At 42.2% G+C, this 144179-nt stretch overlaps 1 protein-coding gene across 1 annotated transcript; it reads right to left on the reverse strand.

Annotated features, from left to right (window-relative positions):
* Window positions 1-1256: 1256 nt before the first annotated feature.
* On the reverse strand, window positions 1257-102445 carry LOC126249364 (glutamate receptor ionotropic, kainate 5-like). The gene is made up of 4 exons (XM_049951017.1): window positions 102282-102445; window positions 100619-100751; window positions 45037-45333; window positions 1257-1523 (listed from the first exon to the last, which is right to left on the reverse strand). The coding sequence occupies exons 1-4, from the start codon at window positions 102443-102445 to the stop codon at window positions 1257-1259; spliced, it is 861 nt and encodes a 286-aa protein (XP_049806974.1).
* Window positions 102446-144179: the final 41734 nt, after the last annotated feature.

Below are 144179 nucleotides of genomic sequence, written 5' to 3' on the forward strand. Positions count from 1 at the left end.
TGAAGCGCCATCTGTCGTACATTTTTTTAACTTTTGTATTTTTTTGGTTCTAATAAAACCCCATGTCATTCCAAGCATGTGTGTCAATTTGTACCTCTCTATCTACATTATTCCGTTATTTATTCAGTTTTCAAATTTATACTGACTTTTTGATCCCCTGGTACTACTAATCCCACAAATCTGAGGTGTCCCTGTAGAGTGGGATGAAAAGTTCACATCGTTGTAGCTAACAACAACTACAACAGAACTGGGCACAACCCCACAAGTGGGTGATGCCTTTCTGAACCTAACGTTGTTGTCTAAGATAGTTGGTTGTTGATTTTCACTGACAAATGGAGACTAAAAGCGACACATAAGGTATTACATTTTCTGCTGCACCAGAAATTTTTTTGCTAATTAGGGCTCATATGACAGTATAAATATTCTGTGATGTTACAAATGAAAATCAGTTTACATTGTTGCACATATAAAGAAAGATAGTCAGTGTGATGAGCATAAATTCAGCAAATTATATTTACATTATGTTCCATTTTCCACCATACAGTATGGAAATATAATTACATGGTCAGTCAAATACTGAAACAAATGTTACACAACACAAAAGAATAATCCAGAATAATAGCCTATTTTCAAATAATTAAATGCAGCAACTACTATGCAGGTGTCAGCTAATATTACACAAGTTTTAGTCTTTTACAGTTCTCTCTATCTTTTTCTCTACCAACAGTATAAGGATTGCTATTATACAACCAGCAAGTGAAATAGTTAAGACAGGTCCCATAGTACAGAAGGTGACACTTATAAATTCGGATGCTATTTTAGCTTCATTCTGCGGCCAGTAGATCAGTAGTGTTCTTGACAATATACCGCTCTCGCGCATTTTGTACAGCCTGCGAAAGACAGAATTTATCAAAAATTTGTCTAAGGTTGTAATGAAACAGAAACATATGCACATCGACTACAACTCCACTTCTTGTTTAGATGAGGTATTTGTAAAACAACTACTAGCCATAAGAATGATGTCAAATTTAAATAACTGTGTAATTGTTCATTGACACTACTATCTTTCCACGAAACCAAAGTCATCCTCAATAAATGAACTATTGAGAAAATTGTTTCTGTATTATTATGATACGAAAAGTGCATAGAATTCATATTTTGAAGTAGTCTAAAGCTTGCAATGGGGTCTATGTTAATTTACAATTGTATATTTGGAGAGAGAATATATTACAGCTAATAGTTCAAAAAATGCGACATTACTTATCGTTGATGATTTTGCGGTATGGGCTGCCCTTCTGAAGACCTATTCCCAAATAGTAAGGCGTCGATGCCTCAGGAATTTCCGAAAGAGCGCAAGACAGGCTTTTTGAATATAGCATGCTTGTCTCATGCTTGGCTATGAAGGCATACTTGGCATTGCTGCAGACTCTCTGGAGCCCTTCGATATTGCCATGTGGTAAGATGTCCTTGTTCGGTGCTATCAGCTGGAGATATAACGCTCTTCTCACGTTATCCGCAGCATACTGGAAGAGAAATAAACAGATACTGAACGAATATTTCTAAAATGTGATTGCTTTTGGATCTCTCTATAATAACCCTAACAAAATATATACAACGCCAGAAAAAGAATTAGTACACTCTTTTAGTTGTTTCCAATTCACTGAAGGTCTATTTCCACAACAGTGCATAGGCAGTATACGAAATGATTGCATTTACAGATCAATAGCACAACTGGTTCTGAGGTACAGGTATCGACCTATGCTGAAACAGCGATGTTAGTACGTGGTGTAGCCTCCGTGGGCGGCAAAGCAGGAGTGGACTCTGGCATCCAATTGAATGTACGGATGGTGAATACTGTCCTGAGATACGGTATCCCACGCCTGTTTGACCTGTTCACGTAGTTCTGTAAGAGTTATTGCTTGATGAGTCGCACGAGCCACTTCTCGTCCCATCATATCCCACATGTGCTTAATTGGAGACAAGTCTGGAGATCGTGCTGGCCAGGGAATTTACTACACGTCTTGAAAAGCCCGTTGAGTGTGTGGGCGAGCACTATCCTATTGGAACAACACAGTACCTTCCTGTTACAAGAACGACAAAACAATGATTCTGAAACGTTCTGGACGTCGCGAACACTGGTTAGCGTCCCCTCCAGAAACATAAAAGGTGAGTGAGAGTTGTAGTTTACCGCACCCCAGGCTATAAGATCTGGGGTGAGGCCAGTGTGTATTGGACTAATGCACTCTATGAAACAGCGCTCACCAGGTCTAAGTCATACGCTCAAAGAACCACCACTTGCATGCAGACAGAATCTGATTTCATCGCTGAAGACCACGGTGTGTCATTCCATTCTGCAAGTGATCCTCTGACAGCACCAGTCGAGCCATGCAAGTCAATGTTGTGAAGTGAGAGGAAGATGGGCTAGAAATGTGTGCGCCCATAGTGCCACTGTTAATACTTGTTTCGCAACAGTTCGTGTTGACACACCTGGGCTCACAAGCCTTCTTACGAGGGTCACTCCAAAAGAAATGCACACTATTTTTTTTAATCCATCTTTTATTCTACATGGTTGAAAGTTTTACAGTGTGTAGATACATCCTTTAGGAACAATATCTTCATTTCTCCACATAATTTCCATCTCTCTCAACTGCCTTACGCCATCTTGGAACCAGCGCCTGTATACCCGCACGGTAAAATTCTGGACCATCCTGTTGGAGCCACTGTATGGCAGCGTGCACAAGGGAGTCATCATCTTCAAACCTTGTTCCATGAAGAGAGTCTTTCAGTTTCCCAAAGAGATGATAGTCACATGGGACCAGGTCAGGACTGTAAGGCGGGTGTTTCAGTGTTGTCCATCCGAGTTTTGTGATCGCTTCCATGGTTTTTTGACTGACATGTGGCCGTGCATTGTCGTGCAACAGCAAAACATCCTGTTTTTGCCGATGTGGTCGAACACGACTCAGTCGAGCTTGAAGTTTCTTCAGTGTCGTCACATATGCATCAGAATTTATGATGGTTACACTTGGCATGATGTCCACAAGTAAGAGTCCTTCGGAATCGAAAAACACCGTAGCCATAACTTTGCCAGCAGAAGGTGTGGTTTTGAATTTTTTTTCTTGGGTGAATTTGCATGATGCCACTCCATTGATTGCCTCTTCGTCTCTGGTGAAAAATGATGGAGCCATGTTTCATCACCTGTCACAATTCTTCCAAGAAATTCATTCTACCATTTTCGTACTGTTCCAAAAGTTCGCTGCATACCGTTTTTCTTGTTTCTTTGTCAGCCACTGTCAGCATCCTGGGAACCCACCTGGCACAAACCTTTTGTAACGCCAACACTTTCAGTATTCTGCAAACACTTCTTTCCCCTATCCCAAAGTAGCGTGACAATTCGTTCACTGTGATGCGTGTGTCAGCAGTCACCAATTCGTTAACTCTCTGCACATTGTCTGGAGTGTGTGCAGTACGAGGCCTGCCGCTGCGAGGACAATCCTCAGTATTGCCGTGCCATCTTTCATCACGTAACCTGCTTGCACACCGACTAACTGTACTGCGATCGACAGCAGCATCTCCATACACCTTTTTCAACCTCTTGTGGATGTTTCCCACTGTCTCGTTTTCACAGCACAGGAATTCTATGACAGCACGTTGCTTCTGACGAACGTCAATTGTAGCAGCCGTCATGAAGATACGCTGTGACGGCGTCACTCACGGGAACAGGTCGAACTAAGTTTGAAAGCAAGTGGGAAGGATGTATCTACACATTGTAAAACTCTCACACATGCAGAATGAAAACTGTATTTTTACAAAAATAGTGTGCATTTCTTTTGCAGTGACCCTCGTATATGGGATGAGGTAGCTGTACGATTTGCCACTGCTGTCCTTACAATACAACGATCCTGGCGGGCGGTTATGCTGCGTGGACGTCGAAAACTTTGTCTACGGGCGTGATACCAGTATCGTTGCACAACTGACGTAGCACGTCCAACTTGTGTGGCAGTTGCCTGAAAGGACAGTCCTTCAAACTAGCTCAGTTAGCTGTAAGAAGCACAAGTGCTTCTCTGTGGCATGGTTGCTTGCTTGCTTCACATGTTTGCATCACACTGAGCCTTTTGGATGTGAGCATTCTCTATTAATGGATGGAGACAGATGGCGCTCTGGTAGCTATGCCACTACGCTCTCTGTTGGCGGACGACGTTGAAACCATTATCGGTAGATTGGCTATCACCCAGGTTGCACATGCTGTCATCGGATCAGAATGGACGTCGTCTTCCCATGTGTACTATTCTTTCCAGCAGTGTACATAAGACAAAATACCTGGAACTACAAAAAGTCCAGGGCTATTTACATGGATAAGCAAACACTGGAGTGACGCTATAGGGTAAACGTTACCTGTCAACTTAAAAATTTCTGATTGTGTAGTATCAGGTTTCAGCCTTTTAATCGGTAAAATAATACATGTTTATCGTTTTGGGAACTGCAATGTATGATATTAGTAATCCTTTTTTAGTTATTCAGACTAAAAATCACACTTATTGTTATAAAATTCCAGTTTTGACTGTGAGCTACAGTCATAAAATGACATTACGAGCGGCATGTCCACTAAGCAACGCCATTCAGAAGTTTAGTGATATACAGCTAGCAAATTGTCGTGTAGTGGCTTGTCCCGTTAAGTGAGCAGGCGCTGGGATGCGAATCCTAGTAAACAGAGCGAGCTGTGACCGAAGGTGGGGAGCCACTTGGCTGGCCGCAGAACCCTAACGAGTTGGAAAATTCCAAGGTTATAGGAGATGAAGTACCACAGTGTGCTTAGGCAATATGGCCAGAAACTGACTGCGTTAGAATCTGAAACTTAGGATATTGCTAATATTTGTAGCCATTTTCGTCAGATGCTAACTTCAGTTATCTTTTACCACATAAACAATAAAAATCCTGTCTTTTGTAACTGAATTTGTTTGTATCAAACATGTTTTCTTTATACGTACTAAGCATCTTCAGTGACCTATAATAGAAAAAATATGTAATTACACACGTTTTGATATGAGATTTGTAGTGATTCTTTGCCAGTTTATTTAAATCTAGCCATTTCCATTTACAGTTATTTGATTGTATATTTTATTTACATTTACTCAGTGTCTTATTTATGCATTGACTTGTTGCTCTGTATGTGCTAGAGACAAATAGCTCAGGTTGCTTACAATAAACATTTCTTTGCACATAACTTGTACTGTAGCACACTTCACATGCTATAGTGACTGAGGCACCATGGGAGCTGTAGAAGGGGAGAGTCGAGTTGAGTGTTGGAGTGTACATAGAGGACGGATAGGTAGGTGGTGCGGCACAATGTGTGTATGTGTGTGTGAGAGAGAGAGAGAGAGAGAGAGAGAGAGAGAGTGAGTGAGTGTGTGTGTAAGTTTTTATGGTTATTTGCAAATCAGACTGAATTTTTGTCTTATGTTATTGCTGCTTTGGTGATTGAGAATTTTTTTCATTTTTATTTACGGCCTTCTGAACGCTATATTCTTCTTGTAGTGTGAGCATTCCTTTTTATTTTGTTACTACAGCATAATATTGTGATGTCTGTTTTCATCCCAGTGATTTTCTTTTATTATGTGTTCTGCATCTATGAAGTCGATACATTCACTCTTCAGTGTCCTTATATGATCTTTGTACCTGATGTTAAAATTTTTTACGGTAATCCAAATATATTTAGAATTGCAGTTATTACATGTTAAGTCATTTATTCCTGAACTTTTGTATTCCTCTTTTTCTTCTGATAAAGTTTTTAGTTTTTTGGTATTGCCCTATTTGTCTTGAAGGATATATTGATTTTATGTTCTTTGAAGATGTTGCTAATCTTGTGGTTGAGTCACTATGTGAGTTAACGAGCATTTCGCTCTGATTTAAGTATATGGCCAAAAGATTCAGCCTTCAGGAATTGTGAAACAAACCCTGTCGTCCAGGACCGGGTGCCACAAAGGGTACAGATTTACCAGGAGTTGGGAAATTCACAGTCGTCTGTTGTCTATTGTGGCCTAAGCGCTGTAGTGTGCGAATGAGACAGACGAGAACCTACGTCATAGGGTAACCCAGCAGAAGCCGTTTGTGGCCGAGGAGATGCAGCAGTGTTAAATATGGCGGGCCAATGTTCGGCCATAAAGGAAAACATTTATGAAAAAATTTAATTCTTTAGTAATGCAGGGAGCGAAGCCATAAAAATTTTAATCTGCCATCCTTCATAACTTTTCATGGTGATCCCAATAAAACTTGAATATTGATCATTTCTATAATAGTTTAGGATTTACTGTTAAAGTGAAATTAACAAGTTTTGTAACAAAGACCTGAATGCTAAAATCTGAACGTTTTGGTCAATCTTAACGATCGACATTTCGTATGGAAGCGCATCATTAAAATGACAAATGTTGTAAATATCAACTCTGTAACTTTATTTGTTTAAAAAATATAGGAAATTTAAATTATCAGTATTTCCAGTTAAGCATCAGATCATCATTTCCTCCACACAAAACACATTGAACGATGACAGCATGACACCTTATTGAATCATTAGGTAATAGAATATTTGTTGCAAAGTTTAGTGCATAATTGTTGCTTTTGTTCTTTATTTATTTATCAGAAAGCACGTTGGTGCAAGGCTACTGGCCATGACATTCAAAGTTAAGAAGGAAATTGTATTGTTTTTATGTAAAAGAATTTAACTTTATTATGTAATGGATATTATTGTTAATTTATTTAGAACGTGAAAGTGGTCAAGCTTTGATTATTTAAATATGTTAAAATGTAAAATAATGTAGAATAAGCCGTAGCCAATCAGACGGACGGCTTCAGGAAAGGGAACTGCCCTAGTCAGTTGAGCGAGGATTTTCGGGCCGGCCGGAGTGGCCGTGCGGTTCTAGGCGCTACAGTCTGAAACCGCGTGACCGCTACGGTCGCAGGTTCGAATCCTGCCTCGGGCATGGATGTGTGTGATGTACTTAGGTTAGTTAGGTTTAAGTAGTTCTAAGTTCTAGGGGACTGATGACCTTAGATATTACGTCCCATAGTGCTCAGAGCCATTTGAACCATTTGATTACTCCCAGTGAGTCTATGGATGTACTCCAATACCTTGAAGAGTTAATGGGGAGCGTAACTTTGGGTCTGGTGCATGACTGGCACCAGTCTCGGCGTTTTTGACATTTAATAAGTTCCTGATGTGTGTGTATTTTCCAGTGGCGTGTGATCGTATCCCAGACACGAATCTGTATTGGAATTACTCCCCCCCCCCCCCCCCTGTGCCGGTCGGTGTGGCCGAGCGGTTATAGGCGCTTCAGTCTGGAACCGCGCGACTGCTACGGTCGCAGGTTCGAATCCTGCCTCGGGCATGGATGTGTGTGATGTCCTTAGGTTAGTTAGGTTTAAGTAATTCTAAGTTCTAGGGGAACGCGGCCGGTGACGGGTAGAGGACAGTGCTGGTGCAGACGCGAAAGCGGTCAGTTCGGCTGGAGACACCAAAGTGGACAGTTCGGACTGAGACGCGAAAGCTGACAGTCGGTCTTTAGGTAGCTAGGAAGTGAAACGACTTAGAAAATTTCGCGTTGTGTGGTATCGCGGGAATTATTCTCTGAGCGGTGAGCAGCCGCGCGCCTGGTGCGAACTCTAACTTTTCGTGTAAATATGATGGAGGTGGAGTATTGAATTTGTGTTTCCTGATGAGACTGTGAATAGTCGAACTGTGTCAAATGGATATGCGTTCGAGTGTACAGTAACTCTAAATACGACCACTTTCGCTATTAGTTTGCTTTCTCAATAAACATTACTCTAACCAAATCGCAGCTGTGTGCCCTACGTCACTTATGGGTCGTTAATTTAGTTCCTGATATTATTATTACTGTTATTGCATGTTATGTTAACTTTGTATTTCGCAAACTTTCCATCAGCCAGACAATTTAACCAAAGGGTCAAAAGTGTCTAATTTAGGGCGCGTAATGCGGCCAGTGCGGTTCAACACCTAGACGAGTTTGAGCCAAGACATTTCGACGAAGAGGAACCGCATGTGAGCCCAAACATCTTTGGGATGTTAGCTCGCAACTTGTGCTATGTGAGGGTCAGCCAACCATTTTTACTGACTGCACTGTTTTGTGTCTCTGTTAGTAGTAAAATTTTCCAACAGCCCACCAGCTCCACAGCAATGATGATTTACAAAGTAGGTAAGTAACTTTACTTTATGAAACTTATAAAACAGAATTACAACAAATTAAATCAAATAATAATTATTATTTATTTCCCATATACTTTATACATTTATTTACCATATACTTTATTTACCATATACTTTATGTCAAAATTTTATGAAAACTTAATGAAAATTCTTTCAAAATCCTTACTGCCTACTGCCCACTATGAAAGCTGGAGCGCCCATTAGCGGACAGTGTGAACCATGTTGACTACCACTGTGCTATGTTGTGATGTATTTTCTCATGTAAGTATGCATTATGTGTTATTGTTATATATTGATGAATCCAAATTGTTTTCAATTTTGCTGTGCCCTGACTGTATGTATATTCATGGTGTGGTGTCATACTGACGCTGCATCCATTGTTTTGTCATATGTTGATGATCATGTTCATTTCAACCTGATAGTTCTGTTTGCTTAGAGGTATTCTGCAATGTCTGTATACCATACTCTGATGGCTGGAGCTCTTGAGAGTGCAGGTTGATTGATTTCCATGGAATAATCACATCTGAGGCTGTTTCTTTTCTGAAAATGTTGAAACTGTGTCTGTTGTTAGATTTCATTAGTTTGAGGTCGAGGTAGCGTATTGTCTCTACTGTTTCTGTTTACACGGTGAATTTGATGTTATTTAATAACAATTTTGGTAACATTTACAAGTTTAAGTCGCCACAGTGAGCAAATCAGTGGGCCACATAATCAAGCTGCAAATGGGCAGGTAGAAAAGTGTTCATGATCTTTTGGCTTTGTATTTTCGTTGTGAGATTGGCTTTCGTAAGGTTTGTGTGGTCAGAGAGCCACATGGGTTTAAGTGTTTCTGGGAACTTATAAATATTTTGAGGTGTACCAACTCTGGACTTGAAATTATATTGGGACTGGAGTGCTGGTGGGCATAGGCTCATAACAAGTCTGTCAGTAACTGAAATTTTCAGGTGATATGAGCTTTGCCACGGTATAAAGATTTGTGAGAACTTAATTACTATGTTAGTGATTTGATGCACAGCTCCATACCTTTCATTTACATTTGTCACTACTTGCAAACGCTCTGCTAACTCTGCAAAGTCAATCAGTTTGATTTCTTGTTTCTATGTTGTGCTCAATAATTGCGTGTATGAGGCCACTTTTCAGAAAAATATTTGTGTCTGAGTTGAATAAATTCATGGTCAATATTAATCCTTTTGCTGTAGCCCACATGATTTACCGAGCGAGGTGGCGCAGTGGTTAGACACTGGACTCGCATTCGGGAGGACGACGGTTCAATCCCGCGTCCGGCCATCCTGATTTAGGTTTTCCGTGATTTCCCTAAATCACTCCAGGCAAATGCCGGGATGGTTCCTCGGAAAGGGCACGGCCGACTTCCTTCCCCGTCCTTCCCTAATCCGATGAGACCGATGACCCCGCTGTCTGGTCTCCTTCCCCAAACCAACCAACCCACATGATTATTGTCCTCTGAGATTGTATTCTTAATGTTTTTTTCCTTTGATATACTCAATCAGTTTATTATTTTGTTTGTTTCATTCACTTATGTGTCTATGTTAAGCTAATGTACAGTCTTTCAACTAAAACTGGCCATCTGGGAGACTAAGTCCAAGTCATATATTTAATACAGACGAAAAAACTTCCTGCTCCTCAGAATTATAAGTCTAGCAATATGTACCATTCGGCAACGTTGTAGGATCCAGGAGTGTTTGGAGAAAGCAACGTATTCTTCTCAAGGTGTTAGAGTGCTGTTTCCGCTAGGCGTCTAGTTTGAAACGCCATGCAACGTAGCCACACAGTCACGAGTTCAAGTTGACTCCTTCCTCCATTTTTTAGACCGCATTTCGGATGTGTATTAGTGTTATCAGTTTCATGGAACTTGAAAGATAATTCGCTTCACTTCCTAACCCACCTGAGAATAGTTTACGGGCAAGAGATTCCTAGCCTTTCAGTGACCACCAGCTGCCGACCACAGGATACCCGCCCCCTGACTTCAGGCACCATCCGACCACACTAACGTGGCAAGGCGCTATAACTGTATTTATTAACTATCATTTTCTTGTTTAAAGTTCTAGTATTGCTTTTCCAGTTAGGTCTTGGAATTTGAATATTTGAAACTTATGAACATTGTTCCATCGTTGTAAAAAAAAAAAAGTCGCAAGTGGAAAAAGGCCTAACATTTGTGTCATATTGTTCACTTTGAATTTAATAGAGGAGAGAAAGGCAGCAGAGATAGCTTGAAACCTTTGTATTGTGTGTGGGTAAGTGCTTTTGCGCAAAACACGACAGAAAACGATTTTCTTCTGTGAAGAAAGATCGTTTTGGACAGTATGATTTTCCACATTCTAGAATTATGATAACTGAAATATGTGATGACTTGCAACCATTTAACGGTTATGCGACATTTGCGATCAACAGGCAAGGCCTTAATTGGAGGACGAGATTTCTGAGAATGAATGTCTGGAACAAACCATTGTATGGTAGTGAAACATAGACTGTGAGAAAACTGGAACAGAAGAGAACTGAGGCATTGATATGTGGTGCTACAGATGAATGCTGAAAATGTGGTTGATGAATTACCTGGACACAGTCCTAACACTGCTTCAGCTGTCGATGATCATCCTAGAGAGTATGAATCTGGAATAGTTAATTTAGATTCATCCGATCATCCTGCCTCACACAGGATCTGTTGTTATAAGAATGAAATAAAAATTAGTGTTAGCTTCATTTGGAAGAAATATTCCTAAAGAAGGGGGTAAATATCTATACTCGAATGCGTTGTACTGTAATTGACAGACTCAGGGCCAAGAGCACGCGCAGCCATGGCGTACGGCGCGACTGCTGCAGAGGCCTCTAGTGGTCAACGAGTTCAATGCCGTCTGGCGCGGATTCGAAACCCATGGCGCTCGGTACCAGAAAAAACATAAAAATTTTGTATATATACCTTGCTATCCCATGCAGTGGATTTCCTGGATTTTATGTAATTTAATACACTTGTTTCGTTTCGCCGTTTGTCATCTGCAAGCATTTAGAACTTACTGTAGGACAGTGGTTTAATTAGAAAATTTACGACTGGGCATGTTATGGTTATGCCTGCCATTAAGTAATACTGTGTGGAAGGGTGTTTGTGTGTGTGTGTGTGTGTGTGTGTGTTTTATTTATTTATTATTCATTGTTTGTATGTTGTTTGAAGAAAAATAAAGATTGTTTGTGTATGGTGTCTGTTCTTTTGGACATGTCCGAAAGAAGAGACACCATGGTGGCTCGTGACAGCTGTGAAGAATTAAATTTCAATGAATTACAGACATCAGCTGCGTATGGGATGATGGGAGAGTTGAAAATGTGTGCCTGACTGGGATTCAAACCCAGTATCTCCTACTTAATAGGCAGACACTCTAACTCCTAAGCCCCTGTGGACACAGGAATCAGTGCCCCCCCCCCCCCCCTCCAGCAGACCCCCATGCTCAGCTTACTTCACATACTACAAAAGTAGTGTTCCCTGACAATTAATCTCAATGCTCATGGTAAGGCGTACTCCCACATGAGTTCAAGCATATGTGTGCGTCCGCACCAACATGGTCCTTGGCTAGTGATGGCCGTAATTATATGTGTGTGGTGTCTGTTCTTTTGGGTATGTGCAAGCAAAGCGCTACAAAAACACCATAGCAAAATTACATCAAATTACACTCCTGGAAATAGAAAAAAGAACACTTTGACACCGGTGTGTCAGACCCACCATACTTGCTCCGGACACTGCGAGAGGGCTGTACAAGCAATGATCACACGCACGGCACAGCGGACACACCAGGAACCGCGGTGTTGGCCGTCGAATGGCGCTAGCTGTGCAGCATTTGTGCACCGCCACCGTCAGTGTCAGCCTTTTTGCCTTGGCATACGGAGCTCCATCGCAGTCTTTAACACTGGTAGCATGCCGCGACAGCGTGGACGTGAACCGTATGTGCAGTTGACGGACTTTGAGCGAGGGCGTATAGTGGGCATGCGGGAGGCCGGGTGGACATACCGCCGAATTGCTCAACACGTGGGGCGTGAGGTCTCCACAGTACATCGATGTTGTCGCCAGTGGTCGGCGGAAGGTGCACGTGCCCGTCGACCTGGGACCGGACCGCAGCGACGCACGGATGCACGCCAAGACCGTAGGATCCTACGCAGTGCCGTAGGGGACCGCACCGCCACTTCCCAGCAAATTAGGGACACTGTTGCTCCTGGGGTATCGGCGAGGACCATTCGCAACCGTCTCCATGAAGCTGGGCTACGGTCCCGCACACCGTTAGGCCGTCTTCCGCTCACGCCCCAACATCGTGCAGCCCGCCTCCAGTGGTGTCGCGACAGGCGTGAATGGAGGGACGAATGGAGACGTGTCGTCTTCAGCGATGAGAGTCGCTTCTCCCTTGGTGCCAATGATGGTCGTATGCGTGTTTGGCGCCGTGCAGGTGAGCGCCACAATCAGGACTGCATACGACCGAGGCACACAGGGCCAACACCCGGCATCATGGTGTGGGGAGCGATCTCCTACACTGGCCGTACACCACTGGTGATCGTCGAGGGGACACTGAATAGTGCACGGTACATCCAAACCGTCATCGAACCCATCGTTCTACCATTCCTAGACCGGCAAGGGAACTTGCTGTTCCAACAGGACAATGCACGTCCGCATGTATCCCGTGCCACCCAACGTGCTCTAGAAGGTGTAAGTCAACTACCCTGGCCAGCAAGATCTCCGGATCTGTCCCCCATTGAGCATGTTTGGGACTGGATGAAGCGTCGTCTCACGCGGTCTGCACGCCCAGCACGAACGCTGGTCCAACTGAGGCGCCAGGTGGAAATGGCATGGCAAGCCGTTCCACAGGACTACATCCAGCATCTCTACGACCGTCTCCATGGGAGAATAGCAGCCTGCATTGCTGCGAAAGGTGGATATACACTGTACTAGTGCCGACATTGTGCATGCTCTGTTGCCTGTGTCTATGTGCCTGTGGTTCTGTCAGTGTGATCATGTGATGTATCTGACCCCAGGAATGTGTCAATAAAGTTTCCCCTTCCTGGGACAATGAATTCACGGTGTTCTTATTTCAATTTCCAGGAGTGTCTTTTAAATATAAAATTCCAGAGAATCTGTCTTTCACATAATGTAATACTTAACTATATACATGTCAATGTAAACAGTATGTCACCTGCAGCACAACATGTCAAGCACAAAGTTGAAGTTGGCTGGCTGAAACAAGACATTAGATACCTAGACATAAAGAAGCAGGAACACAATGTCAAACTATTCAAAATTCATCTTGAACTAGAAAATAACATCAAAATCTCTGAAATATTAAATGAAATCGTGAATAGATTAAAATAAAACACAGAAACACTAATAAAAATAAAATTGGAGAAAAACTAGACACATTTTTGAAACAAAACAAAATCACACTTCAATGCAGAACTGACTAGAGATAGTTGCAGAAGAAATAAGATGAATAAAAAAGAAAAACAACATATTGACAGGATAGAAAACTGAAGAAGAACAAACTTCCAGGAAAATAATGAACAAACTTAAAAACAATGGGTCTCTCATCACAAGAGCAAGGGCAACACCATGATAGTAATAAAACACGTGGAATATAAAAACAAAATCTTAAAAGTTTTAGAAGACAACAATGTCTTAAGGAAGCTAACCCAGCACAAAGACACCAGAAAAATACTCAGACACTTCTAAAAAGTATCATACATACACTCCTGGAAATTGAAATAAGAACACCGTGAATTCATTGTCCCAGGAAGGGGAAACTTTATTGACACATTCCTGGGGTCAGATACATCACATGATCACACTGACAGAACCACAGGCACATAGATACAGGCAACAGAGCATGCACAATGTCGGCACTAGTACAGTGTATATCCACCTTTCGCAGCAATGCAGGCTGCTATTCTCCCATGGAGACGATCGTAGAGATGCTGGATGTAGTCCTGTGGAACGGCTTGCCATGCCATTTCCACCTGGCGCCTCAGTTGGACCAGCGTTCGTGCTGGACGTGCAGACCGCGTGAGACGACGCTTCATCCAGTCCCAAACATGCTCAATGGGGGACAGATCCGGAGATCTTGCTGGCCAGGGTAGTTGACTTACACCTTCTAGAGCACGTTGGGTGGCACGGGATACATGCGGACGTGCATTGTCCTGTTGGAACAGCAAACTGGCTGACACTGACGGCGGCGGTGCACAAATGCTGCGCAGCTAGCGCCATTCGACGGCCAACACCGCGGTTCCTGGTGTGTCCGCTGTGCCGTGCGTGTGATCATTGCTTGTACAGCCCTCTCGCAGTGTCCGGAGCAAGTATGGTGGGTCTGACACACCGGTGTCAATGTGTTCTTTTTTCCATTTCCAGGAGTGTATATTCATGAAACAGAAAGTGAAATGGCTAAAACAAAAGAACGCCAAGGCACCTATACTGAACAGAATGCTAAAGGTTCACAAGGAGGACACCATCCAGTGGCAAATTTCAGAAGTGCACCCACATATCGCATACCCAGAGAAATACACACATACTTACAGAAACATTATGTATACACAAACAACAGAAGCATACACAACACCAAAGAAGTGATACAAAAAATCAAACACATCAACATACACACAACAGCTGTACTGACACCATTCACCAACACATCAATGTACACTAACTCCCCACCACTGAAACCTTCAACATCATCAAACAACAATTGGAATAACATAATGTCATTCCCACACCCCACATAAACTATCTCTAGTCAGTTCTGCATTGAAGTGTGATTTTGTTTTGTTTCAAAAATGTGTCTAGTTTTTCTCCAATTTTATTTTTATTAGTGTTTCTGTGTTTTATTTTAATCTATTCACGATTTCATTTAATATTTCAGAGATTTTGATGTTATTTTCTAGTTCAAGATGAATTTTGAATAGTTTGACATTGTGTTCCTGCTTCTTTATGTCTAGGTATCTAATGTCTTGTTTCAGCCAGCCAACTTCAACTTTGTGCTTGACATGTTGTGCTGCAGGTGACATACTGTTTACATTGACATGTATATAGTTAAGTATTACATTATGTGAAAGACAGATTCTCTGGAATTTTATATTTAAAAGACACTCCTGGAAATTGAAATAAGAACACCGTGAATTCATTGTCCCAGGAAGGGGAAACTTGGTCTTCCAAAACTAATCACAGAGTAAAACTATTTCTCATTTGACAACCAGTTATACTCTCTACAATATGGACTACCCATGGGGTCACCATTCAGTGGACCCCTAGCCAACATCTTCTTCAATAACACGGAAAACAAAGTATTTGAAACAATAGTAGGACCCGAACAATACAAGGTAGTATATTGGTATTGCTACATAGAACACATCCTACAGCTTCTAGCTGAAACACCTAGTCGCATACAACTCCAGACTGATATAAACACAGTTCAACACAAAATAAAATATGCTATCGAAACATAAAACGACAGAATGTTAAACGTCCTTGATCGCACAGTTCACAGAGACTACAACCTACACCAATTCCCCATATTCAGGAAAGTTTCCACCTTGACAAATACTCTGATCATATGATTGCACACAAACAAGCTGGTTTTCAAAAGTTATATGCTGCATGGACTGAACAAAATACCACCCAGTGAAGAAAATTACAAAAATGAATTACAAATAATCAATAGAGGACACCCAGCACACAAAAACAAACAACCAATCACCAACTTACAAACACAGACACACAGAACATAAACATACATAAAACAAACATACAACATACACACACACAAGAGTATATGAACAAAAAACACTCATTTCACTTACAACAACAAAGCAGCCCATAGAATAGGCAACATATTGAAAAAAAATGACTAAAAATAGCCCACAGGACAGACAACTCAATACAGTGAAAACTAAGAGCAACCAACACAAGCACAGACAAACACAACACATCTGGTATTGACCAACTGACATGCCAGAACTGCAAATCAATTTATATAGGACAGACAAGCAAAAACTTTAATACCAGATACACAGAACACAGCAGAGCATTAAAAAGTAACAACTTTTATTCTACATTTGCTGAGCACCTCATGGACATGAAACACTGCCCCAAAAACATCAGGACTGACTTGAAAATTCGCAAAAGCAGCAACAGTCCCCCACAAAAACTAATAATTGAAGAAAATTATCAAATGCAAAGAGCCATAACTGAGGGAAAACAGGTAATAAATGAATATGTAGTTCTCCGCAATGGAACTCTATCCTCTGCTCTCAAAGCACTATCAGACAACACCACCATAAACACCCTAAACCCCCACATCCAAACATACCCACTAACCCACCCACCCACCCACTCACCCCACTCACTCACACACACACACACACACACACACACACACACACATACACACACACACACACACAATAACTAAATATAAAAAACAAAAAGTAATAAGTAAATAAATAAAACTAACGCCCATTCAGCCCCCCCCCCCTCAAACACACACACACACATACACAGAAAATGATAGATACATCCCACAAAACTCCCGCCCAGAAAGCATCCAGCTGTTCATCTGTCTGCCTCTTGTTTCTGTTGTTTGTAAACAGTGACACAAAAAGTTACTTAGTGCAGGCCTTCACAGTGAAGATGATGAGGAAACCAGCATAAGTAAGTGGAACATATTCTGAAACCACTCAAACATATGCACACACACAGACACATACACTCACACACACATGCCCACACACACACACACACACACACACACACACACACACACACACACACACACACACAACCTTCCACTTATTATTAATTTATGGTAGGCATAACAATAACACGCCCAGTCGTAAATTTTCGAAGTAAATAACTGTTTTACATTAAGTTCTATATGATTGCTGATGATAAACTGTGAAACAAAACAACTACATTAAATTACATAAAACCCAGGAAATCCACAGCATCTGGTAACAAAGTATGTACACAAAATTTTGTCTGTTTTTGTTATATGTAAATATTGTCTTAACAGCTCAAATTTATGTGTGTACAACTAGTACATTAAGTTCTATATGATTGCAGATGATAAACTATGAAACAAAATAACTGCATTAAATTACACAAAATCCAGGAAATCCACAGCATGTGATAACAAGGTACGAATACAAAATTTTGTCTGTTTTTCGTATATGTAAATACTGTCTTAAAAGGTCAAATGTATGTGTATACAAGTAGTAAAAAGCATTTTTCGTGTTTTATAAAAGATAACAAGAAACCCTCTGATGGTGCTGAAACTTCAGCGAAACAAGTCTAGGGAATAAAAAATAGTCTTTTGCTCAAGACTGTCTCTGTTCAAACACAGATCCACCAGAATCAGCGTAAACGTAAGAGTCCTTCATTCAAACCCAATCAAAAGGCAACCCTTTCTTCCACAACATGTGGAATGGAAGAAGAGAAGTTGTTATGCACAGAGACAAAACTATAAAAACTGTTGAGGACATTAATCAGAGCTATGAACCAAAACTTGCATGATGCAATGCATGTGCAGACATTACGGAATGCGAACTACTCGCTGTTGAGAGGAATGTCCCCTTCTGTAGCCCTGACTATTGAGGTTGACGGACATCATTTTGAGCATTTATTGCACTAATGTGGTATTTACAGGTAATCACGCTGTAACAGCATGCGTTCTCAGAAATGATAAGTTCACAAAGGTACATGTATCACATTGGAACAATCGGAATAAAATGTTCAAACGTACCTACGTCCTGTATTTTAATTTAAAAAAACCTACCTGTTACCAACTGTTCGTCCAAAATTGTGAGCCATATGTTTGTGACTATTACAGCGCCATAAATCACAAAGCGAAAAAAGTGGTCCAACTAAAACATTCATATTTCTTTACGTACCACAAGAATATGTAATAAAAAAGGGGGGTTCCTATTTTAAAAAACGCAGTTGATATCCGATTGACCTATGGCAGCGCCATCTAGCCGGCCAACCATAGCGCCATCTGGTTTCCTCCTTCAAGCTAGACAAGTTTCGTTCTTTGTAGTTTTTTCGTTTGACGCTTATTTCGTGAGATACTTGGCCCAGTCACGATTAATGGACCACCCTGTATATGTTGGACATTCTGTCAACTGTTGGTACACTCTGATTTGTTGTATTATTCTTAAGAAAACCAGGTTCGTCAAGATCTTGGATTTTTAAGTATAATATATTAAATAAATGTCTCAAAGAAGGGAAGATTTGAAAACCATGGAAAAATGCAGGGGTAATTCTCCTCTTCAAAAAAAGGGACAACACGAACGTCGAGAATTACAGGCCTATTAGTCTATTATATACAGGTTGTACATAAAGCCTGGGAACACTTTCAATTATTTATTGCACTTTTACAGATGTCATACATATTGCATTTTGAAGACATACTCTGAAAGTATTTTTTGCAAACATTTAATATGCGAATCATGAGTCACCTGGCAGACGTCAATACGGTAATAGAATTCTTGCCATACCCATCCCAGCATGGCATCATTGACTGTGGCAGTTGCTTCCTGTATTCTCTCCCGGAGCTCTGCTACATTACGTGGTAGAGGCGGTACATACACCAGATCTTTAATGTGTCCCCACAGAAAAAAGTCACACGGAGTGAGATCTGGTGATCGAGGAGGCCATTTCATGAAACAGCTGTCCCCTTCTGTAGCACGGCTGATCCATCGATGCGGCAACTCCGTGTTCAGGTACCCACAAACTTCACGGGGAAAATGGGGTGGAGCCCCACCCTGCTGAAGATGAACGGAGAGTCCAATTGCATTTGAGGCATCAGCCATTGCTGCAACATGTCCAAGTAAGAATATCCAGTGACAGTGCTCTCGGCGAAGAAGAGTGGCCCGTATATTTTTCGAGGTGACAAGGCATAAAAAACGTTTACCTTTGGGGAATCACGCTCAAATTAAATGCATTTGTGTGGATGCTTTGTACCCCAGATTCGACAATTATGCCGGTTTACTTTCCCATGTGGAAAGTGGCTTCCTTGATAAAAATTAAGTGATCAAAAATGCCTTCCCCATCCTCATTCAATTGTTGCAACTGCGAACAAAACTCAAAACGCTTGTCTTTGTCATTGTCATTGAGCTTCTGCACTAGCTACAATTTGAATTGTTTCATAGACAGCTTCTGTCGCAGGACTTTCCACACTGTCATTGGAGCCATTTCGAGTTCATGGGATGCACGATGTACCGATTTCTTTGGACTCCTTATGAATGTCTCTCGTACGCGCTCCTCATTCACTTCACTCACACTGGGACGTCTGCTTCTCGTTGCCAGGCACAAGCAACCCGTCGTAACGAATTTGTTTTGCTAGTGGAAAATGGCCTTCCTTATTGGTGGCTTCTTACCATACTTGGTTCTAAACATACGTTGAACAGCTATAGCACACTTGTTTTTGCCGAACCCCAACACACAGAAAGCTCGCTCCGCACCTAAACTTGTTATGTTTGCAACTAGCGCTGACTATCGGCAAATTACCAAACTACGCTGTGGCAGTATACATGAAAAAAGCTTTCAGGGTTTCCCTTCAAAATGGCATATGTATCATATTTGTACAATCTTTCGTTCCTGTGAATTAATAATTGAACGTGTACCCGAACTTTATGTACACACTGTATATTTTCAAGCCGCTAACAAAAATCATTAAAAGCTGCCTGAGTCGGAAATTTGACTTTTTCCAGAGAGTCGACAGGCGGGAATCACTAGTATCGATCATATCCAAGCAGTAAACAACCTGATAGAGAAATGTACGTAGTGGCACAGCAAAGGGGATGTGGTCCGTACCGGGTACAAGCTCCATAACAGTGACAAAACTTAGTAGATTCTGTGGCCTGAGCTGTAAAAATATTGGTGTTTCGTCGTTTCACTCCTGACGCTTTGGGAGAGGGCGAGCAACGAGGGAGCTTTTGGACTGGGCCTGATCCCTTTCTGTGCGCGAGTTGTATTGCCATAATAGCGTGCAAAATTTTTTCTTTTATTGTCTACATTTTTGGAATAGTGCAGTCGGCGTCATTGTTAGTATTACTGTTTCACGTTAAACTGCAGTTATTGTAAGTCTGACCCAATGCGATCGTCGGCATTTTTCTATTATCGCGCATGACCGTATGCAACTCTGTTTTCTTCTGCAAGATATAGCTCACAGGTGGAGTTGCCACCTTTTTGTGAGCAAATGATGTATATTGATCGTTAAGGGTAGGAAAAAAGTACTTTGTATTAAAATAAAGTATTATTTATACTTTTTAATAATTTTGTTCAAAAATATATTTTAATAGCTTTTGGAAATATTTAACAAGTAAATCTTACTGCTAACCAGCTACACAGCATCTCTGCAGTCTATATTTAAGTTAAAATAAACCAATAATTCATTTTTATCAAGTTCAGCCACATTTTGTTTCTTTCGTGCTGCCACTTGATATACAATTAAGGGGTGGATATCAACAATGAAATGAAATTAATTTGTACAACTTTCTAAAATAATAATAGTGTTATTAAATACTTGTTGCCATTCTTGTGCAGTGGATAATTCTGCAAAACCTTCAGAAGCATTTATTTGATTGTATAATATGTTTAATAATGCAATTTTCCCATGAAGATAATTTATCTTTAATATGAGTTTTTGCAGGTTTAAATTTCAAATATGTTGACAAAATGGTCAAATTGAACATTAATATTTTAATTTATATTGCTTAATGTAAACAACCATATTGTTAACTAAATTAAATTTAGGCACTCTAAAGATTTGTCAACAGGTAACAAAAAAAATTCTATGATTTTACTAGTCAGTTCAGATGAGGGTAATAGTTTAATTTTTTGGCCTGTTTCATATCCAAAGTAGAGTTAAAACACAAGAAATGCATCATGCAGTTAGGGGCTATGTGTGCATGACAATTTCTCTTTATCAAATCTGGTACCAAAACTCTCATATTTGAAAATAAAAAATGGTTAACTCCAAAACTGGCATTTGCATTGTCAGTACCTAGCGCAGATACACACACACACACACATACACACACACACACACACACACACACACAGAGAGAGAGAGAGAGAGAGAGAGAGAGAGAGAGAGAGAGAGAGAGGGAAATATGGAGTATCAAAAAGATTCAACCGATTTCTACATCTATATTTCTGAAACTAATAAATGTATACAATGAATTTTGTTTTTGATGAACAGGAAACTCAAAAAGTTCTTTTACCTCATTAGTGGTGTTCAATATCCCCACTTGAGATACAAGGCACATATCAATGCGGTATTCAGATTGTTCCCACACTGCAGCGAGGATGGCTTGAATTACAGCTTCCACAGCTGCTGTTGTGTGATGTCTCAGTATTCCATATTCGCATATTATGACGGTTCACCCTTTAATGTAAATGGAATGTTGCCCCATCTCTAAACACTAAGCATGGAAGAAACCTTCCTCCTCCATCTTGCCAAGAAAGAAATTGCAGAACTCCAAACGTTGTTTGTCGCCTTCACAAAGAGCTTGCAGTAGCTGAATTTTGTATGGTTTCATGTGTAAATGTCGACGCAACACACGCCAGATGGTTGCAGGCGAAAGTAACAACCGTCTATAGAGCTTTGACAACCAAGGAAATGACAACACTGAGAAGTTGCCATAGAGACGTTTAGAAAATCGTGTTACGCGATTGTTTAATGTGGGTGCGCACTCGAAGCTGCTGCGTCCAGCTTACTGCAACTGTCTGTGATCAGCTTACGCAGGCTTGTCTATAATTGCGAAGAATTCGAAATTAACAAGTTCTCACTCTTTCTCAACGGAAACTTCGATAAGAATCTTTGAAATTGACAATACTGACATCTGAGGTAATATTACATCCAAAATCCTATAAAAAATGAAACAATGTGAATTAAAGGTATTTCACATAGTTTATTGTTCTCAAAAAGTATACAGAAAGATTGCCCAAAATAACATGCAATACTTTGTTATTAAAAAACGGTTGGCAACCTTACTTACAGGAGAGCAAATAAAAAATTTATCCCTTCGTACATAAGCAAATGGAATAATTCGTAAATAATTTATTTATATCGTTTTCTCTTCTCTTAGTCATAAGGAAGGTGACAACGGGTTTCTTTTATCTTGGTGCGAAATGCCTGAACATACCTGAGGAATTAATGGGCAATGATGATGATAATGATGATGAATCTGTCAGATCTTTCTCTGAGCTTGAATATGATAAGGTTTAAAAAAGTAAATCCAATACTTATTCAGATGTTACTGCCACATATAGTGTTGAAACGGTACCTGTGAAAAATGGTTCCCATTTCTGACCTAAATGGTGAAAATCAAATAGAACAAGCATCTATTTAACCAAAGGAGCCCTGCTAAAAAAAAAAACACTGTTATTGTCAAATTATTACCTTGGGGTAGGGCGATCATGTGCTGAGATGTGTGAAAGCAGGACCTCTGACCATAACTTCTGGTTGTTGGGCTGTATGGTGGGCAACAGCCACGTTGGCATTCCACTGCTGTCTGGTTCGTCTTCAGACATGTCTTCAGCCTGGAGCGATGCCCACTTCGAAATGGGCCCTGGTGATGAGTGAAGATGTGTCTGGAGGTGTTACGGATAGCGTCGGGATACCAGCCTGACTGTCGCCCATCATACCGCCTGACAGCCCAGATTGATGGTCTGCCATTCGTTTTCATAGCAGGACCCCTTCAGAAGTCATTGGCGGCACCCTTACAGCACAGTTTTTTTTGACTCATCAGTCTTCTGACTGGTTGGATATAACCCCCACGAATTCCTCTCCTGTGCCAACCTCTTCATCCCAGAGTATCACTTGCAACCTACATCCTCAGTTATTCGCTGAATGTATTCCTCTAGTTTTTGTCTTCTACTGCTCCCTCTAGTACCATGGAAGTCATTCTCTGATGTCTTAACAAATGACCTATCATCCTATCCCTACTCCTTGCTATATATTCCTTTTCTCTCCAATTCTGCACAGAACCTCCTCATTCCTCACCTTACCAGTGCACCAAATGTTCAGTATTCGTCTATAGCACCTCATCTCAAATGCTTTGATTCTATTCTCTTCCTGTTATCCCATAGTCCGTGTTTCACTACCATAATATACTGTGCTCCAAACGTACATTCTCAGAAATTTCTTCCTCAAATTATTACTAGTAGACTAGTGGACTTCTCTTGGCCAGGAATGCCCATTTTGCACGTGCTAGTCTGCTTCTGGTGTCCTCCTGACTCCATCTGTTATTGGCTATTTTGCTGCCTAGGTATCAGAATTCCTTAACTTTGTCTACTTTGTGACCATCAATCCTGATGTTAAGTTTCTTGCTATTCTTATTTTTGCAACTCCTCATGACTTTCATCTTTCTTCAATTTACTCTCAATCCATATTCTGTATTCATTAGACTGTTCATTCCATTCAGCAGATCATGTAACTCTTCTTAACTTTCACTCAGGATAGCAACGACATCAGCAAATCATATCACCACTATCCTTTCACCTTGCCTTTCTTTTATTTACATCATTGCTTCTTCGATGTACAGAGTGAACAGTAGGGGCAAAAGACTATATCCGTGTCTTACACCATTTTAATCCAAGTACTTTGTTCTTGGTCATAAACTCTTATTATTCTCTTTTGACTTTTGTACGTATTGTATACTACCTGTCTCTAGTGCTTATACCTATTTTTCTCAGAATTTCGAACATCTTGCAGCATTTTAAATTGTCAAACGCTTTGACGAATCCTATGAATGTTGACAGTGCTACGTTGTCAGTATTCCACAGCCCTTCATGGCAAGCCATCTTGAGCTTGCATTTCAGCAAGTTAATGCCCAGCCACACACGGCGAGAGTTTCTACTGCTTGTCTTCATGCTTTCCAAACCCTGCCATGACCAGCAAGGTTGCCCATTCTTTCCCCAATCGAGAACATTTGGAGCATTATGGACAGGGCCCTCCAACCAGCTCGGGACTTTGACGAAATAACGCGCCAGTTAGACAGAATTTGGCAAGATATGCCTTAGGAGGACATCCAACAACTCTATCAATCAATGCCAAACTGAATACCTACTTGTATAAGGGAAAGATCCCCCTCATGAACCATGTAACTTGCCATCAGTGGGGTCGCTTGCGTGGCTCAGTGATACAGATAGCTGTATTGTAGGTCCAGCCACAATGAAGGGACATCTGTTAAGAGACTATACAAATGTGTGGTTCCTGATGAGGGGCAGCAGCCTTTTCAGAAGTTGCAGGGCAACAATCAGGATGACTGACTGATTTGGACTTGAAATCTCAAACAAAATAGTCTTGCTGTACTAGTATTGTGAACAGCTGAAAGCAAGGGAAAATTACTGCCACAATTTTTTCTTAGGGCATGCACCTCTATTGCATGGTTAAATGATGATGAAATTCTCATGGGTATAGATTCCAGAGGCAAAATAGTCTTCCATTTCGATCTATGGGTGGGGATTCCTCAGGAGGATGTCATCATCTCGAGAAACAAAACTGGCATTTTACAGAGCGGAGAATGGAATGTTAGATCCCTTAATCGGCAGGCAGATCCGAAAATTTAAAAAGGGGAATGGATAGGTTGAAGTTCGATGTAGTGTTAATTAGTGAACAGCGGTTGCAGAAGGAACAGGATTTATTGTCAGATGAATACAGGGTTATAAATAGAAAATCAAATAGGGATAACACAGGAGTAGGATAGTAGTGGTGTAATGGCAGCACAAACGCTTTTTGTTTGTGCAGGTTGCATACATTAAGGGAAAATCATAGATTCAGGGGTAAACCTTTTGTTATGCTGACCCCTTGGGTGTTGATTTATGACTCCCAGGGGATGATCTGTCCTCCTGAGAGGTTGGTCGTTTGGCAGGAAGTCCATTATATTGGAGTTAGCTGAAAGTTTCAAATTGCTCTATGTCCTTAAACAATTTGCTGGAGACAGGGGTAGGGGTTTGACTGTTGTGTGCACCCAATACCACCACTGGAAAAAACAAATCCATGAATCGGGAATTTGCTGTTACTATGGCTTTTAAATCAATATGTAATCCCTCCATTGGTTCTCTCAGATACACCAGGACAAAGAATGAGGGGGGAGGAAGAGGAAGGGCATACCATGTGATAGGACAGTAACAACAACAAATACCACTCTCACTTTCCACTGCAAAACAGAGTCCATTGGACTGTATTGAGTAGCAGTAAACACCACACACTTAAGCCACCTCCCATTCCATAGTAGTAATGGTCATGGTTAGATGGTGGAGATCACTGATACACACTTACAATCCAGCACTCATACACCAACAACCAAACACAGTGCCCCAGGCAAGAGAGTCACGCAGCACTAGTTGCGTGTGGGCGTGCATCTCAGCGATTGCACCAGGTCTGTAGTCGGGGTCAGCCCACCTGAGAGGTCTGCCTGGCCATGGAGGGTGTCCAGGATAACTGGAGTGGTAGGAATTTGTATTTTAACAATATGTCCAGCACCAATACTTGTAAGTTATCGATAGTGAATCTTCTCAAATATCCACAAAAAAATTTGAGAAACTCGCAACAAATGTGATCAGGATGCTGCCGAACACAGGCTGAGTATCAGTTCACAATTCATCCGCCCAGAGGGCGACACAGCTGAACTCCTCGTGACTGGTTCGAGAGGCTCAGCGGCAGCACACATCTGAAGCCACAAATGTCCATTCGTTCCGGTCTCTGGCTACCTACGTCGAGCACCTGGACGGCAGGCAGAATCGTCCTAGGAAAACAGCCAGACACAGAAGAAGACGAATAAGTAGCTTTAAGAGATGAAGTAGTGAAGAAAGCAGAGGATCGAATAGATAAAATGACCAGGCCCCACTAGAAATCCTGGGATAACACGGGAGTCATTGAATTTAATTGAAGAAAGGAGATAATTTAAAAATGCAGCAAATGTAGATGTACAAACGTCTAAAAAAAGAGATTGACAAGAAGTGCAAAATGGTTAAGCAGGAACGGATAGAGGACAAATGTAAGGATTTAGAAGAATATTTAAATGGAGGAAAGACAGCTACCATCTACAGGAAAGACAAAGAGTCCTTTGGAGAAAAGAGAAGCAACCGTATGAATATCTAGAGCTCAGATGGAGATCTAGTCCAAATCAAAGAATGGAAAGCTGAAAGGTGGAAGGAGTATATACAGGTAATTTTTACTGCTGTGTACAAACTCTAAGGATTTACTGATGAGAGGATACAGAACAGAAAAGGTCTAATGAACTTATGTCCGGAAATTCATGGTTTCCTTGCTGGAGACCATTTCTTCAATCATACTTTGTTACAGACTGTGGTCTGATACGCACTGTACCATGCAGCCACAGTTACAGTATGCATGGTTTCCTCCTAGAGGGTGGTACTATTTTTCGTATGTCATGCACTAGCGCCCTTTCCTGCCATAGTAACTGGTAATGTTGTGTACGATTCACTTCTCTTGCTGACTCACCTTTAGTGGATGTGATACAGCGTTGTTCATAATGGTACCGTATTTGAATCGAGAACTTGCCGACATGGTGTTCACTTACGGAAAGGCAAATAGCAATGGGCGGCGGGCAGCAAGGTTGTATTAGGAGACCTATCCCCGCAGACAACAACCACAGAATTCAATGTTTGCAACAGGGTTCCGCTGTTTGTCTGAGACGGGGTCGATTCAGGAAGCAACAGATCATGAAGTACGTACCCGAAATGTTCGGACACCAGACTTGGACGAAAATGTGATTAGCACTGTGGAAGGGAACTGCCGTGTTAGTACCAGGCACTTGGCCCGCCAGTACAGAGTAAGCCAAAAGACCGTGTGGAACATTCTCCGTGACAATTGTTACTACTCTTATCACTTACAACGTGTGCAGAGCTTACTAGCGACAGACTTCCCACTTAGGGAGCAGTTTTGTCACTGGTTTCTTCACCAGGCAACCACGATTCCGGGATTTGTGTCAGCCATCCTATTCACAGATGAGGCCACCTTTATGCTGGATGGTATCTTCAACTTTCATAACAGTCATTGTGGGCAGTATGCAGAAGCAGCATGTTATGGTAACACTCAATCATCAACATCGGTGCACCCGGATTGTGTGGGCCGGGATAATTGGCGAACGTATTTTGGGACCAGTCTTCCTCCCACGTCGCAACGGGCTGGAACTAACAGCGTTTCTTGCGGGTGACTTTTTCTCCTCTGCTGGAAGAAGTGCCATTGATGATTCGAAGTGTTATGTGGTTGCCAGATGACGGTACTGCAGCCCACTTCGCCGTTAACGTCCGAACGCATCTCAATCGTGTCTTCCCTGGTTGTTGATTCGGACGAGTGGGCCCAGTTGCATGACCTGCTTGTTCACTGGATGTCAACCTGTGCGATTTCTGGTTATTGGACCATCTCAAAAGTATTGTGTATGCAGAAACCCAGCCGGCCGAAGTGGCCGCGCGGTTCTGGCGCTGCAGTCAGGAACCGTGTGACCGCTACGGTCGCAGGTTCGAATCCTGCCTAGGGCATGGATGTGTGTGATGTCCTTAGGTTAGTTAGGTTTAACTAGTTCTAAGTTCTAGGGGACTAATGACCTCAGCAGTTGAGTCCCATAGTGCTCAGAGCCATTTTTTTCTTCCCTGGTTGTTGATTCGGACGAGTGGGCCCAGTTGCATGACCTGCTCGTTCACTGGATGTCAACCAGTGCGATTTCTGGTTATTGGACCATCTCAAAAGTATTGTGTATGCAGAAACCCAGCCGGCCGAAGTGGCCGTGCGGTTCTGGGCGCTGCAGTCCGGAACCGCGAGACCGCTACGGTCGCAGGTTCGAATCCTGCCTCGGGCATGGATGTGTGTGATATCCTTAGGTTAGTTAGGTTTAACTAGTTCTAAGTTCTAGGGGACTAATGACCTAAGCAGTTGAGTCCCATAGTGCTCAGAGCCATTTGAACCATTTTTTGCAGAAACCCATTCTAGATATGGAGACAATGCAGCAGCGTATTCATGCTGCTTTTGACAGAGTTTGGATATAGCGTGGCCAATATCAACGTGTGTACACGCATGCGTTGAGGCACATGGAATCCATTTTCAACACATACTGTAACTGTAGCCACATTGTATGTATTAGACCGCACTCTCTGTAACAATGTATGATCGAATAAATGGTCTATAGCATGGAAATCATGCATTTCCTTACATAAGTTTATTAAACCTTTTTTGTTCCATATCCTCTCATCGATTAATTCCTAGAGTTTGTACATGGTGGGAAAAATCACCCTGCAGAAGATCTCTAAAAGGGAGATGGACTTGAAAGCAATATTATAGAAAGGGAAGAGGATATAGATAAGGATGTGATGGGAGATATGATACTGCGAGAATAATTTGACAAAGCACTGAAAGACCTAAGTCGAAACAAGGCACTGGGAGCAGACGACATTCCTTCAGAACCACTGGTAGCCTTGGGGGACCGGCCATGGCAAAATTATCCCATCTGGTGTGCAAGATGAATGAGACGGGTGAAATACCCTCAGACTTCAAGAAGAATGTAGTAACTGCGATTCCAAAGAGAGTAGGCGCTGATAGGTGTGTAAATTAACGAACTATCAGTATAATAAATCATAACTGCAAAAGACTAACACGAATTCTTTACAGAAGAATGGAAAAACTGGTAGCAGACGACCTCGGGGAAGGCCATTTTGGATTTTGGAGAAATGTAGGAACACGCGAAGTGATACTGACCCTACGATTTAGTTTAACGAATAGGTTAAGGAAAGGCAAAATTAAGTTTATAGCCTTTGTAGACTTAGAGAAAGCTTTAGACAATGTTGACTGGACTACTCTCTTTGAAATTCTGCAAATAGTAGGGGTAAAATACAGAGAGCGAAAGGCTGTTTAGAACTTCTACAGAAGACAGATGGCAGCTGTAAGAGCCGTGGGGCATTAAAGGGAGCCGGCCGGGGTGACCGAGCGGTTCTAGGCGCTACAGTCTGGAACCGAGCGACCGCTACGGTCGCAGGTTCGAATCCTGCCTCGGGCATGGATGTGTGGAATGTCCTTAGGTTAGTTAGGTTTAAGTAGTTATAAGTTATGGGGGACTGATGACCTCAGATGTTAAGTCCCATAGTGCTCAAAGCCATTAAAGGGAAGCAGTGGTTGAGAAAGGAATGAGACAGAGTTGTATCCTATCCCCAATGTTATTCAATCTGTACTCTGAGTAAGAGGTAAAGAAAACAAAACAAAAATTTGGAGTAGGAATTGAAGTTCAGGTAGAAGAAATTAAAACTCTGAGGTTTTCCAGTGACTGTAATTCTGTCAGAGACAGCAAAGATCTTGGAAAGGCATTTAGGCGGAATGGTCAGTATCTTGAAAGGATGATATCAGATGAACACCAACAAAAGCAAAATGAGGATGGAATGTAGTCGAATTAAATCAGGTGATTCTGAGGGAATTAGATCAGGAAATGAGACACTTAAACTAGTAGATGAATTTAACTGTTTGGGCAGCAAAGTAACTGATGGACGAAGTAGACAGGATATAAAATGTAGACTGGCAATGGCAAGAAAAGGGTTTCTGGAGAAGAAAAATTTTTTAACATCGAATATACACTCCTGGAAATTGAAATAAGAACACCGTGAATTCATTGTCCCAGGAAGGGGAAATTTTATTGACACATTCCTGGGGTCAGATACATCACATGATCACACTGACAGAACCACAGGCACATAGACACAGGCAACAGAGCATGCACAATGTCGGCACTAGTACAGTGTATATCCACCTTTCGCAGCAATGCAGGCTGCTATTCTCCCATGGAGACGATCGTAGAGATGCTGGATGTAGTCCTGTGGAACGGCTTGCCATGCCATTTCCACCTGGCGCCTCAGTTGGACCAGCGTTCGTGCTGGACGTGCAGACCGCGTGAGACGACGCTTCATCCAGTCCCAAACATGCTCAATGGGGGACAGATCCAGAGATCTTGCTGGCCAGGGTAGTTGACTTACACCTTCTAGAGCACGTTGGGTGGCACGGGATACATGCGGACGTGCATTGTCCTGTTGGAACAGCAAGTTCCCTTGTCGGTCTAGGAATGGTAGAACGATGGGTTCGATGACGGTTTGGATGTACCGTGCACTATTCAGTGTCCCCTCGACGATCACCAGTGGTGTACGGCCAGTGTAGGAGATCGCTCCCCACACCATGGTGCCGGGTGTTGGCCCTGTGTGCCTCGGTCGTATGCAGTCCTGATTGTGGCGCTCACCTGCACGGCGCCAAACACGCATACGACCATCATTGGCACCAAGGCAGAAGCGACTCTCATCGCTGAAGACGACACGTCTCCATTCGTCCCTCCATTCACGCCTGTCGCGACACCACTGGAGGCGGGCTGCACGATGTTGGGGCGTGAGCGGAAGACGGCCTAACAGTGTGCGGGACCGTAGCCCAGCTTCATGGAGACGGTTGCGAATGGTCCTCGCCGATACCCCGGGAGCAACAGTGTCCCTAATTTGCTGGGAAGTGGCGGTGCGGTCCCCTACGGCACTGCGTAGGATCCTACGGTCTTGGCGTGCATCCGTGCGTCGCTGCGGTCCGGTCCCAGGTCGACGGGCACGTGCACCTTCCGCCGACCACTGGCGACAACATCGATGTACTGTGGAGACCTCACGCCCCACGTGTTGAGCAATTCGGCGGTACGTCCACCCGGCCTCCCGCATGCCCACTATACGCCCTCGCTCAAAGTCCGTCAACTGCACATACGGTTCACGTCCACGCTGTCGCGGCATGCTACCAGTGTTAAAGACTGCGATGGAGCTCCGTATGCCACGGCAAACTGGCTGACACTGACGGCGGCGGTGCACAAATGCTGCGCAGCTAGCGCCATTCGACGGCCAACACCGCGGTTCCTGGTGTGTCCGCTGTGCCGTGCGTGTGATCATTGCTTGTACAGCCCTCTCGCAGTGTCCGGAGCAAGTATGGTGGGTCTGACACACCGGTGTCAATGTGTTCTTTTTTCCATTTCCAGGAGTGTATTAAGTAAATCAACTAATTTTTCTGAAATTGTAACCATTTGTTTATCTGTACATGTACACTTGACAGCAAAAAAAGTGGGTCACAGCCGAATGCAACCAACATAACGTAGCTGTGTTGCAGGTCCTCTAAACACTAAAACCCCGTGGGGTACAGTCGTTTGACTACACACACTGGGTACTGCAAGAGACTACTAAGAGACCAAAGGTCTTTATGGCAGTCAGTCTAAGTGTCAACTAATATCATCATACAAAACATATTAGAAAACACGTTCTTAGCGACGAGAAACCCCATAACACTCATAAACTAACTTTAATTACAACAAGTGGCATTCCAAAAGTTCTGAGAAAACGGATTATTTTACATATATCGTACAGTAATCCTTAGTCAAAATTCAATACTTGAGACAATATATGGAGTTACAAAGCTGTACGGCAATTGGAAAAATTTTTTTCGCTCACTAAAAGGTTTCCATCCACGTGCTGAAGGTCGTTCAATGGCGACTGGATATTGGACGAACCAGTAGAAAAACGCGATTAACGGCAACAAGCACTCTAAGGAAATATCAACATTAACGGTGAATCACCAGTAATATCACTGTTCTCGTAACACATTAACAGCTACGTGTACACAAATTTGAACTTTAAATGACATGACCAACGTCGTCGTTCCTGACCTGGATTCAAATCCAGCACCTATAGCCATTGCCACCTAAGCTAAGCTTTGTTTGTGCCTTATTGAGACCGGATCACTAGGCACAAAGAGACGTGAAGTATAGACGTTTGCACTAGTATCAGTTATCAATTCAGATCCTGAAAATAAATGACGAAAATGTTTGTACTGAACTGGGAATCCTGTCATAACAGTTACCGTCCTGGGAACTACCCCCAACGACGTTTAATATGGTGTCATTGACAACGGACAAGGTATGCTCATGTTTAAAATTGAAATGCCACCATATAAAGCTTGTGACAGCACCTAATCGGATTGTTAACGAAGTACAGTCATGCTCAAAAGTATCCGAACGACCTGGATTGCATTTCGCCTGATTCCCATGCAACCCACATAACGCAGCTGTCTAGCAGATCCCCTAATCGCTCCTTGATACAGTCGTTTGACTATTGAAAATGGTTCCAACAAGTCACCACTAGAAAACACTGCTCTGTATCGCAATAACTCAGGATGTAAAGTAATACCACGATACTAAAACTATCAACGAACATCTCATCACGGATAAGACTGTCCTTAAGGCTTCTAAGCTCGCATTTATTGCAATAACTGACATACCTGAAATGTTAGCACTATCTTTATTACGTCAGATAGGTAATGCACGTAGTAAGTTCGTCGTATTCATGATTTCCTCTTCAAAGTAACATACCATACTTGTTATTTAACACAAAATGTCATTAAAAATTTATGTTATTCACGAGCAGCTAGTTGAGATTATGTATGAACTTCAAATGACACGACGAACCGACTCGTTCTGTATATGGATTCAAACCCAGGTCATGCAAACTAAGATTTCGTGACTGACGGAAATTAACAGTCATTCCTGACTAGGCATAAAGAGAGTGATATACCTCGATTTTAGACAGTATCAGTTAACAAATATCAACTTTAAATTACATAATGTAACATTTTTAACGGTCGCAAATTCCTACCCAGCACCTATTGTCCCTGTTAACGAACTACGAGAGATGTTAAATACTGCTTCTTCACAAGTAACTTACTCGAAATGCAGTGAGGTAAAGCTTTGTGTTGGACAGGGATTCGAACCCAGAACCTAATCGGATTGTTATCGAAGCACAATCAACTTTGACATATCGGATTTTCTCGGCAGTAGCTAGATGTATTAAATGAAATGACGAGACGAAACATTAATTTTTCCTTTCCAGGACTCCAACCTGGCACATATCGCTGTTATATTCCAGAGAAAAGGAACGTTAAGTATGGGTTTGTTACACCAGCAGCGACATGTGAGCATGTTTGAACTAGAAATAATATGACGAAGTGATCAGTGCTGACTGAGAATCGAACCCCAAACATATCGTTGTTGACTATTTTGCCACGGTGCGCTCACCCCATACATAATACAAAAGCTTCGAGCGCATCTGCTGCCTGGCCGTCTATTAAACCCGAAAAGAACAAAATGACACAGAAGTTAGCCTTTTTTCCACATGCGACTATTTTGGGTTGAGAAGTGAAGAGAATTATGTTCAAAGTTCCATGAAATTGATAACTTTAGAAGACAGCAGAATTGCGTTTAAAAAAAAATGTAGTAGCGAATGTAATAGAACACGCGACATCTTATCAACAGTGCACGACACTTACCGTTACGCTACTAGCTGTGACGTAGCTACAGCACCTATGGAAGTGAACAACAGTTCCTCCAGAACTTCGGCCTTCCACAGTGCTATGAGATAATGCATACGGCCAGATATAGAATTCTGAGAGACACACAGTTAAAGCATTTCTTTTGCACTGCACGATGGTTTTAACAAACAGATAGCGCAATAGAGTAGCTCAAATGGAAAGGAACACTTCCTATTTAAATTTCTGCATCCTACACTGTTGGCAGTTCTGTGTAGGTGGCAGTTACGTTATTTTTTTCGGTGATTACAAAATAGAGTCGAATGTATGCACTGGGTAGCCAAGGCAGCTAGTTCATGGCGATTCGGTCAACCAAGTAAATGAATGTACTGAACATCCTGCAAACCACTACAGGGAGCCTGTGCGTCGGAATTCTCATCTTGTGTGCCGCAACGGTGTTATGATAAAAGTGCGTCTGATGGTCTTTTGGACTGATGATAGTTTCATATGATGTTGGCCTCAGTTCGATTCCAACTTCTGCCGAAGTTTTTTTTATAGGGAGAGGCAGATTCTATTCTCTTCTGGCTACGCCAAGTGAAGAAGGTATAATGGCATTGTGGTCTGAAAATCACATTAAACATGATATTCCTTCTCTACCAAGTAGACGTTAGGTGGGACCACAATAAGGTAAGGAGTGGCGACATGTAGAAACTCTATCACCAGTAACTTTTCTTATACTAGTTATTTATTTCTAGTGACGAAACAAACCCCGTGTATGGTCACAGGACACTTATTCCGTCTTTTATTTGAGCTTCTGTATGTCGATAAAATTGGTTCTGAACTGGGAATGCAACTCAGACCGCCCTTAACGCGGAATTTGATCCCTTCGTGACAATACAGCTCGACGACAACTTGTTGTTTGTTAAAAACTGCAGATAGCTCAACATCTCCACATATTGCGCATCAATGGGTTGGTATCCTGGCCCAGCACTAAACTTTTCACTATGTATTCTCAAGCTCTAGCATGAGAACACCTATCTGCTGGTGGATAATAATTTTTATTTTTAATGCATTTTCATTCGTTATCAACACTAACGATATCTGACGTTTTTGACTCCCAGTGAGACACAGAACTATTTTTGAGATCACTGTAAGTTCAGGGATGTTATTCCGAGCTGCTGGTGGAGAAAAATTCGGTAAGTGTCGTCTCTTTGTGTGTAGTCAACAACGATATGTTTGGGGTTCGATTCTCAGTCAGCACTGAACACTTCGTCATATTATTTCTAGTTCAAACATGCTCACATGTCGCTGCTGGTGTAACAAACCCATACTTAACGTTCCTTTTCTCTGGAATATAACAGCGATATGTGCCGGGTTGGAGTCCTGGAAAGGAAAAATTAATGTTTCGTCTCGTCATTTCATTTAATACATCTAGCTACTGCCGAGAAAATCCGATATGTCAAAGTTGATTGTGCTTCGATAACAATCCGATTAGGTTCTGGGTTCGAATCCCTGTCCAACACAAAGCTTTACCTCACTGCATTTCGAGTAAGTTACTTGTGAAGAAGCAGTATTTAACATCTCTCGTAGTTCGTTAACAGGGACAATAGGTGCTGGGTAGGAATTTGCGACCGTTAAAAATGTTACATTATGTAATTTAAAGTTGATATTTGTTAACTGATACTGTCTAAAATCGAGGTATATCACTCTCTTTATGCCTAGTCAGGAATGACTGTTAATTTCCGTCAGCCACGAAATCTTAGCCTGCATGATTGGTTCAAATGGCTCTGAGCACTGAGGTCATCAGTCCCATAGAACCTAGAACTACTTAAACCTAACTAACCTAAGGACATCACACACATCCATGCCCGAGGCAGGATTCGAACCTGCGACCGTAGCAGTCACGCGGTTCCGGACTGAAGTGCCTAGAACCACACGGCCACCGTGGCCTAGCCTGCATGACCTGGGTTTGAATCCATATACAGAAGGAGGCGGTTCGTCGTGTCATTTGAAGTTCATACATATTCTCAACTAGCTTCTCGTGAATAACGTAAATTTTTAATGACATTTTGTGTTAAATAACAAGTATGGTATGTTACTTTGAAGAGGAAATCATGAATACGACGAACTTACTACGTGCATTACCTATCTGACGTAATAATGAGAGTGCTAACATTTCAGGTGTGTCAGTTATTGCAATAAATGCGAGTTTAGAAGCCTTAAGGACAGTCTTACCCGTGATGAGGTGTTCCCTGATATTTTTAGTATCGTGGTATTACTTTACATCCTGAGTTATTGCGATACAGAGCAGTGTTTTCTAGTGGTGATTTGTTGGAATCATTTTCAACAGTCAAACGACTGTACCAAGGAGCGATTAGAGAACCTGCTAGACAGCTGCGTTATGTAGGTCGCATGGGAATCAGGCGAAATGCAATTCAGGTCGTTCGGATACTTTTGAGCATTACTGTACATAAAATCAGAAGTTAAATAACAAATGTTTTCACCAATGGCGAAATAATGGAACCTTAATTGACGATAGAATTGTTTTTGCCTGACTGGGATTCGAGCCCAGTATCTAGCACCGTCGTTTTCTAGCCAGGAACAGACGTTAAATAGCTATTGTTGGTTCACCAGTAACGAGATGGGCGCATGTTTAGCTAGACATCAGGCGACGAAAAGTTCTGTGCTGAATGGAATTCAAACCCCGCACACGTGGTCATGAAGAAACTTTAACTATCAAATTCTTTTCCAATAATAGCTAGGAATGGTATGTTTGTACTTTCAATGATGTGATGGAAAATACTTTGCTGGCTAGAAGTTGAATCCACAACATGTCGTCGTTGGTGATCACAACGAACACAACGCCAAACCCAAATCCGTTTTCGCCAGTAGGATGGAGAGGAGTGTTTGAACTTGAAAAGATGTAAGAAAACGTTTGATCTTGTAATGTTGTGATAAAACGCTCATCACGTGGCTGTGAGTTGAAGCGAACACGTTAAAGCTGACAACGCACGAAGAGACGTTGTAAATACAACTATTTCTCACCAGTAGTTCAGAGTGCACATGCTGGGGCTTGAAATGAAATAATGAATATTTTGTGCTGATCAGGATTCGAAACCAGATAGGTGCCTTTCGAGGACGCCTAGAAGAGTTTGCAATCTTCGGGAACTCAGTGAAATCGAATTCTAATTCCAGTCCAGCACCACAATTTTCAACGTCTCAGTTTCAAATAAAGTAAGACCCTTGTGAAATTACATGACCATTGGTTCATTAAATGAAATACGTTTTCTAGTTTACGACGGCTTGCTGGTGACAGAGTCTCTGCCTTACGGGGTTTCTCCATCTGTCACAGCTCAAACGAATGCCCAGTCGGCAGCGAAGGGATGTTATCTTTACTGCGGATATTGAACTACGCAGCTTACTGGCGTTCTGCACTTGGCGTTACTAGGGGTGAAGGAGAGCTACTTGTGTGTGTTAAAAATCTACGCCTGACGTGAGATGTCAACCTACACGATTTACACATCAATACAAGATTAATCCACCAGACCACAGAACCCCCTGCCAAGCACATAATTATGAATTGCAGAGTATTCATTTAGATGTAGTTGCAGATGTCAAGGGACGCGTAACAGGAAGGAGGGCGGGATCTGGGAATGGATAGAAGTGAAGAAGTGCAAAATATAACACGAAATGCTTGCAAAGTATTGCTTACTTAGACGTGTGCCACAGTTCGTTTTATCTTAGATCCGAGTGATAAGGAAGGACTGTTCTCAGAACGAAGAATGGGTTATAGGGAAGGGGAGATCAACGAATACGGTTTCATAGGTGGTGAGAGGAATGATAGAGAGTATAGACAGCAGCAATTAAAAGAGAAAATGTAGCGTCATTGGAAACCGCTAGATTTGTTTACAAAGTTTTGGGGGAGTGTAATAGAAGGGCACTTGCGGAGATAGTGTCAGAGAGAGAGAGTGTGAGAGAGAATAGAAGAGATATTAACAACGAGTAAACATAAATATTCATATGTGTGTGTGAAATCTTATGGGACTTAACCGCTAAGGTCATCAGTCCCTAATCTTACACACTACTTAACCTAAATTATCCTAAGGACAAACATACACACCCATGCCCGAGGGAGGTCTCGAACCTCCGCCGGGACCAGCCTCACAGTCCATGACTGCAGCGCCTTTAGACCGCTCGGCTAATCCCGCGCGACGAGTAAACGTAATATGAAATCGTTGGCGTATTGTGTGGAGGACGGAGGGTGTATTCATGGATGGAGGGGAAGAGAGAGACGTATTTGAAATAACAAAAACTACTGTGACAGAGTCCATCTACGCTGATTAGTTTGTAAGTATGTAGGCATGGTATAAATGAAATCAAAATAGAATACTTAACAAACTGTATATTCAAAAGAAACCCACTTGAATTAAAAGGGCAACTCAGAGGAAAGCTAACCCATATTGTATCTTTTCTGTTGCCACGCGATATTCCACTAGCTCCCAATGAGGAAAAATGACGAAAAAGAAGACATAACAAAACATTTTAAGAACTCTAATATTTTATCCAGAATCCTTCATTATTTTGTACTTCTATCATGCGTCTTGGCATAGAATGTATAAGCCGTCGGACGTAACAGCCTGAAGAAGCAACTTCCTCCCAGGCTTCCAGGACGCAGTCCCAAAGTGCGTCCGCAGTAGTTGGTTGGTTTCGTGGCCAGTTCTCTGTTAATGTTCTGGCGACCTCAGCCCACATGTTTTCCATGGAGTTCATATCAGCCGCCCGTGGCGGCCAGTCCATGACGTTGACGCCAATCGTGGAGAGCCGCTGCTGAACAAATGCAGACTTGTGAATGGGAGAATGGTCCTCTTCCAATGTGACATCCCCTTCTGCGTACAGCATTCGCACTGACGGAAGCATCACATTTTCCAATATGTGGGCATACTGCGCACTGTCCAGAGTTCCTTCTAGCCTGTGAAGAATTCCCGCCCCTCTCGCAGAATTCCAACCCCAGCAGGTAACAGATAGCCGGCCACTTCTTCTCGTCGTGGTTACATATTCGCGTCGATGGCGAGTCCCTTGCGGCCTGTAAACGATTCGTGGACCGTCGTTGTTGGTGGAAAACACCTTCTCATCAGTGAAAATGACGTTGTCCCACGACGCCCTCAGATGGAGCTCCGCAAATGCTAGCCGGTATAAAACGTTGTCTTCGCTGAGCTCTTGATACACGGCGGATCGTCGTGCATGCAGTCCAGCGTCCCTCAGCCTTCGGCGAACCGTGTCACTGGAGCCGGGGAAGTTGGTCTCCCGCCGCAACTGCTTCGCGTTCAGAAAGGGATTTTCTCTGCTCCTAGACACTAGGTCCTTGTCTTCCTGCTGTGAGACCACTCTCTTCCTGCCTGAGCCAGGAGCCCTGTTGGTGGTGTCTCTTTCAAGGCAGATCCTCCACCATCTCGTTGCAGTGGTATGTGGTACGCCATACCGCCTGCCAGCTTCTCTGATGGAACATCCTCCTTCCTCAATGAGAGCGACGACTCTACCTCGGCCGGCCGGAGTGGCCGAGCGGTTCTAGGCGCTTCAGTCTGGAACCGCGCGACCGCTACGGTCACAGGTTCAAATCCTGCCTCGGGCATGGATGTGTGTGATGTCCTTAGGTTAGTTAGGTTTAAGTAGTTCTAAGTTCTAGGGACTGATAACCTCAGATGATAAGTCCCATAGTGCTCAGAGCCATTTGAACCATTATTTGACTCTACCTCGAATAGACCTCTCCCAGTGAGCCATTACGGCAGACAGCCTGATGTGTATTTCTGCTTGCCGCTCTTATACTGATTCCAGGAGAGGAGGTAAATATATTTACGTCAAACGGAGCGGCAGAGGCAGAGGCATGCGGCGCAGCCGTGCTGGCTTGTCCCGGGCTGTTGGCCCACCAACGCCACCGCCAGCTCGCTCACTTACGTCTCGCCTCGGCCAGCCTGGCTGGCCCGTTGCTCGCGAGCCGCAGCTAGTACAGACCCGGGCCGCAGGGCCACGATCATCCCTTGAAGGATCAAAAGTTACACCTAATCTACCCAAGTCCGTAGTACAAACTAACGCAGCTACAGCTATTATGCTATAACATGTGCAGGCACACCTACAGGTGACGATTCATTCAAATATTTGACGAAAAATACTTTCAAAAATACATTCATTTTAAACATAGCTACTACAAAATATTTCACCTAGCTAACAATAGATGACGCAGGAAACTATACTTTGTTGTAAGCGCTGTGCATTAGGTGTAGCCTTAAGAAAATCTGTATTCAACCACGACAACTGAGCGGAATGTAAAAGTAAACAGGTTTGGCGGCAGCTTCTCCAAATAATAGTATACAGGGTGAGTCACCTAACGTTACCGCTGGATATATTTCGTAAACCACATCAAATACTGACGAACCGATTCCACAGACCGAACGTGAGGAGAGGGACTAGTGTAATTGTTTAATACAAACCATAAAAAAATGCACGGAAGAATGTTTTTTAACACAAACCTACGTTTTTTTAAATGGAACCCCGTTAGTTTTGTTAGCCCATCTGAACATATAAACAAATACGTAATCAGTGTCGTTTGTTGCATTGTAAAATGTTAATTACATCCGGAGATATTGTAACCTTAAGTTGACGCTTGAGTACCACTCCTCCGCTGTTCGATCGTGTGTATCGGAGAGCACCGAATTACGTAGGGATCCAAAGGGAACGGTGATGGACCTTAGGTACAGAAGAGATTGGAACAGCACATTACGTCCACATGCTAACACCTTTTTATTGGTCTTTTTCACTGACGCACATGAACATTACCATGACGTGGAAGACGCATAAATTGGCCAGCCCGTTCTCCTGATCTTACACCTCTGGACTTCTTTCTGTGGCGTACGTTAAAGGAGAATGTGTACCGTGATGTGGCTACAACCACAGAGGATATGAAACAAGGTATTGTGGCAGCCTGCGGCGACATTACACCAGATGTACTGCGGCGTGTACAACATTCATTACGCCAGAGATTGCAATTGTTTGCAGCAAATGATGGCCACCACATTGAACATCTATTGGCCTGACATGTCGGGACACACTCTATTCCACTCCGTAATTGAAAACGGAAACCACGTGTGTACGTGTACCTCACCCCTCATGGTAATGTACATGTGCGTCAGTGAAAATGACCAATAAAAAGGTGTTAGCATGTGGACGTAATGTGCTGTTCCAATCTCTTCTGTACCTAAAGTCCATCACCGTTCCCTTTGGATCCCTACGTAATTCGGTGCTCTCCGATACACACGATCGAACAGCGGAGGAGTGGTACTCAAGCGTCAACTTTAGGTTACAATATCTCCGGATGTAATTAACATTTTACAATGCAACAAACGGCACTGATTACGTATTTGTTTATATGTTCAGATGGGCTAACAAAACTAACGGGGTTCCATTTAAAAAACGTAGGTATTTGTTAAAAAACATACTTCCGTGCATTTTTTTATGGTTTGTATTAACCAATTACACTAGTCCCTCTCCTCACGTTCGGTCTGTGGAATCGATTCGTCAGTATTTGATGTGGTTTACGAAATATATCCAGCGGTAATGTTAGGTGACTCACCCTGTATACTTAGTATATAATACACGTTTTGTGCACTTATAACATGTTCTCAGTGTCTCTGAAACAATACATGCTGCACGACGGAAATTACTTTCTGCTGAGGCACTTCATTTACATCTCAATGATACACGACCACTAGAGAACATTGCTCTTTACGGCAGTCAAGCCGGCCGCGGTGGTCTCGCGGTTCTAGGCGCGCAGTCCGGAACCGCGCGACTGCTACGGTCGCAGGTTCGAATCCTGCCTCAGGCATGGATGTGTGTGATGTCCTTAGGTTAGTTAGGTTTAAGTAGTTCTAAGTTCTAGGGGACTGATGACCAAAGATGTTAAGTCCCATAGTGCTCAGAGCCATTTGAACCATTTGAACGGCAGTCAATCCACTTGTAAATTAACATCATGATATCGCAGATATTAGGCAACCCGTTACTAGGGATGAGTAAGGCCTTAAGGTTTGCAACTAAACATGCTACTCCTAGCTACTACTGAATATGAAGTTGATTATTAACGTGTCTTCATAACCATGTGTGCGGCGTTCGAATCTCAGTCAGCATAGACGTTTTCGTCACCTTATTTCTAGTTAAACGTGTGCACATCTCGCTGATGGTGAACCAACATTGGACATTTCTCGTCTGTTCCTGGTTAGACAACGACGGCGGTAGGCGCTGGGTTCGAATCCTGGTCAGGCAATACAACTTCAGTCGTCATTTAAGGTTCCAACCCCACTACTGGTAACAAATTGTGATATCTACATTCTGATTTTACGTACTTATTCAACAATCCGATTAGGTGCTGAGTTCGCATCCTTGTCCCCAGCATTACATGATGGCATTTCAATTTTAAACATGTGCATCCTTTATTCCTTGACTCTGCAACACTATACAACGTCTTTCGAGGTTAATTATCAAGAAGGTAATTGTCATGTTAGGGTTCCTGCTTTCGTACAAACATTATCGTCATTTACGTTCAAGTTGAGAATTGATAACTGATACTGGTGCAAACGTCAATATTTGACGTCTCTTTCTGCCTAGTGATCGAGTCTCGATAAGGCACAAAGCTTTGCTTGGTTAACAATGGCTTTACGTTCTGCGTTTGCATCCGGATCCAGAACGAAGACGTTGGTCATGTCATTTAAAGTACAACTTCGTGTACAAGTAACTGTTGATGAGTAATGTGAACAATGATATTACTTGTGATTCGCTGTTAATGTTGGGATTTCCGTAGAGTGGTTGCCGCCGTTAATAACGTTTTCTTTTAACTGCTTAGCATTACATAAAGTTGATGCGAAACCACTCCCCATTGAACGTTGAACGACGTTCAGCATGTGTTGGGTAAACCTTTTAGACAGCAAAGAACTTGTTTCCGATTGCCATACAACTTTATTAATCCATATACTGCCTCAAATATTTAATTGTGCCTAAGGATTACTGAACGATTTATGTGACAAAACTAGTTGTCCCATAACATTTGAAATGTCACTTATTGTAATTAAGTTTAGTTTACAAACGTTAAGGACTGTCTGATCTCTTCTGTAGTATCGTTGTTTTACTTTACATCTGGACGGACTGTCATAAAGACTGGTGTTCTCTAGTAGTCTTTAGAGGTACCCATTGTGTATCTTAAAACGACTGTACTGTGGAGGGTTGCGACTATGTGCAACACAGATATGCTATGTTGGTTGCATACATTCAGGTGCAGCCTACACGTTGGAATTAAGGGTGACCCACTTTTTTTGCTGTCGAGTGTACATCACATCTACCGAATTCCGTCCCATTCTGATAATTCCCCCAATGGTGCGTCACTTTTTAATTGGTTTCGCCTCATCGAATGGGAAAACTATTCCTACGCCGTGCAACTGTTGTATCTGACAGGAACGTGTCAGCCCTTACATCTAGCCACTAATGCATCCAATGACACAGACGACTTGTCATTAGCATGGTCGATTCATGTAGAGCCTTGCTACATTGTGGTGTGTGCAACGAACATCCGTCGTGTGACATGTGCACGGTGGTGTTGAGCAGGATTGCAGTGAAATTTCGTGCCATTATTAACACGCCTTAAAACTCACATGAACTCCTGAGCTCTGTCCTTGTTTTTCGCATGCGCCGACACCTTGCTATTTGAAGCACTGCCGAGTGCAGCAGTGACGTCAGAGGGCGCCACGCTTTCGCACCATCACGGAGGAAGCTTGTAGGCGACTTTGAGCCAAATTGAAACTTCTACATCGCAACTGGAAGTTATGGGATTTCGGAAATGTGACCCTTTAATTGTGTAGTTCAGTGTATATAAATGACCTCGATATTCGCCTATAACTGTTGTCATTTGTACCTCCTGAGGTATCTAAGAGTCACAATTTGTGGGCTGTGTTCATCAGCTGATGTTGTTGACTGTGTGCGACCACTATGAGGCACATCATCAGTGTTTTGTTTACCACAACACTAGCTGAATGTCAGAATAGCGTCACTTTAGTGCATGCCAATTCGGTGGGAAATTTCCTATGGCGGCAATCTTTCTTGCCATGAAGTGGCAATTAACTCACAATGGCTGTCCAAGACTGAATAGCGTATACCTACGTTGTCCCGCCGAGATAAGCATTGTTGAGTGGTTCTTAAGATAGGTAAATAAATTAGTGAAATCAATGTGAAGTGAAGTAGAAATTAGAAAATAAATGAAAAACTTAGTTTAGTTTAGAAAAGTACACACTGGCAAACAGCGGACAGAGCAGCAGTGGAATGGCCGGCGCTTGCAAGTCAGCACGTTCAGGAGAAGCCATCGCCCTCCCCACATAAGCGGAAGCTGTCGATTCAGCCGTCAGGGCATCGCCCGACCGGCTCACGTGTTTCTCAATTGTCACATGTGATCAAAGGCCCTTGCCTACATTCCAAGAGCCAATGACCGACGTTAAGAAGATTCTTCGAGAAGCTTTTCAACGTGACAGAAGAGGCAATGGCCGTGAAGTCGTTCACCTCCAGTGAACTGAAGTAATTAAATACGCGTGACGCAGTGGGCCTGACAGTAGTTTTCAGTTCAGTTTCGGAGCTGAAGACCGTCATGCAGGAAGAGACTACATCGTACACAGAAGCACCAAGTCCGCCGCTGTAATGGAATAGCAAGCAGCAGCCTCGCCGCCAGAAGACAGAAGTCAGAAGTTATTTGAAGACTGATTTTTACGTACCCGGGTGACTCGTGAGGACGGGAAGGAGACGGCCTCACATCAGCAGTCACCTGTGAGCTGGTGATGAAGATCTGACAGCCGAAGACTGGCAAGCTGGAGTCCGTTGTTCGAGTCCGGGACACTGGCCTTCCCCCACCGCACCGCTCAGCTGGCCGACACACAACACACGCGGCCGCATAGAGAAGAGAAACACTGGGACGCCACATCCAAGGTATCACCATCCGATTCACGACTTCGTTCTCAATAATTAAACGGGCCACCTCGCGATGCGCGTCTCCAGTCAACTGGGCGAAACAGCGACACGAGATATACACCGCCAGGCGTAATAAGACGCCGCCGCTCACGCAGCGAGGTTTCGCAAACGACACAGCTGCCGCTCTCCCAGCCAGAACAATCCAGTAAGGAAACCATTGTACAAATCTTTCAATAAAAGTTATCTGATGTAAAAATGCTGTTTCATTCTACCTCATACCCGAGCCAAGTAAGAAACCATCCTGCCCACACGTTGTTAAGAGAGAAAAAGTAATTTATTTAGTGTTTTTCACCCTGACATAATGCTTTAGAATCAAATGCCCTTTGGAGTACTGCTCATCCTGTAATTGACTAGCATCAAAAGAGAAAACCCAGTTACAGCATATATGTACTGAGAGCAGCAGTAAGACTGCCTCGTTACCTCGAAGTTGGTGAGCTCTGCCGAATCGGCGACGACGGCCAGCTGGTAGGTGCGGTCGGTGAGGAAGCCCTGGAGCCCCGAGAAGGGCAGTACGGGCGTTTTGACCGCGAGGCGTGCCACCAGCGCAGCCCCGAAAGCGGCCTGCACCGTCATCACGCCGGCCAGCGATGCCACCACCACACAACGCTCGCACGCCCCTGCAGGCGCAGCTGCTGTCCCTGCCAACACGTGCTCGTGAGTCCTTCTCATCCCCTCAGGATTCTGCGTTTCAAGTGCAGTGATATATGTGTGTAGTTCCTAATGGCATAAAAAAATTAAAGGAAGGGTGAAACCAAGTAGCAACTCATTGTTCTCTGGTCTCGAGCAGAGGGAAAAAGGAAGATTAGGTTTCAATATCCTGTTGATGATGGGCTCATTTGACATGGAGCACTGACTGAGATTCGGTAAGGGTGGCTCTCCAAAAACATTGGTCCCTGTCGCAGTGCGTTGGCCCGCATAATCAACGAAACACGTATGTATACCGCAAATGGAACCAGATTGGAGGAATGTCTGTGGAGAGACTAGAGTAAGATGTGGTTCCTGAAGAAGGGCAGAAGCCTTTTTAGTAGTCACATGGGTAACACAACAGTCTGGGTGATTGACTGGTTTAGCCTTGTAACAGTAGCCAACATGGCGCTGCTATTTTCGTACTGCAAACAGCTGAAGGACAGGGGAAATTGTTGTGTTGGCAGAAGAGCCAACACCGTGTTACGAATGGAGACCGAAATGCACGCGTTTTAGCTCACGCAGGCTGGCGCGAGGAGGGAAGAACTATACTGACGTCAGGTCTGGAACATGACAAGGAATTAGAATTCAGAAAGCGGACGTAATTAGTTTGATACTTAACTTTAATCCATTAATGATGAACGTCGCTCTTGACGATACATGATTCGCAATATTATCTGTTCAGAAGACATATAGTAACTGAAGATGTGCCTTGCTAGGTCGTGGCAAATGACGTAGCTGAAGGCTATGCTAAACTGTCGTCTCTGCAAATGAGAGCGTATGTAGACAGTGAACCATCGCTAGCAAAGTCGACTGTCCAACTGGGGCGAGAGCTAGGGAGTCTCTCTAGACCTGCCGTGTGGCAGCGTTCGGTCTGCAATCACTGATAGTGGCGACACGCGGGTCCGACGTATACTAACGGGCCGCGGCCGACTTAAAGGCTACCACCTAGCAAGTGTGGTGTCTGGCGGTGACACCACAGAAACTACACCCGTTACATGTTACAGATGGCACGCAACGCTTCAGCAAAATATACCGGAGGTACTATGGTCCCCCATTCGGATCTCCCGACGGCAATTCTCAGGAGGATGTTATCATTAGTAAAAACTTAACTGGCGTTCTACATGTCGAGGCGTAGAATGTTAGATCCCTTAATCAGGCAGGTAGGTTAGAGAATTTAAAAAGAGATCTGGATAGGCTGCAATTTAATGTAGCAGGAATTAGTGAAGTTCGGTGGTAGATAGGGATACTGCAGCAGTAGGTATAATAATGAACAATAAAGTAGGAATGCAAATAAGCAGCTATCAACAGCTTAGTAACAGAGTTATCATAGGAACGACACATACAAAACCAACTCCACCACAGTAATAAAAGCTCATATGCGTACTAGCTACACAGCTGCTGAAAATATTTGAAGAATCAATGTTGACATAAAAGAAATTATTCATATATTTGAGGGAAACAAAAATTTAATTGTGATGAAGCAGTATAATTCGAGAGTAGGAAAAGGAAGAGAAAGGAAAATAGCAGTAGAACGTGGAATGGGGGAAAGGAATGAAAAGGGGAACGCCTGGTACAATTTTGCACAGAGCACAATTTAAAAATTTCTACTACACTACTGGCCATTAAAATTGCTACACCACGAAGATGACGTGCTACAGACGCGAAATTTAAGCGACAGGATGAAGATGCTGTGATATGCAAATGATTAGCTTCTCAGAGCATTCACATAAGGTTGGCGCCGGTGGCGACACCTACAACCTGCTGGCATGGGGAAAGTTTACAACCGATTTCTCATACACAAACAGCAGTTGACCGGCGTTGCCTGGTGAAACGTTCTTGTGATGCCTCGTTTCCGACTTTGATAAAGGTCGGATTGTAACCTATCGCGATTGCGGTTTATCGTATCGCGACATTGCTGCTCGCGTTGGCCGAGATCCAATGACTGTTTGCAGAATATTGAATCGGTGGGTTCAAGAGGGTAATACGGAACGCCGTGCTGGATCCCAACGGCCTCGTATCACTAGCAGTCGAGCTGCAGGCATCTTATCCGCATGGCTGTAACGGATCATGCGGCCACGTCTCTATCCCTGAGTCAACAGATGGGGACGTTTGCAAGAGAACAACCATCTGCACGAACAGTTCGGCGACGTTTGCAGCAGCATGGACTATCAGCTCGGAGACCATGGCTGCGGTTACCCTTGACGCTGCATCACAGACAGACGATCATGTACTCAACGACGAATCTGGGTGCACGAATGGCAAAACGTCATTTTTTCGGAAGAATCCAGGATAATGCACGACAGCATGTTGCAGGTCCTGTACGGGCCTTTCTGGATACAGAAAATGTTCGACTGCTGCCCTGGCCAGCACATTCTCCAGATCTCTCACCAATTGAAAACGTCTGTTCAATGGTGGCCGAGCAACTGGCTCGTCACAATACGCCAGTCACTACTCTTGATGAACTGTGGTATCGTGTTGAAGCTGCATTGGCAGCTATACCTGTACACGCCATCCAAGCTGTTTGACTCATTGCCCAGGCGTATCAAGGCCGTTATTACGGCCAGAGGTGGTTGTTCTGGGTACTGATTTTGTTCTGAGTACTAATTTCTCAGGATCTATGCACCCAAATTGCGTGAAAATGTAATCACATGTCAGTTCTAGTATAATATATTTGTCCAATGAATACCCGTATATCATCTGCATTTCTTCTTGGTGTAGCAATTTTAATGGCCAGTAGTGTATTTGGTTTAAGATGCGTGAATATAGACTGCGTACATGGAAGAGGCCTGGAAATACTGGAAGGTTTTAGACTGATTATACAATGGTGAGGCAGAGGTTTCCAAACCGGATTTTAAATTGCAAAAAAATTCAGAGGCAGATTGTGATTCTACCAACAATTAATTGGTTATGAACTGCCGATTAAAAGAGAAAAAAACTGTAAAAGTTAGGAAATTAATGAGATCGGACCTAGATAAGTTAAAAGAACAAGAGGTTGTTGGGAGAAGGGAATACGATAGAAGGCGAATGAATAGCTGTGAGAGATGAAACAGTAAATACAGAAGAGGCTCGAATACACAGAAAATAGAAGTCCCAGAAGAACTCTTAGGATGACCCAAGAAATTGATGAAATGAGAACATATAGAAATGAAGAAGGCAAAAGGGAAAACAGACCTCGAAAAAGCGAAACTGACAGAAAGTGCAAAATGAAATGTTGGAATGGCTAAAGGAGAAATACGGTCTGTAGAAGCAAGAACTATGGGCAAGACAGATTCCGCCTTTAGAAAAATTAAATCTTCCTTTGAATATAAGAGAAGCAGCATTATGAATGTCAAGAGCTCAGATTGTAAGCCAGATCCAAGCAAAAAAGAAAGGCAGAAAAGTGGAAAGAATATGTTGAATGCTTGTACTAGGGAAACGAAGACAACGTTTTAGGAATGGAAGAGAAAGTATGTGACTATGAGATGGGAGAAATGATACTTCGACAAGAGTTTGAAAGGGTATTGAGACACTAAGCCGGAACAAGACAGCTAAAGTAAACGACATTCACTCAGAATCATTGAGATCCTTGGGAGTTCATATCATCACAAAGCTATTTCACCTCGTTTACAAGATGTCTGAGACAGACAGAATACCTTAAGACTTCAAGAAGAATGTAAAATCCCAGTTCCATAAAAGGCAGGTGCTGACAAGTGTGGATATTATAAACCATCGGTTTAATAAGCCAGAATTGCAAAATACTGACACACATTATTTACAGAAGAGTGGAAAAAATGGTAAAAGCTGACTTTGGCTTCTTAAGAAATGTAGGAACACACGAGGCAATACTAAGTCATAATCTTATTTTATAAGAGAGACTGAAGGAAGGTAAACCTCTTTATTTGTAGTATTTGTAGATTTAAATAATGCTTTTGACGAAGTTGATTGGAATGCATTCTTTGAAATTCTGGAGCTATCAGGGATAAAGGATTATCTACAGTTTATACAGGAATCAGACGGTAGTTACATGAGTCGAAGGACATGAAAGAGAAACACTAGTTGTGAGGGGCATGTAATAGGTTTGTAGAATGTCCCCAATGTTATTCGACCTGTACACTGAGCAGGCAATGAAGTAAACCAAAGAGTAACTGGGAAAAGGAATTAAACTTAAGAGAGAAGAAATTAAGACTTCCAGATTTGCCAATGACATTTCAGTTGTGTCAGAGGCGGTAAAGGATTTGGAAGAGCAGCTGAAGTGGATGGGTTTTATCTTGAAACGCGGTTATAACATGAATACCATCAAAAGAAAAACAAGAATAATGGAATGTAGCGGAATTAAGCAGGCGATGCAGAGGAAATTAAACTAGGAAATGAGACTCTAACAATAGTAAAAGAGTTTTGTTATTTTGGCAGTAAGATAAATAACGATGACCGAGGAAGAAATGATATGAAATGTATAATTAATGAATAATTTGTGAATAATAGAAATTTCTTGACGCTGAATATACATTTAAATATTAGTAAGTTTTTTGAAAATATTTGTCCGTAGTGGACCCTTATACAGAAATGAAACATGGGAGACAAACAGTTAAGACAAAAAGAGAACTGAAGCTTTTCAAATGCTGTGTTACAGGACAATACTGAAGATTAGGTGGGTTGATTAGATTACTAATGAACATTTCCGCTAGTGAACTCCTCGAAGGACCCTGTATGTTTCGCGGTTGCAGACTAAATTTTAGTATTGACGTGAACGATACATTTACTCACGGCAATGGATGGCTAACTGTAGCTATCGTCAGAGGTGGATCTGGTGTTCCCGCAGTTGGTGGCCTGGAGAGTTTCGTCGATCGTGATGTCATCGCCTTCCGCACCTACCACGTTGGAGAAATTGCTAATAAAGACTTCGGAAAATCTGTATATACCTCTCCTTCCTCATTATCCCTCTACACTAGAAGTAGCGGAATTAAGCAGGCGATGCAGAGGAAATTAAACTAGGAAATGAGACTCTAACAATAGTAAAAGAGTTTTGTTATTTTGGCAGTAAGATAAATAACGATGACCGAGGAAGAAATGATATGAAATGTATAATTAATGAATAATTTGTGAATAATAGAAATTTCTTGACGCTGAATATACATTTAAATATTAGTAAGTTTTTTGAAAATATTTGTCCGTAGTGGACCCTTATACAGAAATGAAACATGGGAGACAAACAGTTAAGACAAAAAGAGAACTGAAGCTTTTCAAATGCTGTGTTACAGGACAATACTGAAGATTAGGTGGGTTGATTAGATTACTAATGAGGAGTTGCTGAACAGAAATGGAAAAAGAGAAATTTATGGGACTCCTTGACTAAAAGAGGTTGACAGTACACATACTGAGGCATCAAGGAATCGTTAACTTGGGAGACACACACTCCAGCTAACCAATCTTTGTTCGTTTTAATAATCTGTTCCATTTGGACTCAGAGAAAGACAGATAGTTCCCCACGAACTCAACTATGGAAATGAAACGGCCGCGCAACGGATCGTTTAATGAGAAAAAAATTGATCTCTCGTAGTTTAGTCCCGGCTATCGGTTCTCACAAAATCATTAAGCATTAATAATTGGAGGGTGTTAACTACCAACTGAATCGAAAGTCTTGGTCTAAATTAACCCCAGATCTTTTTAAGGTTCGCAAGCACACCATAAAGAAAGAAAAACTATAGATTAATATGAGTATCAAGGACACAAGAGAAATACAAAGGGGTGACAAATACTCGATATTGGAATGATTTAACTGAATACTAAGTAAGGTTGAGAAGATCGACAAGGATTAGGCAGGATGTAAGTGACCCTCATTTCGACAAACCATTCTTTAAATTGCATAATCGCAGTTGGACGTGCGTGGTTGCTCCTACCGTACCAGGAAACACGAGTCCATATGCAAATGTCTAAATCTGCTCGGTCATGGATGAGCTCTCGACTACAAGACAAGAAATTGAATCGTGTTGCCCAGGGCCGGCCACAGCGTGCAGCTTGTACGGGCCGCGGCGGTCCAAGGCCTGGCCTACCACACGGCTTTGTTCGGTCCTCGGAAGTGTTTGGTACAGCGCAACATTTCATTTAGTACACCGGTGAGGCAGGGTTCGGTCGGCACAACTCTCTCTGAGTTCGGCAGAATCGTTCTGTCAGCGCTGTTTAACCTGCGCTATTTGTTCATGATATGAAGAGTCATGATATGAAGAGTCAGTCCTAGAGATCTGTCGTCGCAATCCTTTAAACTGATTGGGGATGACAGAAGAGAGGGACGAAAATTCTGAATTCGCATAAGCGACAGGTACTGCATATTTGCTATGAAACGAAATTACAATATCATGCAGAAAGAATTTAAAGATTTAGCTGACAATGAAAGAGCAAAGAATTACAACGATCGACAGACGGGATTCATTGTTTTGTACATCAAAAAGCACTTTGCGCTAATTTTGCAGACCTGGAGCACTTGAAGAAATTGGTGGTACGAATAGTAAAATTTCTGAAGTCTCACGCACAATTCCATTCTCAGTTGGAACTGTTTCCAGTGGATCTGAACGAAGAGTGTGGAGACTTCATACATTACTGCAAAGAACGTTGGTTAAGTTAGGAGGCATGCCTGGAACGACTTTTCAATGTAAAACTCACTATTGTTGACTTTATGAAGGAGTGCAACAGCGGAAGGTAGAACATCAGGGCAGACAGCGGGGGCCAAGCGGTTCTGGGCGCTTCAGTCTGGAACAGCGCTGCTGCTACGGTCGCAGGTTCGAATCCTGCCTCGGGCATGGATGTTTGTGATGTCCTTAGGTTAGTTAGGTTTAAGTAGTTCTAAGTCTAGGGGACTGATGACCTCAGATGTTAAGTCCCATAGTGCTTAGAGCCATTTGAACCATTTTAGAACATCCGGAATGGACTGCAGAATTCGCATATTAAGTGGACTTGACTGCACACTGCCCACAGTGCGCTGTAACTTGTTTGTGATTTGATGGGGATGCATTCAAAAAGAAAATCGTGTTGTAGACGGGACATATTCCGACAAAGACACTCCCTAAGCTCACTGGCGTTGAAGAAAACGCTAGGTTTGAAGAATTCATAGGTGGCCTGAAAGAATTACAAGGATATTTTTACGCAGTGGCAGCTCATGAGTATACATTCTGGTTGTACACAACTTTTTAGAATCAACTGCATTTGAAAGTGTGAAATTAATAGCATCTACTGTATAACAGTTAGGCTTATCAATAAGTTTATATAACTACAGCCACTGACAATAATAACAACAAAAGCAATAATAATAATAATTATTATTATTATAATTATAATTATAAGATGCATAACTTATCTGACAAAAGAAAGAAATGTTTTTGGGGAATTTTGTTGTTTTGTACATAATTAGGTACAGTTTAGCGCAATAACGAAATAATGTGTAAGGTTTCGCAACTCTCCATTTCGCATTTTTGTGTAAGTGGTAGTTTTCGTGCTTTTCCAGTTTTTCGGACAAATATACAAGGTCCCTAACAGGTGTATTAGTTCAGGAATTTACTTCCGGGGTGAAAATCAGATATTATTACTCTGCACCCACACAACAAATTGTGCTAACGGTACACTTGCTTGTTAAATGTTCGCTTGGAGTCACGCTTAGTTCATTTCGTCACTCTCTAAATCAGTCTGTTGTCGGAGGCCGTAGTTCCTTTGCGGCTAACTTTTGCTGGTAATTTACTTTTCTGTTCCCAGAATGAGATTTTCACTCTACAGTGGAGTGTGTGCTGATACGAAACTTCCTAGCAGATTGAAGATGTGTGCTGGACCGAGACTCCAACTCGGGACTTTTGCCTTTCGCGGAGAACTGCTCTATCGACAGAGCTAACCAAGCTTGACTCACGGCCCGTCCACACAGCTTTACTTTCCTGTTAGCATTTAAAATAGATTCAACATAGTTCATGTTTACACTGCACACGACAGCCTATTCCCGCACAGTAAACAACCAACTCCAAACACAAAGTGCCGTTTGTGGAAATGATAAAGCTCAATAGTAATGTCTACCAACATGGCCACTTGAATAGAATACAAATGAGACGCTGAGACCCATTAGGGCCTAAAGCACATTGCCTTCGATCCCACATTTAAGTGAATATCATAAAAGCTAGTGACACAGCTTTTCGTGAATTTCCGTGGGCCTACATCACAGATAAACCTGATTCACCACAAGATCAACAAATTTCAGAAGCATGAATAAACGCTACAATCTCACAATTGACAGTGATGTGCTTTTTGGACCTTCTGATTCTCAGAGCGTCAAATTGATTACTGTATGATAAAATTCATAACTTAATATACACTCCTGGAAATTGAAATAAGAACACCGTGAATTCATTGTCCCAGGAAGGGGAAACTTTATTGACACACTCCTGGGGTCAGATACATCACATGATCACACTGACAGAACCACAGGCACATAGACACAGGCAACAGAGCATGCACAATGTCGGCACTAGTACAGTGTATATCCACCTTTCGCAGCAATGCAGGCTGCTATTCTCCCATGGAGACGGTCGTAGAGATGCTGGATGTAGTCCTGTGGAACGGCTTGCCATGCCATTTCCACCTGGCGCCTCAGTTGGACCAGCGTTCGTGCTGGGCGTGCAGACCGCGTGAGACGACGCTTCATCCAGTCCCAAACATGCTCAATGGGGGACAGATCCGGAGATCTTGCTGGCCAGGGTAGTTGACTTACACCTTCTAGAGCACGTTGGGTGGCACGGGGTACATGCGGACGTGCATTGTCCTGTTGGAACAGCAAGTTCCCTTGCCGGTCTAGGAATGGTAGAACGATGGGTTCGATGACGGTTTGGATGTACCGTGCACTATTCAGTGTCCCCTCGACGATCACCAGTGGTGTACGGCCAGTGTAGGAGATCGCTCCCCACACCATGATGCCGGGTGTTGGCCCTATGTGCCTCGGTCGTATGCAGTCCTGATTGTGGCGCTCACCTGCACGGCGCCAAACACGCATACGACCATCATTGGCACCAAGGCAGAAGCGACTCTCATCGCTGAAGACGACACGTCTCCATTCGTCCCTCCATTCACGCCTGTCGCGACACCACTGGAGGCGGGCTGCACGATGTTGGGGCGTGAGCGGAAGACGGCCTAACGGTGTGCGGGACCGTAGCCCAGCTTCATGGAGACGGTTGCGAATGGTCCTCGCCGATACCCCAGGAGCAACAGTGTCCCTAATTTGCTGGGAAGTGGCGCTGCGGTCCCCTACGGCACTGCGTAGGATCCTACGGTCTTGGCGTGCATCCGTGCGTCGCTGCGGTCCGGTCCCAGGTCGACGGGCACGTGCACCTTCCGCCGACCACTGGCGACAACATCGATGTACTGTGGAGACCTCACGCCCCACGTGTTGAGCAATTCGGCGGTACGTCCACCCGGCCTCCCGCATGCCCACTATACGCCCTCGCTCAAAGTCCGTCAACTGCACATACGGTTCACGTCCACGCTGTCGCGGCATGCTGCCAGTGTTAAAGACTGCGATGGAGCTCCGTATGCCACGGCAAACTGGCTGACACTGACGGCGGCGGTGCACAAATGCTGCGCAGCTAGCCCCATTCGACGGCCAACACCGCGGTTCCTGGTGTGTCCGCTGTGCCGTGCGTGTGATCATTGCTTGTACAGCCCTCTCGCAGTGTCCGGAGCAAGTATGGTGGGTCTGACACACCGGTGTCAATGTGTTCTTTTTTCCATTTCCAGGAGTGTATTATAGCTCATTCAGAAACCCACAGGATAAGTTTCCTGAATGTGTGCTCGCGACCCTGATGCCAAGTTTCACGGAGTCTAGAGGAGCAGAGGCGTGGTAGATTTAAGTGCCGTATCTTTCAGATTGCAACATCTATGTTACGTTTAACAGCATTCAAAGAAAAATGACCCATAAATCCGCAAGGTTTCGAAAGTTAGGGTGTTCACGTGCTATTGTGCTCTTACACAGTAGCCGTCACTGGTTTTACAAATATTTTGAGAACATTGTCAATCTTACATCTGTTTCTGGGTTGTCTTCGAGACCGTTTGCTGTTGCAGTTGAAGGCGCCCCTTTGCATGTGTTGATGTAACTGATTGACCTCCATAGTAATTGCAGTTTTAATGAAACATTTTTTACGTTAAAACCTAGTTGGTAATGTTTTTAGTTAACAAATGAGCTGTTTTCCCATGTTGTGAAGGACAGAAATTTGCAGTTGGCGCGGAGTGGCGTCTGGATGTCAGCAAACCTCCCCCCCACAAGTAGCTGCAGTCTCGCTACTATTTTCTGTGTGTCAGTTTATTCGCTGCCTCATCTCGCCTATCTATTGGGTTTGCTTTAGATTCGTTAGTTTTCAAGTTAAGTACATACATGAGTGAATAAGTTCAATAATATAGGTAACGCTGCAAATAGTATAACATAGGAAAGATTGTTTCCTGAAATAAGGTAGCATGCACTGACAAAAATCCGGAAAGTACGAGTGGGACTTGTGCACTGAGGATCCTGTAGAAAACTTAATTAGGTATATAGATACTTCATCCATCCTGGGAATCGAGAATTTCAACGATATTTGATTGTTGCCGTTATCGATACTTGCAAGATATCAAAATATGTGACATAAACAGCATATCTTTTGATTGCATGGACATTGAAGCTTACATTTTTTACACCGTCAAGGGGACTTTAGTATGTGACATAAATTTCAACTTGATACGTTCGCGAGAAAGAGCGGTTTTAAAAGACGGACTGACAGACAGTCTGACAACAAATGACAAAAAACACTTCTTCGTATTTTATAATTACAAATTAACAATTTTCGGATTTTTTCAATACTTCTACCGTGAAAGCATGCTTCTTGGCAAATTTCATGATTCTAGGTTTTAATGATCGAGTTTGCGAGTACCAAAATGTGTGACATAAATGGCGCTACCTTTTGATTGCATTGGCTGGGAGGTTTCGATGTTTTACAAAGGCAAGTACGTGACATAAATGTCAAACTGATACGTCCACCCGTTCCTGAGGAGAAAGGTTTTTTAACAGTCAGACAGATAACAAAGTGATCCTGTAAGGGTTCCATTTTTGCCGATTGAGGTACAGAACACTAGAAACATACAGTCAGCATCATCAGCTAACGACACTCGGTGTCTTTTCATTTCATTACGTTTTTCTTTCATTTCCATCTTCCATTTGTATCAGTGACTTACAAAGAAGAGAAACACGAGGCAGCTCCAAATTCCGTATAGCAGACGGCAGTAGCCGCTAGTATGGCGCGTAGGTGCCAACCTCTTCCAGCGCAATCTCCAATATACACTCCTGGAAATTGAAATAAGAACACCGTGAATTCATTGTCCCAGGAAGGGGAAACTTTATTGACACATTCCTGGGGTCAGATACATCACATGATCACACTGACAGAACCACAGGCACATAGACACAGGCAACAGAGCATGCACAATGTCTGCACTAGTACAGTGTATATCCACCTTTCGCAGCAATGCAGGCTGCTATTCTCCCATGGAGACGATCGTAGAGATGCTGGATGTAGTCCTGTGGAACGGCTTGCCATGCCATTTCCACCTGGCGCCTCAGTTGGACCAGCGTTCGTGCTGGACGTGCAGACCGCGTGAGACGACGCTTCATCCAGTCCCAAACATGCTCAATGGGGGACAGATCCGGAGATCTTGCTGGCTAGGGTAGTTGACTTACACCTTCTGGAGCACGTTGGGTGGCACGGGATACATGCGGACGTGCATTGTCCTGTTGGAACAGCAAGTTCCCTTGCCGGTCTAGGAATGGTAGAATGATGGGTTCGATGACGGTTTGGATGTACCGTGCACTATTCAGTGTCCCCTCGACGATCACCAGTGGTGTACGGCCAGTGTAGGAGATCGCTCCCCACACCATGATGCCGGGTGTTGGCCCTGTGTGCCTCGGTCGTATGCAGTCCTGATTGTGGCGCTCACCTGCACGGCGCCAAACATGCATACGACCATCATTGGCACCAAGGGAGAAGCGACTGTCATCGCTGAAGACGACACGTCCCCATTCGTCCCTCCATTCACGCCTGTCGCGACACCACTGGAGGCGGGCTGCACGATGTTGGGGCGTGAGCGGAAGACGGCCTAACGGTGTGCGGGACCGTAGCCCAGCTTCATGGAGACGGTTGCGAATGGTCCTCGCCGATACCCCAGGAGCAACAGTGTCCCTAATTTGCTGGGAAGTGGCGCTGCGGTCCCCTACGGCACTGCGTAGGATCCTACGGTCTTGGCGTGCATCCGTGCGTCGCTGCGGTCCGGTCCCAGGTCGACGGGCACGTGCACCTTCCCCCGACCACTGGCGACAACATCGATGTACTGTGGAGACCTCACGCCCCACGTTTTGAGCAATTCGGCGGTACGTCCACCCGGCCTCCCGCATGCCCACTATGCGCCCTCGCTCAAAGTCCGTCAACTGCACATACGGTTCACGTCCACGCTGTCGCGGCATGCTACCAGTGTTAAAGACTGCGATGGAGCTCCGTATGCCACGGCAAACTGGCTGACACTGACGGCGGCGGTGCACAAATGCTGCGCAGCTAGCGCCATTCGACGGCCAACACCGCGGTTCCTGGTGTGTCCGCTGTGCCGTGCGTGTGATCATTGCTTGTACAGCCCTCTCGCAGTGTCCGGAGCAAGTATGGCGGGTCTGACACACCGGTGTCAATGTGTTCTTTTTTCCATTTCCAGGAGTGTATCTCAAGCATTTTCTCGAGAATGGAACGGGGTATCACTCACCTTCCACAGTTAAAAACGATTTCCATTTGTTGGCTGTTTGAAGCTTCACAATAACTATGGTCCATAACGCAAAGAAAACAAGTTCCTTATCATGCTGTGATGTGTGGCTATAAAGTGTGAATTTTTCTTTTATTTTTTTTTACCAAATAGTTTCCTAAAAATCGGATGAGAAAGACTGCATAACGGAACATACGCGCCAATCCCAAAATAGTGTTTTTTATTTTTTTACGCGAATAGTAAAAGTTTTACTGAGAAACTAACTACAGAGAAGGATGTAGCTTTGCTTCATTTACATAAAACAATTTTTTAAGGCAAATCGAATGACTTGAAACTTCACTCTCCGTGTATCGTACGTTAAGGTTACTCTATTTATTTGTATGCTCTGTGGATGGCACCTTACTAGACAATACCGTACGTCCAGTGGCCACTGCTTGTAGCGGCCCTTCTTTCAGGAGTCGCCTCTACGCCCTGGGAGACAGCTGCTGGCCGTGTATACAACTAAATATGCAACATAAAAATGGAATTAAGATTTGTGTTAGCTTTTGCAGTCATTGACATTCCCCTTAATATCAACACAAATATCTATCAAACGATACAATTGTCATATGGCATTTGATGAAAAATTGTAAAGGGAGAGCAAGGCTTGAGTGCAGTAAGCAACTTCAAATGTATGTTGGTCGCAGTAGTTATGCAAAGATGAAGAGGCCTCGGCGGAACAGACTGCCTTGGAGAATTGCATCAGACCAGTCTTCAGACTGAAGATTACATCAACAACAATAAAAACTTGAATCATTGTTTATACGACGTATTATTTAGTTTATTGTGTTGATAGTGTAGGCCAGGATAACACGAAAAACATGTAGGGGATTATCATCAGAGAGGTGGTCATAGGACATTCCAATAACTCACTGCAAATGGCGTAATGTCTATACTGATGTGGTCGATCTTGATTAAGTGTCTGGAAAACTGCAATGTACACACATCAAAAAAGGTTTTGCATCACCTCGGTTCCGAGAGTTCCGCAACCTGTGCAGAAAATTGGAATAGAGATCAACATGAACATCATTTCCGCCCATTTTATTGTTCATTAAAACCACACATTGCAAGTTGTACTACCATTCAGCGAGATCTTCAGAGGTGGTGGTCCAGATTGCTGTACACACCGGTACCTCAAATACCCAGTAGCACGTCCTCTTGCATTGATGCATGCCTGTATTCGTCGTGGAATACTATCCACAAGTTCATCAAGGCACTGTTGGTCCAGATTGTCCCACTCCTCAACGGCGATTCGACGTAGATCCCTCATAGTGGTTGGTGGGTCTCGTCGTTCATAAACAGCCCTTTTCAATCTATCCCAGGCATGTTCGATAGGGTTCATGTCTAGAGAACATGCTGGCCACTCTAGTCGAGCGATGTCGTTATCATGAAGGAAGTCATTCACAAGCTGTGCACGATGGGGGCGTGAATTGTCGTCCATGAAGACGAATGCCTCGCCAATATGCTGCCGATATGGCTACACTATCGGTTGGAGGATAGCATTCACGTATTGTACAGCCGTTATGGCGCTTTCCATGACCACCAGCGGCGTACGTCGGCCCCACATAATGCTACCAAAAAAAAAAAAAAAAATCAGGGAACCTGCTCCTTGCTGCACTCGCTGGACAGTGTGTCTAAGGCGTTCAGCCTGACCGGGTTGCCTCCAAACACGTCTCCGACGATTGTCTGGTTGAAGGCATATGCGACGTTCATCGATGAAGAGAACGTGATGCCAGTCCTGAGCTGTCCATTTGCATGTTGTTGGGCCCATCTGTACGGCACTGCATGGTGATGGACCTCGCCATGGACGTCGGGAGTGAAGCTGCGCATCATGCAGCCTGTTGCGCACAGTTTGAGTCGTAATACGACGTCCTGTGGCTGCACGAAAAGCATTGTTCACATGGTGGTGTTGCTGTCAGGATTCCTCCGAGCCAAAATCCGTAGGTAGCGGTCATCCACTGCAGTAGTAGCCCTTGCGCGGCCTGAACAAGGCATGTCATCGACAGTTCTTGTCTCTCGGTCTCTACTCCATGTCCGAACAAAACAGCTTTGGTTCACTGCGAGACGCCTGGACACTTCCCTTGATTGCCCTTCGTGTCACAAAGTAATAATGTGGACGCGATCGAACCGTATTGACCGTCTAGGCAAGGTTGAACTACAGACAACAGGAGCCGTGTACCTCCTTCGTGGTGGAATGGCTGGAACTGATCGGCTGTCGGACCCCTTCCGTCTAATAGGCGCTGCTCATGCATGGTTGTTTACATTTTTGGGCGGGTTTCGTGACATCTCTGAACAGTCAAAGGGACTGTGTCTGTGATACAATACCCACAGTCAACGTCTATCTTCAGGAGTTCTGGGACCCGGAGTGATGCAAAACTTTTTTTGATGGTTGTATGTTTATGAGTTGAAATGCACTGTCGACCAGCTATGGTGAAAATTTGTTACACCCAGATACGTGTTAATGCCGCTGTTATAAATTTAGGTCTTAGGTAGAAACAAAAACATGCATTTCTAATAACTGCTACTCCAGAAATTCCATTCACGAAATGTAATTCAACATAAGTAATGTAGGAGCTAAGTAATTTGAAAATTCTGTAGTTAATTATAACGTGTTTATATATGAGGCCGAACTCAACGAATATCTTTTTCTGGAGAATTTGGTATTGTATTACAGCTATATTTCGACAGAAGTGTTTTTTGTGTTAGCCTTCTGTTACTTATTATACCCTCCCGGCTTCCCTTATTTCTTCCTGAATTCACCTATTGAATTGCGTTTGACAATTTTGTCAGTATCAGCGTTCTATTTTATATCAGTGTTATCACACAATTGTATCACATTCAGCTCTATGTAGTTTATCACCAGATTGCTCTAGTACACGATTAATATGGCAAGATTTTTTATATGACAAGCTACGCCATGAATTTCCTGTATAGCAGTTTTTATTCTATGGGATTTTTTCTTTTAAAGAGAGCTACAACCTTTTTCTTGTTCGATGTCCAATTGGTATCTGTGCACGTCAATTTCACAAAAAGGAAAAAAAAAATTGTACCGACTAAGCTAATGACAACAGAGAGAGTAAAAGTGTTTTTGCGAATTAATCAATGCATCATATTAGGCACAACAGTGCAAAATACATCGTACTTACTGGATGAAATTCCTTTATCAAATGTCAAACAGTTTCATCGGTTTTATTTTTTTTGCATTACTTATTTTATCAAGCATTCATTAATCAGTTAGGTTATAACAATAAGGATATGGAGATACGCGTGGATGTATTGGTAGAGATCCACCCATCATAATTGAAAACTACACTAAATAAGGAGAAGTAGTTTCTAATGGTTCCTTTCGTACAGCAACAAAACGTTGGCATTAATCACACCATAAACATAGTGGTAGTTCACAGTTTTTTTCTCCTTGCACCGATTCAAAATGACACAAACACAGATTAATTACACGACTGTTTTCCTTGCTTCATGGATCTTCGAATTGTCTTGAACCACTGAAACGTCGTTTTCCTTAGAAAACCCGGTTGTTTTAATTATTACTTTGATGAATTTCGGACACCAATGTTACAATAGTACCTTGGCCGGCAAAGTCGCCGGATCTCTCCCCAACGGAGAACGTTTGGAGCATTATGGGCAGGGCCCTCCAACCAACTTTGGAGTTTACGATCTAACTCGCCAGTTGCACATAATTTAGCATTATATCCCTCAGGAGGGCATCCAAGAACTCCATCAATCAATGCAAAACCGAATGACTGCTTTCGTAAGAGCCAGATGTGGACCAACCCCTTATTGACTCACTCAGTTTTTGAAGATCTTTCTTTTCAATAATTCATCGAATATTTTTCTGAAATTTTATCATTTGTTTGTCTGTGCATGTACCTCATATCTGCCGATTTCCGAACCACTCGGATAATTCCTTCGTTGCGCGACGGAATCTCTGTTGCTGACTACGTCATGTACTGACTGTCTGAATTTCCCGTTGTACTATTTTTTTTTTCATTTCATTTCATTGCGCTCTTAGGATAACAATACCAGAAAGTTACAGGCCTTCCAGTCTACTTCTCAGTTCCTTGCATACGTGCTTTCAGCTGATTTCTCTCAGCTGATTTGCCCACTTTGTCATATGGTCGGAAACTAGTCAGTGTAGCAACTTCATAAATTAGTCCCATGGTGGTAGATAATTCATTACTTTCTCTATCTACTGACAACTTTAATGGCATATTAGTATCTACATAATGAGTATATTTGCTTGTTAGTATTTCGAGATACGTATTTTTACACCCAGAGCAGCATAAAAATAGTATATACTCACAAAAACAATTAGCATAATATAATTAAAATAAAGCCGTTTAGGACATTCCAGCTAATGTAGCGAACAGTTACAGGAAACTTTATTGAAACTGGACCTGGTATGTAAGGCACGCGTCAAGGAGGTGCTGTTGATTTCATATGATAGCACTAAGTTTCAGATGTACAGTGTACACTATCTGATCAGAAGTATCTGGACACCTATTATTGGTCATTAATATGGAGCGTGTCCACTCTTCGCCATTATGACAGCTTGGACTCGCTGGGAAACTTTCAGTGAGGTGTCTGAATGGCAGCCCGGCAGAGAGGAGGAGGAGGAGATTAGTGTTTAACGTCCCGTCGACAACGAGGTCATTAGAGACGGAGCGCAAGCGCGGGTGACGGAAGGATGGGGAAGAAAAGCGGCCGTGCCCTTTCAAAAGAACCATCCCGGCATTTGCCTGAAGCGATTTAGGGAAATCACGGAAAACCTAAATCAGGACGGCCGGAGACGGGATTGAACCCGGCAGAGAAGGTGCTGAAATAGACTCTGGGGTCCAGAGCGAAGTCGACGTTCTAACACATCCCAAAGATGTCCCACGGTTTAAGTCTGGACTCTGGACTGGCCAGTCCATTTTTGGAATGTTATTGTACACCTTACAGATGCTGCTTCATTACAGGAAGCGTTGTCTTGCTGATAGAAACAATAATCATCTCCAAACTGATTCTGTACTGAATGCAGTACACAATTCTGTAAATCGTGTTCATATTCTTCTGTCTTTAGGTTTTTCTTAAGCTCAATAACGGGACCAACCCTAACCTCGAAAAACACCCCCATACTGGAACACCACCTCCTGCATACTTCACTGTTGGCACTACTCCTGATGGTAGGGATTCGGCAAATCCAAACCCTTACATCGGATCTTCAAAGAGTATAGCGCGAATCAACGCTCGACATTACTCGTGTCCAATCACACGTTGATCACAGAAATTTCTGGCTTATGAGGAGCTTCTCGACCATTGCACCTCATTTTTTTAGCTTCCTATGCACAGTCATTGTGCTAGCTGGACTGCAGGTAGCACTTTGGAACTCACGAGCGATTCCTTTTGCTGATTTCATGAGATTTCTTACAACTTTTCTTCGCAATGCTCGGCGGTCCCTGTTCGCCAGTACATGAGATCTATCTGGTCTTGGTTTAGCTCTGGTTGATCCTTCACGTTTCCACTTCACAATCACATCTTCAACAATCACCTTGGCAGCTTTAGAAGGGTTCAAATGTCCCTGATGTATTTGTTATTCGGACGATATCCAATGACTAGGTCCATGTTCGAAGTCACTGAGCTCTCATGGGCGACCAGTTCTGCTATTGCTGCCTCTCTACTGACAATACAGTACTCTCGATATCCTTTTATACTGAAAGGTTCACCTCTCGTTTCATCTATTGGTCAATTCCGCTTTACATAGGGGTGTCGGGATACTTTTGATCAGATAGTGTATTTCAAAGAGAATACCCGATCGAGGTATATCAACAACACCTGCCGGCAGTTGAGGGTTTCAGTTAGTCATCATTTATTCCAGGGAAAAGCTGCACGGTCATCAACAGTATCTGTTCTTTCGAGAACAGTTACTGCCTTCATATATATAGACCTTCGTCTGTGCGAATGCGCACAGGTTGCCCAAACTCTTACGGGAATCGCCAAAGTGTGCGCGAGTAATGAATGGATGGGCAAATGTCTGCCGGCACGGTAGCTCAGCGTGTTCGGTCAGAGGGTTAGCTGCTCTCTGTAATAAAAAAACGGAGTGAACGGACCAGTAATGAACTTCAACGGGCGTCAGGGGACGTCCGCCACGAACAATTGCAACGAATTATAACGAACAAAATGAGATTACAAGAAAAAAAAAAGGGATGGATAGAGCGTCTGCCATGTAAGCAGGAGATACCGAGTTCGAGTCCCGGTCGGGACACACATTTTCAACTGTCCACATCGAGGTATATCAACAACACCTGCCGGCAGCTGAGGGCTTGAGTTAGTCATAATTTATTCTTTAATCTTTTATTGTGACAAGCAGTCAAAAACGAAATTCGCTCGCGAACTATGTTAGAATGCATTTTCAGACTTACCATAAGAGACGATAAAATAATTAAATTGATCGAGGAATAGACTGGGGAGTAAGATGTAATTATGAATGTACTAAAAATGAAACGGAGTTGGGGGGACATGTAACCAGACAAACGGATGGCAGTTAGAGCACGAAAGTTCTTTGAGATAACAAACGATAGAGACGATGAGTTAATGGTAGGAGATTGGGTAACATTAGAAATCATAGAGAAGCTTTATAGGTGTGTATCTGTGTACATAGTAATATATGGAAAAGTCTACAGCAGGCCGTTATCCAGCAGTGGACATCAAAAGGATGATGATTATGATGATGATTTTTCACTGCAACATATAATTACATTAAAGCTTCTTTTATTGTGCGTATCAAATGGTTTACTTAAATTTGACGATATAACTTAACAAAAAGTTTCATTTTAGTATCGATTTCCATGTGCTATTTGTTGCGTTTGCAATGATCAGGTCATCAGGACATATTTGTCTCTCTCAGGTCTGACAGGAAATCTGAGACGCCACATACTACACTTTCTTATGTTATGGTATGGTAGACTCTTTAAAACATCTTACCTACCCTGGGAACAGAAGACGCCGAATATGCTGAAGGAACAGTCGTGCAGAACTCTCGGGATAGAAGCAGCACGTTCTTGGCATGCGAACTTTTGGTGAAGGTATCCGACGACGACGTAGGAGACGATGTCCAACATGGCCATAGCCCCAATTGCCAACCACAGAGGAGCAGAAAAGATAGAGGTCAACCACCTGAGATTTGGTTCTGTTTCGTAGCGCTCACGAATAAATACTGCGCTCCTGAAAAATATTGCAATCATTTCTAAGCATGAATATAAGACAAATGAATGTTTTGTCAAAATCAACTAATGTGTCATCTTCGTTTATTCTATTTCCTCATACCAACTGTCCAGAAGGTAAATTAGGGTTTAATGTCCCATCGATAATGGGGTTATTAGAGGCGGTGTACAAGCTCTGGTTGACGGAGGATGAGGAAGAGGATCGGACATGTCTTTTTGAAAGAAACCATGCCGACATTAGGCTTAAGCAATTCAGGGAAACCACTGAATTTGATCAGCGTCCTCCTGTCTTAACCAGGACAGTGGTAGTACAGGATTTGACGATTTTATTTACCAAATTTATCCTATTAAGATAGAACCTATGTGTGAATAAATCGAAGTAAATTCCTTCCAAATATTCTTTCTGTGGAATTGTAGGAATCTATTTTCCTATTAACTAAGAGTTTCGTAACAAAAATAGATTTAACTGTATCGTCACTATAGTTAAATTACTTAAAACGTGAAAATTCATCTGATGAAGAGTTACTTTTCAACAAATAGTCGATGCAAATGTTCCCTTTTCTGTCCTTAGTGGGAATATTTCAACGTTAGTTATTTATTTCCATGCAACTTGAAATAATATTCCTATAAAATGAAAACACTTAGAGCAACACCGATATTTTGAAACGAAACCACAAAAAGAGCAGAACGCATAACACCATTACCAGGATGTGCCGATTTCAACTCCAAGAAGGAAGGAAGAGTACGATTTAACGCTACGTCGACAACGAAATCGTTACACACGGAGCACAACTCGAATTGTTTTGGTGGTGGGGAATGAAATCGGCCATGCCCTTTCACAGGAGCCATCCTGGAATTTGTCTGAAGCGCTTTCGAAAATCACGGAAAACCTAAATCTGGATGGGCAGAGGTGGATTTAAACCGTCGTTCTCCTGAATGCGAGCCCATTATGCTACCTGCAAAATCTGTCAGTTTTTCATGACTGAAAGAGAGTCACAGTATGAGTACGATAGCTTCTCTATTGTCGTTCCGAAAATCAAAAATCTGTTCGTCACAATTTATGATTACAAATCAGCCTCACTTCTTCTGCGGTTCCAAACAAAATACAATACTATGTATTGTCCGCCCCGGTAATGGAGTGGTCACCGCGACGGAATGTCTTGCCAAGGGGCCCAGGTTCGATTCCCGGCTGGGTCGGAGATTTTCTCCGCTCAGGGACTGGGTGTTGTGTTGTCCTAATCATCATCATTTCACCCCCATCTACGCGCAAGTCGCTGAAGTGGCGTCAAATCGAAAGACTTGCACCTGGCGAACGGTCTACCCGACGTGAGGCCCTAGTCACACGACATTTCTTTTACTGTGTATTTGGCTCAACCGAAGTCCCTGTAGCCGGAACTAAACAATAAAATGATGAACACTCGGAGGAAGCTCTTTTCCAACGCAAAAGTGTACTTCTCAGCGTTCCATGTCGTCACCAATGGCACGTCGAAGAAAGTTTCATTGAGGGACTGCAAGCAGTGGGCGCATTAGTCGCCCAGCTTTCGTCGGGAACTGTCCGCAGTGATACCTGGGTTTCCTTAAGCAGCTGTTCTCCAGGAAGAGACGTGCTGATTCCACACTAACTAGTGACCGTATGTAGGCGCGGTCTTGCGATGTGGGCATACTTGGAAATCCCACGTGGCTGCTACAGACAGCGTGAGCGTTACTTTCCGTTATTCGCACGTTATAGCCGCCATGTGTGTTGCAGCTGGTCCCCTGGGCACCATAGCACTAACCACTGCGCCATCTCGCTTGGTATTCCAGCTCCAGTACGGAGTAGTTGTCTGCTACATCGGTAATGGAGCTGAAGTACTAACCACCCCACTTAGTGACATCTCTGGTGCTGAAAGGATGCATCCCGACTAGCGGTGGCGGTTACTCAGACCAAATGCTCCGCAACTGAATGGGCTATGTATCTCGAGTTGGTCTGGAAGCTTCCAATTACCGTTACATTAGTAACTAGGCATCATCCACCTCTCTCTGAAATACGCCTAATGACCTCTCATGCAACTGTACTGCTGGTGGAGCGGTTTGCAGCATTCGGGAACTATTACCTTCATCCATGTTTAGTCTCTGTTATATTTAGCGGACATCTGGATTTCGTTATCCGAAATACCATGAGGATCTCTGTAGCTTTCGGCATTTTGACATATGCAGAGTGTCTTGCTTCTGACAGTAAAGTAGCACTATTCACTCCATCAGGAAACAATCTGCCTTCGTAGCTGGCCTGAAGACTGTTACACGGTGGTGGTGGTGGTGGTTAGTGTTTAACGTCCGTCGACAACGAGGTCATTAGAGACGGAGCGCAAGCTCGGGTTAGGGAAGGATTGGGAAGGATATCGGCCGTGCCCTTTCAAGGGAACCATCCCGGCATTTGCCTGAAACGATTTAGGGAAATCACGGAAAACCTAAATCAGGATGGTTGGAGACGGGATTGAACCGTCGTCCTCCCGAATGCGAGTCCAGTGTGCAAACCACTGCGCCACCTCGCTCGGTGACTGTTACATGGTCAGGAGAGCTGTGTGAAGAGGGTGGATATAGCTTCTTGATCTATTGAATGATGAGAGGCTGATAAAAGGAACGTATTTTCACCCTATGATGCACATACACTGTGGTAGCAGTTGCATGTAACTTGCTGTAAAAGCAAAGGGCGAGCAATGATATGCATCATCTACAAAAATGATGAAAGGCGTGCTCTTCATTCACCATTCAGTGCTCGTATATCATATTTCTAATCCCAGCATTCTGGTATTCGGTAATATAATAATTCAGGCCTTGTTAATAATTTCCATTTGCTGCCTAATTTATTTGACGATGTTTACAGTTTGTCTCACACTGATCTATGAGAGGAACTTGGCGCTAGGAATTTTCTTTATTTATGGGCGAGGGCAGCAGTCTTCCTAGCAGCCATGATGGTTTCCCGTTTCCCACCCTATTTCCGATCGCCAGGGTAGCACATGGTGTCGTTTGAACGTTCAGTAGTGGCCAAAGTTTCTCCTGTTCTCAGTTCCCCAACCTACCTTACCAACCTTGTAACCGCTATTTCTGCTCGATTTTAAAGTCGCGAGGTCGCCTCCCTGTGAGATTCCGGCCCTCTGATTGGCCAGTTCAGGTGCGCACCCATTTTTCGAGGGTGGGTGCCAACCGCCCTCTGCGGGTTGATAGTGGGCAAAGGGGCAGTGGGAAGCTCTAATGTGACCGTGCCTGAGGCTGAGGTGCTGTTTCCAGAAGATGAAGTTTCGTTAAGCATGAAAGATTGTAACTCTAATTTGCTTTGCTGAATAGCGTAAGATTGTGACTTGAATTTGGTATGCTGAAATCGAGTGCTAATTAGACCATGAAAGCGGTTACAAGCCGTTGAGCTGTCTGGGGAGAAGTTAACCGTGCGTTTACTGGGCCACTGTTTCAGCAGGTAACTAGTCTAAGTTTACCATATTACCAATCAGTCTATCATTGATTATAATCTTTTACAGTCATACAACAACCGGTAATATATCTATATAAAAGGAGAATTTAAATAAAAAGAAAGAAATCAGTTTATATTTGCAAATTTATTTTAAAGATTGTTCATTGAAATTTCAGCATATTATACGTGAGTTATAACTGAGCTGGTGCCTTGTTTACGATTGTGAGACTGTGAGATTGGAATATTACGGAACACATAAAATATGGAGTCAAGATTGGGAGACTGGATACAACACTGCATTCATAAAACAACACACAAAGAACATTGAAACGCATGCAAGAGAAAGTTAATCACTACAAACAGATTCAGAGATTACTTTCATAGCACAATCCTGTCCGTCTTGTAATTACCCTTCACGTGGTCAACTTGGTTTACAGAAAGCGTATAACTCCGCAATAATTTAGATAATAAAAATAAATTAGATCAAAAAGCGAATTACAAAACAAAAACCTCGAACTGGTTACTAACGTCCTACTATTAACCTGATGGGTCAAACAGTTATATAAGCACGTGGTACTGGTCTCACAAAGTACACGCCACGTGGGTTGAACATAAAGAAAAGTTGGTATATTCAAAATCTTTTCAAGACGATACGTTATAATCACACAAGCATTTGCATTTAAGATTGATCTTACTTAGAGTTACTGACCAACACGTGGTTCCACTTTACTCACAAAGTAGTAACAAAGCAACTACCGCAAATTAATCTGAACTGGACACGAGAACTACACTCCGCTGCAATTAAAGATAACCTTAGCTATTTTAAAGCTAACCCGAAATAAAATGATTAAATTCTCAGTTAACCTGAACTTAACAAATCCATTGTCCTATGGACTTAACAGACACGCGCTTAGCCGGAGATCTTACCATTTCAGACGCTCGAACCGCCAGACTGCAACTGCCTACCGCCAGACTGCTACTCTCCAACTGCCAGACTCCCACTGAACTACCCAGCGTGCTCCTGAGAGTCGCTCACAAAGACCTACGGAAGGCGCCAGAGGGGCAGCTTCCTATACCAACATGACAGGGGACGGACCGGACCATACTAAGAATGGAAACCTCTCTGCTTTTAGGAACCGTAGCTACCTGTTTCAACGTTGGTCCTACTGTTCTCTAGCAGACAGCCTTGTCTGCTACCCTCAAGCATGCAGCTACAAACACATTTGATCATTCATCCTCTCACACAGAAGGGAAGGGGGATGACAGTATCTTATCATACACAGTATATAAAAGAAAGCGGATGTAGGTTCCGTATGAGACTGTGTGACATGAATTACATATAAGAATTACATATAAACTGTGCTTTAAAGTGTAGTAGTGTGAGAGATCGTTCTTGTTTACGTGTAAAAGTAACACGTTCCACTACTCAGTCTCCTCCCAGATAGTCAGAAACGCCACAGTAAATTTAGAAGAGGAATTTATTCCTTAAAAGACAACAAATTTGAGAAATTAAACATGAAAGGAATCCAACAGAGACCTTTCAAGCATGAGCGCCGACATGCACTGTAGCTTCGCACCTGCGGCCCAGAGGGAACCTTATAGGTCATTTTACTGATGTGCGTTCCTTAAAGTACGATTTACACAATTTTTCCGGGTTATAAGACTGTAGGTTTTCCGTGTACAATTGGGCATAATGTGCGCGATGCGTTGGTTAGTCACAGTAGTTTGTAGTTCGGCACTAAAGTGTATACTTTCATGCTCACTTTTCCGCTTCGTGTGGCAGTAGCTCTTTCAGTTCTACCGTGCAAAACTTGACTCAGAATGTAGGTCTTCCTAGCTTGAAAACTTGTTACCTTTGTCCTATGCCACGTGGTGAGTGTCTGGCGCCGCTTAATGTTTCGTTAACGTAGTCGGACCGCGAGCCAAAGTTATCTAGTATCGCCTGTATGAATAGTTTCGCGTCTTGCTGGTTTTATTCCTTTCGTACAGGAGGCTACCTAGCGATCCACCCCCAGTAGCATCTTTCTTAGTCTTTGGCTGATTTTTGGTGGTGGTCGTTGCATGGCTGCAACCCCTTCCTTTAGTAAATTGAACTCCATTTGTAATACGGCGATCGTTCCTAAAATTCCTTTTCTCCTTCCATCGTGGCTTATTATGAACGTACGCTGGGGCAGGCTGCTGAACTCAATTCTTTCTTCGCCCACCCCCATTTGATTTTATTATTGTTCAGTATTCAACTGTTACATAAATGAGTCCTTTAATTTTTATATTCTCCCTTTCATTACGTGAAATCACCCTTAGTGTCACAGTAGAATAATGAAGAACTATTCTCATGATAAAGGTTGCTATACGGTCGTGCAGGTCTCACGCCTTTAATGATAGGATAAAAATTCAATATCGCGTGCCCGGCTCAACCACTGCACGCATGCTACCGATAATAGTAATAATAATTTTCAATTATCCCCCACTGATAAACTGGGAAGAGTTCACGGCTCAGTGTGAGTACGTCAGCACTAAGTCCACTTGATGTGGTGGAAGTAGTGGCTCTATTTTACCTTGCTGGTTTAGAAAAAATATCAAAATTACAGACCCTACAGCAAGGGATAGTAACCTGTAAAAAAAAAAAATAGCCCACTGACGTTTTTTCTGTAGAAGCTATAAGCACTCAGAAAACGTCCGCCATAATTCTGAAAAAGTATCTCTTTTAAACACTAACACAATGGTGTCACATATGCTGAAAGTATCGCTTCCTCCACAGTACACTAAAAGTGTCAGTTCCCACAAATGATTCTTCAAATGGCGATTTTTCAGTGCTGTATGGAAGCCCTTTTACTGGCAACATTTCTCCTTCCCTCTATCTTTCCTGTGGGGTGAGTATCCTACGATAATTTGGTGAGGAGTTAGATGATTCCCTCAGGCAGACTTCATATTATGTCGTCTCTCCCCTTACCATGAGATAACGATCTAATTACGTGAATGTGTGGTGTCTGTCCTTTCAGACATGTCAGAACATTACGTGGAATCAGCATTGACAAGTGAAAATGCGTACCAGACCTGGATTCGAACCCAGGATCTCATGCTTAATAGGCAGGTGCATTAACCGGTGCGCCATCCGAGATGCAGTGTTATCGTAACTGCGCGGAGTATCTCGCCATGCCTCACAGCCGACCCGCATTCCCACCGACCACCATCTGTGTGCACTTCCTGTCCATTTGCTTCATACTCGCTCCTCAAAGATTCTCGCAGGTCTTCGGACGTACGTGTGCATCCGCAATGAAGAAGGTGTATCCATTGCCCAAATAGACGAATCAATTACATGAATATTTGGCGCCTGTTCTGTCGGACATTTCTGAAAGAATAGACACCAGGCGGAATCCGCAGCTGTAATGCATTATATGTAAATTGCAGGTGGTGGGGTGGGAGAAAGGAAAGGAAACGGAAGGGATTACTGATGTAAGCTCCATTAGGACATTACGTGGAATCAGGGGTGACGTGTGAAAATGTGTACTGGAACGGGATTCCATTCTGGGATCTGCTGCTTACGAGGAAGGTGTGTTAACCACTGCACCATACGGGACACAGTGTTACTGCAACTGCGCGGACTATCTTGACAAACCCTACAAGCGACCCACCTTCCCATCGAGCTTCAACTATCCGTAGTTCCTGTCCATTTCCTCCATGCTCGCTACTCAGAGATTCCCGCAGGAAGTCGGACGCACCTGCGCAACTGCGCTGAAGAATGTAGATTCACTGCCCATCTAGGCGAACCAATTTATGAACGCGTGGTGTCTGTTTTTCCAGACACATCTGAAAGAACGGACACCACACATTCATATAATTGATTCACCTAGATGGGCAATGCATGAACCTTCTTCAGTGTGGATGCACAGGTACATCCGATCTGCTGCGGGAATCTCTGAATAGCGAGCATGGAGGAAATGAACAAATGGTTCAAATGGCTCCGAGCACTATGGGACTTAACGCCTGAGGTCATCAGTCTCCTAGAACTTAGAACTACTTCAACCTAACTAACCTAAGGACATCACACACATCCATGCCAGAGGCAGGATTCGAACCTGCGACCGTAGCTGTCGCGTGGTTCCAGACTGAAGCGCCTAGAACCGCTCGGTCAAAGCGGCCGGCGGAAACGAACAGGGACTGCGCTCGGTAGTAATGTGGATCGGCCGTGAGGCATGCTGAGATAGTCCACGAAGTTAGGATAGCACTGTCCCAGATGGAAAAATGGTTAACACACCTACCTAGTAAGTAGAAGATTCCGAGTTCGAATGCCATTCCGGTGCACATTTTCACTTGTCGCCACTGATTCCTCTTAATGTCTTGATGCAGCTGACATCAGTAATTCCTTCCTTTTCCTTTCCTTTCTACACCCCTCCACCATCAATTTACGTATTATGTACCACAGCTGCGGATTCCGAGTGGTGTCTGTTCTTTCGGGCATGTACTTCTTCAGTGCGTATGCACAGGTACGTCCAACCTCCTGTGGAGTCTGTGAGTTGCGAGCATGGAGTTAATGGACGGGGACTGAGGATAGGTGGTGCTCGGTGGAAATGTGATTCGGCCATGAGGCTTGCCGAGATAGTCCGCACAGTCACGATAACACTGTGTTCCGGATGGCGCAGTAGTTAACGTATCTGCCTAGTAAGCGTGAGATACCGGGTTCGAATTCCGGTCCGTTTTTAACACATTCTCACTCGTTTCCACTGATTCCGCGTAATGCAGCAGCCATCAGTAATCCGCCCCTTTCCTTTCCTTTCTCACCCCTCCCCGTCCCCCTCCACGTTTAATTTTCGTATAATAAACATCTAACTTTGGTGTGGAGCAGTACTATTTCACGAGTGCTTCCATAGTCTTCAAACAATATTGAAAAGAATAGGCACTGAAGAGGGAGTGATTTAACGTAATTGATTAATTTTACTGCTTCATCGAGAAGCAATTTTAGATTTGATGGTATGTTCTTTATCACGAGTGCTTGTCTATGCAGGATGCCACAGCTGCAACCACAGTTTGGCAATTTAAGTTTTAGTAGTGATACTGTTCCTCCTGTTTTACCAGTCATTGCCTTGGACCCATCTGCACAAATATCGTTACAATCGTTTCACGCGATATGATTTATTTGAAAAATGTTTACCATGTTAAAAGTTTCTTTTCCGGTAGTATTATTTGGCAGCGATGTTCACATGAAAGGTCCTCTTCGAGTGAATGTTTGTATGGATATTGCACAGTTATCGGCAAGATGGCTAGTCCAGCAAAATCAGTCGACTCATCAAATTTGCAAGACAACTTTGTTGTGCTTGGAAATGAGCGTACGGCATTGTGGGCCGGGAGTTCCTCATTCGGGGAAGTTCGGCCGCCGAGGGCAAGTGCTTATTGCATTCGACGCCACATTGAGCGACTTGCGCGCCGGAGATGGGGATGAAATGATGATGAGGACAACACGACACCCAGTCCCTGAGCGGAGAAAAATCTCCTGCCCCAGCCGGGAATCGAACCCTGGCCCCTTGGCGTGGTAGGCGGTAACGCTACGGAGGCGGACTTTGTTGTGCTGAAGGCGACCATCTACTCGTAGTTCTTGTATGATATAGCCTGAGAGATGGTTAATCCGATGCGAAACTGTCGTTCAAAAGACTGTAGAAAGATGCGTTGCAGATTTGTCATCGTGTGTACATTGTGTCATGTCCGTCACACACGGTTTTACTAAATTCTTAGCGGTAGTGTGTGCTCCGCCCACTTGTGCAGTGTGATAGCTGATCAAATATGGTGCGTCTGTGGCTTTTTCATTGACATATCTGTCGCGTGCTTCGAAGTTTTTTGACTTATTGATAATTTTTCTTTCTTATATGTAAAAAATTATTCAGTTTTGTCTTTAAAATCGGGATACATAGTTTCTAAATGTCGGCGCATCTTAGTACGTACCATGGAACTATTCGGAAGTAGCATGCTACATGACATGTAGAGAGGTAACCCATTTGAATACGAGATTGACGTAAGAGTCGTCATACTTTCTTTTCTTCAGCTTTAGTGAGAACTTTGGATATCGTACTGCTTGTAGTCGTTACATCACCTTGTTTAATCTCATAGTTTTAATTAGAAATCTTTGAGGTTGAGGTTCATCTTCTGGGAGAACCACCTTCGTACTTTCGACGCAAGATTTTGTTGCAACACCTTTAAGCCAACGCTCTATTCTGTCTTACAAAATCAGCAGTTTCTACAATCACAGGTGCCGACTCCATGGAGCCTGAGGGGGCCCGAGCCCCGTCAAAAATTCGTTTGGGGGTGGGGGCGGAGCCGCCCCCCCTCCCCAATAATTTAAGAAAAATATTAGTTATATTATGCTTTGTAAAATCACAAAATTATGTTGGAATTTTTTATTTTCCTTGTTTGACGATAGTTACCTTTTAAAATACATTTAGTAATGAGTTAAAACAAAAAATTATTACGGTAGTAAGCAGGCTAACTGAAAATGAGTGGTGTGAATCACGATAGTGTTACGGTGCTACAGGCACACTTAGAATTTGTCCCGATGCGCGAAGCTTTGGGTAAAGGCTGGCGCCGGCGGGCCAGCGCTGCGGCCGCGGCGACATCAAAAGGACTGGAGTAGAAGCGCCTGGAACCCTCCGCCTTGCGTCGCCTTGACGCTTCGAGACATATCGAGGCCGCGGCTATATAAAGCCCACCATGCTGTCGCAGTCATTCAGTGTGGATAGTTTCGTTCAGCGCATTCTGCAGACGTGTTTAGTGTTCCGACTTAAGTGTCTAGTGGACTATTTCATATGACTATGTTTTATTCGTTTAATTTAGTCTCTCCAAGTATTGTGAATTAAGTTTGCAATGGATAAATTTTGTTACCAAAAAGGCGCGCTTGGAAGTTGATGATACTGCAAGTCAACCACCAACAATTATTGTGTCGTTAATTGCTTCGTCGTTTTCAGGCGAAAACCGTTCACAGCCGAAACCTGGACAATCCGGTAAGGGAAGATCATTTCAGAAGTCTTGGTTGATCAAATATACATGGCTAGAATAATAAGCATCTACTGAAAAAGTTTTTTGCAAAACCTGCAAAGAGGCAGATGCTAAAAATCTATTACAACTTTTTTTTCAAAAAAAAAAAAAACAGAAGCAATTTACTTCTGTGGGGTTTTCTAACTGGAAAAAAGGCTTTGGAAAAAGTCCATCTTCATGAAAATACGTTTACGCATAAAGAAGGTGTTCTGAAACTAAATTCTATCACTAACCGAAGTGTGGCCTCCAAATTGAATGAACAGTTAGATAGAGATATGAAGAAAGGCCGTTTAGCTCTTGAGACAATTTTTACTACCGTGCAATTTCTATGCCGACAAGACTAGCAATTAGAGGGCACGAAGATGTAAACTCAAATTTTTTTCAATTGTTGGAACTCCAAAAGAACGACATACCTGAGTTTAAAGATTGATTAGGGCGTTCTGGGTATAAGATGACGTCCATAATATTCAAAACGAGATCATTGATCTACTAGGAAAGTCTGTGTTGAGAAAGGTATTGGCTTCAATCAAGAAGACTGAACATTTTTCTATTATGGTTGACGAAGCAAGTGATTCTTCGATTCGTATTCGTACTGTCGATGATTCCTTAATCATCGATGAAGACTTTATTGGCTTATACAAGACCCCCAACACTGAATCACAAACTCTGTTTAGTATTTTAAAAGACGTTTTTACTCGTCTTGATTTGTCAATGGATAACTAAAGAGGACAGTACGATGATGGTGCCTCGAATATAAGAGGTAAGTTCAAAGGCCTAAAAACGTTACTTTTGGGTATACTACCAAAAACACGTTATGTGCACTGCATTGCTCACAGTTTAAACTTGGCAGTTGTAGACAGTCTCCGCCATCTTACGTCTATGAGAGATCTTATGGCTTTAGCCAAGGACGTAATAAACACCGCAGGAGAATCCAAAAAAAGGATGGGACTTTCCAGAAGTGTACGCTGTGAGAGCGCCAACAACCAAGCTGGTCTACGACCTTTGCCCGACTCGATGGACTATCCAAGCTTCTAGTATCTTGAGAATATTGAAAAATTTTGAAGAACTTCTAGAGTTTTTTGAAACATTTTCTGCAGTTGACAAAACAGAGGCAGGTTACAAATGTTCACGCTACCTTGAGTCAATGTTACAATTCAAGACTTATTTCTTTTTATGTCTTTATTGCCATGCAATGAACCCAGTAGAGGATGTCAATGAAAAAATTCAATGCTCTCATCTAAGTATTGCTGATCTGGAAAAAATATATGAGGGCTTGATTTGTGTATTGAATGGAAGGCGTCATAGTTTTGAACACTTCCGGGAATTCTGTTTAAAAGAAAAACCTTCACAAGTTGATGATCCTTCACTTCCTTGGAATCAAAGTGTACCAAAGAAGTATGAAAACAACGAAGCCAGCTCACCGTTCACTTTCAAAACCCAAAAGGAATACTACAAAGCTATTTACATTAAAGTTTGTGAAACGGTGCAATCTTGCATTACTGCGCGATTTGCTTCAACTGGACTCACACAAGTCATTGCAGTTGAACAAGAATAAACAGAGGTGAAACAAATTTGGAAAAATCAACTGAGTTTTTTTAAAAAATAACCTAGACATTGAGAGACTGCGCTTACACTTGAATATGTTAGCCGATATCGCTAATAAAAAACAACTAGTCTTAAAAACATGCGTGATGGAAGAAAGTACGTTACACAAGAGCCTGCAGCTGGAGAGATGTTGTGTGAAGTAATGAAGTGCATTAAGCTTCCCCAAGTAGTCCCAATCACGACAGCAACAGCACAACGTTCATTTAGCGCCCTTAGACGTCTGAAGTCATATCTCCGATCAACAATGGGACAAAAGCGATTGAACAACTTGGGTGTTCTTCATGCCAACCGAGGTGTTACGGACGAATTGGATATCCGACCAGTCATCAACGACTTCATATTCAGTAATCCTGTCAGACGGTCGACATTTGAACCTTTCTAAAGACACTCTTGCCCTAATAATGGAATTTAGAGCAATATTAAAAATCTTTATAAACTAGAGAATTAAATACATAAATAATGTTAAATTTTCAGTTTCGAAATATTAGTACTAGTTTAGTACTGTATTACTATATTTCTATAGTACTGTATTAGTTATTTTCAAATACTTAAATATTTTTAGGGTGTAAGACTCAATTAAAACCCGTTATTTACATACTTTTTTACTGAAAGTATTAGACATAGTGTATTAATTTTATTAACTGTATTAGAGCATTAACTTTGAGATATTGTTTTTATTTAATGCACCCTGAGCCTTATTCAAAGTAAGCTTAAATTAGCTATTTCACTTATTAATCAAAGTTCTATTACTGTTCGACAGCAATATTTTATGTTTTATTCTTTTAATGATAGTTTAGGATTTATTTAAATATAATTTCGGTCTTTTCAGAGTTGTATGTTCACTGATCATATGACTCTAAAATGCTTAAAAAAACTTTAAAACTCACTATTTTTCATCTGAAATTAAGAAAATTTCCCGGGGCAAGACCCCCAGTATACCCTCCCCCTCCAATATTTTTTTTGTAAGTCGGCGCCCCTGGCTACAATATGACAAACATAGAATAATGTCACCACAAGATACTGAATTTTACAACTATAGTGAATAACAACCACGAGTCGAACATACTGCAGTCCAAGAGCGGCGTGAAGATTTGCTGTGCCGAATTGGACTGCACGTTGCAATTGCAAACTCGCAGAGGAACTGTACTCTGTGGCCGGCCGCGGTGACCGAGCGGTTCTAGGCGCTTCAGTCCGGAACCGCGCGACTGCTACGGTCGCAGGTTCGAATCCTGCCTCGGGCATGGATGTGTGTGATGTCCTTAGGTTAGTTAGGTTTAAGTTGTTCTAAGTTCTAGGGGACTGATGACTTCAGATGTTAAGTCCCATAGTGCTCAGAGCCATTTTTTGTACTCTGTGCTGTATGACGTGGTTTTATATAGTCTCAGCCAGTGAAGCTTACGTAGAAGCGACGAAGTCCTTCCAGGCAGTTCGAAGTGTTTGTGGATGAGAGAGATGGTGAGGGCGTAGAGGAAAGTTCACCGCATGTGTAGATGAGACAGAGAGAGACAGAGAGAGCGAATCGCCATATACCTAGACGTACAAGCTAAATTCTTTTGTGTGTATTTTTTGATAGTAGCGTTGTTGTAGATTTATTATGCTACTTGTCGCCTAATTTTGGACTATCACGCATTGAAGGAAAAAATAACATATATAAAACCAACATTAATATGACATTTGCAACAGCTGCTTTTGTCAGTACGTGAAAAGGCTTGATGTATTTTGTTCTTTAGTTCGATATTATTGTGGTGGAGCCCTTGTAGAGGCCTTGCGGAGCCCCAGAGCAGACAGTATACGGAATGGAAACTCGATTGCAATCCATGCGCCAAAGTTTAGGGCGCATGTGCGAAGTCTACCATTTTGAAACCGAGTAAACAGCTATGTCTAAAGCCAAAAGCGAATGGATACGTTTTGTTAGTTGATTAATTGTGCATCATAGCTGCTGGGCTTACCTGCTTCTTGCAGTTGTTTGATGTACTGTTAAAGATAGCGATATATAATGAGCAGTACTAAGAGAAAAGATCCCACAGGAAATTAACGAGTGGTTCCCACAAACCGACTGCTAGCACTACATGATGAAAATGAGTTTTCTGACTTTCTTGCTGTAACAATAAAAGCTCATTAAACTGTAAAAAATAATGTATGCAAATGAAGCAAAGCTATATCAGCTCCCGGAGTTATTATTCAGTAGTGGTTTTCCTTTTTCTTTAGAAAATTAAAAACGGCTTGTCTCACCTTTATGCGTTTTCCCTACTGCTGTATATAATACTTCTAACTCGATTCTGAGGAAACTAACTGGGGCACAAAATTGATTTCTTTCGTATCTTATACACACATCAAAAAAAGTTTTCCATCACACCGGTTCCCAGAACTCCTGAAGATAGACGTGGACTGTGGATATTCTATCACAGACACAGAGCTTTGACTGTTCATAGAAGTCACTAAACCCACCCAAAGATGTAAACAACCATGCATGAACAGCGCCTATTAGACGGAGGGGCTCAGACAGCCGATCAGTTCCAGTCATTCCACCAGGAAGGAGGTACACGGCTCGTGTTGTCTGTAGTTCAACCATGCCTAGACGGTCAATACCGCGGTTCGATCGCGTCCACATTGGTACTTTGTGTTAGGAAGGGCTCTCAACAAGGGAAGTGTCCAGGCATCTCGGAATGAACCAAAGCGATGGTGTTCGGACATGCAGGAGATACAAAGAGACAGGAACTACCTTGCTCAGGCCGTCCAAGGGCTACTACTGCAGTAGGTGACCGCTGCCTACGGATTATGGCTCAGAGGAACCATGACAGCAACGCCACTATGTTAAACAATGCTTTTCGTGCTGCCACAGGACGTAGTGTTACGAATCAAACTGTGCGCAATAGGCTGCATGATGCGCAGCTTCACTCTCGACGTCCATAGCGAGGTCCATCTTTGCAACCACGACACCATGCAGTGCGGTACAGATGGGCCCAACAACATAGCGAATGGATCGCTCAGGATTGGCATCACGTTCTCTTCACCGATGAGTGACATGTACCTCCAACCAGACAATCGTCGGAGACGTGTCTGGGGGCAACCCGGTCAGGCTGAACGCTTTAGACACACTGTCCAGCAAGTGTAGCTAGATGCAGTTTCTCTGATGTTTTGGGGTGGCATTATGTGGGGCCGACGTACGCCGCTGGTGGTCATGCAAGGCGCGGTAACGGCTGTAAAATACGTGAATGCCATCGTTCGACCGATAGTCAACCATATCGGCAGCATATTGGCGAGGCATTCGTCTTCATAGACGACAACTCGCACCCCCATCGTGCACATCTTGTGAATGACTTCCTTCAGGATAACGACATCGCTCGACTAGAGTCACCAGCATGTTCTCCAGCCATGAACCCTAGCGAACATGCCTGGGATAGATTGAAAAGGGCTGTTTATGGACGACGTGACCCACCAACCGCTTTGAGGGATCTGCGCCGAATTGCCGTTGAGGAGTAGGAGAATCTGGACCAACAGTGCCTTGATAAACTTGTGGATAGTATGCCACGACGAATACAGGCATGCATCAATGCAAGAGGACGTAGTCTACTACTGGGTATTAGAGGTACCGGTATGTACAGCAATCTGGACCACCAGCTTTGAAGGTCTCGTTTTTTGGTGGTACAACATTCAATGTGTGGTTTTCATGAGCAATAAAAAGGGTGGAAATGATGTTTATGTTGATATTTGTTCCAATTTTCTGTACAGGTTCCGGAACTCTCGGAACCGAGGTGATGCAAAACTTCTTTTGATGTGTGTAGTTTCGCATCGCAGGTCGATGATCAAGTGTCTGTTTTTTCGATATTGGTCATAGTTACTGTGATAATTGATTTCCTAGTACACTGCAGCATAAAATTTGAAGTGTTTTGCAGTGAAAACTGTGGTTGCTGGCTACTTTACATTTGGTTCATTTCAGGAGATACGTTCCTGTGTACTAAATGTAGCTGACATATCGAAATTGTTTTTAAAGTTAGAAGGAAAGCCACATCTCACTACAGTATGGTGAAGACAGAAGTTAAAGTATTTTATTTGAGTGTACAGCCCGTCGGCTCCACGTTCATGTAGCCTGCAGCTCAGTCGTGAACAGTTCCGGCAAGGAGATGCACCCTTCTGAAATTAATGACTGCGATTTATTGTTGTGCTTACTGTTGGAAGAAGATAATAATGAAGAAGAAGACATTTCACACCGAGAGTTACATAATAGAAAAGCTAAAACACGAAAACTCGACAAAAATTTATTTGCAACACTTATCAATTGTCATTTATTAAACGTATGTGATTCATATGACATAATAGGTTAGGGTGAATGTATGGGTCTGGACCTATTTCAAAACAATAGCATAAATAAAATTGTAATGCCGCCTACTGCCCGCATTTACGGTAATACCTATGTTAATTTGAAAAAAAATTCGCTGACTACCAATACTTGGCATCAGCTATCTTAGGTACAGATATGCTACCTATTAGTAACGTTTTGTGCTGGACTGGGACTCGAACTCGAATTTCCCACTTATTGCTAGCGATTGCCCTAACCACCTCGGCCATCCACGCACTCCAGTTCATTTAGAATTAATTTCGGACGGCTGTCAATACTCATTAACGACTGCTCATCCAGACACGCAAGTAAATAATATCTATGTGTTACTTTAAAATTGAAAACATTAACGAAAATTTCAGCACTAATATAAACACTGGAACTCCAGCAGTGTGTCCCGTAACCGCTGTTTCTGTTGGAAAGAACCATAAAAGAAAAATTAAGAAATAAAGTAAAATTGCTGTAAGGAAAAACCACATTTGCAAAACTATGTAGCTTCATTACTCTATGAAACTGAAGTAGAAGTAGTAGCTGCTCAAATCTTATACATATGAACAGTAGTGAAATAAAAACTTACATTTAACACATCTTGAAGTAGAAGTAGCGGCTGCTCAAATCTTATACATATGAACAGTAGTGAAATAAAAACTTACATTTAACACATCTTGTTTCATTAGAGTTTTTTCTTCCTAAATGTTTTCGTTTAGTCCTTAGATTACTCCTGTTTCGTAAGAATGTCCATTTCGAGCCGCAGTAAAAAGCAGCGATCGTTTCCCGTTTACTCGGTTTCAATATGGTGTCGGGCGTAACACTTGACTTCATACAAATCAAAGAAGCCTCTCACTGTTTTCCTTTCCGTATCTGTCTACCCTGTACCTTTGAGTGTCGCTGTTCGAGACATTTAGCTGCTTGGAGCCTTGTGCTTGTTGGGAAGTGGGTGTTTCTACCAACAAAGACATGTTTCTCAAACGTTTTGATTTCAAAGTACCAACAATCCCCTTTAGACCCTCCTGGATGTAGAAAGATGACGCTCATTAAAGACTAACTCACTGCCCTTTAATGATGAAAACCGCATTCTGACAAGCTTTCTGTGTTGTTCTACGCTTACATGAAAATTGTCTTACTGAGCTGAGTGTTCATACTCGTCAGCCGTATACTCGTCCCACTGCGGTTTAAAGAAAAGGTGTTAGAAGATTCCATGTCGGACAGAGCCCCGATTGCTTGGATAAGTCCTACGCATCTGTGGTGCGGCAGTTCCACAGAGGTTGACCTCTAACGAGTGTTTCGCCTTAACAGCCATCTACCCCAATTGCAAGCAGCACACCTTGAGACTGAGTTTTCGTTTTTCTGTAGAGATCTGTAGCATCCTCGTGATCCTAGCAGTTAAGCTAAAATCCTCGCTCCCAGTAACTCACAACGAACGTTTCGCCATCGCACCGCACTGTGGCTGCTGTAACATGCCAGAGCATATAATTTCAGAGGACTGGCGGCGCTCGCCATTCACCAGATCAGAAGCCCTGAATTCATTAAACCGAGGTGAAAGGCCAGATAAATTTGGAATTTCAGAACAAATGGTTCTGGGCGCTGTTACTACTAGTCAATACCCAGTAAATCTTCTGGCTATCATCAAACGGGTACTAAATTAATACGTCTGTCTGTGTGACAGGGCAGGATGCGAGGAAAATCGTAATTTATCATTTGTTTTTCTAAGGCAGGGGTGAGGGCAACAGTTTTCCTTCACTGTGTACGCTCTTGACTAAGCCAATACAGACTGAGCTCCTTTGAGGTGTCGCCATGTAGCACGGCTCGAGGGGCACATATGACTTGCCGCATGACAGGGGCAAGTCGGGTGATACCCCTCCAGTACAAATCGAGGAGATAGTGTTGGATCTTGTGGGAGAATATTCATCTATCAACACCCGTCAACGTGGCAGTAGTCCTTTGAAGAGTTTCTGAGAGCTTAAGCTGTTACTATAAGGCATATTTTATTTATGTCAAAAAATTGGAATGATTAATATCGCACCATTAAATCGTTATTTCAAAGCACTCATTTTAAGATCCTATACTAACTGCATAATTTTGACACTAAAATTATGAAACACCCTCATTTTTGATTTTTGTTTCCTGGTGTCATTAAAAACAGAACAAAAAAACTTACCAGGAACGCGTGGAAACATCTGACGATGAGATAGGACGCTCATACACAGTCGAAGAGATAAACAGAGAGGAAAAGAAAGAATGAGATCTGAGATTAAGGAACAGAGTACTTACATTACGACTGAAATCAATCATTTTCTTCCATACCCCATCCACTGATTTACTTGATTACTCTTTGTCGACCTACACAGTCAGTAAGGGAAAACAGTCAAGTTACTGGATGAGAAATGCTGTATTCAAAACTGTACGTAGTTTTTGATTCACCAAAATTCGATTACTGCAAGCCCTTCATCAAATGTCATGAGAAACATTTTGAAACGCAGTATTTTTCAGCATTTGTGTTGCGATGTCTCAAATGTTTAAGTCTAAAATAAAGTGAAAATAAACTCTCAAATATCTGTTTCTCACATGAAAATATGTTGGCCTAGTCTCCAAACTTCTGAAAATGCATTTGAAAATTAATAGAGTGAATTTTATCCATAGTGGATGCTATTGAACCCCGTGACTGTTTCTTTATAGGGGGTGTAGAAAATTTTCAACTACTGGTCACAATAGCAAATTAATAGTTCTCTCCCAATATAAATATGAAAGAAGTTTGTTTTCAATTCATTAATTGTGTTGATGCACTCTGACAAACTTATGGCATACGTCGTAAAATGAGGTTTCGCGTTTTGATGGATACATTACGAGCTTCGGTGTATAGGAAACTGCATAACTCCCACTCAAATCTGAAGCGCCAGTGCCGTGTTTTAGAGACGATAATACTATCAAAGAACGCTCAGAGTTACGTGGAAAGACGGAATTCTACAAATTAGGGTCAAGACGAAGTGGATGCGAATCAATCAATTTTCGCTGCATATTTCAGCTACCTTCTTCCTCTCGTCGGGATCGATCAGAAAACTGCCGTCTAGAAAGTATAAGTCAAGCTTCGGTTATAGATCATTCACACAATCTTTTATTTTAGACAAAAGGGTGCGTTAAACATGTAAGAACTGAAGTGAAGAAATAAGACACAAGTTCTTCATTGCCCCTCAGGACGTTTGTTGCGATAGAATAATTTGTCATTTAATCAGGCCCCTGAGTTCAGAAAGAAATATAAATACATCAGGACATTAATGTAGATGTTCAAACATTGCCCAAATAGAATTAAAACTGTTATCATCAATTGTCAAATAAAACTCGTTCTGAATAATTCCTTTGTAGGTTTCATGGGCTCTTTGGGGTTTTTATAATCATTTAGGTGAACGTTAATTCCATTTTGTGTAACAGGAAAGCCAGTCTCCATTTTCCTTCTGCGTTTAATACCTCTGCATCCCCAATGTTCCCGCAACATGCTTCATCAGTTCCGAAGATAATAAGGATTTTAACGGGCTGACTTATAACGTTCTAGTATTCCTTTATGATGGTTTGGGGATACTGTAATATTTTTCTAACAACATCTACTTTTGAGAGATTCATGTTTCGTATAATGATGGAAAAAATTAACTTAAGATATGTAATTCAATATGACAAATTTTGAATTGTATGTTTTGTTTTTATGTACCTGGAGCTCTGATGTATCTAGTCATATAATCTTTTAATGCCTTTACTGAATTCCCGTCTTAGAAGCTGCAGTGCTTGTATTCTGCTTTCTCATTTTGTGCACTTACAGTTCTTAAAGTCAACCCACTACCACTACTGTTAGGACGTTATATTATACAGAATGTTAAGCTTTCGTTAACATAGACAGCTCACTCATTTAAGCAACTTAAGCTGATTGCAAATGTTCAACTTGTCGGTCGCTGTCTCAACGCATTCATTGCAACAGCGCATGGAGTTTCACTACACTCCTACACTCTCTCGTATATCCCCGCTGTCTATTGTACAAGAAGACAAGCAGCTAGGACAATACCGAACCGTTCCCGTCCATTCCCTACCAGTAAAAAAGAATGCGTAGGACTGAGATCCAGCGACATCGGTGGTCCAGGGAGAGGACCTTCCCTTCCAGTCCAACAATGGATGTGGTCGTTCAGCTACTAACGGACATAAATATCGGACTGGGACTGTGCATCGTCGTACTGAAACCACATTCTCTGGTGAGAAACAAAAGTCACACTGGCCTTGAGAGGAACGTTGGCGGTAGTTTTGGCGCCAGTGTACAGCCATTAGGTCGAGAGACGCTGTCAACACAATTTGTGCCCTTCTGTATTTCCAGCATAGCTGTGAGGGGTTTTCTCACACGTCGCGAGGTTCGTATTTAGGTGTTGAACCTGTTGTGCGGGCCGTACGAGGGAAATGTTGTGAAAACTAAACGTAAAAAATTGCACTTCAGAACAATTTTCGAATTTAAAGCGTACTATGGAGCATTTAAATTTTATTACTTAATTCTACACAATTGATGACCTAAAGTTCTTTGTCCAGTTTCGCTTTTAAATTTTTCTTTGTTTCTACGGCAATTGGTTTGTATTTTATGGTAAATGTAAGTACAGTTTGTACAGGAAAATATAAAAAACACCTTATTGCATTAATAGCTCTACTTCGCTTTGTATTATCATTCATCTACATCGACGGACACAGCAGCTACAACCCTCATAATGTTGTAATGAAGATGTTGACAAATTTTTAGGGTTATCATCAGTTGGTGGTCGTATACTTAGGGCGACAAAAATTATTTTCATAAAACTACCATCGCATTTAAAAACAAAAAACTCTTTTGTTTATTTGAGTTTTGCAATTCCCGCTACATCTACAGCTATACTCTGCTAACCACTGTGACGCACGTGGCAGACGGTTTGTCTCATTGTGCCTGTTATTAGGGCTTTTCCCCATTCCTTTCATGTATGGAGAGCAGGAGGAATGATTGTTTAAATGCCCCGTGTGTACTGTAATTAATCTAATCTTGTCCTCACGATTCCTACGGGAGTGATATGTAGGGGATTGTGGTATGTTCCTACAGTCGTTTAACGCCAGTTCTTGAAACTTTGTAAGCAGGATTTCTCGGGGTAATCTGCGTCTATGTTCAAGAGCCTGTCAGTTTAGTTTCTTCAGCATATCTGTGACACTCTCCCACAGGTCAAACAAATCCGTGACCATTCGCTCTGCCCTTTTTTATATACCTTATTAGCTCTATTTCGTACGAGTCCCACACACTTGAACAATGTTCTAGAATGGGTCGCACGAATGATTTTTAAGCACTCTACTTTGTAGACTGATTGCATTTTCCCAGAATTCTACCAATAAATCGACGTTTGCGACCTGCTCTACGCATGACTGAGTCTGTGTCATCATTCCAGTTCGTATTACTACAAAGCGTTACATCCAGATATTTGTATGAGTTAACCGATTCAAACTGTGACACTGATTTTATAGCCATAGGATACTATATTCTTTCGTTTTGTGAATTTCTTTTATTTTACACGTCTAATTCCGTAGGAGCAAATCTCCAAGGCCATGCAACCTGTCAGTACATGAAATTACAACATAAAAGTAATAACAGATAAAATAAAATGTTTATGAGCCAAAAAAACACAAGCTGTAAGTTTATACGTTTATGTAAACGCAATCAATAATATAACACAGGAATCAGCTTAATTTTTCAAGGAACTCCTTGATAGAATGCAAGGAGTGACCCATGAGGAAACTCTTCAGTTTTGATTTGAAAGCGCGTCCATTAATGGTGCATTTTTTAATTTTTCAGGTGGCTTACTGAAAATGAATGCAGCAGTATACTGCACGCCTTCCTGCGCAAGAGTCACACAAATTCAAGTCAAGAGACAATACAAAGTTACATTTCTGAAATTTAAACCAAGTTGCCAATCTTTTCACCACTTTGAAATCTTAACAATGTCGGACAGAATATTTATGCAGCTTTTTTCATAGAGAACTTCATTATAGATAACTCCATCATCTGCGATAACTCTGAGGTTACTGTTAACAGCGAGAGTCCCACACTTCTTTGCTGCATACCTGAAGTTATTTCTACATCTGTCGATGACTCTCCATCAAAGATAACTTACTGCGTCCGCCAAACCAAAAAATTCTCAATCTAGTCTCGAATTCCTCTTGATGCCACAGAAGATCATCCTTCTGATAAATGTGTAGATGTGATGCTGAGTCAAATGCTTTTTAGAAGTCGAGAAATACTGCAGCTACCTGACAGCCTTGATCCAAAGCTTTCAGTGTATCGTATGAGAAAAGCGCGAGTTGCATTTTACTTTAACGATGTTTTGGAAATCCTTGCTGGTTAGCACGGAAGAGGGTATTATTTTCAAGATACTTGATTAAGTTTGAGCTCAGAATACAACTAATGGACGACTAGGACACTGGATGGTAATTTTATGGATCACTTCTACTACCCTTCTTATAGGCAGATGCTGTCTTCCAACTAATGGGCACAGTTTTTTTGTTCTGGGATCTACGGACGATTATACTTAATAGAGAGGCTAATTCAGCTGTAAATTCAGTATAGAATCTAATAGGGATTCCATCTGGCCCTGAAGGTTTTTACAATTTTAATGATCTCAAAGCCACTGGTACTAACATCTATTTCACTCATCTTTTCAGTGGTACAAGGATTAAATTGGGTCAGTTCTCCTGTGATACCCATGGGAAAAAATGGAAATGAGCGTACGACATTGTGGGCCAGGAGTCCCCCATTCGGGGAAGTTCGGCCGCCGAGGGCAAGTACTTATTGCATTCGACGCCACATTGGGCGATGGGGATGAAATGTGATACCCATTACAAAGGAACATTTTAAAACGACGTTAAACGTTTCTGCTTTTGCCTTGCTACTGTAGGCGTCGTCCACTCCCGGACATGAAACCTTACTGTTTCATCAAGATGGAAGCCGATGAACCTGTGTGACGTCTCCAGGTGCAATATAACAATATTAAATATTACTTCCTTTATTCCTCTGATACATCTTGTCACGGTGTCCTCTGCGGTGCCTGATAGCTTCGGAAGCTGGAGTCGAATCTGCTGAATCCAAAGACAGACTCAGGGCTGTCGAAGATCACTGAAACAGGCCCGCGCGCATGACGGTGAGTCGGTGTGTGGTGGGTTATCCGTCGGTTCGTAAGGTGCTTCCCGTCGGCTGGACTGTTACGGATGAGGCTGTGACCGAGGCACGCTTGTGTTTGGCTTACACACCGTCCTGAGAGTTCTCTGTTCCTTTCAGGTCACTGTCCATGTTGTCTCATCAGATGGATCGCGATGGCGGATGCTGTGATGTCATGCTGAAAGCTATGATCCGCCAGTTCAGTAAGCTGTCTGATCCGAACGATGCTGAAGTTTCAGAGCAGTTGGTGCCCTGAATTGGAACGGTGTTGGTAGATTCGTGGACTACCCACCAGAAGCGGCTTCTGCACTGGATGCTGGTTCTTGGTCATCTGTGACTACGGATCGGTGATTACCACATCAAGCAGCAAGAGCATGACCAATACTGGAACAGTCTCACATAAGATGTTACAATAAAATAATCAGAGAATCGAATGCTTGCAACAAGAATGCCATAGAGCCTAGTGATCGACTCCCTATTGCCCAGCGGGGGGAAGTATTTATGGCGCTGAGGAGTGGTTTTGCCATACACCGTCATTTGTGATGACCCAATCGGTATCGTTCATTATGAGTCGTCAGTGGTCTTCGGTTTTGCTGTATTGGCTTAATCAGTTAGTTACAGTATCATAATTGCTTCGTCAAACCCCTGATAGGTGGTGTGTCTTACATAATGTTACGACAGTACGGGAGCATGTTGGTCTGCACTTGTCTTACACTTTTCCATTGAGCTCGCTCGCAATCTTACGCAGAAGTGTCGTACTCTTGGTGAGCGACTAACCGTGTCGAAATATTTACGCCTAGTGTCTGTCTCGTGTTGATACTTCCGCGTGCTTGAAAATTACCGGACTGTAGGGGCGTAGAAAAATTTTTCGTCTCTCATTCCATTTCTACCTTGACGCGTAGCATTACCTTCGGTTTCAGTTCCTGTCCCATCTGCGAGTGACTGGACACTAACCTTGGTGCCACTAACAGCCATTCCATATGACCAGAATTAGTTTTTTGTGATAGGTCATTTGACAATATTCTGCTACGGTAATCGTAGAAGGATTCACGTATTGGTCTCTTGACAGCCAAACACCTTTCATTCATCATCTTCCTGTCTACGGCCCTATTCTTTGGTTTACACCTATTATACAGTAGTCTCTGTTTCTTTAGCACTTCCTTTCCTGTGACTGTGTACCATGGAGGGTTCCTCCCATCACGAACTGTTGTACTGGGTACGTATTAATCCCATGCATGGTAAACTGTTCTTTAAAACGTGAGCCATAGTTCCTCTACACGCTCCTGTTCTGTGCTAACAATTTCAAGTTCCTCATTGAGATATGACACTACTGCTTTTTATATAATTTACTGAACATATAAATCTTTCTACTTGTTTTAGCTGCCCTTTCTACTTTGGAAATCATTGTTGCTACAACTGCCTCTTGGTGACTGATACCAGTTTCAGTGTGGACATCCTCAAGGAAGCCTGATCTATTTGTTGCCATTAGATCTAATGTATTTCCACATAAATGGCATTCCGAACTCTCTGCTCTAAATAGTTTCCAGAGAAGGCATTCAATAATGTTTCACATCATTTCTTGTCACGTCCACCGCTTAACTGCTGTAATTTTCCCGACTGATTGTTCTATAATTAAAGTATCCCCTGATACTTACACATATGTGAGCCTAGTTTCTCTTTAAGTTTTTGGTTACATCAGGAGTTGAGTCTGGTGGTTGACAGAAGGGCTCGTTACAATTTTATGCCCACCGCTGATACTGAGTCTTGCCCAAACGATCTCGCATGCGGCTTGAATTTCTATCTCGCTGGATTTTAGTGTGTTGTTTATAGCCTTCCGGTATACACCTAAATTTTCGCCAAAAATTTCACTGCTCTCAACTTCAGATTCTAACCAATTTTCTGTATCTAGTATCATATGAGCTTCCTTGGTTTTTAGGAGTGCTTCAAACTCTGGCACTCTTTTGCGAACGCTTCGGCAGTTAACTAGTAGGATTTTAATGCTCTCATCTGTGGGGGTATTCGTCTGGATCTTACACTTACACTTTTAGGTCTTCCACAGCTGTCGTTATGACTGAATGGAGAGCCGTCTATCTAAAAACAACCCTCGTGAACACCACTCACAGTCAGTTACCTGGGTAGCAGCCTCTGATTTGCAGTGCACACCTGACCAATTTAGGGGTGCCCTGCAGTTCTCAGCACTAAGGTGCAAGTCAGGGAAGTCACAGAACAGCGTTTCACAGAACCTTCGCAATCTCTGATGGCCTAAGACTTTTACTCGACACAGAAACAGGGGGTCACGATCTGTTCCAGGGACAGTACTTCACATTGTGAGCTTCGTTGAAACTCCCTGACCAAGGCCAGTATTCTCAAGCGTCTCTGCCAGACATTGAAATGATCGAAATATGTCCTTGGAGCCTAGATGACATTCATCATTTATCATGTAAGCTACAGTCTATCAGTTGAACGTAACCTGTTCCCTCAATGGCTGCCGTAATAGCCTTTTCAACATGCCGAATGAGGCCACCACGCATCCACACTGAGTGACATGGTGCTCCTTTCTATCCCTTGCTGCCGTTTCCCTAGGGGCTATCGTTATTCACCGTACGTTCGAACTACCAACTGCTCATAGACTCCTGTCCTTTTGCGTTTGCCTCGTCTTTGCGTTTGCCTCGTCAACAGGTGAAGTGAACCCCGCTGGCTCAGTTTCGGCTTCAGTGAAAGACAGCGCCTCAAACTTGTAAGTTAGGGGTGTTGGTATAGCACCTTGAGTTCTCCCTGGTCCCTGTCTCCTCTGTACAGGGTGCCTAGCGCTACCAATGACATGCTCGTTTCACTCAAGTAGACGAGTGGTGATCGGTCCCGTACTTACTATAGAAGAAACAGAACCCTTAGGAGATGATAGTACTTGAGGTACCTTTGATATTTCTGCTATATGACTTTCGGGAGCTCCGTCAACACACCCATTCGCGGCAGCTTCTTTGTCGTGTGGTAGTAGCCATGGCGATTTCCAGCTGTCAGACAACTCACCTCGTTTTCAAGAATAGCATTCACAGTGGGGCAGCATTGTGGCTATTGCAATGTTCTGCAGAACAGAAAGCAAATATTCCCGCTGAAACGCTTACAGTGGCCGCGTGACCTAGCTACGGCTTCAAGAGTCATTGAGTTATCTGTTAAACACTGTGGATCTTAAGACATTTTGAACGTTTCGCACAATAACTTATCAACGAATAAAACAGTCTGAAAATGGTGTTTCCCAGCTCAAGGAGCAGTGCCTGACGTCTGCAAGTATTGACTATGTCTGCAACTGGCATAAGGTGCGCACAGGGTGTATCGTAATTAACAGTGAAAGTTGACGGGGTAAAATCTACTGCAGTGGAAGCATAAATGTTCCGGTAGACATGGATCCGCGCCGTTTGCGAGATAACTGCAAATGTGTGGTTACGAGTCGCCACTGACTTCTGCAGGAATTATTCTCATAGTTAGTAAAATACTTTTATATGCAATCTTTTCGATTTTCTTCCCGTCTACATAACTCAGTGCACTTCTTCCTACTATCTTGAAGCTCTTGAAGCGCCACTCACCATACCGTGTAGAGGTGGATAGTCTTTAGATCATATAGATAGCCAACTCCACGATAAATGAGGAATATTGCTTCTTACTCCAATGTAAATTTATAATTACGCACATTATTTGTATAAATACGTTAACATAGATTGATACAGCCAGTGACGGTATCGCACCTCTCTCGTTTACCATCTGCACGAACGTTTAACTGTATTCTGTTAATGTAAGCACACTGGCCGTAACGTCTACCTGGCCTCAATTGGACGTAGTTATACAATTGGGAACCAACTACCATTTTACAGATTTCTGGTTCTGTGTTGCAAACTGTGATGGAATATGTGCAGCATGTCATGCAAAACAGAACCAACTCCATCCCATAACATGATGCTCTGTAGAGAGGTCTGGAGCAACTACCAGTTGCTGTATCCATGTGGCAGTGATTTGCAATGTGGAACCGAAACGGCTACTCTAGTTGTATAACTACGGAATCCACACAGGGAAAAATAACGAAGGTCACTGTTATGTGCGGATTGAAGGAATTGCTGGTCATGGAGCTCAAGAAGAATGATCTCGTCTAAGGTAACACATTCTTAGCAATATTACTGAACAAATTAAGTCACTGATTTTGTGGTCTGGTTCTTGTGGAGAGCAGAACAGAAACACAAAAATGTTGAAGACTGCTCTACAGGAACACGCTACCCTTAAAACGATTTAAAACGATTACCGTAGGATTTCTATTTCTGGTCATTCATTCTTACCGAATGAAGCGACTTTGGTGATACATAAAGTGCACTAAAAACGCAACAAAGGCCGTATACTACAGAAGATTACATCACTGTCATGCAACAGGCCAGAAAAAAACACCGTCTACAAATCCGTAAGATGGCAAAGAAAAACTTTTGGAGTACTTCACCGTTAGAAAAAAAAATAGTCAACAGAAAGCATCAGACACAACAACAAAGTTAATTTGCCGGAACTTACAAATACGAATAACAAAGAAGAAATCTTATTCAGTGTTCATGAACGACAACTTCGAAGAGAATTTCGTTGAACTAAATATTCAGAGACGTACTGTAGGCCTCCCAAAGACTTCGCCAGACCTAACAGCATTCTTGGTACCTCTATGGCCAAATGCTAAAGCAACATCATTGCCAAAATTGCAGCACATAAAATCGACAATGCACCTCATTCCAGGGGATTCCAAAGAGATTTATGAAAAACTTCAGACTCTGAAATTGTGGATGATGTAGTGTCGGCAGACTTGCCAACACTACGCACACTAATTGAAAGAGCCGGTCGAAGTGGCCGTGCGGTTAAAGGCGCTGCAGTCTGGAACCGCAAGACCGCTCCGGTCGCAGGTTCGAATCCTGCCTCGGGCATGGATGTTTGTGATGTTCTTAGGTTAGTTAGGTTTAACTAGTTCTAAGTTCTAGGGGACTAATGACCTCAGCAGTTGAGTCCCATAGTGCTCAGAGCCAGCCACTAATTGAAAGAGGCGGCCAGGATGCACGCGCTAACTCACGAAGGATGGAGTGAGGTCTGAAACAGGAGACTTAATGAATGTGATAAAGAAAATACGTATCTTTGGAATATACTTAACTTTTAATACATCCTTGTATACATCGTTCTTGATGAGACATCTGGAGATTGTGGCGATACAAGTGACTCTTTATATACAAGCTATTTAAGGCTAATGGCGCCTTGCTAAGTCGTAGCCATTAACTTAGCTGAAGGCTATTCTAACTGTCTCTCGGCAAATGAGAGCAAAGGCTTCGTCAGTATAGTCGCTAGCAACGTCGCCGTACGACTGGGGCGAGTTCTCGTACGTCTCTCGAGACCTGCCGTGTGGTGGCGCTCGGTCTGCGATCACACAGTGGCGACACGCGGGTCCGACATGTACTAATGGACCGCGGCCGATTTAAGCTACCACCTAGCAAGTGTGGTGTCTGGCTGTGACACCACATTCATCCCCCGCAAATCGGCGAACGGTCGTGTGATAAGGCTTCCGCCCGCCGTGGGGAGGACCCCATGTTGACGTATGCGATGAGGTGGGGAGCCTAACAACAGGCGAGGCTGTGCCACCCGCACCCGGCCATTTGGTCCGAGGGGAGCTAGGAAACGCCTGAAAACCTAGTCCAGGGTGCACGTCAACATGCGGTGTATGCGCCCGTAGAGAGACAGGAGGGGCCGAAGGGTCGACCTCCATGTGGTCGGGGCACCCGACGGGCGAAGACGACATCTGGTCCGGAGCGGGCAAGAGTTCCATGGCGGAGGACAGCCGGTCACGGGAAGCGAGCGGCGGCGCGAGACCCAGGGAGGCGCCAGGCGGTTGCAGCGACACGTCCACTGCGGGCGGCGCCGGCGGGAGAACAGGCGGCGGCGGCGGCGGCGGCGGCGGCGGCGCGTCGCCTTGAGGCAAAATGGAAGGCAGCGTCGGTAACACCTGGGGATGAGGCGATCCAGTAGATGGGTCCCCAGGGCGCTGACCGGACGGCACCGTCGCTGAAAGCAGACGGGGAGCGGCAGAACCCAGGCGACGACAGAGGCGCAGCTGATTGAGATGCCGACGCACCTCACCAGAGCCCCCAAAACCAAATACATCGCGCGGCCGAGGCAGCGAAGAATGCGCCCTGCGAGCCAACGCCGTGAACCGCGATAGTTGCGATAGAAAACAACGTCGCCAGGAGCAAAAGCAGTAGTCTGCCGCTGCACTGGAACCTGATGCGGCGGATGCAGCAAAGACATCAAGGTTCGATGAGGACGACCATGGAGCAACTCAGCCGGCGAGCGACCATCGCGGGGCTGAGAGCGATACGAAGACAAAAAGAGGAACAATGCGTCCTCCCTAGAATGCGACTCTTTCAACTTCAACATCTGTGACTTGAAAGTCCGGACCAATCGTTCAGCGGCACCGTTTGACTGAGGCGAAAACGGCGCGGATGTCAGATGTTGAATACCATTGGCCCTGCAGAATGACTGAAATTCTGCGGACATGAATTGTGGGCCATTGTCGGAAACAATAGTCTGGGGAAGACCTTCAATGCAAAAAATAGCGGACAACGCTTGGATGGTGGCAGATGACGTCGTGGAAGACATCCGGACAACAAAAGGAAAATTACTGAAGGAATCCACCACAACCAACCATCGAGCATTCCAGAATGGACCAGCAAAATCTATGTGCAAGCGTTGCCAAGGGGAAGTGGCTGTCGGCCATGCAAAGAATTTCCGCGGCGGGGCGGATTGTTGTTCGGCACACGCCACGCAAGAAGAGCACATATTCGTAATCGCAGCATCGATTCCGAACCAAGTACAGTGCTGACGAGCAAGTTGTTTCGTACACACTATACCCCAATGTCCTTGGTGAAGAAACCGTAAGACAGAGGACTGTAACGAACGTGGGACCACGACTCTGGATTGATCATTATCCGAACGCAACAACAAAACACCACGTCGTACAAAAAGTCTCTCCTTGTGAGCAAACAATCGGCGAACCAGCGGATCCTCGATCCGTGACTTTGACAAGGGCCATTGCGTAGCAACAAAACGCAAAACAGTAGCAAGGACAGGGTCAGCAGCTGTGGCTGTAGCGACACGACGAAAATCAATCGGAAACGATTCGACCACGTCATCGGTTTCCGAATCAATGAACATGCAAGCAAGTTCGGAAGAATCGAATGCTGTATCCTCAGCAACAGGCAAACGGGACAACGCATCAGCGTTTCCGTGCTTTGCAGTGGACCGATACAAGATATCGTAGCGGTACTGCGAGAGGAAAAGAGACCAGCGAATGAATTTCTGCGCTGTACGTGGAGGTACAGGCTTGTTCGGATGAAAAAGCGATGTCAAAGGTTTGTGGTCTGTGATGATGGTAAAGTGACGACCATACAAGAAATCATGGAACTTAGTAACACCAAACACGAGAGCTAAAGCTTCTTTCTCTGTCTGTGAATAATTGCGTTGCGCAGACGAGAGCAATTTTGAAGCAAAGGCAATAGGACGATCATGCGATCCATCTTTGTGCGCAAGCACAGCACCGATCCCGAAATCCGATGCATCGACCATCAACAAAAGTGGTTTCTGGGGATCGAAGGGCGTAAGGCAAGTATTAGAAAGCAACGCCGATTACAACTGGCGAAAGGCGCGTTCGCATTCCGTCGTCCAGACGAACGGAACACCTTTACGGCGTAAGCGATGAAGCGGAGCTGAAATGGAAGAAGCGCGCGGTACAAACCTGGCATAGTAGTTAATTTTTCCCAACACACTCTGGAGCTGTTTCAAGTTCTGTGGCGAAGGCAACTCCTGTATGGCACGGAGGTGCTCTGGACTCGGATGTATGCCTTGTGCATTTATGACATGGCCCAGATATGGTAAGTCACAAGCAAAAAACACACATTTGTCCTTCCTCAAGCGAAGACCATTGTGTCGCAAGACCTGAAATAACGTTCGTAGGTTGGCTAAATGTTCGGCTTCTGTCTTTCCGGAGATCACAATATCGTCCAGATAGTTCGCAGCAGTTGGGACCGACGCACAAACAGTTTGTAAATATTGCTGAAACAATGCAGGGGCGGATGCACACCCGAAGGGCAGTCTTTTGAATCGGTACAATCCAAGATGCGTGTTAACCACCAAGACGCGCTGGGATTCTGCGTCCACTGGTATTTGCAAGTACGCATCTGCTAGGTCCAATTTCGAAAAGTATTTACCCGGGCACAGTTTATCAAAAAGATCTTCCGGGCGTGGCAAAGGAAAAGTAGCAGTCACAAGTTGTGGATTCACAGTTGCCTTGAAGTCCACGCAAAGTCTCAATTGTCCGGAAGGTTTAGGCAAAATTACTAAGGGTGAGGCCCAGAGAGAAGCCTGCACACGTTCAATTACACCTTGAGATTCTAAATCGTTTAATGGTCTTGTGACCTCATCACGCAATGCGTGGGGAACATTGCGCGCTCTGAAAAATTTCGGTTGCGCGTCCACTTTGAGTTCCAAATGTGCTTCATAGTTCTTAGCGCAACCAAGGCCCGGTGCAAAAATGTCTGCAAATTCTGCACAAAGACGAGAAACACTGGCGGAAGGCACAGTCTGATTCACTGATAGGACCTGATTTACTATAGAGAAGTTAAACAACTGAAATAAATCTAAACCAAACAAGTTCACTGCCGTAGAAGAACGAAGAACGTAAAATGACACAAGTTTTGTTTGTCCCTTGTATGTGGCAAGAAGGCTGCACTGTCCGAACACAGGTATCTGCTGTCCTAAATAACTATTGAGCTGAACATTTGCGGCACGCAACGGAGGTTTGCCCAGTTGTTTGTACGTGTCTTTATTGAGCAATGAAACTGCAGCTCCGGTATCGAGCTGGAATGGTATCACTTTGCCTCCAAAGTCTAAGTCCACAAAAAGTTTATTGTCCTGCTGACGACAAGAGCGACTGTCTCGTGCAATTTGAACTGATACAGGCACAGAAGCACTTGCGACATTACGGGATTTCCGGCGACGTCGACGCACACGTTGTGTGGGACGAACACAGTCACTGTTAGATAAAGTGGCACTGGACGGGGTGGAATTAACGACATGAATGTCCATGGGTGAAGGTCCACGAGCCTGATTGTCCCTGGTTCGATTCCGGCGCGAAGCAAAGGGCCTGGAATGGTTTTGATTGTCTGATCTTAGCTTTTTCTGGCAAACACTTTGAACATGTCCTTTCTTATGACAGTAAAAGCAAATAGCTTGGCGTGACGGGCAATTGTCACGCGAATGTCTAGTTGCACACCGCGGGCATGATTTGAGCACGGCATTGGCCTGCTTACGCGGCACACGTGTTTGCGAGCTAGGCTGCAGCTGCTCGGACGTGCGCGAGGGCCGGTTAGCGTCCCGTGCTGCGCGCCCGGCGGGCCGCTCAATGCGACACACTGCTGGCGAAGTTTCAAATGATTCCTGAGCAAAGTCAAGTGTGTCTTGCCTATCCAATATGTCTATCACTTGTTGAAGGGAGGGATTAACTAGTTTCAAAATCTGTTCCCGTATGCGAACATCAGAAACGTTCTGTGCTATTGCATCACGCACCATAGTATCTGAATACGGAAGTCCACATTCACATGCAAAATCACAATCCCTAGTAAGTCCTTGCAATGTTGCAACCCACTCCCTATTAGTCTGACCGGCCGTACGTTTGGTACGAAAGAATGTATACCTTTTGGCAACTACATTAACTGTTTCTTGGAAATAGGCATCTAAAGCAGACAAAATTTTGTCGTAGGACAGAGTTGCTACGTCGCGTCGGGGAAACAATTTCACTATCACACGGTAGGTGGACACACCAACACAAGAAAGCAAAAACGGCTGCCGCTCATTACCTTGAATTCTGTAGGCGGCTAGATGGAATCCAAACTGGCGTGACCATTCTGGCCACGTTTCGTGCGTTGAATCAAAATTACGGAAGGATGGTGCAACGGCGTGTTGTGGCTGCGGTAGCGATGAAGCGGCGGCGGCCGCATCGTGTTGCAGCGCACGTTGGCCCTGGACGAGCTGTCCAAGGGCATCCAATAACGCCTGCGTCTACTGATTCTGCAAGCGATAAAATTCGGACAGTACATCTGGCGAAGCCATGACACAAGTAATGTAAGCAAAGCAAGAAGAACGAAGACCGTTTTTTACGCTCGTCGCCAAAATTGTAGTGTCGGCAGACTTGCCAACACTACGCACACTAATTGAAAGAGGCGGCCAAGATGCACGCGCTAACTCACGAAGGATGGAGTGAGGTCTGAAACAGGAGACTTAATGAATGTGATAAAGAAAATACGTATCTTTGGAATATACTTAACTTTTAATACATCCTTGTATACATCGTTCTTGATGAGACATCTGGAGATTGTGGCGATACAAGTGACTCTTTATATACAAGCTATTTAAGGCTAATGGCGCCTTGCTAAGTCGTAGCCATTAACTTAGCTGAAGCCTATTCTAACTGTCTCTCGGCAAATGAGAGCAAAGGCTTCGTCAGTATAGTCGCTAGCAACGTCGCCGTACAACTGGGGCGAGTTCTCGTACGTCTCTCGAGACCTGCCGTGTGGTGGCGCTCGGTCTGCGATCACACAGTGGCGACACGCGGGTCCGACATGTACTAATGGACCGCGGCCGATTTAAGCTACCACCTAGCAAGTGTGGTGTCTGGCTGTGACACCACAGATGATGTTGATGGCACTAATGCTAAATTAATTTCACTTTGTAGTAGCTTTCAAACATGTCAATGTGTAAGAGAATCATATGGGCATAACGTATTTATGTAATCAACGATAGGATTAATAATGTTAACTTAAGTGTTGAAGTAACTACTTTCATCAAACTGTATAAAAATAATCAAATAGTTTGTATTTGATGTAATGTTTAAACTATTTTTGTATTTACTTCCACATTTTGCCGCTGTTACATTGGCATTGTGAATAAAAAAAAATGTTCAAACATAAATTCTGAAGAGTAGTTATTTCAGTTATATAAGTGTTGGCTCGTTTTCCGTCTTTCCAACTACGAACCACAAGAACCAATCCCCAGTGTCATATTTAAGATAAACAGGAAGAAACCAATTCCAATTTCGGAACCCTACGCACGGTGGATCAATAACTGTTGGGGCCTATAGTACTAATCCGATAGAACATTAGAAAATGTTTATAATGAGGCAGCTGAATTTGGTATAATGTCAGATTTGAATTTTATTTGTAAAGTTATGCTAAAACATCTCTAGCTCAAAATGTAGATTTCCGAGTTGATTCCATCTGGATAATCACGTCCAATTGCTCTATTGACTTTCATGTGGATAGACCGTCAGTGACAGAGCACCTCATGTTCCTGCTGCTAAGAAGGCGGGTACACCGTTCGTTTGTTGTACATTTTTACGAGCTTCCAGTAGGTTCACCTATATATTTATAGTTTTCACTCGTTCATGCTATCACTGTAGTCCAAACCAAACACACTCGTCGAAAAACCTATATTGTTTCTAAGTATCATAAGGGTGGTGTGTTGGCAAAACCATTATAACAGATTTACAAATAGTAGTAGATTTCTGAAAATTTTCGTGTACAATTTCGATGATGGGCAAAAAGAGTTAAGTCTGTAGAGAGTGGCCTGTGTACCTGATGCAGGTAAGCGGCGTTGGCAAGTCTGCACTGTGGTGATGCATGGTAAATATGTGAAGCTAGTGATGGTAGCTTCGGTCTGCCCTTTGTTGACCTTGTTGTCATGACGTATAGTTGAGAGGGAGAGAGACTGAAAAATAGAAAACTGTCTCAGTTAGTGTATGTATTTGGTGCAGATGAGCGGCGTGGGGAACCTCACTTTCTGCTTGATCATGTCAAATACATTGTGTCCCTGATTTTTACAATCAAAGTTATGTACAACCAGATGACCATAAACTGGTTAATTTGAGCTGAGAAATTAATGGTCGTCAATAATAATTCAGTTTGTCGTTGATACAAAAACCTCACGCCTTATAACATCTGCTTGAGCTCATAGCAACTATACAGGGTGACGACAGCTAGCCCCAATGCATGCACTACAATGGCGTGTAAGACGCCGAACACACATTCATGTAAACGGTGGTTCTAATACCCATGTGGTCATCCAGATATAATTTATCTGTGGTTTCTGTAAATGCTTAGAGCAAATGCCAGACTGATTCATTGGAAAGGACAGGGCAATTCCTTCGCCCATCCATTCCTAGTCCCTATTTGCACTCCATCTCTAATCATCAAACTTTAATCTTCCTTCCTTCTACTTCATTTTCTACTGGCTTTACAAACTTCAGTCCCTTCCTGCTACCCCATAGGACAAAAACTGTGTACTCATCACAGACTTATGTGCTTTGTTTTTCAAGGTAGCAACTCGAATGTCGATGCAGAAGCGCAAACAGTTTGTAAATACATACCTCACAGGCACTTTCCATTAAAACCTAGTATCACCTCAAATTTTCACTGGTTCGTTATCTTAAAATTATCAGTTTTCTGTCCTCCCCTGCGTGTATAATTTTGAACCTAAAGATTTGTAACATCGCGAATATAAGGTTTGCGATGCTGACATAGGCAGTTCTCCATTAATTTTGTCGGCATTATGTATTTTTTAAGGGGAGAGAGCCTGGATACCAGAAAGATGCCTGGGATAGCCTATGCAGGGCCCGTTTGGTGCAGATTAGGGATGTGGTGAAGTATACATGCTGGTCGTGCGTGGTCATAACTGGACGTTGACAGTGATGACATTAGTCAACCCTAGAATCTTGTTGTAGGCATGGTGTATCTTCTAGGAGGAAAGACCGTGAAAGCAAGGAAGTCATCTGCGTATATGCACTAGTACAGATGAACCTAGTGGTTATGTCTCTGGGTATGTTGCACATGGCAATACGTGAAAATGGCAATGGTGGCGTCAGCCAGCTGTGCATTAACGTTGCTCTCATAATGCACTGCTGAGGGACGAAGGCTAAAGCTAGAAAGCTACCTGGTGCAGATGAGTGGCTAGGCGAATTCTGCATGTCGGTTGTGCTTGGCAATTAAACGAATTGACGAAGGTGAGGTTGGGCAGTTTTCCACTAACATTTCCGTCCTAACATATTGTTAAGGGTGAGAGAGACTGAAGTGTAACATGTTTTGGCATGTAAACTTTAGTGCGTATGAGCGATGTGCTGAAATCTACATTCTGGTTATGTTTTTCAAATATGTGAAGCTGGCAGTGGTGGCATAGGCCAGCCCTCCGCTGCCGATGTACTTTTTAAAACAAGAAGATGTGGAGACAGAAAGCTTTCTGTACCTGGTGCGGATGAGTGGCATGGTGAAGTCCACATGCTGATTGCGCATGGTGGTCTGTGTGAAGCTAGCGATAGCAGCATCGGCCACTCCACGGGTCAGGTCCCCTGTCATGCCACTCCACTCGCCTGCCTCGGACAGGGAGCCCCACGACGTTTGCTCCCACATGCGGTATCTGAACAAACACACACACATTGCTTCTTCACAGAATTCTCCAGATAAAACACAGATGAAAAAAGTAATAAAAACGGTTGGTAGATTACGATAAATAATATATCACCTTTATCCTGTTGCACAGCCCCGTTTCATCGTGGTAAAGACGTGTTGAATTATTTACAAAGGAATTTTCTCCTATCATCATACCGAGCGAGGTGGCGCAGTGGTTAGCACACTGGACTCGCATTCGGGAGGACGACGGTTCAGTCCCGCGTCTGGCCATCCTGATTTAGGTTTTCCGTTTGTTGTTTGTTGTGGTCTTCAGTCCTGAGACTGGTTTGATGCAGCTCTCCATGCTACTCTATCCTGTGCAAGCTTCTTCATCTCCCAGTACCTACTGCAACCTACATCCTTCTGAATCTGCTTAGTGTATTGATCTCTTGGTCTCCCTCTACGATTTTTACCCTCCACGCTGCCCTCCAATGCCAAATTTGTGATCCCTTGATGCCTCAAAACATGTCCTACCAACCGATCCCTTCTTCTAGTCAAGTAGGTTTTCCGTGATTTCCCTAAATCGCTTCAGGCAAATGCCGGGATGGTTCCTTTGAAAGGGCACGGCCGACTTCCTTCCACATCCTCCCCTAATCCGATGAGACCGATGACCTCGCAGTTTGGTCTCTTCCCCCAAATCAACCCACAACTCTCCTATCATCGTTAGAAGACTACCAAATCTCATCAGCAATCATCGAAATTAGTGCCAGACGTAACGATCTAATATCGATCATTAACCAATGCTGGAGTGATATGTTCTGGCTGACTAAGAGAGCTGTCGATGTTCAGCTACATATTCGTCTAACTATAGCTAAGGAGACGTGCTGACCCAAATATCGTTCGTGTCGTCTTGGAAGACATTTAAATAACAATTGTACCATAGGATGCAATTAGGGACACACAATGTTTATATCACCCCTTGATCAACACGCAGATTGAGTATCAAGAAAGATAGGCTACAAGGTTGTCCCATCTTCTTCTCAATGACAGCCTCCCTTTCATATCCTTCGACTCTTATAACTGCAGTCTGGTGTATGCACAAGTCATAGATAACTTTTCATTCCCAGTTTTTAATTCCTTTTCAGTGTCCTCCAGTCAATATTGTTAAAAACGTTTTCTAAATCTACAAATACTGCATCTTTATTCTTACACATGTCTTTGGGTCAGTTCAGTTATTAATGGTACACTATTCTACTCATCCTTCAATTCTGGATTTATCTGTTCTCCTTTTTCCAGGTGTCATAATTTTCACAAGCATTCGTGAAGTTGAACAGCTCTCTGGGAAGTATCACATTTATGTTGCCGCACATTGCCTGAAAGCTATTGTTTTCATTGTAAGAATAATCTTGCGATGTTACCGGTCGCTTCTTACTTGCATCTGTTATTTTACATAAAGAATAAATTAAACCACAGGGGAGTATTCTTGTAGGGTAGTAGATAGAGCTGCGTTAACACGGAGAACTTTCGCTTAATCATACTGGCGAGCACTCGCTTTCGGAGGCCATCAGTCACTTAAGAGATGTGGTGAGCCAGACGGATGAGAGAAGGGAACCTGGTTTTCAAGGAGATGGCTCGGTTGTGGCCTCATATTATACTGCCTACTCAGCCACATACTTTGAAAGCTGTCCATTTTCAACTCATTTCGACATATCACACATATTTATAGAATGTATGCACTATTGTCTGTATGCCTCCGTAACTGAGTGGTCAGTGTGGCTGACTGCCATGTGGAGGGCTGGGTTCGATTCTGTGTACTGCCCGGCTTTTTTCTTTGGTGGGAGGACTGAAACGGGGTTCACTCAGCCTTGTAATGTCAATTGAGGAGTTGCTTCACTGGGTAGTCGCAGCACCACGTCTTGGTAACCTGACAACAGCCGGGAGTACAGCGTAATGATCCCCACCCTTCCATAATGCATCCCCGTGACGCCACTGGCCATTGGATGACAGGACGATCGGTCGGGCCTGATTGACCATTCAGTGGCCAGAGCAGTGATGCTTATCTATGTATTTTTTTCGGTGGGTTTCTTCCCCTGTAGCCCCTCCCGTACCACTGGGACATATGTGTCTCATGACGAGACCACTGAATATTTGCTGTATGTCATTGCTATATACCAGTGTCCCAATGGTAAAGAGAAGCCAGTTAACGGTTTGCAAAATTCTTATAATAACAGATTGCACCTGTTGGTTATGTTGTCTTCAAGTTTCATTGTTAACCCAGTGCCCGTATTGACGTTTGCCAAGCCACAAGTAGAGCCCACATGGAGCACCTGTCATCTGAGTTAAAAGCTTGGAGGAATGCTCCATCCTCTAATGTACGTCTGCTTTCCGTCTGTCTTGTAGTTTTTCTGCAGTTGTCTTCTGAAATCTCGGAGATACCTGTGAATAACCCCTCCCTGCATTGGAAAACGAAACGGTGGGAAATATTTTTTTCATGGTATTACTTCTGACTGCTACATTAATTAAAATAACCACACAATAATGACTTTCACTCCGAAACAAAATTGGTAGTGAAAGTGCTAAGCTACGTCACAAATTTATTGTTGGTCACTCTAGTGCACTAATTCCTTTGGTGTGAAGTCGCGCAATGATTCAGTAATCTTTGGTAGCGTTTTTGAGATCGTGATTGACTGGATCGCTCGGAGCTGGTTGGTAAGGCATTATACGCAATGCAGAGCCGCAGACTACACAACAGTTGCAAGAATCGCCTGTGAAGCCGGTTTACTTTCCTTTTTTGTGTGTGTTCTTCTAATCGGGTTGCATTTTCACCTTCATTTATTCTTTAAAACAAACAATGAAACATAACCTGTATGTCTAACTGGGGAATGATCCGGGTTACTAAGTGTAAAGAAGAAATCTATGGGTATCATATCATGTTGGGGTTAGCGGTTTCCTTGCTCTTGTCTGATGATATTGTCTAACGTAGATTTGCTCATTTACACCATATTATGTTTTATGGTATCACATTTTGGAAAAGTCTCTGTGTTATCTAAGAAAATGTTGAGCATAACGACTCACAGTGTCAGCTCCTGGACATCGTTTGGTTTGCTGTTGAAGAAACTCGGAATTCTGACTCTGTCATCTCTGTATACACACCCTGCGGGATTTGTGGTCAATAATACAGAACAGAAATCGGTAAACGTTTAATACCTGTGGGTCGCATTATCAGAAGACGAATGTCTTGTGAATTGCCCATGTTTCCGACTTATTATTTCAAAGTTGTAGAGTAGAGAATAAAATAAATTCAACAACATATTTGTTTTGTTAGTAACATTACCTTAAAATGCAACATGTATGGTAATGCACTGAAAGAAACATATTGATCTTTATAAAGCACAATGTCATTTGAAAAAAAAAAGAGCACTACACATAGGGTGTTGTGTTTATTGTGACGTGATATTTACAAAAGAATGTTATTGTAGTTTAAGAAAAAAACGAACTCGACATAACAGGGTTGGACAGAAAGTTTATTTGTATTTTGCAAATAGTAGGCTTTGCAGTCGCATAATTCTGGAAGCATTATTCCGTTCTAACATAACGTAAGCACAGTGCAGTCAAGTCATACATATGAAATCTCTTGAAAGTACTGAAGAATATTGATACATAATCAGCTTTTTTTTTTTTTTACAAGACGTCGTGATTGTGGTTCAAGCTGCGTAAAAATATGTTATCTTCTTAGCATGACGTGATATCATTACACGAGCAAAAACCCGATTAAAGCATTTTTTGGTTCGAAATTTTGAGTTAAAATGCACCATAATCTTCTTAATAAGGCGCCGGGAGATTCGATGAAAGCACGAGAAAAGTAGAGCAACAGTGCTACATAGGCATCCATTATGGAAGAAATGTTACCGCTTCTTTCTCTAAGCTGGTCGTAGGCTGTGTTCTAAAACATAACAGCTTAGAGAAAGAAGCGGCGACACTTTCTGTAGGACCCAGCCTACATTTTGCAGGGCAAAGCTCGGGAGCAAGTTGTAACTGATGTGTTCGATCGATGGGGCTGAAAAGTGGTGTACTATCCATCACAGTCCCCCGACCTAAATCATTGATTCCTAAGATGAACGAAGAACTTCGTGGCGTTCGCTTCTGAACTGTTGCAGAGATCCGCTAGATCTATCAACACAACTGACACTGCTAAGGGTATCCTACGTCTTTCACATAGTTGGCAACGATTTATACACAATGCTAGTGACAACTTTGAAACATGTATCTATATTGTATAAGTGGCAAATAAATAGTTGCCACTATTAAAGTTCCACTCCTCGTACTTGTAAGAAACTAAATATCGATTACGAAACTTCGAATCTACGTTATTCAACACTGGGTAAAAATTACACCTGTGTATAAGTTTTGCTACTGTTTATTACGGACGAAAAATGAAGCCACGTACGACGTTGATGTATGAAAGAGGTGGTCGTTGGAATAGAATGACGTTCTGTGACCTGAGGCAAAGTGACGACTGACGCAAGTAAACTGCTGATCCTGTGTATGAAGGGGCTGTATTTAAATTTATTTCTTAGTACGTTAAATGCTTGAACTCTCGAGTAGTTTTGTTCTGCGCAACGTGACCGAAACAAAGAAAAGAGCAATTGCATAATACAATTATGGCCATTAAAGTTGCAACAAAGTGGTGACGGCATGTAGCAAATGTCAGAATGGCATGAAGTGTACTACATACTTGGAACAAGCTAATGATTAGCATTTCAGTACAATCATACAGAGTAGTTAGGAGTAAAGCCATCTACTTTCTGTATATCAGGAAAGATCATGCAGCGAGTTTCTCATCCAGAAATAGCATTTGTGACAGGATCGTGTTTCTGCTCATGAAACATGTAACGCCAACAAGCACGCAACAACATTTCACAGCCGCTGAATTATGGCCTATCGAGACTGCGGTATTCCGTTCCGCGAATTTGGTGCTCTCATTGGTTGCAATCTCATAAATGTCTTGCGAATATGAGATCGATGGGTTCAGGTGAGCCATTCTCAACCTCATGCAGGATTTCAATGACCCCATGCGACTAATGCCCAATAGAAGAGACATATTCTTCGCTCAGCTATACAGAATCGCACAACCACTTCACTTACCCTGTGTTAGAAAAATAAGATGTTTGCTGTTAGACAGGTATTCACACTTACAATATGACAACGTCTAGAGCACCATGGTCTGTCAGCACGGTGACCCTTGCTGCAGCTTCCGGTGCCGCGGCAGCAGAGATCGGTACGAGACGTGTTTAGTTAAAACACTGGACTCAACAGGGGAACTATGTCGGCTTTTCGGACGAGTCCCACTGCCTACAGTATTGCAAGAAACATATCCGTGTGTGGAGGTTCCGAGAAGAATTAACATAGCCATATTCCATTTGTCATCGTCATGTGGACTCAGAACACGGTGTGATGGCATTGAGTGCCTTTGGGTACTCAATATGATGGCCTCTGGTTATCATTGCTGGTAAACTGGACACCTGAAGTTACATTTATAGCGTGTTGCAGCCAGCGCTGTGCCCTGCCTTAGAGGTCTCCGTGGTGTTATCTTTCAATAAAGTACTTCACGGCCACGTCTTCCCCATGCTGCCATGGCCTATTTCGTTACGGAGTGCGTTCGACGGTTGCCCTGACGAGCGCATTCTCCAGATCTACATCTACATCTATATTTACATGACTACTCTCCAGTTCACACTTAAATTCCTGACAGAGGGTTCATCGGACCAATTTCTCACTACTTCTCTACCATTTCATTCTCTTACAGATGCAGGACAAACGATCACTTAAGGGTAGTTGGAACTCCCTATCCCGACAATGTTAAATTTAGTGACTCGGCTTCCCTGTATTTCAGGAACCATTGTAGCCACTGACATGAAACTCTTACAGGACATTAAACTCCATTTTCTGAGTCTACTGAACTACAATAATTGCACTTCAGCCACGGATTTCGGAAATACAATTTCTTAATTACATGGTTAAGATTTTGTGTACTTTTTTCTATGTTATTGTAAATAATTCTAATTATAGATTACATTATGTTCTTCTTTTAGTTCAGTAGATTCACGATATGTATGTCTTTCCTCCCTCAAAATTTAAATACTCTACTCGAAGTGGTTTCTGAGATTTAGGGAAAAATGCTACAGGAAATGTAAATTTTCAGGAACGGCTTATAAAGTTTCAAAAGACTGTAACTCACTTAATATATGCTAATTTGTTTTATTTTTACTTACTCAGGAGCACCCTGCGCCATATTGTATATCATCCTCTTGATCTTTTTCCAAGTTTTTTTTTTCTTTCTGGTCTCCTTAGGGGTAAACTGTGCTGCATACTCTGCTTTATCAATATGAACCTTGTCCATCTGTTCAAGTTATCTGACGCAGTTTGCTCCAGGATTAATTCCCATATGCTGTAGCACTTTCACCCTACCAATGTTGCCATCATTAAAAGCAATAACAGCATCACTGACCTCCACTTTAATGCCTTAATTCCAACAAAAACCTTTTTGGTAAGCTCGTCCATATAAGATTATTGAACGGTCACTGGAATTTTGAGTCTGACCATTCAGACACGAATTCAGTAATTCAGGATTTGCCAGGTCTGTGTAAATAGGTTTTATGATATCCATGACTGCTGTTGGGATGGAACGTTTATGGCTGTATGAACTGTTTGACTAGTGGGCATTGCAGTAACTGCACCATGAATCAGGTCCAGGAGGGCAAATGTCGTGTACTGGTTTTTCATCAGTTGACAGTCTGTGGAAGAAGGTAGCCCGTACTGCTTGCTTCCTTTTCAACAAATCCTCAGTATTATTTCTAATGGCCATCCAATAATACTGGTGTAGTTCATCAATCATTTTGTCCGTCAGCCTGCCTCTTATGGTTTTACCATCAGAAAGTTTCTTGTCTCTCAAACCTTGTTTCAACTTCCTCAACCTGGTGCCCATCCTCTTCTGGTCATAACCAACACATTCTAGTTTTTGTGATAATATTCTCACCATAAGGCTGAGCGGCTACTACACTGTTATATGGTTTTGAGTCTCCATCACCTAAGAACTTAGTGTAACCCACTCCCCTTTCGTTCACAGATCGACTAAAAATTTTAGTAGCTGCAGAGGCCTCCATACCACCACTTGTTCCTTCATAATTTCTGTCACAGATATGCCCTTCTTCATTCCCTGATTTACACTTATAACAATGTTTGGTTAAAATCTGGAAATCTATTACCTTTCCAGTATCCACACTGGTCACTGTAGCAACAGAATTCTTAGAACTGTAGCCGCACTTCTGCCAAGTGCCACCAAAAGCTACTGGTATGTCACTTATACCATCATTTATTTCAGCAGCTTCATTTGCAGCACCCTTCATTGACTCACATGCAACAGATTCCACAACAGCTCCAATAAATCCTGTATAATTGTTGATTTTTCAAGGTGGGTGTGACATATTCATCATGGCACACATTGTTTCTGCTGCTGTGTGTCCTTTGCCAATAGCTCTCAATCCATAAAACCACCACATTTACTTCAAAATAATTATCTTTACACTTATCAGAATTCCAAAATGAATGAGTATATTTACAACTGGCACAATTAGTGATAAGCTTCCTGGCTAGTCCATTTGATACCTTGTAATGGTTCTTTATTTACATGACCATTACACCACTCCAATCCCAGTTCTCGATACCAGTGATATCATATTACTTTTCTGCGAAGTAACAGACATATTTTTGTGACAATATTCACATTTGGTTTCATTAATGTATAGGTACTCCGCTGTATAGATATATTACAAAAAATGGTTCAAATGGCTCTGAGCACTATGGGACTCAACTGCTGTGGTCATAAGTCCCCTAGAACTTAAAACTACTTAAACCTAACTAACCTAAGGACAGCACACAACACCCAGCCATCACGAGGCAGAGAAAATCTCTGACCCCGCCGGGAATCGAACCCGGGAACCCGGGCGTGGGAAGCGAGAACGCTACCGCACGACCACGAGATGCGGGCGATATATTACAGTGATATGGTTCTTGTGTGTATTCATTTCTGAGAGACTGTCATAATCTTTGACTTACTTGTAACCGTTTTGGCGCGAATGTGCACAGAACAGTTTTTGTTTCACTTTGCAGAAGTTAAGTTATTATTTCGCTTTGTAAAAGAACAGTCAAGTCTTGTGTTTGGTTAAAGTGAAAATTAAATATATGAAGATTGATACAAAACTGTTTTCTTGATGATGTGACAATTAAGAAGAAGTATATGTGAATTTACAAGAAGTTAAATAAAAATGTGGATCGTGAACACCAAGTCAAAAATTATTTCTACCATACCATTGTTCTGATCTGGGATTATTTGATCATTAAGAATTTCCTGAAAAACGCATTTGTTAAGTCTTCAAATATTACTAAAATACAGATCTGGACCTTCTAGCAGTCAAAGTGGAATCACCCTAGAATCAACAAGATGAGCAATAACAACTTCGACGAAATCTACATGGGAATCCATTCAAGATAAGTACCAAAATTAACGACTTTTTTGCAGTGACCTCATTATTTCCATTCTGACGATACCATCCACAGTCAAAAACTTTGTTGTTGCCCGATAAAGCGAACATACACTCCGTGAGCAACATTATTAATCTGGTTTCTAACCTACTTTGCAAGTGGTGGTGTTGTTTGAACCTCACTATCTTCATGTAAACTAACTGGCCCTCCATATATTTTACAACACACACATTCACCTAACACCCTTGTTAGGATGTGTCAATCTATCAGAATATAACATAACCTACTATTTACATCACTTTCGTTTTGAGAAAACTGTGTATCACAACGTTTTATTTTAATATTCGAAGCAGTAATGGGTGTTTCTCTAGATACTGACGAGTTTGCCTGTATTTCATTGTCTGTAACTTCACATGCCACCTGCTGAACACAGTGTTTCCCTTTATTCGAAAATCTATTACCATGAAACCCATGCTTCTTAAAACACTTCGTTTTGGCGCCATACTTTACTTTTTTGGAGCTTTACCAATCTATTCGTCACTTTTCCTTGGAAAAACGTTAGCACTTCGACATACTACGCGTGTTTGTACTATGAAACGATACGATGCTGTTTCTTACAGTGCTACTAATACAAACCCGTAATTTAACCTTTATAACACAGCAGGCCACAGCCTTCTATATAAAAAATTACCGATTTTATTAGATCTTGAAGTAATGCACGTAAAAATTTTAACATTTTCAACCAGTGTAGATGATAATAAAATACTTCCCATGTGAGTTATATATATATATATATATATATATATATATATATATATATATATATATATGGCAATAACATTTGTAGATTTTAAGAAAGCATATGACTGTCTCCACAGACCTTCAGTATTAAAAATTTTAAGAAATCTAGGACTCCATCCAAAACTAATTAAAATAATACAACTCACTCTAACCAACACCAAATCAAAAGTGAAGTTTAGAGGGGAAATTTCGGAACCATTCCTCATAAAAACAGGCTTAAGACAAGTTGACTGCCTATCACCATTACTTTTCAACTGTGCACTGGAATACATAATGAGAGAATGGTACAAGGACAATCCAAAGCGGATAAGAATTGGAAGTGCAAAAGATGATATTAGCTTAAACTGCTTGGGATTCGCTGATGATCTTGCTCTCCTAGCCAACACCGTTCAAGAAGCCAGGCAACAAGTGAAATCACTACAAGAAATAGCAGAGAAAGTAGGCCTTAGAATATCATTTGAAAAAACGGAGATTATGCTAACTGATCCACCACTTGCAAACAAAATTACAATAGGAGAACAGGATATCAAAATTGTTGATAAATTTAAATATTTAGGCGAAATAATAACATACAATCTAAATGAGAAGCCATCATGGCAAAATAGAATAAAAAAACTGAACTATGCAAATTACATTACCAAAACTACACACAACAAAAAAAGCCTATCTACAGATGCAAAATTAAAACACTATAAAACAGTTATACAACCAGAAATAACGTATGCAGCTGAAACTATCTTCAAAACAACTAATACAGCAGAAATTGACAGAATACTAAAAATAGAAAGAATAATAATTAGGACATGTATAAATAAACAGTACAAAATAAATGGACACTGGAGCATAGCATCAAATGAAACAGTATATAAGAAAATAGAACCAGTCATGAGCACAATCAGGAAGAAACGCATCTCATTCTTTGGACATCTGATGAGAACTCCAGAAAACAGAATTAGTAAAAAAATAATACCAAAATTGTGGAATAGCAAGAGCGACATTAAATGGATCACAGAAATTAAGGAAGATATAAAAGAACTTCAAATTACAGTAGATGACCTAAAAAACAATACAGAGAAAACCAGAATACTGCAAGACCCGCAAACCAGACTACAAATGAAAATCAATAAAAGGAGTACAGGAAGAGTTATCTCAGATGAAGAAAGAAAGAAAATATCTGAAAGAATGAAGAAATATTGGGCAGACAGAAGAGCAAAACACCTTTCATATAAGAATAGCCTCTAATAACTATATTACCTAAATATATTAAGTTATTGTTGAACCAAATTGTATCCACGTGTAACAACTTGTTTAGAACTTTGTATTTTTGACTACAGTAGTCCAATGAAGGCCATAAAATAAATGATAATAATAATAATAATATAATTTTAATAATAATTTAATATAATAATTTCCGAATATATATATATATATATATATATATATATATATATATATATATATATATATATATATATATATATATATATATATATATAATTTTATTCGGAAAACTGCAAATTTTATGAGATAAAAATTCGAAAATGTGAAAATTTTTTTTTCCTTTCTATCTCCCCTTAAATCTATCGTTGTGAACGCTGATTTCTCTTATTCTGTTACAATTATCATGTCTACCAATGTAGGTGGTTGTCAACAAAATATTTTCCCATTCGGAGGAGAATGTTGGGGGTTGAAATTTTGTGAAAATATCTCTCCACCTCGAAAAACGCCTTTGTTTCCATAATTGCCACCTGAACTCATGTATAATATCCGGGACACTCTCTCCCATATGACGCGATGATAGAGAATGAGCTGCCTTTCTTTTAACTTTTTCGATGTCTTCTGTCAATTCAATGTGGTAAGGATCCCATACCGCTCAGCAATGCTTTAAAAGAGGATGGACAAACATAGTGTAAACAGTCTCTCTAGCAGACCTGTTGCATCTTCTGAGTGTTCTGCCAATAAAACGTAGTCCTTGGTTTGCCTTACCACAATGTTACCTATGTGATCGTTCAATTTTAAGTTCATTGTAATTGTAAATCCTAGGCATTTAGTTGAATTTACAGTCTTTAGATTTATGTGATTTATCATGTAACCAAAATTTGACAGATTTCTTTTAGTTCTCATATGGATGACCTCACACTTTTCCTCATTTAGAGTCATACAGATATGTTGTCTAAATAATTTTGCAACTGATTTTCATCTTCTGATTTCTTTAACGGATGCAAAATGACAGCATTATCTGCAAACAATCTAAAATGGTTGCTCAGATTGTCTTCTCAATCGTTTGTATAGGTTAGGAACAGAAGAGAGCCTATAACAGTTCCATGAGGAACGCCAGACATGACTTCTGATTTACTTGATGGATTTCCGTCAGTTACTACGAACTGCGATCTTTCTGACAGGAAATCACGAATCCAGTCACACTAATGAGACGATACTCCACAGGTACGCAACTTGATTATAAGCCTCTTGTGAGGAATGATGTCAAAAGTTTTTTGGAAATCTAGAAATATGGAATCTATTTGAGAACCCCTGTCCATATCACTAATTACATCTCTCACGCAAATGAAAACTTCTGCTCTTGGACACTCCTCTGTAACAAAAGTAAATTGCTAAATCTTATTCTAGTTCTAGATATTAACAGCATTATTAGCGAGAGTCTGGCACCCCAGCACTCGCCAGCCACTACCACTGATGAGTGGTAGCGCCTAGAGTTGAAGCAGTATCTAAAGACTTACCCGCATCTGGCATCTAAGCTCAGTTCCAACAGATGCAAATCCAGGTTACAGCCTTAGTTGCTGCCGGATGCAGACATTCTGTGTACAAAATATAGCGCCCTGTATATCCCATATCGCCTAAACATTTAATCATGTATTCTTCCTACTGTTATTTATATGCACAATAAGTAAAATGTTGTCTTTTTTATCCTACCTGGTGCTGCAATTATACTTACCAGCGGAGTACGTTCTTAGCTACTGTTTTGGAATGTATACACAATGTTGCGGCTTCCATTTTCAGCAGGTTTTTAGGAGAACTGAAAAAATGTGAGTGATATGTTCCACATTTGGCACCTTAATATGAAAGGAATCTTTTTAGCACGTTCTTTTTGTCCTGTACAGCAGTTTCTTGCAGTAGCCTAGAGCTTTCTATGTGTAATGTGATATATTGTTACATACATCGGAAAACGTCGCTGATATACGCACCATTTTCAACGGTTTTTATTAATGTAAAACTACCTTTTTAAATGTCTTATAGGACATAAAATCGAGAAATATGCAAATTTTCTATCTTACTAGTAGCAGTAGTCAGTGAGTGTGCATGCATTTTCTCCTTCTTATTCTCCTTATTCTTTAATTCAGTAGCCTTCTTTCTACTTCTTATGACAATTGTAGTTTAGCTTTTAGCTGCAATAAGTTTGCCTCGTAGCAGAGCAGAATTTGTCAGGACTGATCGAGAAGGCAGGTTTCACATGGAGCCGCCACCAGAGGCAAGCCCTGAGCTACCTGATAAATATCTTTACAACGGCTGCCGAAGTGAGAGCACGACAAGGGCGGGGATGCCCGCTGAGACAGACACGATGGTTTCAGAGAGGGCCACCACCCGTCCACAACCGGTTATAGAAAGTCGTTTTTCCCTTTGAAGTATACAGCAGGTTTCAGGCAAATCGAATACTCGGAACAAGCATTCTCGTTGCCGTTTTACTACATCCCCACGCTGAGGAGAGGGCTCTCTTTGAAGCCAAAATCTTAGAATTTCGGCTGAGTAACAGTGGAATTTCTCCCCTGGCCACTGCTGTTAATTTTGCTCTTTTCAGAGAAACTTCGAACCGAGTGTGAGAATGCTATGTCTTTAGCAATGTGTAGCAAGAGAAAAGCTGATTAGCTTCAACCGGCCATAACGTCAGAGATGCGGTAGGAGATGTTTCCATGGTAAGCATAAAATGTGACATGTGGAGTTGGGCAGAATGTTTTTTTCGTTTTGTAATACAGACTCCCTGCACTGTGCTGTGGCTTTTGATTGGCAGAGTTGTGCAAGAAATGATAGTGCGAGGGAGCTTCGTAATTTCCAATGCGAGATTCTAGCGTCAGTTCTATTCTTTGACTTTCTGAGTCAAGCTGATTGCTTTACGAGAATAACAGGCATCTCTTGTCCTGCTGTCCCGGCAACAGATAATAGGTACTTCTGCTCGTTAATTAGCAAGTGCAGACCAGCCACTTGCCTTAGCACACAGCCAAGTACACATTACCTGTTCAACCTTCAGTTTTGACAGACCGAACCGCCGGAAATCGGCCACCTGGACTTTAGGGACCGAAGTAACACATCTCGAGGACCACACAGATGGACCAACAACGCTGGAAATCGTAATACCAAACGATAATTTAACCTCACGAAATTTGTGCTACAAAGCTTGTTCCTAATCTGAAAAACAAGAGAAAGATATGGCAAAATGTAACACAGTAACCTACTGCAGCCACTACATAATAAATATATTTTACGCATAAAAAACGTGTTACAGGCTACTTAAGATGTTTCATAAATAACAGAAGCGAACAGCCTATGACAAAACAAACTGCATTTCATTTAATTGCTTAGACAGAACATACCCCCATGAACACTAAACTCTGTTCATAAATGCAAGATTTGACAGACTTTTGGCTACGATTATGGAAAGTGGAAAGGACTTCGAAAAATTTTCGTTTGCTGATCCATGTTATGGGAATTTGTATCTTATGATTGCACATTCAAAGATGTGCTAAACAGAAATTCGTGTAAGTCAGGTATATTATTAAGAAGTATCAAATTCAGTTCATGTAAGTCAGATGCGCTATTAAAATATTTAAGAGCAGGAGTATTAAATGTTTGTGCTAAATACCGGACCTTAAATCGAATGTGACAGGATCAAACGCATTCCTTTAGATACGGTTTTTAACAGGTATAGTGCTTTCTGCTGTAATTGAAAGCTTTTAAAAATTTCGGGAGATAAGTTAAATGGAGATAAGGCTTTCTCAGTTAATATCTAGAACTAGAATAAGATTTAGAAATTTACTTTTGTTACAGAGGAGTGTCTTGAGTAACATATTTTTGAAGAAAGTAGAACCAATTTCCACACCCACTAGCTTTGAATTTATATTTAAGCGCCTTACCAAGACCCCAAGGAACTAACGTGTGAGGGGACTAGGTTGGCAGAGGTAAGTGATAGTAGGGGGATTAACTATGTTCTGATGCATTATGTTAATACAGATTACATTTATTTGGGGGCAAACTTAATTGATTTTGACCCCCAACACCTATCGTTAACCTGTTGTTCTGTTAATTGTTTTATGATCCCCTGAGGATAATTCGTCCTTCTGAGAAAGCCCTCCAACCCTCCCCTTCAGCCTATCAAAACACTTCCAGCTCACCCTCGCCAATACAAGCACATGTTCTAGCCTGAGCTCTTCTAATAGATCCCTATTACTCTATCAATTTGATTAACTAATTAATTAAATCTATAAATTAATTAACTAGCTCTGCAAAATTCACCAGGCCTCCCCTCCACTCTCCCCTCTCCCAGACTCCCCCCCCCCTTCCCCCCCATCTGCATGTTGGTGGGTCTGCGCTGGAGCGGAAGGATCTCAATGATATGAAATTCAGAATTCAGTTATATAGCAGAGGGTATATTGTTTATTTATAAAATTCAATTTGCGGTGGTTGGCTCTCTTGCTCATTATTTTCTGTATTAAGAATGGTGTAGCTATTGATATTTCCAGAGGCATAGTCGTTAGGATGATGTTTCCCGATACTTCGCTCATTGTCAAATGTCATCAGATTGGGACAACAACCGCATTATTTTTATTTTTAATTACGCTAATAAAAATGGGGCTAGTTTCCCAGAACAGTTCTGCCTGACTTCTGGCTGCATGGTAGAGGTAGCCGATGATAGAAAAAATTGTTATTTCTGGCTTATGGTGGGAGCCATGGCTGAGTCTTTGAGCTGGTCAGGTGGGGAAAAGGGATGCAGATGACCTAACTGTGTCGACCTCTGGTTGGGTGACTAATAAACTAAATGGTCAGTATGTGTTGGGCAGCCTTCGTCATCACGTGTGTCAAGAGTATTCACCAATGTTTATGTGGATATACGAGAATATTCAATATGTCGAATGTTGGCGCTGGACGTATTGATAACATCCGAATTACGATCACTCTGGTCATCCTGAACATCCTCCATGACTGGGTGGTCCTCCCCAGGGGAGCGAGTCTGGCAGCAGACGGGTCACGATCGCTGAGACGCACGTCCCGTGGCGGCAGATAACAGTACGCGACATCTGGGTGGGGCACTGCGTGTAGAAGACATCGGAGCATGAGCTCGTGTGTTCCGCGAGTGTTTCAGTGAGCCCTGACATCTAGCCGTGGCAACTGCTACTACCTGGATTCGATTGTTGTTTAAGTGTGCCCTGTTTAGTGCTTGCCAATACATCGCAGTGTTATTTGTTGTTGTTTATATATTATAGCGCAGGAGGTCCTTGCTCCGCCTTCCATATGTAGTGAAGAGAAGCAATTTATGAATTCTACAGTGCTTTAAAAACCCAGTCGCAATGTCAAATTCCCGATTGATCAATTTAGTTTTTTCCAATAGTGGTGTTGCGAGCACACACACAAGTCCAACTCCTCCTGCAAACGTTTAAAGACATAGCATGCAACTGAGCTGAAATTTGAAATTTTCAGTTACCTCCATCGTAAAGGACATCCTACCATATGACCTCACTGTGCTTGTATCCATCAATATGTGCAAGGAGGAAAATATCAGGACGGGGAGAAGAGTAGTATTTCGAAACCAGGCAGTTGCAGGAACAAATTCTGCCAAATATACCATTTCTAGTATCCACCAATAGAATTCAAGGAAAATGTGGCTGCACACAGAGAGTATCGATTTAATTAATTAGCCAGTCAATCTGACGGAGTGAGGGAATGTTTCGAAGACATCCATAGCTGGGGAGGTTTACCACAGGTATCCACTACTTTTTTCAGGACAAAGGCGGGATTAGTGTGACAGAAGATGTCTTTGTTCCATACACTACAGGTTTCCATAGCATTGGAAGTGTGAGAACAAGGGGATGTACCGACTACCAACACCTGGTCTGTGTGTGTTGCAAGAGAGAGAGAGAGATTTGTTTCGACAGGAATTTCTCATGTACCAGTATCAAAGGGTGGCCGCCACCTCAAGAATTTGTACGGTGGATTAGCATGACTTCCAGTCTGTGCGCCGCATCAGCTGGCATTGTGTGCAGGCTTGTCTTCCAGTCTGCGTGTGCGAGAATATGTGACTCAGCTGCTGTGTGGTGTGGCCCAGTGGGCTTTGTGATGGAAAGATTTTTAACAGTGTTATAACGTGCGGAGCGTGTTTCTCGATGGTATTGCTTGTGCAATCGAAAAAAAAGCTATCGAGATCATTACTTCTTTTCGATATGTTTTACAAGACCTGCATTTTCCAGAACATCAGAGAATGACGAACAAGAGAGATCCAACCCCAGGCAAATTGAATTTTATAAATAAGCAATATACCCTCTACCATGTAATTGAATTTCATATCGAGAAATCCTTCCTCTCGAGCACAGACCTGCCAACTTTGGGATGTGGTGGAAGTGGGGGAGGGGAGGGCTGGTTGATTTACCAGCAGTGGTTAATTAATTTATCGATTTAATTAATAAGTCAATCGAACTGATAGAGAGGGAGGCATTTATGCGAATAAGTCAGGCCTGAAAGTGTACTTGTATTGGCGAGGGGGAGGGGAGAGGGGTGGGGGAGATGGAGGAGGAAGGCAAGTGTTGTGGGAGTTTCTTGAAAGGATGGATTATCCCCAGGGGTCATAAATCAAGTAACAGAACAATAGGTTAAGGGGAGGGGGTCAAAATGAATCAAGCCTCTCCCTGAATGTATGCAACCTGCACTAACAAAATGCACCAGAACATAGTGTATACCCCTACTACTGAAATGTGTGGAAAAATGTTCTCAAACTGCCCCTGGGTGTGAAGCAATCATCTGTTGAGTATGGTAGGGAAGTGTGGGAGGTAAAAAGTAGTAACTAGTTTGTAGCCATATTACCTACTTGTTCAATATTACTGAATAGCCGTATCTAATAACTATGCTGAGAATGAGATGTTAATCTCTAATCTTTGTTTCTTTTTCAATATGATAATGTCATGTATCGATGTTGTAGTCATTAACTATAGAGCATCAGCATTGTTGGAACAGAATGGGGGACATAAATGGTTATGGCTTGTATAATTAAGGTGTAGGTCTCTGGAAAAACAAAATACAACCACAGACTTGGTTAGGATAAGACAAGAAATCAGCCACATGATGCTTAATGGAACAATTCTGATATTCACCTGGAGTGTTCTATACCTACATCTGCACTCCAAAAACTACCTTGCAGTGTGTGGCATAGGATATTTCTGTTACTAGTAACATTTCTGCTACTTCCTGTATGATTTGCGAATGGTGTGTGGTAATATGATTCCAGAATGAGATTTTCACTCTGCAGCGGAGTGTGCGCTGATATGAAACTTCCTGGCAGGTAGGAGACGAGATACTGACAGAAGTAAAGCTGTGAGGACTGGGCGTGAGTCGTGCTTCGGTAGCTCAGATGGTAGAGCACTTGCCGGCGGAAGGCAAAGGTCCCGAGTTCGAGTCTCGGTCGGGCACACAGTTTTAATCTGCCAGGAAGTTTCGTAATAATGATTGTTTATAAGCCTCTGTATGAGCAGTAGTATCTCTCGTTTTTCCCGTCGCCGACATTTCGCAATATGGATGAGTGAGGACTACACCTTACGTCTTTAAGCTTCTTTTTTTACATTGGGTTATTCAGGTAGATATTTATAATATCTATCTGTGTCATTCAGTGGGGGGTAACGAGGCACAGGAAGGTGAAACAGCTCTGGATGTTGCGGCCCTACACCTTAAATATTTTTTCTGTTTTCTGCTATACACATAATGCATGTATCTCGAGTAAACAGAACTGCTGAATTCCCACTCAAGCAGTATTTCACTTAACTTTATTATTCACAATATAGTTTACTCATTGTTGGTGACAATGAAGTAAACTGTTCACACAGAAACAATTCGATCTATTTAACTGTTAAAAACCATTCAACAGCCAAAATCGCATACAATATTTTTTTTATTTAAGACAACCAGTTTCAACAGACTATGCTGTCATCATCATGTTCGAAAATCTTTTTGTTGTGAAACATGTTCATTTTGCACGTGAAGTTAGCGTAAAATGAACAAGTTTTACAATAAAAAGATTTTGAGACGTGAATGTGACAGCATAGTCTGTTAAAACTGGTTGTCTTCAATAAAGAAATATTTTATGCGATCTTGGCTGTTCAATGGTTTTTTATAGATAATTCTACTATGGGGGTCCTAGATCTGACTCTTTTTCTTAACGTGTGTATATCTATTCTGGAAATGGAGCTGCCTAAAATCTTCAACAAGCTGTGGTACTCCACAATTAAATGTGGTACAGTATTATGCTGTGAACTAACGTACACCCCAAAGAAGACGGTGTGAAAAGGAGAAATCCACTGTCTATGTTTGAGGTGGAGACTGGCGAGATATCGTGGGGCAAATCAGTCATTGAGTCATTCCATGAGTTTATCTTAAGTGCCATATTAGGTCAGTTTTCCAAAATGCAGGATTGGAGGTTTGGTAAGGCACTCAGTTGTATACTTTACTTGGATGTCCACATGCATGTTTTTGACCCATTAATTGGGGGAGGGGGGAGGATCCTGTTGTATCAAACTCCCAAAGGATATGGCCGCTAAAGGGACATGCATTTATGTCCAGAATCTCAAACATGAATTCTTCTTCACTTTGTCAGTACCGACTTGCATACATGACAAATCCATATTGTCCATGTACAAACGGAATGGAGATGTTTGTGGACTTTTAACTTGTACAGCATTGATTTCTCCACTAAACTTCAGAAAATACTTAAGCCTGAGATGCAGAACACACACATGTCAGTTCATATCTCGTCCTGAAGAAAGATGAATGCCAGACAGAAGAAGAAGAAGAAGGGCACGAAACTGGGAAGAAAAGAATTGAAGAATAAAGTCATCAGGCCTCTCTGTTGTGCACTTTAATACACTAACCATCATCATCATCATCATCAGGCCTCTCCACTTTTCCAAACATGTCTGAAAAGAGTAAATAACATAGTGCATGGCATTGTTGCCCTAGAAGCCTCAACACTTTTACTACAAGTGGTAGTCTAGAAAAGCACCTAGTAGATCGATCTAGCCGGCAACCTGTATGTGTGGAAACACCCACTGGGGGAAAACAAGTTTAAGAATTTCCATCACCAAGAGTGTTACTCATTCGTAGCACATGCTGATACCGAGTGCACTCTGTTGGAGCAACCCCATCGCATCCCATACAATCCACACAGGGTGGCACAATCCATATGCAGTGGCATATCACATTGTATGTTCGTATGACTCAAGTCACAATCATTCCAAATCATATGTTGGTGAAAAGCCAGCTAGATGGTCACTCTCTGAGCTAAAACAACTTGTGTGACTTGTTGATAGCACTTATATCACCATCATTCTCATGACCAAATCACAGGAGAATGATGCATTATACAAGAAAGTTGTCAACTGTCATCTTTGTGTGCCGCCATTGGACAGGAAACCAGAAAGTCCACGTGGAGATCTCTGTCATTTCACAGGGAAGTTCTGCAGTGCAGCACACAGTGCATGCAACTTAAATTACCTAGTGTCACAACAGACACCTGTATTCCTCCATAGTTTCAGCAGGTATAATGCACATTTCATCATTGGGCATTTGACTGATTTTGGTTTGTCTGACGATTAGGTTAGTGTCGTGTCTGAGAGTATTGAGAGATACATTTCATTCTCCAAGTGGATGACGTCATGACGTCGAACGTTACATATTTGTTCCTGGACGCATTACGTTTTATGTGGACACTGCTTCAGAAACTTGCTGAGACAATGCTTCAGGAGGACATGCACCTCACTAGAGTTGCTTTTCCTGATGAGGCAAAGGTTCGCTTGTCAGGATTCGATGGAGAGAGAGAAACAACAGTGCCCCGCATAGCCACATTCACCAGTAACTTTACAGACAATGCCACAAAGCTCTTTATGGACAGAGATGTACAAGTGCTTGCAGATATATTCGACAAAGTGTGGAGTGTATGCGTGACCACAAAAACGATGAATCCTGCATTTTATTCAACTGTGCCAGAGCTTTTGTGGGGTCCAATGTTGAAAAGGACATGTGTCAGCATCCAATTATTGATCATGTCGATATGATGTTCTTTTTTGAATACGGAATTCGTGGGGGACTTTGCCAGTGTGTCCACAGACACACCGAGGCAAGTCACTTGCGAATGGGTGGACAGTTCAAAGTGTCTGATACATTTCATCTAACAATCTCTGCGAGCCACAGGGTTCTGATGGTTACATGATGAGGAAATTGTCAGATTAGATGGGCTACAATGGCTGTGTATCTTTATGCACTTAAAAGAAACTAAAAAAATTAGCTGTAGAAAATGATTTATTTTCTTTTTTGATCTCAGATAACATTGTGGGTGAATGAACATATGCAAGTATGCACACATTTCTTTAGCCAGATTTGGTAGTGGTGAAGCATCATACATAATGTGTTCAGAATAAGAACACACATCAAAATTTCTAATGAAAACGTTTTCCAAAATGTTCTCGTTAGTGAAGTTTGTAAGAGCATACTACACATTGACGAAAAATCTATACATATAATTCCACCATCCGAGATGGAAGTTCACAGCACACTGTACGGTTGAACTAGCTCATATCAAGTTCCTGATTGTCGATTTCTGGAAATGGGTTTACTCTGTACTATTCTGATTATTGTATTTTTCACTATTTTTGGATAGTCCCCAACACATATTGTATGACAGCCCAGTAACACAAGGGAGGCCGTTTAATCACTGAGCAGGGAGATCACGTTTAGGAAATTCTCACATAATTGCCACCACTCATATGATGAAAGCATAACCTTTATACAACTGAATTAGCACGTAAATACCCAGATCATGTAATACTAGTTGGAGGTAACTTTAACCTAACGACTATATACAGGGACGTCTATAGTTTCATTGCAGGTATGCAGACAGACAGTCTTATGAAGTCCTTTTCAACAAGTTTCCGGAAAACTGTCCTGAGTAGCTGTTTCGGCAGCTCACGCGCAATGGAAATGTCTTAGACCTCGTCGCTACAAACAGGCTGGACCTTATCGATGACGTCAATGCAGAAACAGGAATTAGTGATCATGATATCATCATAGTGACTATGGTTACGAAAGTCAGTAAATGAGTCAAGAAGGATAGGAGAACTCACTTAGTTAATGAAGTTCAATCATTTGGTTCCAGTATGACGGACATAGAGGAATTACGGGCAAAGTTTAAACAGATTGTAAATCGCGCTCTGGACACGTATGTGCCTAATAACTGGATTAAGGACAGAAAAGACCCACCGTTATTTGGATATATCGCAGAACCTCTGATGTGGCATCGAGACAGAACGCGTTACGAATACTGGAGAAATATCTAATGGCGGCATGAGGGAGTTGCAAATACAGGCTTTATACCAAGTTCCCTAGCCGAATCACTTTCTAAATTGGGTGATTTTATTACGGGCGTACACCATTGGTGACGTGTAACCGCACTTTCGGTCTGTTAACATACACTCCGGCGATCACCGTCTTCATTCAGTTTCGCGGTATTTGTGTGGAAAAAGCACTTCATCCGGAGCTAATGCAATACTTCGATTTATAAGGCTTGTATAGTTTTGAAAACGGATATCGTTAGCGATACTTGTGAGCACCTGTAGAACCAGGACCGATTGTGATAGCAACATAGTCGTTGTGACAGTGTTTTTAACTTCTGGCGGCTTGTAAGACGGTTACATTTCTCTTTCTAACACACTGTGGTACCACTCGCAAGAAAAACTTATGAGACATGTCCACCCATCGCTGATTTTCGGTCAGTATTGCTTCGTATCGCCAGCAATCAGTTATAGGGGAATTATTGTACTTAGTAGTACAAGTTGTGTGATAGATTCACCTTGAGCATTACACTTACAAAGTATGTGTGTGTGTGTTCTAACATGCGCAAAGAAAATGACTATGTCCAGTCGTAGGGAATGTATGAATTTGACATGGAATACTGCGATAGCCGCAAAGGGAATGAAAGATTTATTTTTTACTTGGAAAAGTATGTCAAATCATAAGAATGGTAGAGGTATATCTATTTCCAGGGCCACAGCCGTTAGCAGGTGTTATTTCCGACAGTTCGCTCATTGTAGACTGTCGTCCAATTGAGACCACGATGGTACTACTTAATTATAAGGGCAGTGATAAAATACATGTGGCTGGTTTCCTAGGATGATCCTGCCTGATGTGCAAGGAGTACGTGAAGGTGGTGGCCTGTATTGGGAATGATTCACGTTTCCAGGTAACGGCAGGAGCCATCAGAATGGAAAGACCGGTTGTGGTACAGGAATGTAACTGACCGTGTCGCCCTACAGATAGCAGAATAGTGAACTAATACTATGTGTTGGACAGCCTTCGTGATCGCACGTGTTCTCCACGGAAATTTGAGAAGATTCAATATGGATATGTGTTTCCACTGGACCATTATTCCCTCCCATGTAAATTGTCCAGTTAACTGCCGCTGCACATTTCCCGCTTTTATTTGCTTGGCAGAACATCGATTGTGGTGAGTGCATTTGGCAGATTAAAGACAGGAGGAAGACATGTTTGCTGGTTCTCTATACATGAGAAACATCTTAGTTGACTTAGTAAATTATAAGGATGATTTGGAATCTGTTATATCACCGACATCGGTATTCCCGAGTGGAAATATCAGTTTCCTCTATTTTTTTCGAGTTTTCACGTGAAGATCTTCGCAGATGGGATAAATTTGTAGTTACTCAGTGGTTTACAGCACGCTGCACCTCGCTAAAGTTTCAGGTTTCTAGAGAAATAATTTCCATTCTATATATTCGGAATTATACTGCGCAAGCGATCGGTAGCATACTTCTATGTGCTTGGTATCAAGAAGTATCGGGTAAATGGTATGATATTCTGGCAAACCATGTGAAAATACATATGTTCTTGTAATCCCATAGTCTGGAGAAGGCAAGCAAGCGAGCAGGTCGGGACTAGAAAAAGTAACACCTTTGTGCCGAGGGGAACCAACCCAGTCTTTGAGGATTCTCTGGTCATGTGTTAGGCCAGTGTGTGTGGGGGGCAGATGATTTGTGACTGTCGGCTGTGGTGGATGACCGACCAACCTCGCGGGAAATATCTAGTGCTGTGAAGACTATATACGATCTCTTCATGATATATGTACGACTGTCTGGTGGTTGCTAGCTGTATGCAGGATGCGTAAGTGATGATTTCATTTGGTATAGGATACGAATTGTGTGCTTACTACATTAACACGAAATGCGGCGATATATAGCTAGGTTGGAGATCGGGTTCATTCTGAAATATTCAAGCTTGCGTCGCCAGTGGCAGAGCTGTGTAACTGAGGAATTGTCTTCCTGTATTTCATGATCTGAAGACCACTTTTGCAAAGTTTCACTGTCAGTGCAATATGGCGATCTGTACAAAATAGTTTTGCTGCTGAAAGTCTTGTCTGCAGAAACAAGTGGCAGACAGTGCTGCCACACCAGCAGCACCAGTTTGGAGAGTAAATTCAGCTACGGCCAATCAGAATGCTCCATTCATTCACAAGACATCCTTTGTGCTGGAACATAGGAACCTCTACAGATTGATTCGAACAAGATGGGGGGAAGCTATCTGCAGAAAGTTCTGAGAGTAATGTGATGTCTTCTATGTTCAAGTGTTCAAAGACTAGTTGAACCAGACCATCCATCTCTGGCGGGATACTGTCCCTCATCCACCATTGTGGCATTGGGACATCTCTAGAGCAACAGCTGTAGGACACCGAAAATTCCAGCCATTTTTCTCTTCTGTAGGACAATGCTTCAAATTCTGTTTGCGTAATTGTTCTGATTTTCCCGTCTGTGCGTAGACAGCGCTCTTTTCCCAAACAACAGGAATGCTTTTAGGATTAATGGTGTTTTCGCAAGCATTCACAGACATGATGAAGGCTTTTAGCGTGAGAACGTTTACTGTTTCTGAGACGTATGTTGAAAGCATGACGTTATGATGTCTGGGAAGGGTAACACGTAATGGAAGGGGTGCCTTGTTAGGACCATTAGGAAGAATGCTTTCGGTGTTATTCTGGTCTATTTTCGTAAACATGTCCTGTTAGGAGAAGCATTTCCATTCAGACAAGCTCAGACATCATGAAAGCTCCTACAACAACAAAAACGACCTTTGACTGTTTCTGTGACACTGTACGATTTCTGAAAGGGAGACTTGGCTCTTATTTACAAAGACGTGACATCAGTATAACGCTGACAACCTTTTAGCTGCGCCTGCGAGGGTGAGCCACTATGGAAACATCTCACTTGGCGCTGGACCCAAGGCTATGAAAGCTATGTGTCACCCATGGTGGCTAGGTAAACACGTGCACGAGCGGAGGCATCTCGCATGTGGGACAGGCTGTCCCGTTAGGATCGTTAGGAAGAATTCTTCCCGTCATCATTCCGCCTTGGAACTCAGTAGGGAACAGTTCTCTGGTAAGTCGCGGTCGAATTTCTTAACGATAGTTCGAAAGCATTTTTGTGTACAATGAGCGTTTTAGCACTGCATGATTTCGGATGTTTAAGCGTTGTGAGCGTGTTTGCAGAGCGTTATCCGATGATGGCGGCCAACGTGAGAGTTCGACATTTTTTTCCACAGAGAAGAGTTAATTTTGCCGTTAAAAAGAAGGCGTGTACTAATTGTAAAGGCGAAATCACGAAGTTAAAGGAACGTGTGTCGAGCTTACAACTTATAATCATTGCTCTTAAAGTGGATATCTCGAATTTTCAGCTTGGAAAAAGTGAGCCGAATACTCGACAAGTTCCGCAAAGCATCACGGCTGCTAGCGAAAAGTGGACTACGATCACTTACAAAAACAGCAAGAACTGCAAAATCGTGTAAACGGTAAACATAGCGGTGAGAGAATCTTTGTGCATGAAAACTGTTTTGAAGTGCTTTCAACTGTAGACTGTGATATATCAACGAGCTGCGCCGAAGCACATGGGAAGAAAAAGGACATCAGAAACAACGACAGAGTCGCTTTCAACCAAAAAAAAAAAAAAAAAAAAAAAAAATTCAACCGTGAGTGTAGTCGCCGACACTGAATCAAAATCAAGTGTTCCTCAAGATGCATTAACGACTAATACTGACAAAAAAAGACAAAAAACAGTGTCACCACGCGACACCGAAGTACCAGGAGGCCTAAAAACCGTTATCATCAGCCAGCAAAAACGTATAAAATAAACCTATATGCAGATAGTCAAGGACGGAAAATAGCAGCAGAATTTCAGTCTACAAGCAATCACAAAATAACTAGCACAGTGAAACCAGGCGCAAAATTTCAGGCAGTGACTTCTATGAACCATGGCATGGAAACACCAACAACAAATAACGCCTTTTTCGTGTTCTTAGCGGGAACAAATAATGTAGCACAAAATGAAAAGAAAGACCTAGTGATCTCACTCAAAAGAAGGCAACACGAGCTGAAAAACTCAAACGTGATCGTCTTCTCTGTTTCACATCGACATGACGTGCCAGTCTGGTCGTGTGTAAACAAAGAAGTGCGAAGCGCAAATAAACAGATCTTAAATATATGCAAGTAATACAAAAATGTAATATTTGTGGACATAAACTGTATAGGAAGAAGATTCCATACAGCCCATAGCTTACATTACAACAGACTGTGACAGGACTTAGTTATAAAACTGATCCAGGAAGTGGTGAACAGCAAATTGAATGTGCAGTGTTGTGCTACAGAGGCCATCCCTTTAAACGACAAAAATAACGAATACTTGAAAGAATCATCCACGAAATGTCAGCTCAGTCAAACAATACATCGCCAGGACAAAAGCTATGTTTTTTTAGGACAATAAAACTTCCACCAGTGCAACACTAGATGCAAGTGTATGTTTTTCATATGTGCTTCAAACAGGCTTCAGTTCATACGAGAATAATTTATCATTTTTTCATTATAATGTACAGGGTTCAGGAAACAAAGTAGTTGCTTTTGAATCATTTATCACAAGACTATCTCAGAAAACAGTTGAACCGGCTATTCTGCTGGCCGGTATTACACTATCAAATTTCTTTGTCAAAGATTTGATCAAAGATGTGATCAAATATTCCGTCATATGTATTTGACAAAGATCTTTGACGTAGCGCTAGAAGGGGTATTACACTGTCATCAAATGGCTGACAACAACAACTTGTTATTAACCGCAGCAGTTGCACGTACCGCAATTGCATTGTGTGCACATGCGGAAGTGGTGGAAAAAAGGAACCATACATACGAGGTTGACAGTCTCAAATTCCTGGGATTACAACTTGATAATAAATTCAGTTGGGAGGAGTACACCACAGGACTGCAGAAACGACTTAACAAATCTGTATTTGCAATTCGAGTGTTAGCAGACATAGGCGACATAAAAATGAAAAAGCTTGCATACTTTGCCTACTTTCATTCCATAATGTCATATGGTATAATATTTTGTGGTAAATCTTCAAGTCAAACAAAAGTTTTCAGAGTCCAAAAGCGTGTAATACGTATTATTTGTGGAGTAAATTCACAGACGTCCTGCAGAAACCTCTTCAAAGAACTTGGTATACTAACAGTGTATTTACTCCTTAATGAAATTTGTCCTAAATAATATATCTCTTTTTCCAACAAACAACTCAGTTCATACATACAATACCAGGAACAAAAATGATCTGCACAAGGACTTAAAAGCACTTGCTTTAGTTCAAAAAGGGATCCACTACTCAGGAACACTCATCTTCAATAATTTGCCAGCAATCATAAAAAATTTAGTTACAAATAAAGATAAGTTTAATAGGAGCCTGAAAGACTTACCGGCGGCCAACTCCTTCTACCCCATTGACGAAATTTTTAATAGGAAAAAATGATGTATATATTCATACTATTAGTATTGTTATTTCAGCTTAAAAAAATTGACATGTTCCGCATCCACGAGGACATCCTCAGCATGGATCTATGGAACGAAAAACTAATCTAATCTGGGTGAAGCCGTGGGTTTTACGACGACACGATAAAAGCATTGAACAAAATTTGTTACGTGAGCTTATAGTGGAAGACATCAAGTCGTACATCAATTACTTAAGAATGGATGAGCATACATTTCTGTATGTGCTCAGTGAAGTGTATACTCATATCACAAAGCACAATATTCACTTAAGAACTGCTACATCTTCAGAAGACAGGCTCACTGTAATACTCCTATACCTTGCTACAGGAGAGGGTTATGTTATGTTAGGTTAGGTTAGGTCTCCAATCTTCTTAATCTATTTTTGTATTCAGGGTGCCTCACGTTGTAAAGCGCCTCATCAGCTTCATACATCTCGATTAATTTTGTAGTTATTGGCACACACCAATTGTATTTACCGGCAATGTTTATAAAAACACTACAGACGACAGAATGCTGCAGCGATGCTAGCTCTCCATGTGGTAACATGTCACATTGCAGTGAACAGAAGACAAGCGACTTCTTTGATCAAATCTACACCGAGGCCCTAGATGTGATCAAATATTGGACGACATTTGACAAAGTTCCCTATTACACCATCAAATATCTTTGACAAAGATTTTTGACAAAGATATTTGACAAAGAAATTTGATAGTGTAATACCGACCTAACACATATTGTAGTTCAAATGATCATATTATCACAAATTATGACCACATCATCTCATCAGACGTCATAAGTGGTCACCTCTCAGATCATTTAGAACAAACACTAGTACTAAAATGTGATACCAAGTTCAAACCAATAAAAATGTATGAGCATAAGCGAATTACTATCTGCAGACAACATTGCTACATTAAGACATAGTTTAAGCCAGGAATCATGGGAATTAGTTATGGCTACAATCCGTTAATCATAAGAATAAACCTGATGTAAACAAACACAAATGCGATGATTGGTCAGAAGTCATAGCACACGTACACTGGTGTTGTTACACTCTTGGAAGTAGGTCCTACTTATGTATTAGATATCTTATTAGTAAATTACGATAAATGAAACTTTAAGATATTCAAATGTATTAACAGCCATCACCGTTTTTCTTAATCACGCTTTAGCTACGTAGTTTTTATTTCAAAACCGGGTACAGTTATGATCTGATTGTCGCACTGTTAAAGAGCAATATAAAAATGGCTGAGGCTGCCTTCTGTTCCGTAGTGCAACATGCGAGGGGACACATGGTTAAAAAGTGCGGAGGAATAGGCTGTTCTTAACGGTTTTTTTTTATAAATTTCCGGAGATAATCGACTTTGCAGTTTTCACAGCGTTGTATATACAGCAGTTGATATACCAACTCACATTGCACGTAATGCACAGTCAGTAGCATAAAGGCACGTGAACCAAATGCAGTTATTTGTGTGTTGGTTCAAACCTCCTAATTTTTTTCCTCGTTCAATTTGAAGTACCTACATCTCGTAATTACAAAACTCATCATCATTTTTTTATGAATAATGCACGTCTTCTTGTTTCTAATTACATATTGGACGCGAAATTCATTTTTCCACTTCATATTCAAATTCTTAAGTATGGATGTTTTATAAAAGACTGATCATAAATGTTGTTTAAATTAAGAAAACATAACAATTTAATTTTTGAGGCAAAAATGAAAAACCAAATGACCTTTATTTGGACTATGTCTATCGTCTTATACCACAGAGGTAGATGAGTGTCGTAGAAACATGAAAAACAATCATTTTCACAACATCGAGCACATCATACAAATGCTGCATTTTTACATTTGCGACTGTACCATTACAATATCAACCCAACAGAATTGATCTGGAGCCAAGCTGCGGGATTTGTCCCGAGAAGTAATAAGATTGTTAAGCTTTTTAACTAACGCACGCAGCTTTTTCTCACGTCACTGCCGAACGCTGGCGGGATATAGAATGGCTCGTCATAAAAGAAGAACAGAAAATGCTACGCCTGGTTGGCTTCGTGGATTCTGTTGTTGATAGGCTAGGTATAACAGTAGCAGTTGACACTTCCAGAACTGAAATGTATTTCTGCGATAAGGAAGAAGCTAAGAGATTACCAGACCACTGATTGTAAGTAATACCTTCAGTGGCTTCAGTATTTCACTGTACGGTGAAATCCTTCACTACTCTCTTACGTTACACACAGCTTACCCAGAAAAATTACCCTGTGGTTAAGTCAGGAATTTTTATCATTCTTGTTTTTAATTATAATAGTACGTTAGCTAAAAACGATAACGTGTTGCGGTTTTCGTCTAGTCGTCTAAGGAGCGTATTGTGGGAGATTTTCAGTGTACTATTTCATTCTGCTTAAATATGAAATGACATTCAAAGCTGTATTGCTCCTCTGCTCGTCTCGTTTTACGTGTGAACTGCAGCTGGCAACGTCACTGCAGGCTAGCTGTACCAGCTGACGAGCCAGTGCTGTCCAAGTTAAATGCGCCGGTAAGGTTGTTGTCCTGTATTATTGCTGACTCTATGTGCGCGTAACGCACAGCACAAATCATACCCTTATTATTGTACTTGACTGTACACGAGACAGATTGGCTGCAGTCCCACGTGAAACGAAAATCCAATGAAGTTCCAGCAACTGCGGGAGCATACATAGTGCAATGTTTACGTCAGGTTTATTCTTATGATGAACGGATTATACCATTGGGGACAATAATAAATAAAACATGTTCACAGAAATTCTGACTGAGCACTTAAATAGAGCCATGCTATTAAAAAAATGAATGTCCAGAACAATCAACCTTTAAGATCAAAACCTGTGGCATTAGATTTTAAAACAAAAGACCTGAAAGAAAAAAGGTAAACATGTATAGCTTACACAAACTGACTAACTCAGAGTTACATGAAGAACTCTACAAGCAGTACAAATATAAACACCGCAAAGAAGTCAGGAGATTAAACTCACAAAGAATAAGTCAACAAATATGAGGTTCAGATAGTGTTTCAAAGATTTGATGGCCAATTGTAAATAAAATCAGAAATAATAAAACAGAAACTAAAATTAATAATGTACAATTAACTGTGACTAATGAAGATGTCTCTGATCCCCACCTAGTCAACAATATTTTTAATAATTACTTCATAGATGCTGTACAAAATGATGTGTCTATGAAACAGGATATACAGCACTCATTTGAGTGCAATAACAAGCAGAACTGCAGTACACTAGCCATAGTAAGCCCATGTCACATTCTGAAGCTTATTGATAGCCTTGGAAACAAAAAATCAGCTCGGTTAGATGAAATTTCTCCATACATATTGAAGAAATGCAATCATGAACTAATGAAACCACTATTTAATGTAATAAACTGTGTTCTCAAAGATGGTTTGTTCCCTGATAAGTTGAAACTGTCTATATTTACACCAATACACAAAATAGGATAAATAATGCATGTACAGAACTACAGACCCACTGCCCTAATCTCAACTTTCAGCAAACGTATAGAGAAAATAATATTTAAAAAAGTCCTGGAACATCACAACAATGCTCACATATTAAGTGATTTCCAGCATGGTTTCAGAAAAGGTCGAAATACCACGTCAGCAGCAGTGCAATTTGTCCATCATGTACTTGAAAAAATAAATGAAAAATCCCAAGCAGCAGAAGTATTTCTGGACCTCTCAAGGGCTTTTGATACAGTACATCATAACGTCCTCTTATCAAAAATTGCGAAGAATGGTGTCACTGGAAAACTCATGCAATTGCTAGAAACATATTTAAAGGGTAGGCAGCACAGCACAGAGATTATGTACTCTAATGGAGAATTACTGGTGAGAAGAAGGTCAAGTATAAGAAATACTGATTTTGGTGTTCCTCAGGGCTCCATTTTATGTCCAGTCCTATTCATATGCTATGTAAATGATTCCCGAAGTTCTCTTGACAGTAAGGAGTTGATCACTATGTATGCAGACGATAAATAATTTGGACAAGAAGAGAATAGAAGCTTTCAAAATGTGGTGCTACAGAAGAATGCTGAAGATTAGATGAGTAGATCACATAACTAATGAGGAGGTATTGAATAGAATGGGGGAGAAGAGCAGTTTGTGGCACAACTTGACAAGAAGAAGGGACCGGTTGTTACGACATGTTCTGAGGCATCAAGGGATCACAAATTTAGCATTGCAGGGCAGTGTGGAGGGTAAAAATCGTAGAGGGAGACCAAGAGATGAATACACCAAGCAGATTCAGAAGGATATAGGTTGCAGTAAGTACTGGGAGATGAAGAAGCTTGCACAGGATAGAGTAGCATGGAGTGCTGCATCAAACCAGTCTCAGGACTGAAGACCACAACAACAATATGTCTGGTGTCTGCTCGAGCCCAGCCTAGTTGAAGATATACATGACTTTATTGAAAAGGCAAGAGCTTTCTTCAAAAGAGACAACCTGAAAGTAAATATAGAAAAAACTAATATTATTCATTTTGAACCTTTTGGTCCAAACAGATGACTGATGAAATTCTCCCAAAAACCTGTACAGACTGTAAATTCTTGGGTTTATGCATAGACGATTGAATTTCGTGGAAGCAGCAAGCTTATTATGTCTGTAAAAAGATAACACCCAGTCTATATGTATTAAGATTATCAGCATATCTTAATTCTGAAATCCTAAGGACTATATATTATGGGTTAGTGTACCCTTTCTTGTCTTATGGAATAGTACTATGGAGTGGAACATGCCAAACTAATATGAAAAGGATTTTCATACTGCAGAGCGAGTCTTGATGATCATAGAAAAAGTAAAACCAAGAACTTCTTGAAGAACCCTATTCATTAGACACAATATTGTCACAGTTTATGCCATGTATGTACTAGAAATTATAATGCTAGTGAAAGAAGACACTAAGATCACAAAAAGAAACATGGATGTTCACAACTGTGAAACAAGGCACAGAAAAGGCTTTCACATGGTTAACAGAAGATAAACTTTAACAGTGAAAAACCCCTATGTCAAAGGAACTGTTTTTAATAACTTGTTACCAAATGAAGTTAAGATATTGGCAGAGGATACTTTTAAAAAGCGAGTCAAGCAGTGGATGATCCAAAAATGTCCTTACAACTTAAATTTATCATGAATTATAATATAATAAGAAATAATGTAAACTAAAAAAATGTCATTGTAAAAACTTTATACTTAGTTGAAAACGCACATACTTGTAAAATTACATGTTATGAGCAATAAATTGAATTGAATTGAGTTATCCATGAATTATTTTGCCAGTTTTATGCATAGTGAACGTGTCTGTGCATCTGTGTACTACATTATTTTGTGAACATGTCTGTAGGCTACGCAATGCATTATTTCGACAGTTTACAATTAGTGAGCGTGTTTCCAGAGTATTATACATGCATTATTTTGACAATTTACAAGTTGTTTTCGTGTCAGTACATCAGTTTACTGAATTATTTTAGTGATCTACGAGTAGTTTGCAGGTCTATAAGCTGTGCAATACATTATTTACACAATTTACAATCAGTCAGCGTGTCCGCAGTGCGCTATACATGCATTATTTTGACAATTTACGAGTTGTTTTCCTGTCAGTACATCCGTATACTGCATTATTTCGGTGATTTACGAGTATTTTGAAGGTCTGTAGGCTGTGGAATGCATTACTTCGACAGTTTACAATTAGCAAACCTGTTTGCAGAGCGTTTTATATACATTATTTTAACAATTTACGAGTTGTTTTCGTGTCTGTACATCTGTGTACTACATTATTTCAGTGATTTACGAGTAGTTTGCAGGTATGTAGGCTGTGCAGTGCACTACATCGACAGTTTACAATTAGCAAGCCTGTTTATGGAGCGTTTTATATATATTTTGAGAATTTACGAGTTGTCTGTGTGTCTGAACACCAGTTCACTGCATTATGTAGCTAAATTACAAGCATTTTGCAGGTCTGTAGGTTGTCCAATGCATTTTTTCTACAGTTTACAATTAGAGCGCATGTTTTCAGTGCATTATACACGCATTATCTTGACAATTTACAAGTTCTTTTCGTGTTTGTATATCAGTGTACTGCATTATTTCGGTAATTTATGAGCAGTTTGTAGGTCTGTAGGCTATATATTGTGACCCCAAGCACGTCAGGGCTACGTGAAATACATCCCTCACTAAAAATAAATAAAGTACACTCCTTCCTCTCCAGCAGTTGGACACAGACTGAGTCCTTCTCCCGCAATTTTTTCCCCAGACCGCCATCTTGGATTACATCATGGGAGGGACGACAGTGCCCTCTAGTGGCGGTGCAGTGTACTAGGTCAGTTGGATTCGAGATCTCATGGTGAACACACTGGATGGAGCTACTGCCTATGACAACTCAAACTCTTTAAATAAACACTGCATGCAAAATAAAGGTTTACTTTCATCCTAGTCATCAACCCAGCACAGGCTGAGTCCTTTTCCCACCAATTCCAAGGAAGGGAAGGTGTTTTTATTTTATTTTATTTACATGTCAAGTTCCATAGGACAAAACTGAAGAGCAAATTCATGGAATGTGTCAGTACATGAAATTACAACATACAAGTAATAACAAATAAAAATAAAATGTTTATGAACCTGAAAAAGTCAATCAATAAGTCTAAGTAAATGCAATCAACAATAAAAGAAGAATCAGCTTAATTTTTCAAGGAATTTCTTGGCAGAATAGAAGGAAAAACCCATGAGGAAACTCTTCAGTTTCGATTAGAAAGTGCATGGATTACTGCTAAGATTTTTGAATTCGAGTGGTAGCTTATTGAAAATGAATGCAGCAATATACTGCACATTTTTCTGCACAAGAGTTATGGATGTCCGATCCAGTGAACAGGGGTCAACAAGAGATTCGTGAAGTTACACCACTTATTGCCCGAACCGCCCATTTCTGAGCCAAAAATACCCTTTTAGAATGGGAAGAGTTACTCCAAAATATAATATCATACGACATAAGCGAATAAAAATAAGAAAAGTAGACTAATTTTCGTGACAAACGATCACTCACTTCAGATACCATTCGAATAGTAAAAATGGTAGCATTAAGTCTTTGAACAAGATCCTGAACGTGGGCTTTCTATGACAGTTTACTATCTATCTGAACACTTAGAAATTTGAAGTGTTCAGTTTCACTAATCATATGCCCATTCAGTGAAATTAAAACGTCATGTTTTGTTGAATTGTGTGTTAGAAACTGTAAAACTGAGTCTTACTGTGATTTAGCGTTAGTTTATTTTCCATAAGCCATGAAGTTATGTCATTAACTGCACAATTTGAAACCGAGACAATGCTACACACAACTTCCTTTACTACCACGGTAGTGTCATCAGCAAACAGAAATATTTTAGAGTTATTCGTAATAGTAGAGGGCATATCACTCATATAAATAAGGAACAGGAGTGGCCCCAACACTGATCCCTGGGGCACCCCCCACTTGACTGTACCCCACTCAGATCCCACATCATTGCCATTCTCAACATCGTGAATAATGACCTTTTACTGTCTGTTGCTAAAGTAAGAGGCGAACCAGTTGTGAGCTACTCCCCATATTCTGTAATGGTCCAACTTCTGGAGCAATATTTTGTGATCAACACAATCAAATACCTGAGTTAAATCAAAAAATATGCTTTAATCGCTCAGGAAACTGACCATTCCTAAGGGAAAAATTACAAATATGGGTAAATACAGGGCTAACATGTGCAGCACAATACTTTAATATTCTGCTAGGCACTCCATCATATCCATGAGAGTCCTTAGTCTTCAGTGATTTAATTATTGACTCAATCTCCCCCTTGTCTGAAACACAGTGGAATATTTCGGACATCAATCTGAAAGGCATTTGCCAAGAAAGTTATATGATTCCCTGCAGAAACTAAATTTTTATTTAATACACCAGCAATGCTCAGAAAATGACTGTTAAAAGCTGCACATATATCTCATTTTCAGTAACCTAAATATTTTTACTACAAACTGACTTTATGTCATCGACCTTGTGCTGCCGACCAGACACTTCCTTCACAACTGACCATATGGTTTTAATTTTGGACTATGAATGATCTATTCTGTTTGCATACCACATACTCTTTGCCTTCCTAATAATATTTTAAGCACCTTACAATACTGTTTCTAATGGATTACTGTAGCTTGATTGTGACTACTTCTAACGTTTTTATATAATTCCCACTTTCCAGAATGAGATTTTCACTTTGCAGCGGAGTGTGCGCTGATATGAAACTTCCTGGCAGATTAAAACTGTGTGCCCGACTGAGACTCAAACTCGGGACCTTTGCCTTTCACGGGCAAGTGCTCTACCTTGCAAGGTTTGCAGGAGAGCTTCTGTAAAGTTTGGAAGGTAGGAGACGAGGTACTGGTAGAAGTAAAGCTGTGAGCACCGGGCGTGAGTCGTGCTTCGGTAGCTCAGATGGTAGAGCACTTGCCCGTGAAAGGCAAAGGTCCTGAGTTCGAGTCTCGGTCCGGCACACAGTTTTAATCTGCCAGGAAGTTTCAATTCCCACTTTGTTCTACATGATATCCTCATCCCACTAGTCAACCACCCAAGCTGCCTATTACTGCTAGTACCCCATTTAGAATGTTCCAATGGAGAGCAATTCTCAAAGAGCATGAGAAATATGTTAAGGAAAGCATTATATTTGTTATCTACGTTATCGGCACTGTAAACATCCTGCCATTCTTATTCCCTGACAAGGTTTAAAAAAGTCTCCATTGGTGTTAGATTAACTTTCCTACATAGTTTGTGATTACATGTGACATTTGTTTGAGTACAAATGCCTTTTAGTGTTAAAATTTGTGCATCATGGTCTGAAAGGCCATTCACCCTTTTACTAACAGAATGCCAATCTAGTAATGAAGCATGAATAACAATATTGTCTACAGCTGTGCTACTGTTCCCCTGCACCCTAGTTGGAAAAAACACAGTCTGCATCACATCACATGAATTTAGATCTACCAACATCTTTTTCTTGCACCATCATATACAACATTTATATTGAAGTCACCACATATTACTAATTTCTGGTACTTCCTACAAAGTGAATCAATAACTCTCTCTAACTTGAGCAGAAATACTCTGAAGTCAGAATTAGGGGACCTATAAACAACAACAATTACAAGTTTAGTTTCACTAATTTCAACTAACCCTGAACATAATTCAACCACCTGCAAGGAACTCCTTGAAAAACAGCCAGCTAATCTGTATCCTGGTAAAGGAAGCCTCTGAAATAACAAATAATTTAAGTGGTGCTTCGACATACCAATAATTTCAGAGTTCACTAAGTTTATCTCTTATACCTCTTATATTTTGCTGAAATATGCTAATTCCTGCTCTACTTGGAAACATGGCATCCTGTGAAGGTGACTCCTTAGCTAGAGGGACTTCCTTTAAGTGGTATACCTATCAGCTGGCTTCAATCTAAAAAAGGTGCAGCTCTAACACCAAGAGATTCGAGCGTGCACGGAGGCTTTCCGGCAGTTGTTCTTCCCGCGAACCATACACGACTGGAACAGGAAAGGGAGGTAATGACAGTGGCACGTAAAGTGCCCTCTGCCACACACCGTTGGGTGGCTTGTGGAGTATAAATGTAGATGTAGATGTAGATGTACTACAGGAATTTTTCCATGAGTGATTCCACCTCTACCCACTCCACTGTCACCTATAAGGTTTGCCAGTCTCCCCTCCCTATACCTATTGAGGTGCAGGCCATGCCTAGTGAAACCCAATCTACTGATAAACCGAACTGGCACCACTGAAATGTAACCCATGCCCTCTGCCATCAGCACCCTTTCCAGCCCTATCAAGACTGTTCCCTGCTCCACCTACTATTACTACCTGACCCTCCTTCATAAAATTCCTACATAATTCCCATATGCTGTCAGTCACTAGAGTTCACAATGCTGATGACCTGGTACTCACTCCCCAACACTTGCTGCAATTGCTGGCCCACACCTCTACCATGCGAACTACCTAGCGGCAGAACTTTCTTCTTTCTGTTAGACTTTTCAACTGATCTAGGCCTCCTAATTGCTGAGGACTGCTGCATGTTCCCTACATCTACAGCTAGAAGAGGCTCCTCTCCACTCAACGCTGACAGTTTGTCAAATCTATTGCATAAACGCAAAGTATAACTGTCTGAATACCTCCTCCTCCTAGCTGCCTTCTTGCCAACTGCCAGTTCTCATTCCCCATAACCCTTCACCCTCCTCATCCTATCTAGTTCCTCCTTTTCGCATTGTAACAGCACCTGAAGGGCACAGATCTTACGCTCCTGCTCCTCTATCAACTTATTTCTACTACAGATTCTGCATTCCCAGGAGAGGATCTCACTAGAATGCCCACTGGCTTCCCCTCTGCATTCCCCCAGTGAAAATACTTTGAACAAATCGCACACCGTAACCCACTACTCACAAACCTACGACAGAGCCCACACATCTCAATCATGGTAGATTTTACAGTTACTGAACAAAAACTATATGTCTACATTACCTAAGTTCAGTTACACCAGTAGAACTACTTATAGAATTAACAATAGCAGTCTCGAAATTCTATGTCTACTAAGAAAGCAACTACTTGTATTAATACTACTACACTACTGCTAATACCAAGTGACCTTTTTCCCGTCATTTCTTCACGCCATTTTCTTGGGGAGGAGGGGAGGGGGAGGGGGTTAGTTTAGTGGAGGTAGCCCAATTGATCTATTTTCCCTCCAAAATTTGAAATTCTCGCTGTGACTTCATTACGACGTTGCTACATCTATCGCCACCATATTGGATCTGCCATCTTGAATAAATTTGACAACAATGCAACGTGGGGCTGTGTTCTTGTTGCCCTACTACTCTCGTGTATCGTTACGTCGTCGGATTCTCCTCTTTGCGCACAGTCGCATGCAATACTGGATGTTTATGCTGCTGCCTCGCTGGCGGCACATCACTGGCGTGGTCCAACGGTAATGAAACAATCCCACTAATCACCGGCGCATTTAACGTGCACTCACCGTGCCATGTTGCTGCGGTTTGCATGGATACACGCCTCCGAACGACTCTCCACAAAGAAAACGACTCTCCAGTGAAATTTTATACAAGAACTACCTGGGTTAAACGTGTTGCACAATAATCAACAAAGAAACTTAAGACTTGTGATGCTTTAGCGTGTATCAGAGTTTCATTCACACTGGATGAACAACAAAATACCAGATACATAGGTACTGCTTGAGCATGCAGTCAGTGAGCAATGGCAGAGTACATGTTTGTTTACCTGGCTTGAGGACAAGTAAATTACACATCCCTTCCATTTTTTATGCTTGCTCCCTCCACCATCGCGCCTCCCTCCAGACGTCAGTCGGCGGAAATCGACAAAATTCGGGACTTATCGGCGGAACAGCATATTTCCTTAACCAGGTGCTCGCCGACCGTTGAAGTCCAATAATACTGTGACGAAATAGCAGAACAACTCCATTGTTGAACGTGAGTGAGCTGTGCAGCTGGCAGGTGTGAACCTAGCGGACTGTTGCCACATAAATCGTGTTTGTGGTAGATTTTTCTTTGGTAGTAAAGGTTTCTTTATGATGCTAAGACGAAATGAGACTGTGACAATAGCGTGTATTAACTGTCGCAGGGCAAGGAAAATTTCTTCTTCTCGTAGGCAGAAAATACGAACACGAGGGGCGGCAGTAATCACATACTTCTGCCTGTTAATTCCTTAACAGTCTTTTCACGGTTAGTGTTTGCGCCCGCTCTGTGCCTGCTCCCTTGACGAGTACCGGTCTCCCCGAGCCCTCAGTACAGCCCTATCTACTATCATCATCTTCAGAGAAAACAAATAACCACGTCGAGAACACCACGTCATGAATTCATCGCTGTTTGATCCCATTAAAAAGTATATTTATATCGTTTTCACTTTCATTAATCACGTGGTGATGAGTGACAACTTGGCCTTGTCAGCATGCCCCTGTTAAGGAGGAATGTAAATGACAACTAAATATAAAAAGTAAGATACTGATTTATTAGTTCCTAAAGTTGAAAGATGTTTGTATAGCAGGAGTAAAGTAATCTATTCATTTTACAATCAGCACAAACTTACTTTTCAATTTTAAGTTCTCATCAATTAATAATCTAGGTACAATTTGTAATAATTTTCGAAAAACATCCTGAACGATTTTCTCTTTATCAAATTTTTATTTTCCTTCGAGCAATGAGTGAAAGTATATGCACTGACGCTATCTTAAACTAGTTCAATACACGAACACTGTCACGGCGACCACATCAATTAAACTTCTATGGTCAGCAGGCAAAAGCTAACAAAGTGAAGAAAGACTTACGTGAAATTTAACTGCTCTGACAACAGGTGCCACGTGTCATAGAAGTAACCACTGAAGTATAAGGTCCCATTCATGATGTTCCTAATGGCGTATGGAGGATCCTGTAACACAGAAATTTCATGAAAGCGAAACCTCGTTTTATCGTTTCAACAGAAGTTTGGATATATGGACTGAAAGACAGACTGGCATTATTACTACTAAATCATTCATATAAATTAACAGTATCCTTAGCTGACACGAAAATAATGATATTTCCTATAAATAAATGCGGAGGTATCAGTAGCAAGCACCAGCTACGCGCACATTAATTGGGAACAGAAATAAATTTTGATGATTTTAATTTTGATGTAGTTCATAATTACTAATTCTCTCCAAGGTGACAGTGACATATAGGTTTCTTTGTATGCAGGGGGACACCATGACTGCAAGAATACCTCCGCTGGGAGGTATTTGGTGGTTAGGACCAACCAGTTTACGGCAACCTAATACATCTGTAGATTTCCTGCAGAACTCGCTTGTAAAAGTGATCTAGCTTTTGTTCAAATGTCCCTTTAGCCTGGCAGTACAAACTAGTACCAAGCACGACGGTATGCCGTTTTCCCGCTATGACAGAGTCGTTGAATAGAACCAAACAGGATCACTTAGTTTCGCTTTTCTCAGCTGTCTGAAGCGGACAAAACGTAACACCTGCATCCTGTGGCCAGTGCTTACCCAATGAAGACCGCGCTATACGTCATGTCGGTGGAAGTCTTGTACTGAGACCTCTCGAGCTCAGAGGAGTAGCGGGAGAGTGATATTTACTGTTCACGGGACGACAATTACCGCCATAATTTTACACGCTTGATAGATGAACCATTAGCCACACATGACTGTGTTACGGCCTGCAGGCTACGTATCACGCCATCGCAATCCATTGTCGCTTCTCACTGCAGCTATTTATCTCTCTAGCTCGTCTCCGTCCGGTAGTGCCTTCCTAAATACCATTTCATTTATTCATCAGCAAATAAAAGATGATAACCAAAACTAATGCACTCCTTTCCTCAGGTTTCAAAGCAAAATATATATTTTTTGTGACTACGTAAAATTTCCTAACGCATTACCCGTAAATCTTCTTATCGGATCTGCAGACTCGACAAGAACATTATCACTAAAATATTTGTTTGGTCAATTATATGCAAACGCCTGTTACACAACATATTTCAATAACTCAGTGAAATTTGGGCTCTTTCCCTTGTTATGACTGACTTATTGCACTTCCTGCTCACCAAAATCCTTATGATTTATCTTGATCAGCCAGAGTACCAACTGACTGCTTTATCCGCGCAGTAAATGGGATCGATTACGATGCTTACGAGGTTACGCGGAACGGTATCTCTTTCTTTGGTTTCCACCTGTTAGACGAACTGGTGTTCAGGTTATGTGTACTGCCAAAGACGATCATATCCCAAAATTGGTTAGGGTCATTTCTTTCTACCTGGATGAGGGTAACAAAAGTTTCAACGGGTCACAAATGGTCCCTCATACGCATGCTCTGCGGGAAAAAAAAAAAAAAATAAAAAAACTTCTGGATCATCAAGCAACTCGCGCAACATGACACTTGTGAAATGCTACCGCAAAATAGATATAACGGTTCTCATCTACCTGGCGGTGCAAAGGGTACGAGGGGTCTCCATCTCTTACTACCTGCTGAAGCAGGAACACTGATTTATGGAAGGCAACTCCATTACTACCTAACTTCCTTGCTAGGCAACAAGAGTTATGTGCTTCGGTGAAGTCTAGTGCTATGCTAGGATTATTGTAGCTACTGGCAATGTCACCCAAACCAAACAGGTCTTGGCAGAGGAACCAGGTGCAGTGTGTCCCAGTCCCGCAGTGCGTGTAACAAAA

This window comes from Schistocerca nitens, chromosome 3 (assembly GCF_023898315.1).
Source record: "Schistocerca nitens isolate TAMUIC-IGC-003100 chromosome 3, iqSchNite1.1, whole genome shotgun sequence".
Taxonomy (NCBI): domain Eukaryota; kingdom Metazoa; phylum Arthropoda; class Insecta; order Orthoptera; family Acrididae; genus Schistocerca; species Schistocerca nitens.

Bases quoted from the DNA above. Each gene is read 5' to 3' on its own strand.
- LOC126249364 (XM_049951017.1), bottom strand. From the start codon at position 102,445: ATGTGGGAGCAAACGTCGTGGGGCTCCCTGTCCGAGGCAGGCGAGTGG. The intron at 100,752-102,281 runs GTACAGAAAGCT...TCTATTTTTCAG, and splicing joins ATGCCACTCATCCGCACCAG to TCTCTCTCCCTCTCAACTAT. The intron at 1,524-45,036 runs GTAACGAGGCAG...TTTCTCTTCCAG, and splicing joins CAGAGCTCACCAACTTCGAG to TATGCTGCGGATAACGTGAG.